This window comes from Rhipicephalus sanguineus, chromosome 2 (assembly GCF_013339695.2).
Source record: "Rhipicephalus sanguineus isolate Rsan-2018 chromosome 2, BIME_Rsan_1.4, whole genome shotgun sequence".
Lineage (NCBI taxonomy): Eukaryota > Metazoa > Arthropoda > Arachnida > Ixodida > Ixodidae > Rhipicephalus > Rhipicephalus sanguineus.
In genome coordinates this window covers 113032225-113176403 of record NC_051177.1, presented here as the reverse complement: position 1 = coordinate 113176403, position 144179 = coordinate 113032225, and the positions used below count along the sequence as shown (strand labels likewise).

Below are 144179 nucleotides of genomic sequence, written 5' to 3'. Positions count from 1 at the left end.
ACTCATCTGCCGTCCGGCCCAGCCATCCAGCAGATCCGCTGTTAAAAATCCCCGCTAGAGCCAGAATCTAACTCAGGCCTACTGCATGTCAGACAAGCGTCCTACAACCTAGCAACACCGGTGCAACGCCGGTCTGGTAAGAAATAGTTATTGATCCGATCAGTATATATTATTTAATTTTTTCAAAATAGTTTCCTTGGACGTCGATGCACCTACCACAACACGACTTTCACGCTGAAAAGGATCCCTCAAAGTCATCTGCCGTGACCTATCTCACGAAATCGGCGATAGCCCTTTGGGTGACAGGAAAATCGCCGAAACGGTGACCTTTCTGGCTTCTTTTGAGCTTTGGGAACAGGAAGTAGTCCGCCGGGCTCACATCAGAGCTGATACAGTCCTGATTACGGGTGTCAGAATATTCGACTCTCGAATTCGAATTGAATAATAATTCATCGAATAATTGGATTCGACGTTCGAACAGCTAGTATTCGACGTTTCGAATAATTCGACAGGACGAACATCTATAACATGACAAAGGCCAATGGTTCAACTTTGTCAGGGTGAAGGTGGCTAAAACTAATGCTAACGTCGTTACAGTAGCCCTTTCATTAAAACTTTCACTGATATCCTGGTTCGAAAGCGAGCCATGCTTACTTCTGCACGTGAAAAACACATGAGAGAACAGTCAAGCCATTCAAAATTTTGCTTCCTAAACGAAGGCACGGACTCCTCGCGTAGTTCGGTCGCGTACGCCGCATACGCCATAAAACGTCCAGTCTTTGGCACGGAAACCCTCGGTGATTGGCTTCACTTGTGCAAAGTTCTTCACGCTGTGCAGTCGCCACTGCCCGAAAGCAGCACTCGTTCAGAAATTCCCATCGTTCCGACGCTCAGTCGAAGATTTTTGGGCCCGGAGCACTCATGACGATGAAGCACAATATTACTGCTGTCAGATGAGCCGTAAACACCGTAGCATCTCGGCGAGAGAGCCTGAAGCCACGTCATGTGTTAAAGCTAGGCTCACTGCGTAACAATTTGCAGTCTTTCGGTAACAGTCGCTCACCGAATTATGTGCTCGAATGCATTAACAGACTTCATTCTGTATTCGATACTCGATTCGACATTCAATATTTTTGCCATTGTTCGGCACTATTTGATGCGAATGCGATTCGAGAAAAAATTTTACTACTCGCGCATCACTAGTCCTAATACAGCCCTGGTGTGAGCCTGGCTGGCTCTTTGTGTTCCCAAATCTCAAGTGAAGCCTAAATGGCCACAATTCCGACGGTGTTCCCGCCATCCAACAGGCTCTCACAGAGTTGCTAAGAGAAGTCACGACAGCGGACCTTCAGGGAGCCTTTCCAGCGTGATAATCGCGTTGCAATCGATGTATGTGTCGACACCCAAAAAAGCTATTTTGTGAATATAAATATTATGTACTGATCGGATCGATGAATTCTTTTTACCAGACCCTGTCTCATACTCTACAGAGAGACCCTGTACAAGTTCACGCAGGAAATCCAATCTTGCGCACAGCTACACTTGTTTCCCGCTTTCAAAAAAGAAGATCATCCAAAACTAGAGTAAATAGTCAGATACAGCAAACACTAAAACTGGAAGAAGACCCTGCACAGACACAATCTATATAGCTCACAGTCGTGCGTCAAGGCACCACTGCACACGTACTCAAAATTGCGTTTGTCCTGTGCTTACGCACCACGACACCCTGCTAAAATTTTCTTTACACATCGCTTTGACTTTGTTCCACGATGGACACGCTTATGCTGTTCCGAAGAGAAAAAACAGCGATTGGTTTCCACAGAAGCAATGTATTAAATCACCCACTCAGAGACTTTGTTCTTCAGGCATAATGGCCGAGTTCGTAGTATTATAGCATTATGTAGCATTATCCTTTGACCAAACAGGAGGACTTTTCTGGCGTGTCGACCTCCGAAACAGTAGTTCACGTTGTCGCGGAGAACCATGAGGTCTTCCTCTAGTTCTGTAATATAACTGAGTGAAAAACTCAGTAAAGCTTGTTAGCTTCTGCAGAAATTCCGAGGCATATTTGAGTTACCGACCTTACGAATAATTACGAACCACACTACCGCGTGGTTACCTGGGGTCACACATAGAGCACGTACCTAGAACGAGTAAGGAAACTTCAGAAACGAGCTTTATAACCAATTTAGACTAGAAATGCTTTATAACCAATTTAGAATACAGGGCAAATACGCTACCACTCTTCCGAAGAATAAACAACTACACTTATGGTGCATTCTCGTAATAACACCAACTATCCAGTTTTCTCATCACATTTTGTATGTTCTTGTTACGAAAGGTGCAACAAGGTCAAATGACGCTCTCTCACTCAGCAGACAAAAGAACGCATGCAGTAACAGAAAACTTACAGCTAATACAGTTTGCGTATGGAATAACCTATCACAAAACTAAAGCAGAATATTAATTTCCCTTTTAAACTGAAAAAAATATTTCTTTAGTAACATATAGACACCCAACGTATCAATGCTAGAAACAGCCATATTGTGTTCACTACCATGTATATTCATGTCGCGTGCAACATTTACTTATGTATACGCTCCCTTACAATGAAATGCATGTAGGTTTAGGAATAAATATCAATATGTTTCTTTGCTTTTTGTCCTTATGCTTTATTGTTATGCTCTCTAGATACATGGTATGTAATAATTAGTTTTCAAAGTGTTCGAATGCATGTATATTATTTTCGTATGTTCATTTTTGTTTTCCTGTTTGATATCATCTTCTTATACGCTATCTAACATATTCTTGTTCCTTTTTACCCTTCGTTTTTTTTCTGCCCATACGTATGATCAATCACTAAGCTCTGTAGATACATAATGTTACAATTTGTTTTCCAAGTGTTATGACGTATTAAAAATGTTAAAAAGGGCGTAGACCATCGAGAATTACCTTTATTGACCAGTTTGGAAATTTATCAGAAGCCATTAGCTAGGTTTCCGCTATCGGCACCGTTATTCATACCAGAGAGGCAAATAGCAATAAGAAATTCCATTCGCTGATTTCCTAAGAAAGATAATTCTGGGACACTGAAGACACAGTTGCTATTTAACGTGATTCCAGAAGCCCTCATTTTAGCCAAAACGTTGCACAAATAAAGATAATGCTCACTCCGACGACGACAACTATGGCCTTGTTGGCTCTCTCCAACCCACAAACTGTGGAATAACGTTGTCCTTCTTGAGGACATAGGCGAGCGCAGAGATCCACTCGGACGCTCATACACGCCCGATGACATCGGCTGTCTCCAGCCGCTCTAGCGCCACGGCGACTTCCTCCCAGAAAGCCAAAGGGATAGGTTGAAGACGGGCTGCGACCGGTGACACCGAAGGTCGCAGAAATACTTCGAGTACGAATCCTTTGACGAGTCCCAGCTGACCGGCAACTAGGTTCGCGAACTTATTGGACTCTGCGTTTGAAAGATCTAAAACCTTGACTTCTGTTGAGGTAACTTGTTGTGACTTGAGTTCGTAACCCTTAATGTCGATGCCCAAGTCCTGTGTGGCATCGAGACCCAGTAATGACAATCCTTGTTTCGTGACCGAAAACAACACAAGTGCCATGTTTCTTCTGTACTTGACAGGTGCCAGAAAATAACCCACATGACTTAGTTCCTGGCTGGTATAAGTCTGTAGCTTGATGAATTGTGCTGATAGCGGAAACTTTGCAGGGTGCTTCTGATAAGTTTCCAAACATATCAATGGCATAGCTTCACATGTGCCGACTTTTATCGTAAGAGGCACATCCTCCACGGTGAGTTTGGCAAACAGCAGTGCAGTCTAGAAAGCGACCACTTCTAAAGTTAAAGCTCAAGAAATCCTCGAGTACGAAACTAAATTCGATGACCTTGTCTTTTTGGTGGCTAAGCGTGTGGCATTTGAATTGGAAAAGTTTTCCATCTCCATCATATGTGTTTTTTAGGAAAAGTTTATGCAGGTGACGTCTTCGAGCGACAAACTGCAGCAAAATGTCCCATCCTCCCGCAAGAGAAGCACTTTGCCTTCCATGTTTTACATGCCAATTTTATTGCAATTTGTCGCGTCGTACCGCAACGCCAACTTGATCCTCTTTGCACGGAGGTCAACATTTGACAGCGTTGGCAATGTTGGTCGTCGTCTTCCCTGGAACTGGCTTTCCTACCACTTGATCGACCATCATATCTCCTGTGAGGTGACGTGAAAGAGTTTTTCCGCACGCCATTTAGCGCCTTCGGTGAGGCGCGGAGCACAGATGCCTCTTGAAAAACCCGGAGATGTTCTTTAGCATGATCTATGCTTTTTGCCACTTCTGCCTTATTCAGAGTCAAATCGGATCCTTCGTGATGTAGACACCGCTGTAGTCACGTCGAGGACATGCCATAGAGAAGATCGCCCCTGATAGCTTTGTTCCGCCATGTGCCCAAGAAAATGACATGGCACCGCTAACTTTTGTATCACTCATAGAAATTCCGGGAAACTTTCGCCCTCTTGCTTGCGTCTATCTTTCAAAGTCATCCGATTCACCAAGGAATGTTTTCCTGTCTTATAGCATTTGTCAAACACTTGAAAAGCGCACCACATGTCGTCGCTAACATGTCATCGTGAGATACGACGTCGTTAGAAAACGCTTGTTCTTCTATTCCTAGGCATATAAGCAGACCGAAGCTTCTCGCTTTCGTCAACTCATCGCCTCCCACCGCCTGAATAAATGCACAAACATGGGCTACCACACCAATCATGGTATCGGAAAAGTCATACGGGGTGAGGAGAGGAAAGGTGGAGTAGGACGAGATCCGTGTTCGGAAGGAAATAGACGCTGTGCAGGAACAAAGATCGAAGAGAGGTGCAGGCAGAATTATGTGGTGACTTTTACGTCGTCTTTTATGTGGCGTAATCATCCTCGTCGCCAGTGTTGTGGTCGTCGATGTATTATTCTGTTGACTCGGAACGTGTCGAATATCAGCGTCGCTGCGGATCCTGCCTATATCTGGTCCCCGAGGTTCTCTTTAGGCCGACATCAGCCTACAGGCAGTGGCCTTTCAGTTAACCCTACCCAGCCCGGGCCACGGCCGAGCGAGCACAATAAATCGGGCGTTCAAACTCTTTGGCTGACATGAATTACTTTAGTGAGGTCGATGGGGGAAATGTACAATGAGCTAGGAAAGCGCCGCCCGGTGCGTGTACACAGTTGCATTATGTACAGTACGCTGATAGATCCCCAGTAGTCACTAGTTATCCACTATTCCCTCACTACAATAGCTGACTTCACGGAATTTTCAAACAATTAATGTGAATGCTCGTTTAGAGAAGTGTACTGACAGGGAGGACACTTCGCAACACAGTAAACCCCATGGAGTTAACTAGTGTAGAAGAATTTGCCACGAAGGTCTCCTTAATCAAGGCGTTCGCGCTGCCTATAAAGTGTTATTTGCAACTAAATAACAGCACGCACCTTCTCTTCTAGGAAGCACATCCTGCCAAGCACGTTCACTTCAGGCGCACGTACGCCCTGAGTGCTAGCTACTATATAGTTCGCTTCACGCTGGTGGCACGCCAGTGTTCTTGGAACACATCAAGTTCTGCACTTGAGTGTGGTTGCTTTTTACATTGAGTGTAAGGAGAACTGTAAAGGGTGCAAAAAACTTGGAGGACGCTCGAGCTTCGCCTTCGGAAGTAGAACGCGATAACGCTATCGGGCCCTGTCCGCATCGCCTTCTCAATTGTTAGCCTGGTTTCGTTTGTCGGTGGACGCGTCAACAGTGCTGCAAGAAAGCGAACGTCTATACGCGTAACATTGGCTGTTTCAAACTATCCTAGAAAGCCTACTGAAAGTAGAGTTTCGAAGCGCCCACTACACCATAATTCTTCCGTTTGCGAATAAGCGAAGGGCCCACCACGTGCCCGTAAGTCAAGACGTGAACATACGCAACTGCTCACTTTGTTGATGCTTTTGCTGATGATGACTGTTAAATAAGTCTGAGCACTTTGTAATGAAGGGCATTTAAAACATCCGCTCATTGCGAAATTCGCAAGTTTTGACGCTTGGCGTGAGTTTACGCTTCTGCCGCGCAACATTACCTGGGTTAAGGAAACTCTGTCCACTGCCTTATATTTGCACAGTGTTTTTTTTCGCAGCAGTTTGAAGCAATCACCTGGCTCTATGATAGAACAGCTGCTTGCAACGGAGAAGGCCTGGGTTTTATTCTCACTTGAACTAAAGCTTTTTTTTATTATTCATATTGCATTTTTCTCAATGTTTCGGTCACGGAGAACGCTGACTTTTAGCTCACTGCCAACGACGCCGACGCCGACACCGAAATTTCAGCGAAACGAGCTCTTTAACGCTATCGGGTTATTAATGCTTTATTTGAACTACTACGTCGTGTCAGAGACTTGTATGATAGTAATTGTCATGTTAAACAGAAACGAATCTTATAGAAACTACTAGTGAGCTTCCCACATTGTTTTTATAGACTACATCGAAAAGTCGTTTTTTTATTTTAAATGCGAAGCATTTCTTAGCGAACCTCTGGCACTTTGAGCGTTTCTATCTACGTATCTATCTATCTATCTATCTATCTATCTATCTATCTATCTATCTATCTATCTATCTATCCAGCCGCCTACGTCTGGGTGCTCTCATCATCGCCTCCTTAATTTGGTGTAGACCAAAATTTGCATGGGAGGGTAAGAGGATTTGACGAATATGACTGGCGGGTCATGACATGAATAACGTTAAAACCTTGTCGCGCACGTCGTCAAACCCTTTCCACTAGACACGTGTGGCACATACCCGTTTACCACGGGCCGCGGTGTTCGGGTATGCGCCACAGGTGATTGACAGTTTATATCTACCCGGGAACGGCGAGGACAGACATTGTTAACTTAAAGGGGTCATGAAACGAAAATGAAACTTCCCGGTTGCAATTTTCCCTGATTTAATACGGATTAGACATACCAATTCCGAAATATTTCGGCACAATACCCATTCTGTAATTAATGACACCCATTTGAAATCACAGTTCTTTGGAGATCGCTAGCGACCATGCGCGACCGTCGGCCGCTAAAAGCACTAAAATGTGACGTCAGTGATACGTCATGTTAAGAGAAGTTACAAAGAGAGCGTTCGCTTTATTTTGCTCTGAAGTAATATAATTATAGGATACTAAAAAAAGAAAAAGCAGCAGAGCTATTTTGGCGCTCTGAGTTCTAAGCTGTACAATCACAGTGAGTGATCTGCTCGGTTCCGCTTTCAAGTACATCCGGGCTCTTTCACGTGTGTATCCATGCCTTCCCGTCGGTTTGCTGGGCTCGGTCGGTGCAGTCAGTGCAGCGTCGCAAGTTGTGTTCTACTGTGTGTTCTCGGTGGCTTAGTCCTCGCTATGCCAACTGTGTGCGTCGTCAGACAGTGCCGCACAACTTATGAAAGTGCAAACACGTTCGCTTTCACAAGCTGCCCAGCGAGCCACAGCGCAGAGCAGTGTGGCTTCGAGCTATCAACCGCGATGGCCCCGATGGTCTGGGCTCAGAGAGTGGTACACCTATTAGAATAGTTAGATAAGCGATCGCACACACTGGCATACTGCTCAATATAGGTTTCAAGACTTGACCGTACCAGCGCGTATTTCCGAGCCGATCGGGTTCAGGAGGGTGATGGTCGGGGCTTCCGCTAGCGCAGGTTTTTCCACGTGGTCTCGATACAGGTGCCTCCACGGCGCAGGCTTGTTCACCGCAAACGTTGGCCGGCACCACAATCTAAACAGTATGATGCTACGAACCACGGTCAACTAAAACTCAAAAACATCGCTGCGTCGCCATGTTTTGTCAACGACAGAGACTTTTCATTGGCTGTCTTAAAATGACGTCAGCTACACAGTTGACTGGAACGTGAGCGGGGAAACCGAAATTGCGCTTTTTTAGTAATTCAGCGAACCCAGACATCAAACGAGTCGATGTATAGTACTAAATGGACGGCCAGGATTCTGAATACACACGTAGTTGAAAATTTTTGGAGGACGTTTCATGACCCCTTTAAATGCTAGAGCGTTAAGGAAAACCAACATCGGCAGCGATGTCTCAACGAATCATCGGCAGCGATGTCTCAACGAATGGAAAGAATGAAAATTAGGATACCAGCAGGAATCGAACCCAAGCATTCTGCGTCGCAATCAGATATTCTACCACTGAGCCACGCCAGGTCTATAAATTAGTTTGGAAAAACAGCCTACGCAGGAGTAATATCGGTGCAACGTCAATTGTGGTTGTGGTGCTGGCTATCTAATTTTACAAGAAAGCAATAAACACTACATGATACTCCTACGATGTCTACTCCTACGATACAGGCGTCATATCAGATTACCGCCTGTAGTTCCAGTGTTGGCTCCGCTTTTATAGTAGTTTATTAAACATTACGTTTGTATTCCTATGACTCAGCAAGCTATATTGAAGCATTGCTCCACCCCGGAGGAATACAATCACGAAAGTTACATATGATATCCACATCACCGTACCGTATAGTGCACTTAGTCCGCCAGAACGATGCAGTGTCCTCTTCATTTCTTACGAGGTTGGGCGATGGCCTCATGCTGACCGAGGATGATACCACATTGATTGACAGCCGCTTTGTAGACTAGGGTACGTAGGCCACATACCCCCAGGTAGTCTACAAATACGACAAACACCATCCACAGATGTTGGTCTACGTAGCATTATCCAGGCCTACCAGCCTCGACGGCCTATCCCTCACTAACGCGAAGGGTGGCTTCAGGTTCCGACATGTCGCCGGCTCTGTCGACACACAATTTGTCGACGAAATGACTGAGGCATCCATGAATTCCAACAGCTCTACGATACCAGATACTTCACTACACATGGACCCCTCGTCACCACGATCACGACCGGAAGCTATAACAAGTCATGACCAGCTGCTGGTGCTCACTGATCACGGTGATGATGCCCTTGTTCAAGAACTGTCAAGAACTTCTTGCACACACGCACACGGGTTCGTGAAACGTGCGTGCGTTCTCGGGACACGTATAAGCTCTACATACAGCTTACCGCTTCTGGTGTTAGTAATACCCACGTTGCCATTGGCAGCGTTACCCAACCGTAAACTGGTATATAACACATATGCGGCTCTTCAACATGTATAAGTGTGCGTATAAAGTTTATACAAATCTTTAGCGTCATTTTGTAACGTGTAGCTCAGTAAAAAAAGGTTACGCCAAAGTCACTACCCCCACATGCTTCGCATAACATCGACTCCCACGGTACGTGGGATCTGCAGAATTTTTTTTATTTTGCACTCACTATCTAGAGAAACCACTGCAAGCCTGGACACTTTGAATGGTACGCCTCTATTGCTATGCAAAGAGGGGGGCGATGAACGACGTTAATTAGTCCCTTTAAAAGGTCGGTGCACTTAGGCCAATCATCTGTCATGTTGTCGCCTTGACGATATTTCTGCAATTCATCAGATCACGCCTCTTACAAGCAGGGCTGCATCTGATCACATGCTAAACTTGTAAATAGAAGCAGAACAGGAGAAATATTCGGTACTCTGTCAGGTTGCGGCTATGTCCAAGATACAACGTGAATCATATTGTTATATCTGGTAAACTAGCATAGCTCATGCACTGAAATGAAATTCAGTCTTTATTTGTAAGACATTGTCAGAGTGCGTCGTTTATCGAATACATAATGTGAAGGTGACTTCATTCATGTAATTTAAACAATATTACGAAGCGTTTTACGGCGACTTTTATCAAAATAATGATGTTGCTTTATTTCGTTAATGTCGAAAAATACGACGAACGCTTCACAGTTTTAGAAGGTTCGGAAACTCGATACAAGGGATGTATAGAAGAATTTTCTTAGCTGACGAACACTTTACACCAGGAAGTAAGTTTTCTGCACACTTCCAGCTATGCACTAATGTCTCCTTCTCGCACATATTTTCAGCCCCGATCGATCAGGACTGTACTGTCCCATGGCGAGAAATATGCGAAGGCTCTGTCAGCTTTTCTTGCCTGTTCAGTCCCGGTGGCTGTGCATGCTTTTGCAGTAAGTGTAATTTTCCTTTACAAACCTACACCCATACCAAAGATTTCTCCTGGTTTACTTAAAGCTATTACGAGTGTATCATGTTCTTTATCTAAAAAACCATTGCTGTTGTGAAATATGTATAATTATTTTATACACGTTAAGAAAGTATTTTTATCTTGAATTACCGAGAAAGTGACTCATCAAACATTTATATAGCGAGATGTCCATTGTAATTGCTTTAAAAATAAATAAATAAAAATCACTTTATTTGATATAATTTCTGACAATCTTGGGTCACCTAAGGTAGCATTGTAGCATTGCTTGCAGCTCGAAGGCATAGGCTTTTCGCAGTTCTCTCAGATGTCATTTACAGAGCAGGGCAACGAGCTAGACATGCTCTTGAGTCAGAGTCTACCTATCTACTATATCTAGCGTTGCCGACAAGCTGAATATTTTAGGGGCTGGTCAAAAAATAAAATGATCACCATTTTTTACGTTTGCACTGGCAAAATCATTATTCTCTGGCGAAGCTTAAAGCGATGCCTATGATTACATGCGTTTTTCTGGAGATAAAAATTCTAAACACCATTTAAAGCAGCAGGGCCTATATTGCTAAGAAATTCGCACCTTAAAATTGCTGGTCAGAAAAAAAGCTGACATTTATTGGTGTGACATCTATTGTGTTTTGTTGCATAGAACACTCGATTATGCACTGGACATACCCTGTACTGTTCAATATTGAAGGCTTTTTTGGCCATGAATGGCTGTGCGCTTAGCGAACTCACTTTTTTAATGGCGATGACGTTAACTTTTTTGCTTTACGCTAAGTCGACTGCATATTATTTTCACTTTCTTAGGAAATATGTCGTTATTCCGCCAAGGTACACAAAAATTAGACACTCACATTTGCCTTCTCCACAATGATGTAAGAAGACATCGTGCCTGTGTTATGCACCAAATAACATGGCGGAATTTCTTGAACACAACCTAGTATACGTGTTTAAGTTAATGGTTCTGAGTTGACATGACCTGCAAAGTGAAGTGGAAGGATATAGAATGAAAAACAGAAGCGCGCGCATTGTAACGCAACGATTAATTGTTGTTCCTTGGGCGCGGGGGTAAGGCTTCCTACACCCGTTCGAAAATACAGGCCATGCAAACACAGACACAAAAAAATGCTGCAGTGGCTTAGCTCGGCTATGCCAGGATAACGTAGCGTTAGCGAAGGTTCAGCTGATTATTCTTAGCTTTCCTGATTGTCTAGGATTAGCTTGATTAACATGCTTACTGCTGCTCCAATGACACACACATGGTATACCTATTATGTGGCACATGTATATTTATTAAAGACGATAGTCTTTTTTTTTCTTGGGGAACTTAAACGCAGAAATTTTGGTCTGTCTTTCTGTCTTTCTGTTTGTCGGCACGTCCCTCGATTCAGCCACTCGGCCAAAGTTGAACCACTTGCCCAAGGGCCAGCCGTCTTGAACTGGTATGGCTTTTCATACTTGTGAACGTTGTCGATCAAAAAGTAAATATCATGCATATCTGAGGTGCAACATCACTAGGTAAGTATTAGGTGGCGTGTTCCTTTAATAGAAAATGCATACATACGTAATTTTAAGGACCGTAGTTTCTTAGGCTCCGCTGAAAATGCATAAGAATGGAAGCTTGAGCGAGTTGGTATGCGTTCATCTTTGTTGAAACAGCGCTCACTAGACGACGACGAAGTAAAAGAAGGCACAGGACAGGCGCTGCCTGTCGTGTGCCTTCTTTTACTTCGTCGTCGTCTAGTGAGCGCTGTTTGAACAAAGCTGAAAATGCGACTGCGCTGAAATTTGCCTTCCTCCGTGCCCTTCGCACGAGCTCATTGTTGTGTTTCGGTTTCGGTTCTGTATTGCACTGTACGAATGCCATGGGTAGGTGTTGAAAAACTTTAGTTTTGAGAAGGCCAAGAAGGTGAAAAAAAATATTTAAAAAATGAAAAAGCAGCGTTGTGGGCGGCCTTCAGGCTGCCGGTTGTGGGCGCCGCTCTGGCGTTCCTGTTTTACCCAGGCGACGTGTAAATAAAAGAGTGTGTGGAGAGTACTCGTTGAGTGCGGACGTTTCTCTGCTTCAGCGCTTCGCGCCAAACCGCGTTTTCGGGCTGTCTGGCGTCCCCGCCGGTCGCGTTGGTCACCGCCGGTCTTCGCCTGCTGCTGCGCCGGGACTACCAGCACGCAACACAGCACTCATGTTTCCCGACGTATTGCCAGATGGCGTCCATATCTCACACAGCACCTCTTCTATCGTCTTTACACGACATTTGCAGCGAAGCACGCAGATACGCGGCCAATTTTTTGCCAGACAACTACTTCGGGATCGGATGAGTTAAGCTTCTCCGCTCTTCTGCGCCGTTGAGCAGCATTAGCGTTCTCCTTCTCCATTTCTAAACAACACTGGCAAACGCCAGTCAGAGGCGCTATCAAGCGGTTCCAGTGCTCCAGTGTCAGTGTAAGACGGCGGCTCCAGTGTCAGACGGCGACTGCACAGCGAAAGCGAATAGCTGCGCTACGACGTCACTCCTCTGGAGAGCGCAGACCGACGGCAGCGAGTCGCGCGCGGCAGCGGCGGAGTGCGCGGGAGGTGCGGGCTCCGATGCGCCAGCTGTGTGACATCACTGATCTTCGCGCATGCGCAGCGCGTCTCTTGAGGAGCCACGCGAAACTGGCTTGGCTAGGCCAGTATAGCTAGCGCTACAAAAAGACGTCAAGGCACCACGAACGCCAGCGTTTGTGGTGTCTTCTTGTTTGTGTCCGTCTTTGGACGCCATGTTTTTTAGAATTTATACTTACCTACTAGCTCAGCTCTCTGCTATTCAAAGCATACTACATTATAGCACAGTGGTAGTCTGATGGGAGCAAAAGCCGCAATGTTCGTGTTAAAGCACATTTTATTGCTTTAGTACTTACATGGAAACTATCAGCGGGTTTTTATCCGCCGGCTTCGGTGCCGCTGTGCCACTCCGTTTATATATATCTATATATATATAGAGAGAGAGCGAAAGAGAGAGTGGCACTGCAATTCCTGGCTAGAGTTCAAAAATACGACGACGTGACGAAATGCATGTGACAGAGTGTTGCCTGGAGTTTCGTCACACTATTTTTTATTCTTCTTGATTGGCAACTTATGCATGTTTAAATAACTAACGTTTGAAGCAACGAAGCTTTTCTGAAAGAGTCCACCGAGAAAGTCCTAGATCAGTTTCCAAAACGTTCGATTAGACAGTTTTTTAATTTTATCTATATAAATAATAATTTCCTGCTTACTACACATACCCGCAAAACAAAAATAAAACCATTTGGCAATCTCGTTTGCACTCCTATCTGCGCCGTGATTGCAGTGATCCCTCACGTTCTGCTTGGAAAAGTCCATAGAAATTGGCCGGGTGGGCTCACTCGACAGGGCAGCGCTATGGTCGCGGCTGTGTGATCACGCACGTTTTGATAGCGGCAGCCCAAGCAACAAACGCTGTGCCTGTTTGTCGGTGTCTTGAAACACCGTCAGCGAAGCATGTTGTTTTTACGTGGAACTTCAGGGAGCACTGCAGTCACGGCACGCGTAGGCGTGCGAGCGGGCATGTCACGTGTTTTTTTTCTTATTTCACGGGCTTCCGTAATAAGCAGAAAAACACTATACTGAATAGATAGAAAGTTAAAACCCTCTAATCGGACGTTTTGCAAACTTATCTGCAACTTGCTCATTCGAATTTCACGCCCAGCTTCACTGCCTCAAAAGTTGGTTAATTTAACTAGGCAAAGAACACAAAAACAGTGTGACGGGCACCAGGCAAGAGACCGTAACGAGCATTTGGTGGTGGCACACTGCAATATATATATATATATATATATATATATATATATATATATATATATATATATATATATATATATATATATATATATATATATATATATATATACACTTGCAACAATCGCAGACTTTTTACTAGTTTGCGTTACGGCCGTGGCACGGCCGTAACGTGAACCAGTAAAATATATGCGATTTGTGTGAGTGTGCTCCTTCATTTCTTCGACTACTTCATTTCTTCGATCAACAGCGTGATGATAGAAACAATGGCTTGGAAAAGAAGAAGAAATGAGAGGTCGCTATTACAGCGAAACTGTTATGAGATCATTGAACGGCCGTTTTTGGCGCCGTAGTTGTCCGCCGCCACCGCCGGTGTCCGTAACCACTATCACACGAAATAAAAAAAGAGGAAATAAGAAAAAATTTCCAGGATGGAACGAGGTTCAAACCTGGGCCCTCTGCGTGGGAGCCCAGTGTTGTACCTCAGGGCCATGCCGGTGCTTGAAACTGCGTTGCAGAAACGCCAGGCCTGCGCGGAAAGCGCAGCACAGTCACAGCGAAAGCTCGAAGAGCGGCATTTCTAGAGCCCGTTATAAACTCTCTTGTGGCTACTGATACAAGTACACTAGGAACGTACCCACTACGACACAAATCATAATTTTTGGGAAGTTGGGAAGCACCCACCATGACATTATTCGTTATTCTGCGGAAAAGCGAGGTACCATCTGTGAGGCATTATGTGCACTTTGTTATTGCAATGGTTGATGACGATAAAGAATTATGGCTCGTCTGTGTGCTCGTCTTTTGCGCTGTTTCAATATGTACGCCTGTTTTACCGACAGTCGGCACTTGCGCCACCCTCTAACTAGAAGTGACTGGACCAGTAGCACCACTGCTATTAAACCCGTCGCACGTCAAACAATTGTTTAGTACATTTTTGACCACTTCCCTTCCTGATGTCAGTACTTTTTTGGTACGTGATTCTAGTGCACCAGTATTAAGAAGATTTTGGTGGGCTGCGTAGATTAAAAGCTTTTTAAAGAGATACCTAGATAAAAGGATAATCACATGCTTAACGTTGTAGAAATGTCGGTCGCGTTCAGTCTTTCTTCTGGTCTTAGCACACTCTCGTCGTTGCAGATGACGCTGACATCACGTGTTGAGGAATCAGATGACATGCGTGTCGAGCGGCCAAGACAGTGGCGTTCACATTGAAAGGCCTTGAAATGTGTTTGAAGGGATGAAACAAGTCCGTGCTTTTAAACTTCCTCTGTCGTACGAAGTGCTTCATGCTTCTGACTGGGGTGCTTGCGTAGTGGAAAAATACTAGTGCCAAAGTGGTAAACCAAACCAGTTTAAAGAAGGATCTGCATTTCTTCAGAGGCAACAATGATTCCACTGTTACAAGCTTATGAGCGCGAAGTCTTCATTCCTCTTGTGAAATGGTCGTACCAGCGGTGCTTTCATGACTTGGCCGGCAAGTTGATGCGCTATTAAAGCCGGGCAGGTCCACTCGACTACACTGAGCGTGTGAAGATCGGCGGTATTTTCGCACCCAGGACAATGATTCCAGTGTTCTGGATCAATTGGCTGCTGAATTTCTAAAATTTGGTAGATACGAAGGGCTAGTATATAATAATTGTTAGGATTTAATCCCTCGAAACAGCGATATCATTATGAGGGACGCCATAGTCGAGGGCTCCCTAAATTTCGTCTACCTGAGGCTCTTTACCGCGCACCTAAATCTAAGTACATGGGCCTAAACCATTCTCGCCTCCATCGAAACTACGGCCACCGTGGCCGGGATTCGATCCCGCCACCTTTGCGTCAGTAGTCGAGCACCATAACAACTACACCAACATGGCGGGTGATACAAAGGGCTTCCATTATTGTGCACAACCTTGACCCAAATGCAGTGCAATAATGAACCTCTCCAGAAGTACCATTTGTGTATTAGGATACCAAGTGTCCGCGCTAAATTTTCATTTACCCAAGCACCGATCGCCATGCCCATAAATTCCAGTCTTAGAACACACAACGTTTTAGTCAATGCTGCTCGGGAGTTTGAAAGAAGCAGCGTCATTGTTGTTTCCATGATTCCCTAGGTGCGCATATGTGAAAAAGCAACATAAGCTTAAGAGCTCGCATCTCTGAATATGTGTACATCTTTTGCAACGAAAGTTGTATATGGCGCCTAGGCGAAGCGAAAAACCGTTCTCCACATGTTTTAATAATGGTCTCCATTACCTGCGCCGTTATTAAGTCGTTCCCTGCTTCACACCCAAGCGCGCGCGCACCATTGGCTGCGCCGTCAGTGACGTCTTCTCTCCATCGGACCTAAGCATGCACGCCATGGCAGGCGGATGCTTGGCGGAGGCAGCGAGGAGGCGGAAGTGCCGGCAGAGTAGCGTCAACATGGCAATGGCGCAGCGCATTCGCCGGGGCCAACGCCCGCTTTCGGAACGCGCTTCTCGAGCGGCCCTTAGGCTGCGGCTGTGACGCCTGCGAACTCCTGTGGTTCGAAAACAACCTGACTACGACCGACAGGATCGGGTCTCAACAACAATGAAACAACGCTACGGAGGTACTGGCGCGGTGGTTCCCCGGCGGTCGGTCAGACCCGAAACCGACCTCGGTAAGTTTCGGGTCTGTGGGACATGCAAGGAATCGTTAATCAAATGCAATATGCCAAATTTAAGCCCCGTTAACAGGCACGTTTACCCACCGATGCTTTCACATTTGCTTAGGCTCAACGTCGTCAAGAAACGACTAGTGGCCTCGCGTCTGCCCAAACACGGTTCATTGCTGGCAAGAACGGAAGAGGGAGGTGTTCGCAATCACAACGCAACTCGGCATGCCGATGGCATTTCTAACTTTGTCTGCCCCAGAGATCATTGGGACCACTTAACTGGGCTGCTCAAACGCATCAGGGTGGACGGCGACGACACGCAACGCTGGTTTGTGCAAAAGATGGCGTTGCTCGAACGCGTCGATCTTTGAAGCATTGATCCTGAGGCGTGTGGAATATAAGTCAACAAGCTCTTCGACGTCATCCTCAGCATCCTCAAAGACCGGCGGATTTCGCTGTTCAGACCATACCAGTAATTGAGAAAGGCTTCAATGCAACGTTGGGATTACCCCACTGCTTAACACCGGGGCCGCACGCTTCAGCTTCACTTAACCATATGTACAGAGTGCTTTCACGGTGTTTTTTAGCTACCATTAAGCATAAGATGAAGAAGGTTTTTGTGAGCTGTGCAGATTAAAGATTTTAAAGAGATGCCTAGGTAGAAGGAGAATCGCATGCTTAACGTTGTAGAAATGTTGGCCGCGTTGAGTCTCTCATTTTTGAACAGGCAAGCCACACTTAAGCTACAGGCAAGCTACAGGCAACTACCATATCGTCTTAGAACTGTTACGTCCGTTATGTAGCGTTGCCGTATGCGCAGCTGTGTTCATTTGTTCTTGCGTTTTCAGGCAGAGGTTCGTGCAACTGAATGTCCCTTTCCCAGTGTCTGAAGCATCAGCTCGATTTGTCACTGTGACAGTAGGAATAAGACCAGGCTGGACATATATACGTGCTCATGCATAAAGAATGAATAGTTTCGTTTTCTTGTTTTTATTAAAGAATTCCAAACATGGCCTTCATGGAAAACGCCAGTTGACCGCCCTATTTATCCCTAAAGTCCAAGGACACGTGAGGCACTTGCTGTCGGACACACCACGTATATGAGAGCACGTCCGCTTCCTTGGTTTTAACACGAAAGTGTTTTATGCCGGGGTCCACCAAGACTTTCATGACGTATTTCCCTCATGGAAGTACGTTAGCAAAGTGAACGCCATCACATGGCAAAGGAAAAAACCAGGGAAATGTTCCGTTGAGAGGAGTCGAACCCACGACCTCTCTGTCTGCGACGATGGCTGGCGGCGTTTAGCCCACTCAGCTACCGTCAAACACATAACGGCGGCTACGTGAACTCGCCTTTTATCTTTCACACTTTTCGCCCACTGTACTCTTCAATGGCTTGATAGATGCTATGAGCGTCCCCTTTATAACGGGGTGTTTACATGTGTGTCACCAGGCTAAAAAAACCAAGAAACTTCGTTGCCTCCGCAATTAGCTCGGGCAACGCACCGTTGCTACGACCATCCCGTTCGGCGCGTTTGCAATAGGAGAAGTGTAATTCTGTCAACGCGTTAACACACCGCGAGGCGGCGGCTTTAGCCCAAGCCTCCCTCATAGCATCCATCCATATCGAAAAATAGCTCTCCGACGCTCGCCTGGCTGTCGCACTGGGTTTCCCGTTCGCCGTGTGAGAATTAACGGTGTAATTCCAGGGCTCTCGACCCAAACTTCCTTGCTTCGGCAAGGCATTCAAGCTGGTAGAACGTCTGACGCAAGTGGCGTCAACATCGATACACTGTCTGATGCAACCCCCGGCAACTCCTGCGATGCGTCTGACGCAACCGACAGCAATTCCTGGCGCAACGTGCGGCAAGCCCTCTCATCCGCGGATCCGATTCCAGCCAGCGACCAACGGCGGTTCCTGATCGGAGGCTTCGCACTACTGGCTGATGCAAGGAATTGGCCAGGGCTATAAAAGAACAAAGCTGCGCGGGAAAAGGGACAGCGCACGAAGAAATCCCGGGTCGTCGTCGCACCTCAGTGCAAGCCCAGTAAGCTGTCAGCCCCAGTGCCGAATAGGTAACGCATCTGTTTATACGTATATAAATTTGCCTTAACTCACCGTCGCCTTGTCCGCTTCGTCTATCAGCTCTGCGAAGATGCAGCCGCAAGCTAAGACACCCGAAACCCCACAACGGCCAGCCTATAGGGATGACACGGCGCTCGTAGAGTTTCTCTCCGCATTTCACGATGCGCTGAAGGAGTGCATATCGAGTACCAGTGTTGACTATTTGTTTGTTGATGCCATATATGCACGGGATTCGCCATATGCGGTGTCCAGGTATATCTTGACAGCTTTTTGAACAGCTTAAGCAGTTTCTTAGAGATTAGATTTCCCTTGCACAGTGTCACAGTTTTTCGATTTATTATGCCCAATGCAGCTCCGTAAAAGCGTACAGCATTATCTGCTGTGTCCGCTAATGCTATTTGGTAGTCCACGTTCAGGCTGTCGTTCATAGTGTTGGTTATAAGTAAACACACTTTGTGATAGACAAATGATGACGCACTGTGGTTACCAGGAAGAATGGGCTGTTTGTCACTCCGAAAGGCGTCCCTGTCATTCGCCAGGCTTGTATCGCGTGGTCTGAGCTTTCATTAGTAGGAAAATATTCATACCATAACAATCGGCTGGCATCGCCATCTGCCAGTGTCACTGAAATTTGCAGGAAGAACTTTTGAATGTCTTCACTTTGTCAGGCCCCATAAAATCTGAGGTTAAGCAGTAAGTTTTCTTTCAAGAATGGTCCTGGTCCAGGCGTTAGTTCAGAGGTATGCATCAAGTGTCCCTAGAGACATCGAATATGGGCTTAATTCTAGTCCGCTGGCTTCAGGTCTAAAGAAGTGTGGTGAGGCATGCAGTATAGTCTGTCTGAGTTGTTTTTTACTTCTTCTTGTGGAATTCATTCTTCAATCTCCTATTACAGGTTTTGACAAATAGCCAACTCATACCTGTTCAGCATCGCGTCGTCTTTCAATCGTTTTCTCGCATGGCTGGTCTAATGCTGCTAAAATTTTTTCTTCTTTTTGGTATTAGCGCCACTATTTAAAAAGCCCTATAGTACACTGAATTATTTACGCTTTTTGAACAAATCTCGTTTGTCATCCAAACTCCAGCACAAAGAGCCGCAGCATTTGAGCCTCAAGCAGCTGAGCTACCGCAGGCTATTGTTCCTGAAATCGTTCACCCAAATTTTTTCTCGCACTCAAGAAGCATGCCCTGCAACTTTTTGACGTCGCCAGACACCAATGACTAGTAATAGTTGTCACCAAAAAGAATGTCAATACCGCTTCTCAACAAATGGGTTGGGGTCGCAGTGGTACCTGCCAATTGATTCATTTCTGCTCTTACATTTTGCATATGGCTCTCAGGAACTCTCGAATGATCAGAGTAGTACTCTGGTATTTGTAGAACATCGTAACTGCCTCAATTTGCCCGCATAAAAAAGCAAAGCCGCTTCTCTTTTCCGGGTTTCCTCTTTTCTTTATCTCGATGTTTCGATGTGTACTCTTTTACTTCTCTTTGACTAGAGCTCTATATATACTACTTTTAGGTAGCAGAGTTGCGCATAGAACTGACAAGCAACCGCATATGCGGTGAAGCCGCTCTCCGCTTTTACAGGCGACACGCCTACCGTGTTGCCAATCGACATGGCCGGCGCGTCGAAAACCGGTTATTACCTTAACTCTTAATGTCTGGTGTCAATCCAATTCGCTGTAGCAGCGGCGTAGAGAAATACCAAAATTGGCCCAAGCGTCAGCTTCACCGCAATGCAGGGTTACTAGCGGCGTTCGGAAGACAGATGCGTGACTCTGCAACTTAAATGCATCATATGTAGTAACTCTAGCTATCACCAGCCTGCAGCGCCACCTCCTAGCCCTGCACCTTCGAATTGAGCAAAGCCCGTTAACTCTCAGCACTGACCTCCTTCTTGCTCTCAGCTGAGACCCTTGTGGCAGTTCAGCAGTTCCACTCACAGAATTCTTAAGAATGTGGAGCACAGCAGGGCATCGTAGCCCTCTGTTTGGCTCCGAGCGCTGTGAGAGGGGTTATGTTGCGTTGCAGGTGGAGTTGACACAGACCGACAGGGTCATTTTCGTTTCGTGACGGTGAAAACGCGAGCGATTGAGTGAGATATTCGTGAAACAGCACGTCTCGTCAACCTAAGCGCTATCTCAGAACCTCTGCGACGGTGATGTAATTGCATCCCTTCATTTCCATGCCATGGATGGCTGATACAGTTGTTCCCCAAATTGACAAGCGAAAGTGCAGAAACTCCTGATTTGCGGAAGGCGTCCTTTTCATTCATCCTCTGCTCGGACGGCTCCCAAGAAGACTGCCACTACGCGACATCTCCTTTGTATTGCTGTAAGTCAAGATTAGGCAGTTTCACGTGTGTCTTCGCAACCGTAGGAATGCCGTCGGATCGGAAACCACGACTACCAATGGCCTCCTAGCGATTTCTACTTATTTTGCTACTTTCTGTTATTTGGCTTTTGGGCTGAGCATTATGATACTTTCGGCGATAGGCTGTTGATTTCAATGGCAGTGACAGTGTTTCATCTCATTCAATGACTGACCAGACGAACTTTCGTCGAACTCTTGGCTGCTGCATTCAATAGTTCTTATGTGTGTTCGGTCAGTGTCTGCCATATGAACTGTTCGCTCGCTGGCTGCGTCGAGCTCTCTCAGTTGCGTCTACTGGGCACTTAGCCTAGGCGGCTAATAGTTCCGTCTTTCGCACGTTCGCATGACTCTCCAAGCATAATTCAGCGTCCGAAATCACTTTTATCATCTCGCTTCTCAAGGCCTTCTTCTTCATCTTGAGCCGGTCCACGCTGACGTCTGTCTAGAGTTGCCTAGAGCAGCTTCGTCGGTTTCGGTAAGGTATGGCATTAATATTCGCATTTAGTGAAGGCACCTCGTCGACTGTTTCATGTCCTAGGATATTCACCGGTTTTTCTCGATCTCGTTGTGATGTCGATGTCTGTGGACCTCGCTTCCTCAACGCTAACACGCTAACATCAATATTATTGTTCAAGGTATCATCGTCACACTTTTAAGAGGCTATCGCACGTTAAAAAAGTACTGACTCCTTCGCTTGGGGTGAGCAAAAGAACTCACTTTTTTGCGATAGTGATGCGCGTTTCCCAGCGAGCTCGCAAGCGTGTCAAGCTGTCAAAAGAAAAACAGCTTTACAGTTCCTTCAGCAGCATCTATAGAGATATCTAGCACATTTATTTTACTGACAGATAAATGAATTATTTCAGACTAAGATTAAGTAAATTCAATTGAGACCTGGGTAGTGCATTCACTACAAAGTTTGCTAGAACTTTGCAGAATTTTATAAATTTTGCGTGAATGAACGCATTGTATGTGACCGTGTGTGACTGCACGTTTCAAATTACCACACGTTGTTAGCAGGTATATTTCCTTTAAAAATTATTTTTCTATGCCTAAGACACTATCCTCATATAGATCATCTCAATTTTACAGCGTTTCTGAAATTCTAAGGCAATCCAGAACATCAGCAATCTGATACTGGGGAATGCCAGTGATATCAAGAAACCTAATGTGCCACTGCACATTTTTCCTGGCCTTCTGTGCATGTTGTCAACAAATTCCAAAAGACCCTATCTGGCATTTTCGGAAGCAATAAAAGTTTGATTTGGCATGAGCTCTTGCATTTATGAGTTCTCGGATTCTTCAGTGGAGGCTATGGATCTCTGCATACATGTACAACTCCTATAATGAATAAATAAACCTTATTAGGTGACATAAATTGTTTGAGTGCCTAACTTTGCCACCTCATTCCAAAAAGTAAAAGTTGTAATTTAGTGACGCAAGAGATATAAAGCGGGACCGGCAGAATATATACTCGCTATGCAGCATCATGGCGAGTAGTCTATAATATTAGAGACAAAAAGGTCATGCTTTCGTCGCAAGGGCGAATCAAGGAGTGCGATTGGCCGCTAGATTGACCTACAAGTGGCAGCACCATCGCTGCGTTAGTGTGGATACGTCGCCCGTGTTGTGTGTGGATGTGTACGGGGCTGCTGTTTCTATATCGTCACTCTGCGCTCCGTAGCATTCGAAAACGTTTCAGTTTCCAAGGGTAGGTATTGTTTGATTCCGCAATGACGCACATATTGCACAGAGCCAGAGATAAGCTTTGATTCCTATCGCGGCGGCTCGTAACATCGCCGAAAGTGGCTAGTCATGTATCGGAACGGCAAGGAGCTTTCCGATGGTGCGCAGCAAGCACTTCGATGACGGCAGCTTGAAGCGTTCGCTGCCGAAAAGTGTTGTTGCCTGCTCAGTCAAATGCTCAAACACGGTTCTCACTGATAGTCAAAAATTTGTGCGTTCATGCTTGTTGCATGCGTAGCTTCTGCATGCTACATTCGTCAACATGGTTGCCCGCGAACGGTCGTGACAGCTTCGCCATGCCTGCCAGTAATTATATGCTTACGCTTTTGCGCCCTTCTGCAAGTAACTTAATCGAGCCTCCAAGTACTTATTTCGTTCTACATCCTTTGTGCGCCAATTTACATTGAATGCAAGGTTTTTTCTCGCTAGCTGTAAGTCCTTTTAAGCGAGCGCCACCGAGCCTCACTTTAGTTTGCGCGTTTTCCGTCGCGCTTATATACTCAAGTACAAACAGCGTTCTCAGTGTTCCGAAGTAATAATATTAGCGGCCAAACTCGTCCATCTTGTGCACGATCTCGTACAGAGTAAAAGAATGTCGTTTCCAGAGCTAGAAACGGATGGACCATGTAAGCGATGAATGAACATGCGCGAGCGTGTTTATCGCCACTGCTCATGCTGGAAAATCTCTTCTCTGAATCTTTTAAATGGATCTTCCAGAAATGATTGAGGCCTGATATGCTACCAAAATTGAAGTTCCCTTAGCTTATGTTTCATAAGCAGAAGATTCCTCGCAAGTTGCAATCGAAGAAATTACAGTACGCGCCTTGACCAACAATAGCTGAACAATAGCTGAACAACTTGAGGTTTTATTAGCATCCTGCAGGGCATGAGCAGTTCAGCTGAGCAGTTCAGTTTTCTCGTAAGTAAATTGGCGTAGACTTTTTTGGGGTCTTTCTTGGCGGAAGGCTGGAGCACGAATGTGATAACGCACACGGCATCGTCAGAGCAGCACGTAGAAGGGCCCGCACTGAATTCAGTAATGTGGCCCGCCGCAACAACTTTGTCGCCATAGACAATAGACGTGACACAGTCCACAACTTGACTCAGAATTGAGCTCAGAGGCAAGGGTACAGTGACACGGAATTACAAATGTTGGTCTCATAACACGTTGAAACGCGAGAAGACTGTCGTGCGATCGCATTAAGCAATTAAGGGCTTTTGCATCCCTACTAAAAAAAGCGACTCGCTTTACGAACTTTTATTACAGAAAAGAAGGAATGAGTTTACCCAACATCGAACAAACCGTAGCCGTCAACTTTGTGAATTCGTCGCGTACGCCCCACGGATTTGTTTAAGTTCTGAGGCTCTCCACTGCGCGGAAAGGGGGGGGCTGGGGGTGATGTAGCGGCACACCCTGAGCATAATGCCACGCAGCGTCCACCAAACTATCATACAGCCTGTCATGGCATGGCTATACGCTTCACTGCTTTCCGATAAGCCACAGCACCACCACAGCGTCACCCTAGGTGTACGCCACCGCTGTTGGCAAACAAACCAAGATTCCAAGCTTGGAAGAGTGCAATTGCTTCGCATCCAGACGAGCGTCCGATGCTGCTGCTAATCGAATAAACGATTGTTTCGTTTTATGTTGGCATTCGTACTTCGCTAGACACGACATGCCACATAGCCCACACGATTTAGAGAAACCTGTCCGTTTCGACGAAGCTCCTCGGAAGTAATGGGCCCCTCCATTCGTGGTCGTCAGAGTGCGAGGACGCGTTCGCAAAGCTCCGTCGTTTGTTGACCTCTCCTCCCATACTAGGCCACTGCGCCCTTACGCAGCATACAGCAGAGAAGTATACTTCTATGCTGTATTTTATGGCTTTGAGCCAAGCGTTACAAGCTGGATCGACGCGTTTTTGTGAGTGTAGTAGCTGTGTGCAAATTGTGGGCTTACCAGGCACGTCGACATCTTTGGCGTTTAAAGGGTAACTTATGGCGCGACGTAAAGTGAGCCCTCACGTTAGAGTACATACGTCAATATTATCTAAACTAAGTGCACTTTATAGTGCACTCATGTGATTATCATACTTAACTTTCGTTAATGTATTCCTGCGGGGTCGAGCAATGCTTCAATATAGCTTCCTGAATCCTAGGGATACAAATGTAAAGTTTATTAGACTGCTGTAAAAGCTGAGACAACGCTGGAACCACAGACGTTAATCTCATATGACGCCTGCATCGTAGGAGCACATATGTCGAGTTTCTTGCTTTCTTGTAAAATTAGAGAGCAAGCAACACAACCACAATTGACGTTTCGACGACATTACGCCTGCATGGAGTGTTTTTCCAAGCCAGTTTATAGACCTGGCGTGGCTCTGTGGTAGAATACCTGACTGCCACGCAGAATGCTTGTGTTCGATTCTTCCTAGGATCCTTATTAGATGTGAAGCATCTTATAGCGGAGTTCATTCCGGTGGTGGTGGTGGTGTGGGGCGTGACCACCCTTACTGCGCATGCGCAACCCTCTCCAATTCTCCTGTGAAACGCGGGGTCTACGTGCCGAAACACTGCTTCGCATCGCCTCATGGTCCCCTTTAGCGGGAGATGGTGTGATGTTTTTTATTCTTCCCATTCATCCGGTCAACGGTGCCCATGTAGGTTTCTGTTAACGCTCTCGCATTTAAATTAACAATGTTTGTTCTCAACGTTCCTGGTTAGATATAAAATGTGAGTCACCTGTGGCGCATTCCCGTACACACGAGTCTGGAGAAAAGGATTTCACGACATACGCGGCAGAATTTTCATGTTATTCGTCATATTCGTGAAAACCTCTTACCCTCCCATGCCAATTTTTGTCTACTCAAAGTTAAGGAGGCGAATAGATAGATAGATAGATAGATAGATAGATAGATAGATAGATAGATAGATAGATAGATAGATAGATAGATAGATAGATAGATAGATAGATAGATAGATAGATAGATAGATAGATAGATAGATAGATAGATAGATAGATAGATAGATAGATAGATAGATAGATAGATAGATAGATAGATAGATAGATAGATAGATACGCTCAATGTGGCAAAGGTTCGCTAAGAAATGCTTCGCATTTAATGAAGTGCCGGAAAAGAAATACCTAGTGAAGAGGATGGGAAAGCGACCGCTCCTGTAGCTCAATTCGTAGACCATCGGATGCGTTGTCGGGAGGTTGTAGCTTCAGTACCTGCCTGTGGCAGTACCTGCCTGTGCCTGTGGCGATTGATTTCTCATCGTCGTCCTTTGTTTTTCTCCTCCGTGTTCCGTTTGAGCTGGCCGTCGTGAGTGATTTCATATCATCTTCATTTTCTTTCCATTCATGTCCTAACTGCTACACTACAGTTAAAACGTACAAGTCATGTCCGGTATAACTTCCTTAGCTTCAGTTTCTGTTGGTTTCATTACATTTTTGTCAGGTATATTTTCGCGCGTTGCTTTCATTTTTCGAGACAAACCCTCGTCCTGACATGGCTGCCGTCTTGGCGGAACTAAAAAACTGTCGGCAGGACAGTCGAAGTTACTCGTAGACGTGCAAGATTTAAAAACTCATTTGAAAGAAACAACCAACATTCTTCGGAACTGAACAAAAGACTGGCTACTGTTGAAACCAACTGTCAGCACATCTGTCAGAACAGCACATCAACAGCTGCAGAGCGTGCAAGCGACTCTAATCTAACCGCTTGTCGGGTAACTTCTCTGGAAGATAGATTGGAAGATGCAGAAAATCGCTCCAGACCGTAACAACATCTTGTTCTACGGCTTACCAGACACTTTTTCCAACGAATCTTTCGCGCCATCTGAGGAAATAATTATTCATCATTGCTCTGAATATCTAAATTTCAATATTAAAACGGAAGACATCGAACGTGCCCATCGGCTTGGACGCCGTAATCCAGGCCATAACCGGCCCATCATTGTGAAATTCGGTAATTTTAAAACAAAGGAGGCAATTTTGTTCAATATCCGAAAGTTAAAAGGTACTGCGTACGCCATTGGAGAAAAGACTTTTCAAAGCAAACTCAGACCGCGCGAACGCATCTTACAGCGTTTGGAAAAACCAAATCGACACCTTTTACACTACGGTATAGAACCTTACATATCGGTCTCAAGCAATACTTTTTAGATGCGAAGTATCTTATGGCGGAGTTCAATCAGCTGGTGGTGGTGGTGGTGGTGGTGGTGTGCGGCGTGACCACCCTTACTGCGCATGCGCATACCCTCTCCACTTACCCTCTCCCCTCCCCCTCCCCGCTTCCCCTCACCACTTCCCCTCTCCCCTCGCCTCTCACATTTCCCCTCCCCACTTTCTCTCTCCCCTCCCTCTTTCCACTCTTCCACTGAAACGCGGTCTAGACATGCCGAAATTCTCTCCTGCGCAACGCCGCGATGAGCACCAGCGCATGCGCGTCGCCTCCCCCTCTCTCTCCTCTCCTACGCTGCCCCCTCTCGCACGCCTGCCGACTGCGTTCCCCGCTCGCCCTGTGAGAATACACGGCCAGGCTAGAGGGAAGACAAGACGCGAGTAGCGTTCCTCTTTGGTCATGCTACCGACCTCGCGTCGTGGAACGCAAAGAACGCCAACGGAACGCGATCATGCAAGTGCTCCGGCTTCGCATCGCCTCATGGTCCCCTTTAGCGGGAAATGGTGTTTTTTTGACAAATCATGCCAAGTCATGGAATTATAGCTACCACGTAACAACCGACGCCCAACTAAACTTCCTACACATGATCATGAACCACCCCTTTTTCTATCAGTTATTTTTTCTAACATACGAGGTTTTCTTCCGAAACGTGATATAATATCGGGTCTTTTGTCATACTCCTAAAGTAACCTTCTTGTACTCACCGAGACGTGGCTTAGTGATGATGTTTCCGACGTGGAATTTTTTACAGACTTTCCAAACTTTGTAGTGTTCCGCAAAGATAGACAAGGATCTAGAGGAGGCGGTGTTATTATAGCTGTAAATAAACGATTATCCTGCTCCCTAGTAAACGTACCCTCGGAATTGGAAATCTTTTGGTTAAAATTCCACGCTAGTCCACAACTGTTACTTGTTCGTGTTTGCTATCGCCCTCCAAACTGTCCAGCTGATTTCTCTTACAAACTTAACAACATCTTAAGCCAGTTAACTAAGAAGTATCCAAATGCCCGTATCATACTTTTGGGGGATTTTAATTATCCAAATATGGACGGGTCTTCAGCGCTGCCACGCTCAAATCAAGCTGGTTCTAAGGATTTCTTTGACGTTTGCTTAACTTTAATCTAACTCAACTGGTCACGAAACCAACTCGTGTAACCGAGACTACCGAGAACATTTTGGATCTTATACTAACCACTCATTCTGATAGCCTTACTAGCATTGACTACCTTCCTGAAATTAGTGATCATAAAATAATCCATGCTATCTTCACTTAACTCCCATATTACGCCGTACATATAGAAAGAGAATTCGTTGATATGATAAAGGCGAATATGACGCGATAACCCGGGAACTATATTTTTACGAGTCATTCGAATTGCGCTTTCATTTGCAGTCAGCAGAAAATAACTGCTATCTCTTTAAAGATAAACTTAACAGCCTTGCAGATAAGTATATACCAACATGCATCGTTCCATCAAACCGAAATCAGCCATGGTATAATAAATCCCTTTAAAAAATCTCGAGAACAAAAAGAAACGTTTGTTTAGGTCTGCAAAAACGAAAGCGAAACCGGGCGCATGGGACAAATACTATGAAGCAGAGCGCGCATATTTGAACGCCATTCGCACAACTAAACACTCCTATCATAATGACCTTCATCGCATAATGTCAGATAACCCCAATAAATGTTCGCAAACCGTCAATCCTCAGTCGCACCGAACATAATTGCACAGCGCTACGTAAACGAGGACGTAAGGAAGGACACAACACAGGCCCTGACTTCAACTAAATTTTATTAGCGAAAACGCTAGAAATATATACAGCTGATAACACCAGCACACATGAGCACAAACGCACAAACCTATTGCATCACCGCCAGATAGGCGATTTCCTTTTTGGTTAGGGCAACTGATGGCATGCTTACATAGAGGTCACCCAGCTGTTGCATTTGATTAGCTTCTATGATTTCCCGAGTAAGCTGCTCTCGGTGTTTCGCGACAACGGCGCACTTTTCAAATTTTGGTTTGCAACCACAATCTCTGCAATGTATGCCGAGATGACCTTGAACAGCTGTGGTGATGTGGTAGTGATGTTATTTTAAACGCTCGTTCAAACATCTGCTGGTTTGCCCAACGTACTTCTTACTACAAGATAACGGGATCAAGTACACAACACCCACAGCGCATGCTACGAACTGCCTCTTGTGTTTTGTTATACAAACGCTTTTTCGTGTGGCTTGGGCATTCACGCGCTTACAAAGGATTGATAGTTTGTCCGGAGCTGAAAATAAAACCTTAACGTCTACCTTGTCACCTATCTTTTTCAAGTTGTGCGAAATTTAGGTACGTCAATGCTTGATTGTCTGTGAAAAGTTTAAACTGACGGCCTTCCAAATAGCTTCTGAAGTACCGCAACGCCAGCACCACTGCTAAGGCCTCCTTTTCCGTGGTCGTGTAGTTTACTTCAGCTCTTGAAAAGGTGTAGGAATAATAACCGATGACCTTCAACTGGTGGCTTCGGTCTTGGGTTATGTCTCTTTGGTATAACACTGCTCCTGCTCCGTAATTGGACGCATCGGTGCAGAGCTCGAATGGTTTGGTGAAATCGGGTAATATGAGGATTGGGTCTGAAGATATGGCACGCACCAGTTCTTGATATGCACGTTCGCACTCATCGCTTCACACGAAAGGGACTTCCTTTTGACTTAGTCTTGTAAGGCACCTGGATATTGCGGCAAAATCTTTGATCAATGTCCTAAAATGTCCGGCTAGCCCTAGGAAGACGCGCAGTGAGTGGACATCGCAGGGTTTCTGCATCTCCTTGATGCGTTGAACGGGCTGTTCCTTTGTGGTCTTTGTGGAGTTATCGAGGACTCTGCCAAGAAACACTGCTTTTATTTGGAAGAATTCACTTTTCTTCTTATTTATTTTCAGGTGTGATTTGCTCAGTGTCTCTAGTACCTGAGACAAGTGAGAACAATGCTCTTCCTCCGTACTAGAATAAATGATGACGTCATCGACATAAACTATGCAGAAGTCTCCTATGAACTCTTTAAGTACAGTGTTCATCATGCGCTGAAACCAAGCGCCTGAATTCTTCCAACCGAATGGCAGGCGGTTGTATTCGTATATATCAAATGGCGTTACAAATGCCGTGTACTTCTTCGATTCTTCCTGGAGAGGTATCTGCCAGTAACCTTTGCACAAGTCAATTCGGGAGAACTATTTGCAACCTCCGGTGTCGTTAATGATGTCATCAACAAAGGGCATAGGGTATGGATATAGCTCTCTTTGGGCGTTTATTTGCCGGTAATCGGTACAGAGTCGCAGTGAACCATCTTCTTTAGGGACAATAGTTATAGGCGACGCAAAAGGTGACGTCGATGGCCTTATGATTCCAGCGTTTAGCATTTGTTGCAGTTCTTGCTTCAGCCATGTCTTCATTTCATGGGATATCCTACAGGCTCTTTTTCGCACAATAGTCGTGTCACAAAGTTTGAAAGGTACTTCAGGTACGAAATCTGCAGGTGGATATGCGTCCAAGCATACAAGCTCCGGAAAAACTGTCCATACATCACGAGCGCACTTGATAATTCTCATCTGCGTCGGTGTCTGGATGGATGAAACCATGGAATCTAGAGTGACTTCATCTTTCCAAGAAATGTTCATTCTTACCTTCTTCATGTCGGGTCTTGACAGTATAAACGAAAATTCGACATCACGCATGACCAGTGCTTCTATTGTGAAGTCTTCTCCAGCCAAATGTACATTAGCTCTAGGTCCAGATATGCAGTGTACGAGATGATCCATCATAGCTCCTAACTGTTATCGTTTTACCTCGTCGCATCTCCTCTAGCTTCACCATGATTTCATTGATCAGGCTTACTGAAGCTCCTGTGTCAACTAATGCATTTACTTTTCTTCCATTTATAATCAGTGCAGACAGTGTAAAACATTTGACTGAATCAAGTAGACAGCCTCATTTTGATTACACGGGTGGGGCTGTACACCCACGTTTATTAGTTTTTTTGTCTCCTGGGGGTCTCCGTTGCTAGGCCAATAGTATGAAGCAGGAACTCTCACTGGATGAGTCCAGTTATGCTGTGCAGCGTGCCGAGACGTCTCATGGCAAACGTCCTTAAGACACCCCAATAATTCTTCAACAGTCTTGGGCGATCTTATTTGCACTTGCTTTTGACATTCTTTCGTCATACCATGGATGACTAAAGGCACAATAAATGATTCAGGCAGCTCAGAGTCTGCTAACTGCAACAGCCGTCTCTTCTCATAGAAGTAATCAATTAGTGATCCTGAACGTTGCTTGAAAAATATAGCCCTGTCTCACCGGTCGACAGGGTTTGGGTCAAAAGCCGCGATGAAACTTGCTGTCCAGTGATCCCAGGAATCGTCTTGATGGTCTAATATTCAGAGCTCGTACCACTTCTTGGCATTGTGAATGAGGAACAACCTCATATTCTGCACTTTATCTTGTGACGTCGACTACCTATTCTTCTGACAAGCGTACTCGAAGAATTTTAGCCAAATAGTTGCTGACGAGGACGCCCCATCGAACATGTCCGGCTTGACTAAATCATTTTTGGGGCCGGTGTTAGCGCGTAGTGTCTCCGTTTGCAATGCAAGTAATCGTCCATGTTGCTCAGTTTGCAATGCCTGCACTTGCAACATCTGCTCCATAAGCACCGCAATGGCCTGGTTTGTGCCAGTTGAAAACGGCTCGTCACGGGTTAGCTGCCTGAAGTGCTTTTCATAGTCTGACATCTTGATATTGATTTTCCACGTACCTTGGCTGATGAGGTCCGCCTCGCTGACATTCGCCTTGCTTGCGACGAACTGTAGCAGGCTTGGTGACCTAGCTGACTCCTGGAGTTAGACTTGTTGCTCGTCTTCAGCCTTGTAGGACGTGACGTACGGTTGTCCCGCAGCAGTAGAACCAACTCTTTCTTCTACCCACATCCTGTCGGGCTGCGCCAAATATAAAATAGGGATCCGAGACTGATCAACTGTTGCTGTTGTTAACTGTTTAATCTCGACATTCCATCTTCGTCTTCTCTTGTCGCTACCGCTCCTCTTCGTCTTCTGTTCGAGACAATACAAATGTTACAAGAAAAAAATGCAAACATGGAACATTTCGGTAAATTTTTGGAGGCGTGCATTACTGAAAAATTGCAGTAATACTATTGAGCTTCGAACTCCTAAGAGAAACACCTTTGCTTGTTATCTAAACCAAATTGTGTATTGAAACAAGAAACGGTACTCTAAGTATAAGTTTTCTGATAAACACCACTCGGACAACAATCGGCGAAATTCCAAATGCTCCCACGCACCAAAAATTTTTTTCTCTCTAAAATATTATTACGGCGTGCGTCGCCTTCCGTGGTCACGTGAGCTGGGAACCATACGATCAACGAGCTCGCGCTTTAGGGTCTGCTGGTTTTCATCAGAATGACCAGGGCCTCCTAAGAAATTCTACGTTTGACTTAGTTATTCACTGCTATTGGCATGTCACATAGGATGGCTTTACATTTCTGACCTGTCAAGGGCAGTGCGATGGCTACTTCCTCCGCTATGTCCGAATGTTCGTCGCATACGATGCGTGCAACTCTGGGTTTCGGGTTAGTGTCGATTACTACAGCAGTGTATATTCGGCAGCGTCCACATAGCACGCGTTCGTATTCCTGATGAAAACCGAGCAAAGCCTCCGCTCTTCCCTTCCTTCTGCCTCGGTTTTAGTAGGGGTGCACTTTCCTAGCAATGTTTGCCACCGTAACGGTGTCTCTGATTTCGTTGGGGATTTGAATTTTCAGGCCGTGCTGGTTGTGGTAACTTATGCCGAGCTTGTTCATAATGTGCCTTCTCGTCGTGGTGGTCGACAGGCGTTCAAGCGGCGAAATGCGTTGTGCTTCGGCTATTTCTTACAGGGTGCTGTTATACCCAGCTGGGTCAGATGCTCGGTGCTCCTCAATTCCTAGCATAATATATTGAGGAAACTGCATTCCGAACGCCGGCAATAATCGAATGAATATACATGAAAGGATTTTTTTTTTCATTTCTCGGAGGTCTCAAGCGCAAGTAAAGTGGTAGCGGTTTTTTTTTCGAAGTTGGCTATGCAATGCAGTATCGACACTAATCAAAACAGCAGAAAACGCGCCGGCTTCTCCTTTACAAGTACATATATTCAGTGTACTAGCCAGAAATTAACGTGACGCAATAGACTTCGCTAAATTGTCATGCTTCTCTGAGGAATCGTTCCTGGTTCATGTCTAAACTACATAAGCAGATACCTGCAAATATAAATAAATCAATAAATAAATAAATAAATAAATAAATAAATAAATAAATAAATAAATAAATAAATAAATGACCCCTCATTTTTCCCCTTGTTCTGCCCTTGTGTTTCAGCAGCAGTGTTCAGGAAGCGTTTGTTTAGTTCTTTCGATATTTTTAGCGGCTTCTTTATGCTACCACAAAAAAACTACAATATCAAAAAATGGGCGCTACATTTACATTATCTCTCCGAAAAAATAACTCATGAAGCCAAAAAACCGTTTTACACCGTAGCGACTATGCAATCAGGGACTAAAGGGCCAGTGCTAGCAGCTGTGACGAGAAAAGCCAGTTGATTTTTTGTCACAATTCTGCGTTAATTTATTTCAAACATATAAGTGCTAACAGAAAACTGCTGTGTATTTCCAGCTCTTGCGTGACACATTGAAGGTGCATGTAAGGTGCGCTTCATCACAATGGGTGTTGTGGCTACTTATAGTGTGTGTAGACACCTGCTCGATCTCTCCAGCTGGCTGCCTCACACTCTCTGTTATTTGCCTTTAAAAAAGCTCATAACGCAATCTTGAATATTACTATAGGAAAACAAAAGATCACTTTTTATGGCCACAACGTTATGACATTTCCATTTTCGAACAAAAGGAACGTCTGTTTTTTTCGTATTTCTTAGTGTCTCGTTAAAATAAATTAAATAGAATTCTTTTGAACAAAGTGTTCATGGTGACTCGTATAACTGGAAGTTAGGGCATCACACCACAAACATTGTTTAAGGTAGAGACAAGGCTTCACAACTTATGTGCAGCTGCCGACATGCTTCAGACCAAGAGTAGACAAAAGCGCTGGCATGATCGTAGTCAACAACGAATGCGGGTGCATTTGCTGTAAACTTACTTCACTGGTGCTCCATGAGAACAACGAAGAGTGCAAACGCAAGAGAAAACTCTTCCATGGACGTTATCGTACGCTGAACCACCACTAGGCACAGCTTTCATGCGCAGAAGAATATTATGCTAGCCACTATCTGCGTTTCATTCGTTTCGTTTGGCTTGCCATAAGCTGTCCATTGTCCCATCTCTCGTGACGCTTGCCACATGAACCACCTGCAAAGAGGACAATATCAAAAATGAAAAAGAAGGCGATTTGCCACGAAGTGATTTCATAAAGATGTACTAAACAGAAAGTCATTTATCCTTGCACGTCGTCTCAAGATATGTTACTTCAAAAACCTGATAGCCAAGAGCGTGAGCACCACGTATTAGCGAGACTTGAAATTGTAGCTTTCGAAGCTGAGTTGCACACCTACATTTCATTACACAAAGTACATACGCGTACTAGTGAACGTTGGACCTATTTGAAAGGAAGGAGTGTCCCAGTGCGACGTGCCAGGCACCGTGTCTTGACTTTAAATGCCGTTCACTGGCGATGCCAGCGGAATCGCATCGAGGACAAACCAGCACCCTTAAAGATGTCTTTACGAAACAAAGATGGTCAAGTGCCACTTGTGAGCACACCTATGGGAGACCTATGGGAGACCAGCGCTGTGCTGGAGGTGCTGCAAAAGCTAAAAAATACAAGTGAATGTATATGATAGGCAGGCACGATAAGAGAGGCGCAAAAATGGTATGACATATTCGCCCCTACAAGCACCTGTTTTCTACGTAACTTGCCAAGTTCTCGTATTGATCAGGTTTGAAGTGTTGTGCGGTACTGCATTTTAGAACGTCAGCTTTCAGTCTGCACTTGAGCTTGATATATGCGGCGAATATGCTAAAGCTAATTGGAGAATTTGACACTTAAAAGTATTTGCGCTAGGACGGCACTGGCGTTGCTTTGCAAAATTTCAGCGCTTGTGCCCATGACCAAAGTCACATTAACGCTTGAATCGTGAAGGAAACGAAATCCCAACACCGCGATTTCGCAAGAAGTTTAACTGCTCGAGGATATACCGGACACTGCAAACTACACGTATACATGTACTGGAGCGTTCAGTCCCACTCAGTATGACTTTCCACACAGGAGCGTGTGGCCTCATAGGTTCAAAGATTGCGCATGGCTTCAACTTGTACTCATTTGAGCACTTAAATAATATTTCTTATTTGGGATCATCTTGAAGTGAGAGAACAGCGTTTACTTATGCAAATAAGGGTCACTGGAAACCATGAGCAATCTTCCCGCTCATGAGGTCCCGTGCTCCCGTGTTGAAAGCCATATTGAACGCGACCGTACTTAAAGCCTCTACCCAGTCAGTCGCCGCAGCGCCTGCCCTTTGATGGGCCGAAGTGCGGGACCACCCGTGCACATAGACTCAGCAACGCATTACAAAAATCCAGACGGTCAAAATAAATACGGAATCGCCGTACCTGATTGTTACATCGTTCTTTTGGTAAGCATATCCCCACCAATAATTATAATTACTACCTGGACCCTCCCGCGACGCCTTTTCTTGACATGAAACAGCGCGAGCTGTTTTTGTCTGCTTTCGTATGACTAAACAACTTGCACCAGCCGTGAAGCTGTAAAGGTGACCACACCATTTTCATAACACCGATCTTTTGCAAGGTGTACAAGGTATTATTCAAACAATACTGATTTTCTTATCAAAGCTCTATGACAGTAAGACACCTGTAGTCTTCGCAGCCGCATTCTACGTCGAAGTGAAAATACTTCGCGTCTGCTAAAGTTACATTGAAAGAATTACACGTCAAAATATTTAACTTTTTACTTATCACTATCAGGGTGGTTGCTTATACAGAAACGTTATAGAGCCTTACAAGATCAATACGACAGAAGTGGCTGATACATGTCTAAATTGCACAGAGACCTCTTACTCCAACAAAAGCCTGTATCCGCCGGCTTTATAGCATAGATGACAGATTTAAAGTATTTTCAAATATTATGTTATCACTCAGGGGCTACGGTGAAACGCACGACGTGGAGATGCGCCAGCTCCGGAAACTAAACCGTGCCCGTCACCAGCGCAGGTACTCGAGCTACTATCATAATACAACAGTGCAAATACAAAAGCTTACCTTGGTACTGGCGGCTCTATTGCAGAATGATAGTCTTTATTGATTTCTGCTTCATTTTACGCTACGCGGGGTCGCTGAATGCGAATGCTTGTTTGCATCTATTTAGGAGGTCACAATGCATAGAGTTTCCCACAATACTTCCAGAGGGAACTCTGGCGCTAGTGTCTATGGGAGCTGCAACGCATGACGCTTCAGCCAGCATGGGAATCATGGGTAGTACACAAGTTTGTCTAAACTTCCTTCTTTCGACTCTGTTTATCTCCACGTCGGCTGCATCCCCTTTGTCACAAAACGAAGTTCAGCAAAAGTCAGCCGTTACACTTCACCACTTGAACTTTTTTAGGCTCACCAAATCAAACCTGGTCATGAAGTTCACGACGGTCTATTCCTTTATCCGAAACGAACGCCAAAACACAGCAACAAACAAAGCCACAAGCACGTTTGAAGCCGCAAGCATGAAGACTAGGGAAATTTGTGTACTACCCATTATTCCCATGGTAGCTGAACGATCGCAGCGCCAGAGTCCCCTCTAATTATTTTAGGAAACTCTATGTCACAACGCACATTGTTAGGGGTTGATCATCAATTGGAGCGACACATAACAATTGAACTAGGTAACATGATAGTGTATTGCTATGCATTTCCTTGTTGCCATGATTGCCACGGAAGCGCACATTACAATTATGATGATGCGCTTGAAACTCTTCAACTTCTGCTTCGCTTCTACAACACTTGCGCCAATTTGTCCGGCCTGGAATGCAAATGATGGACGAGGCTGTTGCGAGGCTAAATGTACGTAACATCATGTGACAACTAGCCACGGGACTGAAATGGCGTAAAATCACGTAACATCACGCAATATCTAGTCACGTGACCGAAACCCCGTAGCATCTATTCACGAGACTAAAATCACGCAACATGGCCTAACAGCTAGTCACGTGACATGTTCCCTCCAAAACTGCCCGCGCAACGGACGATGCCGGCAGCTCGCGCCGTGCTGGCGGACCACGCTCGATTTGTTGGCAGCAGGCGACCCGCTGCAGGCATCGCCCGTTGCGCGAGCAGATAGGCAGTGTAATCTAGCAGCGCTTTTCCATCGGCCATGACTCGTTATTTTGTTTGCCAATAGATGACGCCAAAACTGGGCCTGCTTTCATTAGTGGAGCTGTAGGCAGCCGCGGCAGAGCGCAGGCCACGTGCTCGCGTGTTCCCTTTCATAAAGGACGACAGTGCACCTAAATAGAAGAATCTGATTCTATCCGACGCGGAGCTTTATACAAAATGTATTCTTTCCAATACGCATCATAAATACAGGGACGTAAAAGCCGGCTCTAGGCAGCTTCAATGGCCCTTGTGTAAGACCACTAGCAGTGGCAGAGCTGTTTGTTCCTTTTATTATAAGGAGACGAGATCTACAAACAACAAAAGTCAATCCAAAGCATGTTATCTACAACAATAACAAGAACGACAACGACATGACAGGAGTGATAACAAATCGAAAGTGAGCCTGCCAGGAAAATATCGTAGCCCGGGCCAAGATACCTGACACGCTGTTCAATGCTGTAACGGGTGTTTATACAAAGACAATACGTGACACCTATACACTAAAAAAATATTCTGTCATTTCGGGAAAGAATAGCTACGCAGCAACGAAGCGTTATTACTGAGCCATTGTTCTATTTTATACCTCGCTGTGACAGGCCAGTCGGCCAGTTCTTTGCAAGGACAGCAGGCAAGCAAAACTACCCACTGTTTCACTTCAATTCTAGTGAATTTCTCCTACGCAAACGTATGCAAACGTGGATTTTCTTTCTTAACTACAGCACCGGAACTATCAAAATAACTACCTATGCATACATCTAAATTGTGACTTGTAAGCCATAGATATGTTTTTTTAGTTTATCACAATTTGTTTCCAATTCACAGCAGTTTCTTACTTTACGCTGAAATACAAGAAGGCACGGCATGCTGGATGAAGCGCTGACGTTGTGGAAGCGAAGCCAGCTCAAAAGAAGTATTTCAAGTGGTAAGTAATAGCAATGTTCCTGACGTGCGAAAAATTGGGGGACACTTAAAGGGGCCCTGCAACACTTTTTGAGCAGGGCCAAAAAGCGCTGCCAATCGGTAGTCGAGGCTCCCGAGAACACGCGAGCCAAATATTATAGCGCAGCGAGCGGCCTCGAATTTACAATAAATTCTCAGTCAGCTGAAAATCGCTCCCTCTTCTCTCGACAAATGATGTATTAGTCCGCAATATATTATGCGATTGTCGGCAGTTCCACCATTGGCTGATGTTATAATCACGATAACACCCTCATTATTACCTTCGGTGTCAATTTTGAGTTCAATAAGTAGATAATATGTATGTTTATATTGTGTTATGCCGTTAAAACACAAAACAAACAATAATATTAGCACTTCCGGTCTCACCGACAGCTCGTCTGCTCGTAGTTGCGTGGTTGCGTTTTCTTCACCATGCGCAGTGCCGAAATCGTGAATGTTTCTGTGCTTTTGACCATCACCGGTTGCCGTTGAGAGTGGCAGCCGTTCGAGTTTTGCCTCGTCAGCTGGAAACTGCATCGTCGGCACGTTCTCATGACCGACCGAGGCAGCGGTGCTGCATTTCTCCGATAACAATGCTGGCGCCGACTAGTTTAGGATACCTGTGTTCGCTGTATGGCGAGAGTCCCGTTCGCTGTCTGTTCAGTAGGTCATCGAGCCGTACCTCGGCGTATCCTCCCCGTAGTCTCAGGTTCCCGAGAAACCGCGACACTGCAACCAAGCAGACTCGCATTTTCACGGTAGCTGCAGACAGCCGGGGGATGGGTCCGCGCCGGCCCGATGCCCCACGATCCTTTCTTCTAGTCTTTAGTTCTTTGTTGTCAGCCCGCACTCGCTGTGCGCCCGCATTCGAAGAGCAAACAGCATCGAAGTACCGCCACTGGGAGAAGGGTGCACGCAGCTTTGCCGTGTTGAATACGATTCAAGCGCGAGCAGTGCGACGAGGCGGTGTATCGGAGTGTGGGTCGAAACCCATCTCAGCTGTCATTCGTTCCAAACGCGCACGCAGGTTTGCGTCCATGGTTGGCAGAACGATGAAAACACTACGGCAGTTCGATGTGCACACCCAACATTAAAAAACCGACTCGCAGTTTTCAAGCACGCGCGATACACGGTGCGATGGAGACGACGTCCACGCAAGCCGAAAGGAAGTGGCGCCACATACCACGTGGTTGCGCCGAGACGCCAGAAAGAAAAAAATGAAGAAAAAAAATGCCGCCGGCGCTGACATAACTGTTCGGCGCCTCCTCGCACCTCCGTCCTCCCTCCCTTCACGCCCCGCGCAGCTTTCCGCGCACTCGCGGCGTTGAGTGGAGGAAGAAAGCTGCGGAACGTGATCTCTATATTTGGTAACACTACTTAGACTTGATGGATTCGAAAAATGTTTGCGGCATATGACTCGTGAAGAGTCATACGTCAATAATGGGGCTATTCCGATATAACTAAGAAAGGTGTTGCAGGGCCCCTTTAAGCTTCGCGTTTAAAAGTTGAACGCGATAGCGATACCCTGTGCGCACTTCGAACACTACGAGGGTTTAAGAGAATGCGCGCACTAAGGTCTGTGCCTTATGTAATGGGTAGCCTGCTTTAAACCAGGAGCAATTATGCGCGAGAAACTTTTTCGAAGTTGCGATGCACCCACTACGCGGTCTGAAGCAACGTTACTAGAACAAACTCAGTTTAAAAGCTCCGCCGGAGAGGCGGTCCGCGTGGCGGTCGCGAGAACTAGTGGCGCTGCAGTCACGTCTAGCTCCCGCGGCTGGCGCCTGTTGTGATCGGCGCCGCCGATGTACGAGCGCACGTGGGTTGCAGCGTCGTCTGCGCTTTGTTAGCTCGTCATTTTTGCGACAGTTCTTGACCAGGCTTAGCGTCTTGTACGAAGACACGTGCATGATGTACGAAGCGTAAAGAGGGCGAACAGATTCACAGTGCGGTATGCCGACTTGCTTTGCGCCGGGCTGCAAGAGCGGCTACCGCAACGACGACTCCGCTTCACGACACTTCTTCGGACCTGAAAAAGACCCTACGCCATTCAAGCTTTGCATCGCAAAGATAGGAAGCTTACTGCGAATTGCAAGGTCTGTGACGTTCATTTTGAGAATGACGACATTGTAAAGCACTATCGTCGTGTCATTGCGGGACAAGAAGTTTTCATCCCACGTGGAAAGTGGGAACTCGCGCCAGGTGCCGTGTCGCGCTTGTTCCCAGCACTTCCACCCCACATTTCCAAGCCAAAATGTTCGGGGTTTAGGCGCAAATCCTTCCCCCCCCCCCCAAAAGCACGGCGTCCCGCGAAAGCCCAGTGCCCAATTTGGAGGAGCCGCCAGAAATAGAACAGCAAAACGAAAGGCAGGCGATTGCATAGATACGCTACCGAGAATGAGAGTTGCATCACACTGACATTCGATCAGTAGTCAGCTGTCGCTATGCCTTCAAAGCAGCGGATTTTCGAGAGATTTTACGACGAGGTATTGAACAAGATGTGCGGAATATTTTACACTCGCCGTCTCGGGAACGGGCTGCTCAGCGCAAACTTTGACACGGTACACATAGAGAAGACGAGGACCAGCGCTGGTCCTCGTCTTTTCTATGTGTACCGTGTCAAATTTTTTGTGCTGAGCAGTTTAATAATGGAATACCAACAAGCCCAATCCCACACGTTGCTTCTGGAAGGGAGACTTACTTGTGAAAAAGATAATTGTAGTTGACGAGCAGTTTAACTGCGTAGTGAACGGCTACAGCACGAAACGCAAACGGCTGTCGTACAGTGTAAAGTGCTGCGGGCATGGAACATCTGCTCGGTGAAGTTGAAAAACTGAAGTTGAATACTGACGACTCTTCTAGCGACAGAGTACGCGCGAATAACTGCTCGGTGCTCACATCACGGCCGATCTGTTCGAATTGTTTAAGGCAGCGTAGAAGGATGCGACGTAGAAAGATGAGACACCGAAAATACAACTATCCGCTGAAAAAATTGCTCAGAGAAGAAATCTATTCGATGTAATCGCACACTGAGATTTCATTTACCGAGTTCTCGTAAAATTTTCCGATTTTGGGTCAGTATCCCTTTAACCGTCGCGAAAACGTGTCTTGTAAACATTGCAAAGCATTGGTGATGTTTTTCGAGAAAGTTTTTTTCAATAAATTGTAGAAACATGAGTACTGTTTTTCTAGAACGTTTTTGTATCTCGAGTAAGTACGCTTCTTTGTGCACTATAAAGGCTTTTACAAATGTGTTGGGTTGTTCTTGGTCTAGATAAGACGGCAGCGGCTAAAATTGTGGTAGTAATTATAAAAATTACCCTGAAAACCCTCATTCGCTTAGAAACACTTATGCTTGGAAGTTAAGCGCAATGTAGACAGCTCAAATATTGTCAAAGGGTCGTGACGTCGACGAAGGCAGCAGTCAGCAGGTCCGAGATGAAACTCTTTATTTGGCCAAACTTGTCAGTCAAACTACAGCAATACACTGATAGCGGCGAACAGAGCGTCGACCGTCGATCAACTGACAAGCAGTCAAGCGCGTCGGCTTTTATACAGGCGCTATCGAACTTGCCAGCAATCTCTCGACAAAGCTGGAACATTCGCGTGCAGCGCGCAATCTTACCAAAACAATTTATTACAATCGCGAAGCTTCTCGAACACTGCTTCGCGGACAGCGCCGAGCGTTGATAACCGTCCTTGCTGGTCAAACCCGAATACATCAAAATAAAACAAGAAGTGGGCGTGGCAATATAGACCGAACATCGATTCTTAGCCAATCAATGAACAACGCACGCGGGCCAATGCATACAGACGACCTTATGCATATCCACCTAAGTATCCACCTAACTTGTACAATAAGAAAGTTGCCGCGCAGTCGGCGCAGTTGCCGCGAGCAACTGCGCGGCGCACCGCAGCGTTATGCCGTGGCAGCAGACGACGCGCCGATAGTGGCGCAAGACGGAACTGCAGCGCCGCTAGTTCTCGCGACCGCCGTTCGGACCACCCTCCTCCGCTGGCGGAGATACGGAGCTTTGAAACTGAGTTTGTTCTAGTAACGTTGGTCTGAAGGGAATACGCGCAGTAATGTGTGCGCCTTTTGTAATGGGTGGCTGTCTTTAAACCACCAAGTTGTTATGATATTGACATTGTGTGACGCCCGATGGCAATGTACTCTTGTACCACGTATAATAAAGAGCTGAGACACGGCGTGGACAAGAGAAACTGTAATATGACAGTGTAGAACCGTAAGCCTAGCCAGTGAAAAACGCAACAACGTTCAGCACGAGCCGCTCCTGTGTAGCGCTGACGATACGACTGTGTAGCTAGCTCTTCAGGGTGCACTTCTTCTTCATCACATTTTCCCCCTCGCTGAAGACGGAGCCCAGTAGGCGTTCTAAGGTGTCGTAAGAACAAGGGGTTCGTGATATGGCTTGAGGCGATCCACGTGAACAGTTTCGCGGCCTCGGCGACGCAGGTCCGTAGTGGGCGTGAGGGGTTCGATGATGTAGTTAACGGGAGAAGTTTGCTGTAGCACGCGGTAGGGTCCATGGTACCGGCTAACAAACTTCGAGGAGTTACCTGGCGCAGGAGTGGGAGGCACCCAGAGCCAAACAAGAGAGTTGGGCGAAAATTGATTGTGGGGCCGTCCGTCGTCGTGTCGAAATTTCTGTAGCCCCTGTTCCTGAGTTGTAAGGGAGCGCGCTAGTTGCCGACATTCTTCTGCATATCGAGCAGCTTCGGAAACTGGTGTGCCCTCTGAGGAGTCGGGTCGGTAGGGAAGAATGGTGTCGATCAGAGACGATGGTTCTCGGCCATAGAGTAAAAAGAAGGGAGAAAAGCCGGTCGTCGCCTGGGGTGCCGTATTGTAGGCGTACGTGACGTAGGGAAGAATAAGGTCCCAGTTGGTGTGGTTAGACGCGATATACATAGAAATCATGTGTCCAAGAGTTCGGTTCAAACGCTCGGTCAAGCCGTTTGTTTGAGGGTAATATGCGGTAGTACAGCGGTGAATCACATGACATTCAGCGAGAAGTTCTTGAATAACATTCGCGAGAAAGACGCGCCCTCGGTCGCTCAGGAGTTCACGAGGAGCGCCATGACGTAGAACAAAGCGTTGAAGCAGGAAAGACGCAACGTCACGTGCCGTTGCGGCTGGCAGAGCGGCTGTTTCTGCATATCTCGTGAGGTGGTCTATCGCCACAATAACCCAGCGATTTCCGGCGGATGTGTATGGTAGAGGACCGTAAAGGTCTATTCCAACCCGGTCAAATGGTAGCATTGGGCACGGCAACGGCTGCATTGGTCCAGAAGAGCGGCAAGGATCGGGCTTGCGGCGTTGACACTCTGTGCAAGATCGAATGTACTTTTGTACGAATGTGTACATGCCGCGCCAGTAAAACCGAAGACGTAGTCTGGCATAGGTCTTAAACAGACCAGCGTGTGCGCACTGTGGATCGGCATGAAAAGCAGCACATATGCTGGCGCGGAGTTGCCTGGGTATGACAAGTAGCCATTTGCGGCCGTCAGATTGGTAGTTGCGGCGATAAAGGATGCCATCACGGATGGCGAAGTGAGAGGCTTGTCGGCGTAGTGCTCGAGATGGCGGGCGTGCGAGCGCGTCAGATAGGTAATCCATCAAAGACGCAATCCACGAATCTTTGCGTTGCTCCAAAGCCATGTCGATGGATCCTAATGGCGAACATAAGTTGTCCAGAATGGAGACACTCGCAATGTCAGTGGAAACAGGCGAACGCGAAAGACCGTCGGCATCGGCATGCTCTCTGGCCTGAGCGGTAGATAACCCGGATGTCGTACTCTTGGAGCCGCAAAGCCCATCTTGCCAAGCGGCCGGAGGGATCTTTGAGGGAGGACAACCAGCAAAGTGCGTGATGATCGGTAACGACATCGAAGGGTCGACCGTACAGGTAAGGCCGAAATTTTGTAATGGCCCAGATGATCGCTAGGCATTCTTTTTCAGTTACTGAATAATTTGCTTCAGCTCTTGTTAGTGTGCGACTCGCGTACGCAACAACATAGTCTCGGTAGCCGGGCTTTCGATGGGCGAGGACTGCTCCAAGACCGACACCGCTAGCATCCGTGTGGATTTCTGTGGGAGCACTTGGATCGAAATGACGCAGTATGGGTGGTGTGGTCAGTAGCTGACGTAGCGTCGCAAACGTATGATCGCAAGCCGGGAACCACGCGGACAGATTGGGGTCTCCTTGAAGCAGGTCTGTCAAAGGTGCCATAATCGAGGCGAAATTGCGAATGAATCGGCGAAAGTATGAACAAAGGCCGATGAAACTGCGCAACTCTTTTAAAGACACAGGCCTCGGGAACTCTGTAACGGCACGTAGCTTAGCGGGATCAGGGAGTACGCCATCTTTCGATACGACATGTCCGAGAATGGTCAGCTTGCGTGCCCCAAAGTGACATTTCTTTAAGTTTAGTTGAAGGCCAGCTTCAGCGAGACATCGTAAAACCTGCTCCAAGCGACGAAGGTGCGTTGGGAAGTCAGGCGCAAATACCACCACATCATCCAAGTAGCACAAGCATGTGTTCTATTTGAGGCCTCGTAGAATAGTGTCCATCATGCGCTCAAATGTCGCAGGCGCATTGCAAAGGCCGAATGGCATCACATTAAATTCGTATAAGCCAACCGGTGTGATAAATGCGGTTTTTGGCCGATCATCTGTATCCATAGGTACTTGCCAATAACCAGAGCGGAGATCGAGGGAGGAAAAGAACTCTGCACCTTGTAAACAGTCTAGGGCGTCGTCTATCCGGGGCAAAGGATAAACATCCTTTCGCGTTATCTTGTTTAGACGACGATAATCTACGCAAAAGCGTATCGTGCCATCCTTCTTTTTAACTAAAACAACTGGTGATGCCCACGGACTGTCGGACGGTTGAACGACGCCGCGCTTTAGCATGTCACCTACTTGTTCATCAATGACGCGCCGTTCAGTCGACGACACACGGTACGGTCGCTGCCGTAGTGGTGGGTGAGAACCTGTGTCGATCCGGTGGCATACAGTTGACGTTCGGCCTAGACAAGTGCTGTGGCTGTCGAAAGCTGGGCGAAATTTGTCAAGGAGGCATAGAAGGTCACGGCGTTGCTGCGGGTTTAGATCGTTGTCGATGACATGGCTGAAAACGTCACCGGCCGATGCGCCAGTTAAGGGACTACAGAAGAGGGCGTTGACCTCTGATGAACCATCAGGAACGCACGTGATGGTTTCGCAAGGCTCCATTGTGCCGATACATTCACCTCGAAGCAATGTAATCGGGAATGGGAATGGATTGCCCACAGGGACGTCGGTCGTACCACCTTGAAGGGTAAGCAGAGCGGTTGGGAGCGGTGAGAGGTGGCGATGAACGAAAGCAGCGGAAGGCGTGAAGAGCGCGATACCTTCGGAGGCAGCGGAACATGACACAGGTGCCAAGACAGTAGCGTGCGGAGGGATCTTGGTGTCGTCGGTGATGACCAACTTCGCGCAGGAAAGGTGATCGCCAGCAGGTAAAGCATCGGCAAGAGATGAGAAGGCGACTTCTGCACGGGCGCAATCGATGACGGCTTGGTGACGGGACAGAAAATCCCAACCTAAAATAATATCGTGAGAACAGTGCGGAAGTACGACGAACTCGACTGTGTAGGGTACTTCTTCAATGGTGAGTCTGGCAGTACACGCCGCAACAGGCTGGACGGGCTGTGCTGTGGCAGTGCGAAGAGACGGACCGTAGAAGGGGGTCGTCACTTTTCGGATTGAGCGGCACAATTTTTCGGTTATGACAGATATTGCGGCACCCGTATCGATGAGAGCAAGAACAGATACACCTTCGAGAACGGCATTAATAACATTCGGCGGCGGGAGAAGAGGGCTTGTACTTTGCGACGATGACGCAGTTCTTGCCTCGGGAACTGCGCCATTTAGTTTTCCGTGTCGGTTGCAGATGGACGTCGACGCATCGGGGAGAGCGAGCGACGACGAGGAGAAGGAGAACGACGGTCAGAAGCTGGTCGAAGGCTTGGTCGTGGAAGGGGCAACTCGCGGTCTGAAGCGTAGGAGAACGTGTGGCTGTAATCAGGTGCGCGGGGGTCGTCACGTGAATGTAGTGGTCGGCGGCGGCACAGGCGTGCAACGTGTCCGGGTAGACCGCATGAAAAGCAGATTGGCCGATTGTCGGCTGTGCGCCAAGGATTGGCGACTCGATGGACCGGAGGTCGTGGCGGCATCGTGGCGTAAGCAGGAGTAGACAACGGAGGCGGCACGCGGAACGTCTGTGGTCGTGGTCGTGCTGCTGCTTCGGCGTACGTCAACGGTGCGGTGACTGCTGGCGGCAGCTCTGGTGGAAGAACCTCAGACATTTGGTCTTGTATGAGGCGTTGTAGTGCGGGATTGAGCGGCGTACTTCGCTCCGGCAGGTTGGGGATTAGTGAGAGCTGGCGAGCAACTTCCTCGCGCACAAAAGCTTGAATCTGCGAGAGAAGTACGGGATCTTGCGAGGGAGTTAAGCCGGACAACGATTCCTGATGTTGGACAGGACGGCGGGTGACGAGGCGTTGCCGGCGGAGCTCGTCATAGCTTTGGCACAGCTCAATGACTTGGGCGACAGTACCCGGGCCCTTCGAAATCAGCATCTGGAATGCATCCTCGTCGATGCCCTTCAAGATGTGCTTGATTCTGTCCGCCTCGGCCATGGTCGCATCGACGCGTTTGCACAGGTCGATGACGTCCTCAATATAGCTGGTAAAGGTCTCGCCAGGTTGTTGAGAGCGCGACTGCAGGCGCTGTTCCGCGCGAAGCTTGCGGACAGCAGGACGGCCGAAGACTTCGCTGAACTTAGCCTTGAACGCGGTCCAGGTGGGAACGTCGGATTGATGGTTCCGAAGCCACAAGTGAGCAATGCCGGCGAGGTAAATACCGACAGTGGCCAGTTTCATGGCGTCGTCCCATTTGTTGAGGACACTCACAAGTTCATAGGTAGACAGCCAGTCGTCGACGTCGTGGTCATCAGTGCCGCTGAATATTGGAGGGTCCCGCTGACGAACCGCGCCGGAGCATGCGGTGGCCTGCGGAGCAGGTAGCGGCGGGCTTGTGTGAGTTTCGGTGGTCATGGCGGCATGTAGAGTCCGGTTGCGCAACTCCAGGATTGTCAGAAGACCTAGCAACCTCCACCAATTATAATAAAGAGCTGAGACACGGCGTGGACAAGAGAAACTGTAATATGACAGTGTAGTACCGTAAGCCTAGCCAGCGCAAACAGCAACAACGTTCAGCACGAGCCGCTCCTGTGTAGCGCTGACGATACGACTGTGTAGCTAGCTCTTCAGGGTGCACTTCTTCATCACACACGCAATATTACTGCGATATTACATCTCGTACTGTGACACCTGTATACAGGACGCGTATTTTTGAGAAGCATGAAAGTTACTTTCACTGCAGCTCCAAGCAGAGGCGTGGCTGTGTGGTAGAACACCTGCTTGCCACACAGACGGCCTGGGCTCCATTCTCACTCGGACTCACCATTTTTATTATTTATTTTTTTGCAGCTTTTTCGATTTTTCGGTCACGGACAAGATGATGATTTTTCGCTCACAACCAACGGCGCCGACACCGACGCCGACGGCGGAATTTCTGCGATACGAGCTCTTTAACGCTATCGCGTTAAAAATGTCTGCCTTCTGTAAACGTCTATGATAGTTACGCGAAAGCAGATTATTGTAAAGAGTGATATCATATATCCAGCAGATGACAGAAGGAATGACCATGTTTATGCGTGGTATATTGGAGGGCTCCTTTCGTTTACCTGCCGAGTGTATGATCCTGTGATGTGGTGCGTGTAGGTGCGTGAAGGAGGAGGAATAAACTTTATTAGGAACCAGCAATTTAAGTGCCTTGGCCTAGGCCTTCCACGTGGGGACGTCGAGGTCTTGCCTATTCGAAAAACGCGATCGACAGGCGGGCGAGAGGGGGGCAGCGTAGGAGAGGAGAGAGGGTGGAGGGGACGCGCATGCGCTCGAGCTCATCGCGGCGTTGCGCAGGAGAGAATTTCGGCATGTCTAGCCCGCGTTTCAGAGGAAGAGTGGAAAGGGGGAGAGGGGGAGTGGAGAGGGGTATGGGAGAGGGGAAGGTGAGGGGAAGGGGAGGGGAAGTGGAGAGGGGTATGGGAGAGGGGAAGGGTAGAGTGGAAGCGGTGAGGGGAAAGGGAGAGGGGTAGAGGACATGGGGAATGGTGAAGGGGAGTGGAGAGGAGGTGTGTGGAGAGGGTATGCGCATGCGCAGTAATGGTGGTCACGCCGCACACCACCACCACCACCACCACCACCGGATTGAGCTCCGCCTTAAGATACTTCGCATCTAAAAAATTTGTGAACGACAGCAACGAAATAAAAAGAAAGCTGCTGTGACTGCGGAGTATAAACCACGGGAAGAAAACGAAGAGGATCGACGCGAGAAACTCTCGTGGCGCGAGGATCAAAAAAAAAGAAAAAAGCAGGGGCGCGTGGAGAAATGACAGGAACGGGGAGAGAACGGCGGAAGAAGCAGTCATGGGGAGAAGAAATCCTGGCTCCTGCCGATGGTTTAAGTCTTCAATCTTATAGCTGTAAACGGTGGGCGCAACGTCGTGTACGGCCGAACAGTGCACCTAAACGTCAGTGATCCTGCGAAGTAGCGAGAAAACGCGTTCGCAACATGCCGACTGGCCACCTGATTCCACGTGGAACCTCTAGCACCGAGCCGAAAACTTCGGAGCGTCGCTTCTGGGACGCTCTGGTTTCCACAGCGAGGTGCTAACGGTGATGTGCGCACATCGACTTTTCTCTCTTATTTTCTACTAACCTTGAAGTGTTAGATAGTACCATTGTACTTATTGTATATGACGCGAGTGTTGTGTTGTATCTCGTATATAAAGCGGGTGTTGTAAGAATTTATATTCTATATATGTGTGTGTGTGTGTCAGAGAAAGTGTGCTTCATCCTAATTACCTGTAATTAGTAACCTGCTACGGTGGATACTGCACACCGTGACGGTACACCGTGACATTTTTGGCGTCCGCTGGACAGGACGAAGCAGTTCTCGGCCGCACAGGCACATAGCAGAGGCAATGGACACGCGGATATTAGTCGAACTTGGAGAACGAGTAGGCTTGTCGGGGGCAGAGTTGAAAGAGTGGATGGCAGAGGAGGAAAAGCGTCAGCGTTATGAAAGGGCGTCTGAGCGTGAAGCTGCGAAGGAAAGCGATCTGCTTGCTGTGGAGCGTGAGAAAATAGCGGCCGAACGGGCGTCCGCGAACGAGCGCGAGCCGAAGCAGAGGAACGCAGCCTTCAGCTACGTATAAGGCTAAGACGCGGCACGAGAGGACCGAACACAGCAGGGAGAACCGAATGAAGGCATACAAGCGGTTCGTTCGCAGACGATAAATCCTCGCAAATTTCTCCCGCAGTTTGAGGATGCCCGAGACGACTTAGACGCATACCTCAAGAGGTTCGAGTGCGTTGCGACCAGCCAAAGCTGGGACAAATCGCAATGGGCGATCGCGTTGAGTATGTGCCTCACAGGAGAAGCTTTGAAGGTGTATGGTAGACTGCCTCCTGAGGACTGTCTAGATTACAGCAAGGTAAAGATAACTCTTCTACGGCGTTTCCGTTTCACGGCCGAAGGTTATCGTGAGCGTTTCCGAGCATCGAAACCAGAGAACGGGGAGTCGGCTACCCAGTTCGCATCTAGAATTAAAGGGTACTTCGATAGGTGGATTGAGCTCTCGGAGACTCCCAATACATTCGAGAGTCTGGTCGAGTTGGTCGTTAGGGAGCAGTTTTTATCTAATTGCAACAGGAAGCTACCTCCGCGAGAGAGAGTGTTGCACATTGAACGCTACCACAGAAGCAGCCGATATGTTTATGGATGCTCAGCAACAGAAGAATTTGTTATTCTTCAAGGAAGATTCGGAGGGAAGCAACACACACAACCGAAAACCTGTCCGCGATGGAAAAACTAGCATCACAAAGTGCTTTCATATGTGGCAGACAGGGGCACTCGGCTCCAAACTGCCGTGCCAAGACGAAATCACCATTTTGCGCGAAATGTCGTCGACAGGGGCATGAGGCAAAACAGTGCACAGAGAAAGGGTCACGACGGGACGAGGCATCTTGTCTTCTCGAAAACTTCCATCCCGCGTCCGAAGATACGGCGAAATTAGGGCATCCTGAGCCTGGGTCTGGTGAAAGGACGACCGAAGAAGAAAATCAAAGGGCTTCTCTAGGTGACATGATAAGCACGTTACATGACCAATACAAAGGAACTCATCAATTTAGCAACATGCCTGTGACAAAGGATTTGGTAAATGGGCACCAGGTCTCAGTTTTGCGTGATACAGGCAGCAATACGGTTGTGGTGCGCCGCAGCCTGGTGCCTCAAGGATCCCTTACCGGCGAACATCGGGTTGTGATACTAGTTGATGGGTCTACTCACGTTCTTCCAGAGGCCCGGATCACTTTGTCGTCACCTCATTTTACAGGAGAGATATTGGCGAAGTGTATCGAATCGCCTATTTATGATGTGATCCTAGGGAACATTTCAGGAGCTCGCGAACCGAGCGACCCCGACCCCACATGGGTATGTTGTCAAAGCAAGACAACACGTGGCGTACTTCAAGTAAATGGTTCGGCGTCAGGTGACTTACAGGCACGGGACGTTCTCGCAGTTGCTAAGGTCCCAAATGTTACGAATATGCCAAAAGCTAACTTTGAGAAGGAGATCGTGACCAAAGATGTTCTTAAGAGAGCACAAAGAGAGGATGCTAGTTTGAAAAATTGTTTCCAGGCGATGAACCGAGAATTCAGTCGTAAAGGAAGAAAATGGAAGTTCTATCTATCGAAGGAACTTTTGTACAGACGTCACGAGTTATCAAGTGGCAAAGAATTGCAACAAGTAGTTGTTCCCGCGGCTTTTCGACAGCAGATTTTGGAGACGGCACATGAAAGTGCCTTAGCTGGACACCAAGGGATCAAGCGGACCACCGATAGGATTCTAGAAGCTTTCTATTGGCCCGGAATCCAATCAGATAATAATAGATTTGTAAGCTCGTGCCATAAGTGCCAGCGAACTGTGCCTAAAGGCAAGGTGGGAAAAGGTGGATTGGGCAAGATGCCTGTTATCGATACGCCCTTTGAAAGGGTAGCAGTCGACATCATCGGCCCCTTGTCACCCCCATCTTGACTGGAAAGCGCTACATCCTGACAGTCGTAGACTTTGCCACGCGGTATCCGGACGCAGTCGCACTTGAGAAGACTGATTCAGTGTCTGTTGTGGAGGGACTAATCCAGATTTTTTCACGAGTTGGTTTCCCACCCGAGATACTCTGTGACCGAGGTTCGTATTTCGCATCAAGCCTAATGAGAGAGGTCAACGATCTGTTGTCGATTAAACAACTGCGGACTACCCCATACCACCCGATGAGTAATGGGTTGGTTGAACGGTTCAACGGAACTCCGAAGCTAATGTTAAGAAAGGTGTGCCAGGAAAAACCAAAGTCTTGGGAAAGTTATTTGGCTCCCCTCCTTTTTGCTTACCGGGAAGTCCCACAAGCCAGCATAGGATTTTCTCCCTTCTAGTTGCTCTACGGCCGGCACCTACGAGGCCCTCTCACTGTGCTGAAGGAACTGTGGACCGAGGATAACCTCGACGGGGAGGTGAAAACTACCTATGAGTATATTTTCAAGTTAAGGGAAAAGCTGGAAGCGACGACAAGACTTGCTCATGAGAAACTCAAGGTGGCACAAGCGTATCAAAAGAAACAATATGACTTGCGCACTTCACGTCGACAGCTAAAGGTGGGAGACAAGGCACTCATCTTGCTGCCGACAAGTCACAACAAGCTGTTACTACATTGGAAAGGCCCGTTCCGTGTTCTTGCAAAACACAATGACGTCGAGTATCTGTTGAACCTTGGGCACAAGAAACAATTGTTCCATATAAATATGCTTAAGGCATATAGAGATCGTGAACCAACATCCCAGACAAATGTGGTAACCAACTTCGTGGCAATCGAAGACTCAGGCTTCCCAAGTGAAATCCCCCCGCTTGAGGTGAAGCATGACGACAGTGTCTGTGTGCCACTGTGTAACGAGTTGACTTGTGCACAACAGCACCAGGTGAACGAAGTCCTCAGAGACTACAAAGAAGTTTTTTCCAGCAAACCCGGTGCGACGAGACTGGTACACTGCGACTTACAACTGACCTCAGCCATTCCTCTGAATACCACAAAATATCCCATACCTTTTTCCATGAAGCAGGTCATTAAAAATGAAATACAAGAGATGTTGAAACTCGGCATCATTGAAAGATCATCATTTCCGTTCAACTCTCCCTTGGTATTGGTGAAAAAACCGGATGGCTCATATAGAACGTGCATCGACTTTCGCCGCTTGAACGACATGTTGATCCCAGACGCAGAGCCAATACCCCGCACCGATATGGTTTTTGCCGAAGTCAGTGCAAAGCGGTATTTCTCGAAGTTTGACATGGTCAAACGATATTGGCAAGTCCCACTCACGGAGCTGTCGAAGGAGAAAACGCGTTTTCAACAGTATCAGGTCATTATCACTTCCTTTTCATGCCTTTTGGCATTAAAACAGCATCAGCAGTTTTCAATCGTTCGATGAGGAAGGTATTAGATGGCATACCAAACGTCCAACACTACATCGACGATATCTTAGTGGCGACCGACACGTGGGAGGAACACCTGCTTACGTTAGAAATGATGTTAAAAACAATCAAGAATGCTGGGCTTACTATAAAGCCCGAGAGGTGCCAGATTGGTGCGAGAGAAATTGCATTCCTTGGACACGTAATCGGCTCAGGAGTGATTGCACCATTACCAGCGACTCTTCAGAAAGTAATTCAAGCAGAGCGACCTCAGACAAAGAAACAGGTTCGAGCATTCCTGGGCCTAGCCGGTTATTACCATCAGTTCATTGACCAATACGCTCTAATAGCTGAGCCGTTGACGGAGCTTACACGGAAACAAGCGCGAAACATCGTCCAGTGGACTCCACAACATCATATGGCATTTGAAACACTAAAAGGGGCACTCTCAAAGCATCCAATACTCCGTGCGCCCGATTTTTCCAAGGAATTATACTGCGTACAGACGCATCAGACAACGCTCTGGGGGCTGTTTTAATGCAGGAACACGAAGGTAACCTTCACCCTATCTCAATTACTACCAAGGGAAACCAAGTACGCCGCTATTGAGCGAGAATGTCTAGCTCTGGTGTGGGCGATTCGCAGGTTTTCCCTGAATTTATACGGTCGGCGGTTCACAGTACAGACAGACCATCAACCATTGAAATATTTAGCCAAGAATAAATTAGAGAATTCACGCATACTACGCTGGGCGTTAGTGCTGCAAGAGTTCGATTTTAGGGTCGTGCACATCAAGGGAGTCGAAAATTTCGGAGCAAACTTTCTAAGTCGAGTATGATGAGTACTTTACAGCCTTTTACAGCCCTTGGTTGCTTAGGGTGATGAGGCATTCATGCTACAATGAAAGCATGTTTAGAGTAAAATATCATTGCTCTCACAAGATGTTCTGCATTTGTTTACCTGCTCGTAGTGCCCACTGTTGTATAGTTAGGTTGTGTAGGTCATAGTGGATGTCACCTGCGTGCAGAAGTGCTATTCATGCTGCTACTCAACACCATCTTGTTGTTATGCATGCCTTTCATTTTTTCTTTGTCTGTTTTTTTTTCGAAAAAAAACTTGAACTCCGAGGTAATGTGATGTGGTGCGTGTAGGTGCGGGAAAGGAAAAAAAATTGATGAACGACAGCAACGAAATAAGAAAAAAGCTGCTGTGACACCGGAGTATAAACCACGGGAAGAAAACGAAGAAGAGGAGCGACGCGAGAAACTCTCGTGGCACGAGGATAAAAAAAAATCACAGCATATCCACGGAGTGAATGATGATGAGTGGGCGAAGCTGCGGAGGTTCATCGGTAAACCGTGAATTTTCTGTGAATTCTGCCCAGTACATCATCACCGACGTGAGATCGGGCGCGTTTATACTAAAGGTTCGATGAGTTATGACGACTTGCAGCTCACTTTAATTTTACATGTACGCTGTGAATTTTCATTGTTTAGAAAACCATTGCTTTAGAAAAATCTGGCGTCTTTCGTTAAGCAGCTCGCGTCTTTTCCTTTTGCTTTAGAAACATCTGGCGTTCTTCCATTTGGCTTTTACAAAACATCTGGCGTCTTTCGTTGGTTTATTTCATCAATCAACGGCGTTTTGAACAAAAGTTTTATTGTTTAATCACGCACAGGAGAAATCTCACCAGGCACTACCTTGGAGGTAAAGAATGGCTGCTAATGGGAATGAGAGACAGAAGAAGTCGGCTTTTAGCTACCGCTGCGAATTTTTTATTGTTCAACAACGCACAGGAAAAATCTCCCACCGGCACCACCTTGGAGGTCAAAGCGTAAGACTGGTTACGGACTACGACTACGACTACGAGGGACGAACGGGTGCCGCCTTAAGGAGCTTCGCCCCTAAAAGAACAAAAAAGCAGGGGCGCGTGGAGAAACGAGAGGAACGGGGAGAGAACGGCGGAAGAAGCAGTCATGGGGGGAAGGAATCCTGACTCCTGCCGATGGATTAAGTCTTCAAGATTATTGCTGTAAACGTTGGGCGCAACGTCATGTACGGCCGAACAGTGCACCTAAACGTCAGTGATCCTGCGAAGTACCGACGGAACGCGTTCGCAACACACCGACTAGCCACCTGATTCCGCGTGGAACCTCTAGCACCGAGCCGAAGACTTCAGAGCGTCGCTTCTGGGACGCTCTGGTTTCCACAGCGAGGTGCCAACGGTGATGTGCGCACATCAACTTTTCTCTCTTCTTTTCTACTAACTTTGAAGTGTTAGATAGTACCCTTGTACTTATTGTGTATGATGCGAGTGTTGTGTTGTATCTCGTATATAAAGCGGGTGTTGTAAGAATTTATATTCTGTGTATGTGTGTGTGTGTGTCAGAGAAAGTGTGCTTCGTCCTAATTACCTGTAATTAGGAACCTGCTACGGTGGATACTGCACAACATGACGGTACACCGTGACAGGTCCCCAAGATCAACACACCTGGATGTCCACGTTTCTGGCAGAAAAACTTTTACAGAAAGAGCGTCGGAAGACACATGATACAGCCGTTTTTTGAAGATCTACGTGATACTCTGCCAAGGAAGCGGGTCCGACCCTATTTAAAGACGAACGTAGCGGCAGTTGCCGTATCTCACCAAAAAGAACGAGGGTAGCTGCATCTTTTTTTTACAGCTAAAGCTGTTATGAGATCATTTTAGCGGCCGTTTTTGGCGCCGTAGTTGTCCGCCGCCGCCGCTGGTGTCCGTAACCACTATCGCTCGAAGTAGGAAAAAAATCACAGCATATCCACGGAGTGAATGATGATGAGTGGGCGAAGCTGCGGAGGTTCATCGGTAAACCGTGAATCTTCCGTGAATTCTGCCCAGTACATCATCACCGACGTGAGATCGGGCGCGTTTATACTAAAGGTTCGATGAGTTATGACGACTTGCAGCGCACTTTAATTTTACATGTACGCTGTGAATTTTCATTGTTTAGAAAACCATTGCTTAGAAAACATCTGGCGTCTTTCGTTAAGCAGCTGGCGTCTTTTCGTTTTGCTTTAGAAACATCTGGCGTTCTTTCGTTTTGCTTTTACAAAACATCTGGCGTCTTTTGTGGGTTTATTTTGTCAATCAACGGCGTTTTGAACAAAATTTTTATTGTTTAATCTCGCACAGGAGAAATCTCAACAGGCACTACCTTGGAGGTAAAGAATGGCTGCTAATGGGAACGAGAGACAGAAGAAGTCGGCTTTTAGCCAACGCTGCGAATTTTTTATTGTTCAACAACGCACAGGAAAAAAATCACAGCATATCCACGGAGTGAATGATGATGAGTGGGCGAAGCTGCGGAGGTTCATCGGTAAACCGTGAATCTTCCGTGAATTCTGCCCAGTACATCATCACCGACGTGAGATCGGTCGCGTTATACTAAAGGTTCGATGAGTTATGAAGACTTGCAGCGCACTTTAATTTTACATGTACGCTGTGAATTTTCATTGTTTAGAAAACCATTGCTTAGAAAACATCTGGCGTCTTTCGTTAAGCAGCTGGCGTCTTTTCGTTTTGCTTTAGAAACATCTGGCGTTCTTTCGCTTTGCTTTTACAAAACATCTGGCGTCTTTTGTTGGCTTATTTCATCTATCAACGGCGTTTTGAACAAAATTTTTATTGTTTAATCACGCACAGGAGAAATCTCAACAGGCACTACCTTGGAGGTAAAGAATGGCTGCTAATGGGAATGAGAGACAGAAGAAGTCGGCTTTTAGCCAACGCCGCGAATTTTTTATTGTTCAACAACGCACAGAAAAAATCTCCCACCGGCACCACCTTGCAGGTCAAAGCGTAAGACTGGTTACATACTACGCTACGAGGGACGAACGGGTGCCGCTGTAAGGAGCTTCGCCCCTAAAATCTCCCACCGGCACCACCTTGCAGGTCAAAGCGTAAGATTGGTTACATACTACGCTACGAGGGACGAACGGGTGCCGCTATAAGGAGCTTCGCCCCTAAAAAGCCGGCAGATCCCACGCATTGTGGGAATCGATGTAATGCGAAGCAGCCAGCAAAGAGCTGCACACATCGTCTTGTATGTCACTGAGGACAATGCGTGTGATGGTTTTCATGTTAACTCCTATTATTTACGTTCGTCACACAGTAATGTCGCGCAATACCAACTTCGGGGTATAGATCAAGCTAGCGAAACGGCCGCCAGCGCACCATGAGCGTGGCACGTAAGTCACGCTGTACATGACATGCGTGTCATGATTTTCGTGTTAGCTCGTGTTATTTATGTTCGTCGCACAGTCACGTCACAAGATACCAATTTTGGTGTATATCAAGCTGGCGAAACGGCCGCCAGCGCGCCATGAGCGTGGCACGTAAGTCATGCTGTACATGACATGCGTGTGATAATTGTCATGTTAACTTTTGTTATTTATATTCGCCACACGGTCACGTCGGAAGATACCAATTTCGGGGTAGATCAAGCTAGCGAAACGGCCGCCAGCGCGCCATGAGCGTGGCTCGTAAGTCATGCTGTACATGACATGCGTGTCATGATTTTCCTGTTAACTCGTGTTTTTATGTTCGTCACACAGTCACGTCGCGAAATACCAATTTCGGGGTATATCAAGATAGCGAAACGGCCGCCAGCGCCCCATGAGCGTGACACGTAAGTCATGCTGTACATGACTTGCGTGTCATGATTTTCATGTTAGGACTTGTCATTGATGTTCGTCATACAGTCATGTTACGCCATACCAATTTTGGTGTACATTCGATTAACCAAGCGACCAGGAGAGCACAAAGTCGTAGGCGGCTAGATAGATAAATAGATAGACAGATACGCTCAAAGTCGCAGAAGTTCGCTAAGAAATGCTTCGCATTTAAAAAACGAAATAGGAAAAAGATTCCAGGATGGAACGAGGTTCTAACCTGGGCCCTCTGCGTGGGATCCATTCAACCTCTGAGCTATGGCGGTGCTTGAAACTGATTTGCAAAAAGGTCCTATACATGCTTCATGTCGGGAAGAAACCACATTAACATATGCATTATAGCATGGTAGAAGTGTAAAATAAGCACCAAGCGTCGCACAACGCGAATTCTGTAACCAGGCTTCACACAATGCGAATTGCGCAACGAGTAGGTTGTTGAATACTTCCAACCCATTACAAAGGTCTCCGCCATAATTCTTCATCGTCATCAGGCACAGCATCAACAAAGTTCGCATAATGCCTTCCATGCATTTGGCAGCTACCACGCTTCTCCGTAGAATGACGAAAATGGCACAGTGCCCGCTTCCCTACTTATCGAAAATTACAATGATTTATAGCGTAGTGGGTTCCTCGCTTGTGCACTTGTATTGGTTGCCAAGGAAACCCATAAGCGCATGATCTATTTCCTCGGGGTCTCAGTAAAGTTATTCGCCCCCCCCCACCCTCTCTCCCACGTCAACGTATGTTATACAGCATGGCGGGAGAGGGAAATAGCGACCGGCCGTCACCCAATCCAAATTGCACAACTGGTGGGCCGTTTAAAAATTCCAACCCATTACAAAGGGCTGAGCCATAATTCTTCATCGTCATCAGTCGTCGCGTCAACAAAGTGCACATAATGCCTTGCAGACGTGTAGCTGGTACCTCGCTTCTCCGCAGAATGACAAATTATGGCTTAGTAGGTGCTTCCCAACATCACGAAAGTTGTGATTTGTGGCGTAGTGGGTACCTTGCTAGTGTACTTGTATTAGTAGCCCCAAGAGAGCTTACAACGGACTCTAGAAACGCCGCTCTTCCAGCTTTCGCTGTGACTGTGCTGCGGTTTCAGCGCAGGCCTGGAGTTTTTTACAGTGGAGCGGCTTTAGCCTCGCTTAATGTGGCTGCTTAATCCGAAAGCTATCATCATCATGACCTGGCACGCGCTGTCTTCCAGAGCGTGGTAGGCGTTCCAGGCGTAATATTGCCAGAGACGGAACGCCAGGACCCTCACATACACTTCTATAGATGCTCTAGAGCACGGAAGGTGTTCCAGAGATTAACTAGCCAGATACGTCTTGCATTCATTTTTTTTCTCCTGGTGTGTCTAAACGTTAGCTGATTTGCGTTTTAAAACGAAAGTGTTCTATGCTGGGGTCCACCACGCGTCCACTGACGTATTTCCGTCACGGATTTGACGTTGTAAAATATAAACTAACAGATGGCAAAGAAAAAAAGAAAAATGATTTGTCGCCGGCAGTCGAACCTACGACCCCTCGCTCCGCAGCGCGAAGCGACTCGGCCACGTACGGCACGTTCTTCAGCAGAGTAACGGCGAGCCACTTATATACACGATTTACCGTAGGCGGGATTCAGAGATCGGTGGCACTTCAGCGAGTTTTCGTTATCACTAGCGAGATGGCGCGAAGGGCTCGAGGGGTGCGCCCTGTGGAGGTGCGTGATGCACGCGCGCTTATTTCGTGAAGGGGCATGGTTTGCACGTCTCGTCTTCTCACCACACGTTCGTGTTGAGGTTACAGAGAGCACGAAGGTCACTTCCCTCACTGCAGCGGCCGCTTTTACGAAAGGAGCGCGCTGCTCGCACACATGAAGTTACAACTGTGACAGTTAGTTCGCGCTCATCCTGTGTAAACTTGTGCGTACGTTTCGTGCGTCCTCCTTTGTGTTTGAGCAGCCCGCTTTAACTGTATAGCTGTGATATTTGTAAGTTCGCGCTCATCATGTGCATGTTCTTTCTGTGCGTCTTATCTGCTCGAACAGCACGTTGCAAGTTTCGAGCTGCTTGCCGTTCTTCGCGTGGTATTACAATTTGTTGCTATAAAATTCATTCTTTCGCCCTTGTGCCGAACCAATACACAACAATCGCTTAACTACGCCTATGAATACACGTTTCACTTTCGTGTTATACCGAGTGTGCCATGACAAAGGGATCAGCCTTGTTTTAGGGGCGTAGCTGCTCTTAGTCTAACCTTGTCACGTCTCCGTTGTCAGGCGTGAACGGCAGTATCTCTGTCCGGCGTAAACGTCAGATGGAGCTGTCTCATAGAAGTACATACAAACTGCAGTTCAGGGACGATATTCTAGATGGCGCTGTACACAATCCGTGTCGTCATCACCATTTCTCGTCTCATTTCCTAGATGGCGTTGGTCCAATAGAATTGTATGCAATATGGCACTTGTGTGAATCAACACTAGATGGCGCTAGAAGTGCCGCTGCTCTCCCATTGGCTGCTGCGCGGGCTGCGCGGGGATGCGTGTGGAGCGAGCGCCTCTCTCATTCTCCTGTATCGTCGCCGTACCCGTACGTGTCGGATCGTTGGTGGAGCATGAACGATGCGCAGCGGCGGGCGCTCGCTTGGCGGCAGCCAGGCGGATCCCGTGACGGTGCGCGCCAAGGACGCCGCTGCGAAACGGGCTCAACGAGAAGCCGATCCCGAGACCATAATTACTTCAGGAGCTTCGGCCAAGCTCTTCATCATTCACCCGTGGATATGCTGCAATTTTTTACAGTGCTGGCAGTGCATCACTCACGCGCACACTGTTTTAGTCTCTTGCTGTTGTCTTGTCGCTCATACGACTTTTCGTCGACGAGCGACAGTTTCTTGATTCGCAAAACGGAGTGATCATCCAAGCGATCTGTCGCGCCACGGCCACTTTCATCCCTTTTCTCGTCACCGGCATGCGTATTTCTGCGCATATCGGGCTTCGCCTTAATTTCGCACTGTTGAGTATTGCATCGCGTTCCAGAATTCTGAAAATAGAGGCTACAAAAGACAAGTGGACAGGATGGGATTGCTAGTACTAACCGGCCAGCATCGTCTTGATCCTATCTAGTCTTCGAGTCCTGGTCTTCCTCACTAATATATTGAAAGCCATCACGGTGAATATTTTCACTAATTATGGGACTCGAGTACCTCTGAGCGCTTCAAGGTTATTTGAAGTGATGCACGCAAGTAAGTTCTGCAAATTAGGTCTAATCTGAAATAGTGCTCCATCTTCTGCGAACTTCATTCAGCTTTTTAACAGGAAATTGTTTTATGCCGGGGACCGCCACGGCTCCACTGACGTATTTCCGTCACGGATAAGACGTTGTAAAATATAAAGAATAGCAGATGGCAAAGAAAAAAACAAGGTCCGTCACCGGAGTCGAACTTACGACCCCTCTCTCCGCAGCGCGCGGCGCGAAACGATTAGGCCACAGAAAGCACGTTCTTCGGTAGGCTAACGGCGACCTGTTTACATACACCATTTTCCGGTGCTGTTACTCAGACATCGGTGGTACATCAGCGTGTTTTCGATATCACTCGCCAGATGGCACGAAGGGCTCGAAGCGCGTGCTTTAAAGATCGACGCCCCGCGCGTCGTGATGAGTGGGGCCTCTACAGGGCGTGGTCGCTCGTGCGCGCTTATCTCTTGATGGCGGTGGTTTGTACGTCTTGTGCTCTCACCGCAAGTTTGCGTTGAGAGCACGAAGATCAGTTCGCTCAGTGTAGCGACCGCTTTTGCGGGAGGAGCGCGCTGCTCACACAAAACTAAGTTACAAATGCGACAGTTCGTGCTTATCCTGTGCATGTTCGTTCCGTGCGTCCTTTCTGCTTGAGCAGTGCGTTGCAAGTTTCGAGATGCTTGCCGTTCTTCGCGTGACATTACAATTTGTTGCTATAGCATTCATTTCTTCAACGATGGGGCAATAGAATGCCCAACAAACGCTGAACTACGTCTTTGAAGACACGTTTCACTTTCCTGTTATACCGATTCTTATGACAGAGGGATCAGCCACGTTTTTTACATAAGACGCTTATACAGCACATGAGGCCATTTATAGTAAATATTTATTTAACCAGTAACTGCGAAATATGCTTGTAGTTATGACAGATATTCAAGAATTTTATTTTACTTACATGCTGCGTAGAGCATTCAACGGCGAAAGAATATTCTACTTCTATTTATCGGCAACAACTGCTCACATTTCTATTTATATTACTGTCTTCGTGAAGTTACCAATGCCGTGAGATTCTTACCACTCTGCCAATTACTTACCTATATTTCGAGGCATCGGCTGTGTAACGTAATTAGCCCGGCGGGAGACATGACCTAGCGCTGGAAGTTTTTACATTCGCAAAGATTGATTTTGCACTACCTATAATAAAAACACTGCATGAATGTTGACCATTGCACTTGCTTTTTTTTTGCAGCCGTGCAGCGCAAGGGCCTGCTAATGTGTTTTGTGCTACTTGCGGCTGCAACTGCGTCCAAAAGTGTAGGTGAGCATAAAATATTTTATTCAGAACATTCTGATGTTGTTAAAAAGATCGTAACGCGCGGTTTATGTTGTGTGCAACATTTTTGTGCCACACACTTCCTTATGTATGACCCAGGGAAGGAAAAGAAAGTAAGCCACAAGAAAAGTGAAAAACAAAAAAGCACATGTTGTGCATGAGTGAAAAGGTCACCGTCCACGAAAACCACTTGCAAGGCATCGCATCTAAGTTATCATAGCTGCTTTTAAGAACTCTTTCTTTTTGGGATAGGATGATTGATGGTGAGCTAACGAAACCTTCACTTGTGTGAATAATGTATTCACACCAATTAGCCCCCATAGCAGCTTTACTTGCGTGAAATATATTCATATCTAATTGAACTTAACCTTGAAGCTATCATACAATCCAATCTTGCAAAAAATTAGGAAGTTCTATAAATTAAGGATTTTGTGAACCTCTAGAACCTGCATGCTTTAGTAGACACGAGTTCTTTCCGCCAACACTTCCTTTAGGTGCCTAGTGACAGCCTTGACACTACGCTGCGTGGAGAAATGGCGTAGTGCCTTCTTTACTGTGAACTTGTGCTCTGATCACGTCTCGCATGTGCGTATTGAAGGTACTGCAAATCTTTATTTTGTTCTACATTCCATCACTCAGTCATGTGTTTTTTTCTTCTTCATCATGTTTTCGGTCGTTTCATTCGGGACAGAAGCCTAATCGAATTTTTAACACCGGCGCTGTTTAAGTAGACTGATAACTCGTGCAAACCGAGCACAAAGCTTTCATCATTATAAAGGCGCTCTCTTCACCTTCTTGTTCATCATCTGCTTCGCTCCCAGAAGATGTGCGCCGATTTGTTCGGCGTGAGATTCACTAGCTCTGATGGACCAGAGAACAAGCACAGAGACAGCGAGAGGAAAAAGAGGCAGGAAGAAAGAGACAGAAAGAAATAAAAACAAGAAAAAAGAATGGGAAAACAGACAGAAAAGATAGAGAACAGAGAAAGAAATACAGATACAAAAAAACAGACACAAAAAAGGAATCGAAAAAGGAAATAGCAAGACAGAAAGAGAAAGAGAGAGAATCAACGAAAGAAATATAAAGAAAAAGGGAGAAAGTAAGAGGTAGAAAAAAAGAGGCAGCTAGAAATAGAGAAAGACATAAATATAAATAAACAGATATGAAAATGAGATAGAAAAAGAGAAATAGAAAAAGAGAAATAAAAGCAGGAAGCAAAATATAGAAAAAGAAGTCACAGTTTCACCGCAAGGGCGAAGCAATGAATGCGACAGCAAGAAATTGTAGTGTTATACGAAGTTAGGCTGGCAGGTAACTGTTTTGTATCCGATCTCGCGTAACTACAAAACGCTGGCGGAAGACAATACGGGCGCTCCAGGGAGAAATGCTCTCCGAATAGTCACTTCGCGTTGAGAGCGCAGCACGCAGAAGGCGTATACGAACCGCCTGCTGTGATGGCTGTCGAGATAGCGCGTGCGCCCTTAGATTCAAAGTTCAAGGTTGCTGCTCGCGCGACACCCCTCCTCGCGTGTTTTTAGGCTCGTTAAAGACGGGCGGGGCGTTTTCTGTCCGCTTCGACGGCAGGCCTCCCGAGCGGGGTGATGTTATCGCGTGCACCCTCCGAGCTACGGAAATAAGCCGGCTCGTTTGATCTCTGCTTCGGCCGCGTTCGTCGCCCCCGCTCGTGCGCTTTTATCCGCGGTAGAACATACAATGCGCGGGAGGATCTTGTCAGTTTGGACTTCATACGGAAGGGACATGACGGCGACGGGTAAACCCGTCGAGACTGTCCATATAAGTGCTATCGCAATAATAAATAGAGACCAGGCAGACCGCATAGCTCGGCTCTTCCTTCAGGCTGGCACCACTAGAGCGAAGCTGCCTTAATTTTTGTTCATCTCCCCGTGCCGATGTGGCAGCGGCCTGCTGCTTCACCGCCTTGAGCATAAGCGTTCCCAGGATTTAAAAAACCTCTGTTCCTCCCTGCCTGCCTGCCCTAACTTTTACAGCGAAAGCTGTTATGAGATCATTTCACCGGCCGTTTTTGGTGCCGTAGTTGTCCGCCGCCGCCGCCGCCGCCGCTGCCGCCGCCGCCGCCGCCGCCGCCGGTGTCCGTAACCAGTATCGCTCGAAATAAGAAAAAAACGAAATAAGAAAAAATTCCAGGATGGATCGAGGTTCGAACCTGGGCCCTCTGCGTGGGAGCCCAGTATTCAACCTCTGAGCCATGCCGGTGCTTGAAACTGCTTCGCAAAAAGGTGCTATACAGCCTTCATGTCGGGAAGGAACCACATTAGCATATGCAATATGGCGTGGTAGAAGAGTAAAATAAGCACCAAGCGTCGCACAACGCGATTTATGTAACCAGGCGTCAAACAATGCGAATTGCGCAACGAGTAGGTTGTTGAATGCTTCTAACCCATTACAAAGAGCTCTGCCATAATTCTTCATCGTCATCAGGCACAGCATCAACAAAGTGCGCATAATGCCTTACATTCGTTTAGCAGGTACCACGGCTCTCCGTAGCATGACGAAAAATGTCATATGCCTGCTTTCCTACTTCTCAAAAATTACAATGATTTATGGCGTAGTGAGTCCTCGCAAGTGCACTTGTATTGGTTGCCAAAGAAGTCCATAAGCGCATGATCCATTTCCTCGGGGTCTCAGTAAAATTGCAATGATTTATAGCCTAGTGGGTTCTTCGCAAGTGCACTTGTATTGGTTGCCAAGGAAGCCCATAAGCGCATGATCCACTTCCTCGGGGTCTCAGTAAAGTTCTCCCCCCCCCCCCCTCCGTCTTTCTCCCACGTCAACGTATGTTATACAGCATGACGGGCGAGGGAAATAGCGACCGGGCGTCACCGAATGCAAATTACATAACTGGTGGGCCGTTTAAACCTTCCGACCCATTACACAGGGCTGAGCCATAATTCTTCATCGTCGTCAGTCGTCGCGTCAACAAAGTGCACATAATGCCTTACAGACCTGTGCCTCGCTTCTCCGCCGGATGACGAATAATGGCTTAGTAGGTGCTTCCCATCTTCACAAAAATTGTGATTTATGGCGTAGTGGGTACCGTTCTAGTGTACTTGTATTGTAGCCCCAAGAGAGCTTACAACGGGCACTAGAAACGCCGCTCTTCCAGCTTTCGCTGTGACTGTGCTGCGGTATCAGCGCAGGCCTGGCGTTTTTTTTCAATTTTCGAGATGAATCTTGTTTACTTTCTGTAATGATTCCAAAGGCCAAAGTCAATATTGCCACGCCCACTTCTTGTCTTGTTTTGATGTATCCGGGTGTGACCGGCAGGGACGGTTATCAACGCTCGACGCTGTCCGCGAAGTAGTGTTCTAGAAGCGTCGCGATTGTAGTAGATCGGTTTGTTAAGATTGCGCCCCGCACGCGAATGTTCCAGCTTTGTCTAGAGATTACGCCGCCACCAGCGATATTGCTGGAAAGTTCGATAGCGCCTGTATAAAAGCCGACGCGCGTGACCGCTTGTCAGTTGATCGACGGACGACGCCCTGTTCGCCGCTATCACTGTACAGCGTGTATTGCTGTAGTTCTAGTTCTCAGTTTCTCGGCCACAAGTTCGGCCAAATAACCTTTTTGATCTCGTACGTGCTGACTGTTGTCTTTGTCGACGTCACGACCACGTGACATCTGGTGGAGGTGCTGCTTCTTCCATGATCCGGACGCCCCCGCGAAGCGCTGACCCAAGCCCAAGCCGCGAGGAGGACGACGGCAAAGAAAACCCGGATCGTCGAACAAGCCGCAGGCAGAAGGGACTGCAGCCAGAGTACGGGCTCCTTCCAGAAAGCACCAGACAGCCCCAGGTACCAACACCGACCGCAGCGACGATGACCGACCCCGTGCAGCCTGCGCCGATATTTCTCCGGCAGCCCAAGGAGCCGCCAACTTTCCGCGGGTCGTCATTCGAAGACCCGGAAACCTGGCTCGAGACCTTCGAAAGGGTCTCAGTGTTCAACAACTGGGACTCCGAGGACAAGCTGCGCCACGTTTACTTTTACCTTGAAGACGCAGCAAGGACCTGGTTCGAGAATCGGGAGTCCACTCTTCGAACTTGGGACGCCTTTCGCAGCGCTTTCCTGCAGACGTTTGCAAGCGTCGTCAGAAAAGAAAGGGCCGCAGCCTTGCTAGAGACGCGGGTACAACTTCCAAATGAAAGCGTCGCCATATTTGGAGAGTAAATGACCAGACTGTTCCGTCACGCTGAACCAGCCATGCCCGAGGACAAGAAAGTCAGGTTGCTCATGCGAGGGGCAAACAAGAGCTCTTCGCTGGGCTGATGCGGAACCCACCCTCGACAGTTCAAGAATTAATCTCTGAGGCGACGACCATTGAGAAGACGCTGGAAATGCGCAACCGCCAGTTTAATCGCCGATCGATTCAAGACAGCCCAGCTGCTCATGCCGTCGGCTCCGACGACCTGCGTGAAACGATCCGAGCGATCGTGCGGGAAGAACTGCGCAAGCTATTACCCTTGCCACAACCTGAAGTTGCCTCGATTGCTAACATCGTCCGAGAGGAAGTCCAGCACTGGGCACCCTCGAGTCAGCGCAGCCGCAGCTGCAAGCAGTGAGCAATGCTGCTGCAGCCCGACGCAACGCCCCCCCTCCTCGCCCACGTCAAGACGCCGCGCCGCCCCAGCAATTCCGCCGCCAGGCACCACCGCCGCCGCCACCGAGGTCATACCGCCCGCCAGCCGGCCAGCGATACACGCCGAGGAAGACCGACGTTTGGCGCGCCCCTGACAACCGCCCGCTCTGCTACCATTGCGGGGAGGCTGGCCACACGTACCACCGCTGTCAGTACCGACAGATGGGGCTTCGAGGATTCGCCGTCAACGCGCCGCGCCCGCAGCCAGGCGAACAGCCTCGGGACGTCGACGACTACCTCTCCGGAACACACTGGCAAGAACGACGACCTTCCCGCTCGCCGTCGCCCGGCCGCTACATGTCTCCGCACCGCCGGCAGTACACTGGCCCAAACCGGGGCCGGTCACCTAGCCCGTATCCGGAAAACTAAGGGCAGCAACCGATGGAGGTGCGGTTGCTGTACGACGAACTACCGAAGATCCTCCGCCGACGACGACGACGTCGCGACGAAACCTTCAGAACACGACGCGAACCGGACAGACCCCTGACGACGAGATCTTGCGGACCGAAGTAGACCCGACGACGCAACATGGAAGCAGCGGAACAAACCAACGAAGCCGTGACCCGACGCCGAGACCCAACCGCGACGCAAGACGACGAACTAGCGACCTCGACGTTCTCATCGACGGGCCACAACGTCAGCGCTCTCGTCGATACTGGAGCCGACTATTGCGTCATCAGTGGGCCCTTCGCCACGAAGTTGAAGAAAGTTAAGACCGCTTGGGAAGGCCCCGAAATCCGCACCGCTGGAGGCCATCTTATAACGCCGATTGGTGTCTGCACGGCGAGAGTCACCATCAATAACCGGACTTATCCTGCGAGCTTTGTAATCCTACGAAGCTGCTCCAGGGATGCAATACTTGCAATGGACTTCCTAAGTGAACACGGCGCCGTCATCGACCTGAGGTCCGAGTCGATAACACTAACCTCAGATAAAGCGCTCCCGCCCCGCGCGACGCCAGGGAACCATGCATTGAATGTGATAGAAGAGCAGCTGACCATTCCGCCGCGTTCCAGCGTCATTATTTCCGTCGGCACCGAAAAAGCTGAAGACATCGAAGGTGTCATCGAGAGCGATCAGCGTTTCCTGCTAGACCGTGACATTTGCGTCGCAAGGGGCATTGCTCGGTTGCATGAAGGAAAAGGAAGCGTGATGCTAACGTACTTCAGCCAGGAATACAGACACCTGAACAGGGGCACGACGATTGCATACATCAAAGAAATCTTGACCGTCAGCGATGCGTTTGCCTTTTCAGATTCTGACGAAGCTACGACGACGATCCCTGAGCCACCCTTCGACGTAAACCCAAGTCTTCCCGCTCGTCAACAGCAACAGCTTCGACGCCTTCTGCAGGAATACAGGGACTGTTTCTCGTCGTCATCGCGGGTCCGACAAACGCCCCTTGCTAAGCACCGCATCATAACAGAAGAAAATACTCGACCACTCCGTCAGAGTCCCTACCGGGTTTCGACGCGGGAACGGGAAGCCATTAAGAAACAAGTCGATGAAATGCTACGCGACGACATCATCCAGCCGTCCAACAGCCCGTGGGCGTCTCCCGTGGTATTAGTGAAAAAGAAGGATGGGACCCTACGTTTCTGCGTCGATTATCGTCGCCTGAACAAAATCACAAAGAAGGACGTGTACCCTCTTCCACGAATAGACGACACCCTGGATCGACTCCACTACGCGAATTACTTTTCGTCGATGGACCTCAAGACCGGCTACTGCAAATTGAAGTCGACGAGAGAGACCGAGAAAAGACCGCCTTTATAACACCGGACGGCCTGTTCGAGTTCAAGGTCATGCTTTTCGGTCTTTGCTCGGCACCTGCGACTTTCCAACGAGTCATGGATACTGTATTAGCTGGCTTGAAGTGGCAGATTTGCCTTGTTTACTTGGACGACGTCGTTGTGTATTCCTCGAACTTCGACGAACACCTCCAGCGATTTCAATCCGTACTTCAAGCAATCAAGAACTCCGGGCTCACCCTGAAGCCAGAAAAGTGCCGCTTCGCGTACGAGGAGCTCTTGTTTTTGGGTCACGTGATCAGCAAGACTGGAGTGCTTCCAGACCCGCAGAAAACAGCTGCCATCGCCGCTTTCCCGCCACCCACCGACAAGAAGGCCGTGCGCCAATTTCTCGGCTTGTGCGCCTATTACAGACGCTTTGTCAAAGACTTTTCACGAATCGTCGAGCCACTAACGCAGCTCACGAAGACCGACGTCGAATTCAGGTGGCAAACAGCGCAAGTCGAAGCATTTCATGAACTGAAACGACGCCTGCAGACACCTCCGATACTTGCGCATTTCGACGAATACGCCGATACGGAGATTCACACCGATGCAAGCAGCATAGGACTCGGCGCCGTCCTTGTGCAGCGGACGGGCGGACAGGAAAGGGTTATCAGTTATGCTAGCCGGTCGCTGTCTAAAGCAGAGGTCAACTATTCCACAACAGAAAAGGAGTGCCTCGCCATCATCTGGGCTACGTCAAAGTTTCGCCCCTACCTCTACGGCAGGCCCTTCAAAGTTGTGAGCGACCATCACGCCTTGTGTTGGCTAGCTAACTTGAAGGACCCTTCAGGTCGCCTCGCACGGTGGAGCCCAGACTTCAAGAATTTGACATTACTGTCGTGTACAAGTCCGGAAGGAAACACTCCGACGCCGACTGCTTGTATCGTGCCCCCGTCGACCCACCAACGCCCGACAACCAGGATGACGACAGCTTCTTGGGAGCCATAAGTACCGAAGACTTCGCCGAACGACAGCGAGCCGACCCGGAACTGAAGGGTCTAGTGGAATACCTGGAGGGTAGGACCATCGTTGTCCCAAAAGTATTCAGGCGAGGATTGGCATCATTTTCCTTGAAAAACAACGTCCTCGTAAAGAAGAACTTCACTCCGGCCCGAACCAGCTACCTTATCGTTGTGCCTTCGGGACTGCGACCAGAAATTTTGCATGCCCTGCACGACGACCCAACGGCTGGGCACCTCGGATTTTCCCGAACGCTCACACGAGTACAAGAAAAGTACTACTGGCCGCGCCTTGCCGCCGACGTCACTCGCTACGTAAGGACGTGCCGAGACTGTCAGCGACGGAAGACACCGCCCACAAGACCAGCAGGCTTCCTTCAGCCGATCGAGCCTCCTCGGCGACCATTCCAGCAGATCGGGATGGACCTCTTGGGGCTGTTCCCAACGTCGACTTGCGGAAATAAATGGATCGTCGTGGCTACCGACTACCTCACCCACTACGCCGAAACAAAAGCCCTGCCCAAAGGCAGTGCCGCTGAGGTAGCCATGTTCTTCGTTGAGAACATCGTCCTTCGACACGGCGCCCCAGAGGTTCTCATCACCGACAGAGGTACGGCGTTCACGGCTGACCTGACTCAGGCGATCTTGGAATACAGCCACACAAGCCACCGCCGCACCACCGCGTACCACCCACAGACCAACGGCCTCACCGAGCGTCTAAATAAGGCCATCGCCGACATGCTGGCCATATACGTCGACGTCGAACACAAGACGTGGGACGCCATCCTTCCGTACGTGACCTTCGCGTACAACACGGCCGTACAGGAAACGACGCAGATGACGCCATACAAGTTGGTCTACGCACGGAGCCCGGCAACGACGCTCGACGCCATGCTACCAAACGTGACCGACGAGGAAAACATCGACGTGACCACCTACCTACAGCGCTGCGAAGAAGCACGACAGCTCGCCCGCCTACGGATCAAGAACCAGCAGACGACTGACAGCCGCCGCTACAACCTTCGACGACGCCACATGGAATACCAACCCGGTGACCGTGTATGGGTATGGACGCCAATACGCCGACGAGGACTTAGTGAGAAGCTTCTTCGACGATACTTCGGACCGTACAGGGTACTTCGACGCCTCGGCGCACTCGACTATGAGGTTGTCCCTGACGGCATTACGAACTCTCAGCGGCGCCGAGCGCGACCTGAAGTCGTCCATGTCGTGCGCCTTAAGCCGTTTTTCGCGCGTTAGCGCGCCTGGAGACTCTATTTTTTTCGTTTGTTATTGTAATTTATGTGTGTATGCATTTGTTTTTTTTCTCTTCTATGTTCTCTCACAAGCATCGGGACGATGCTTTTTCAGAGGGGGGGGGGGGGCAATGCCACGCCCACTTCTCGTCTTGTTTTGATGTATCCGGGTGTGACCGGCAGGGACGGTTATCAACGCTCGACGCTGTCCGCGAAGTAGTGTTCTGGAAGCGTCGCGATTGTAGTAGATCGGTTTGTTAAGATTGCGCCCCGCACGCGAATGTTCCAGCTTTCTCTAGAGGTTACGCCGCCACCAGCGATATTGCTAGAAAGTTCGATAGCGCCTGTATAAAAGCCGACGCGCGTGACCGCTTGTCAGTTGATCGACGGACGACGCCCTGTTCGCCGCTATCACTGTACAGCGTGTATTGCTGTAGTTCTAGTTCTCAGTTTCTCGGCCACAAGTTCGGCCAAATAAACAGTTTCATCTCGTACGTGCTGACTGTTGTCTTCGTCGACGTCACGACCACGTGACAATATAACTCACCGTTTATTGAGCCATCGATAGCCAGCATGCTGCCGTAAATGCTTCGCGTTGATGTAGCAGCCTCATTTGTTCTTTGCCGACACTGTGCACCGCCGTTGAAGCACATGTTGAAATCCGAGAACAAGAGGAAGTGACGATCATCGTGAAGTGTACATTCAGTTAATGGTGAGTTAGCGCAGGCTCCACCATGTGGAGTGCAGTTTCAGTCTTCAATGGCTCCAATCGCACTCTCAAATTCGTAAGGACTGCTTAGTCGCACATCTGAACTATTTTACTGTATGTTTCATTGCCATGAAACTCGAGAGAAAGAACCGTCATAGGCGAGTTCGAGCGGTACATAGGTATTCGCGACAGCACTTCATTCTTAGAGTAGTATGGTGCACATTCTCGGCAAAGGATTGTGTGTGAGGCCTCACAAGCTCCAAGAACCAGATCGTGGCAAATGCGGTCCGGAATGATTTATGGAACTTTACTGTAAGAAACATTCCTGACGGATATCATTAGGCCGATATTGCCGCGCAACGCAGCTGACTATGCAGTGATTGCCTACCTTTTCACCACTGTAGCGAATAGAATACCTTATTTGAAGGAATACGCCGGGTATGCATGGCCATCACGGAGGCCATCGCAAACATCGAATGTCTTCTGCCTTCGCAGTACCAATCATTACTTTAGATGCAGTACATTCACCGTGTTTTGATTGACCAGCACATTGCCCGCAGAGTAATTGGTATATGTAGAAAGCTACGTAGAATGACCAATTAAAAACTGATTTACACCAGACTATCACCGCATCATTTCATCAACAAATTGAACAGAACTTCAATTGGCTTACGCACAAAAGGCTCAAGAGAATGGCATGAAGTCAATCGGGAGACAGTCTATGGCAATACCCGAAAGAAAAAAGTGCCCAGCTTCTGCTATAGTGGCACAAGGCTGAAACCATCAGCGGAGATAGTGTTCGACCTAGCTAAGTTTTGCTAGTGAAGCCAAGCGTTTTGCTAGCGATGCTAAGCTTTTGCTAGTAGTACTATGGCTAGACCTCTCTAGACATGTCACTTGACTATATATGCTGGGGAAGGTACGCTACGTGGTGGAGTTGCTTAGCGCATCACGCTGCGGAGCGAGGGATCGCAGGTTCGAGCCCCGGCCGGCGTTTCGGAAAAATGTTCTCGCGAACTAATTCTGCATAAACAAAACGACACGTTATCGCCGGCGGCAAGTACCTGCCGAGAGTGTCCATAATATTGCTATCGCGATAAAGGTATCCTGTCCGTGTGTCGTTAAACATGGAAAATGCTCTCTGACGAAGCCGGAAAATTTCTACGCGCAGGGGCTAAAGTCTACGCTTGCAGTGCCCAAAGAAACTGAGCACCGTCGCGAAATCAAGGAATTCGTGATTCTGCGATGTCAGAAAACAGAAACATCACGTAAAACATCACCCAATGCAAATGCCGCAATTTTGCGTAGATGTAATGAGGCACATCGTACCAGCGAAGCTATTTAGACAGTATTTTTAGATTTATTTCCATAGCCAAGATTGCTTATACAGTATTGATTGGCATGGCTTACCTGTATGATAGGTAATACATATGCTGTACAGCTGTACAGCGTTCGGCAAATGAAACGCAATACTAGGAACGTGTAGGTAGCGGCGGTGTTTGCGCCGCCGGTGAGCCTTCGTGAACGCAAGCTGGTGCATTGTCGCATACACTGAGGGTGACAGGGCTGGTGACGTGTGAAGTCTGCATCCGGCCGACAGTCGTTCGGTCCGCGTCGCTCAGTGGAGCTGCCGGAGCACTGAAAGCCATGAATTTTACACGGCGTTCTCATGCCCCACTGCTCGAAGCACGCCTCCCGCCGTGGTACCTTTTGCACGTTTGACGCGTCTGAAATTATCTTTTTCTGTACCTTTGGCGGCCCCCTAGCGTGTCATAATGTTTTGGAGGAAATTTGAGGCACTCACGGCACTTTGCGTCCTCAGGAAAACGAGGAAAGCGGGCCCAGAGAACTCACTAAGGTACTTTGGGCCATACTAGCAGTCACCGCAGAGGAATTAAAATCATTTTTCGCGGGTGCACAAGGAGCACCTCCGAAATTGCGTCTGCGACACATGCGCGCCAAGCAGGGCCGCGCGGCAAGGTAGCGGGGTGTAACAACCGTGGCGCACAGCGTCACGCGGCCCACCGCAAGCCACAGACCTAAAAATTGTCGGCCGGATGCTGAATCTATACGACACCAACACTGTCATCCTCAGCATATACAACAATGCACCAGCTTGCTTTCACGAACGCTCACCGGTGGCGACACAAACGCCGGCAGCCACGCGTTCCGAGTATCGCACTTCATTTGCTGAACGCGCTACATATACTGTATACTGTACTTGCATGTGATATAATGTATGTTGTATAACGTAACTCTATTACATCAGCAGTTGTGATAACGGTTGTGTAACACTAGTTCTGGTGGTGCTTGTCTAACGTCACTTGTGCTTGCAGTGTTTGCTCTCTGCTCTCGTAACGACGACAAATGTAACCTATTTACTGCTATGAATCAGCATACAATAGTCAAGCGGGACTCGTGCCCGCAGGAATACGCCAACGAAAGCTTATGATATGGATATTGTGGCACCATAGCGTGCACCCCGTTTCAATAAAACAAACGCTTGGGCTCCGCCACTCTGGTACAGTGGTTACGGTGCTTGGATGCTAAGCCAAAAGTCGCGGGTTCAATCCATGCCGCGGTGGTCGCATTTCGATGGAGGCAAAATGCTAAAGACATGTGTAGTGTTCGATATCAGTGCACGTTGAAGAACACCATGTGGTCGAAATTTCTTGAGCCCTCTACAACGGCGCGCCTATAACCATAAATCGCGGTTTTGGCACGTAAAACCCCAGATATTAGGATGTTTGTGCTCTAACGCTACGTTACGCGAAACCACAAGCTAACTTTTAAGAGCTGGTATAGTCGTCGTTCCTGGACTGGTCAAGCGGAGTATGCACACAGCTCACTTTAGTCAATTCCGCCGCGGTGGTGTAGCGGTTTCAGTCCTCGGGTCGATCCTCGGGTTAGGCTGCTCGGATCGCACCCGCTGCCCGAAGGTCGTACGTTCGATCCCGGCTGCGGCGGTCGCATTTCGATGGTGGCGAAATGCTAGAGGCCCGTGTGCAATGTACTCTGCAATGTCAGTGCACGTGAAACTGCACCAGGTGGTGGAAATTTTCCGAGCCTTCTTCTACTGAGTCCCTTATAATCATATCGTGCTTTTAGGGCGTTAAACCGCAGTATTATCACCTCAGGCAAAGACATAGATCCGCCCTGTGAGACCTAGCTCAAAGCCAAACAATCAGCCACCGAGAGGAACTCGTCCACGGTTTCGCATTATATTGACTCCCACATTGCGTGGAATCTGCCGAAATTCTTTTTAAAAGCGAAGCTCTTGAAGACAGCGTAACTTTGCGGCCTATCCTGTGTGGCCTATCCTGTGCAGCCTATCAGGTGTGTGCCACAGAAATTGGGTAAATCCCACTGATCACCAATGGTCCTTTAAAAATAAAGAAGACAACACTTAGCCCAACACTAGATAACGGGTAAGGCAACGGCGGCTGCGAAAAGGCCCCGAAGCGATGGAAGGCCTACGCCAACGACGACCCTACCGTCGATCTATGAGAGGTGCAAAGACTTGTTTTCAGCGCCAGTTTCCGTCTCGATTTGGACATATGTGTTATATCTGTGAGTGTATGAGAGGTGCGAGCGCTTGGTTTCAGCCCAAGATTTGTCTCTGGAGTTTGGACACGCGTGTCATGTCTGTGGCTATCTGTGGTTTAACTTGAACCTCCCTGCGCTGCGCATCAACGTAGAAACAACCCACTATCAACTAGCTAAAGCCTAGCAACGACCTAGAAGTAACCTAAAAACAAACCTCATCACCTAGCTAAGGGCTTGAAGCAACCCATAAGCAACCAGATTAGTCTACAGAATCGTCCAGTGCCGCTGTGTCAAGCTGGTGTGGCTTAGCGCAAGCATGCACAATTTTTCTTATCGAAGCCTATTTCGCTTTCGTTATGCTCGGTTTCTGGACTGAGCTAAATGCTATCTTTTTTTCGTATTCTATCATTACCTTCTTAACAATGAAGGGAATAATTGAGCTAGCAAATGATTCGCTCACTAAATATTTTACTTAAAGGCCAAAGTTGACGTTGTCTGTACGTCTGCGTTTCCGTTGTTAGTGTGGTCTGTAAATTAAACTCGGCCCAATACCACCTTCTAAGCTGTATGTGCTTTGAAAGGCACAGAGGAGCTCGAGTTTTCAGTTAATGATGCTCTCAAGGCGCTATAGAAGAAACTGAGAAACCTCTCTGTCTTGTCAATTTTTAGAAAGCAGTCACATGTTTTAAAGGTTACGCAATAATTTTGCTTTTTGTATGCATTCTAGGCCATCAACCATGTGCAAAAATTAAAAGCCAGTGCAGGAATCAGCACACAAGACCGAATTGTCTGACAAAACATGGGACGGAATACTTCCAATGCTGTAAGCAGTTTCACCGTTCGCCTTTGTGTTAAAGTTCATTGACGTTTTCCGAAATTATAGGCATTTATGTGTAATGGCTTTCATTGAAAGGCAGATCTGTCACTGTTGGATTTCTCGCGAAACACACTAGGAGGACGCTTGAGCTTCGCCTTCAATAGTGCTGATACTGAAATATGCGACGTCATGTTTCAATGTGACCTGACCTAAAAAGTTACTGATCCTACGAGAATAGGTCAGGGGATGAAATGTGTCCTAGATATATATCTTGTGAGTGGCAATTTAAAAGAAAGTATGTCGTTTGAGGTTAGAAGTGACATATCGGATCAATAGGCTGTGGTACTGACACTAAAGGGAGTTGCACTTAATCCGCAGAGGGTAGAGAATTAATTTCCCAATTTGTCGAAAGGAGATGACGAATCAATAACTGATGTTCTCGCCTTTCAATATGATCATTTCAATGCAGCTAATCGTAGTGTGGAAGATCTGTGGCTTTGCTTTAAGAGTATATTCCAAGATTGTGTGCCCCGTTTCATCTCTTTAATTACTAAGGGAACAGAAAATCAGAATCCCTGGATAACAAGAGACATTACAGCTGAAGCGAAAATTGAAACGGTTAAAAAAATCGAACAAGGAGAACAGTGCTAGTTTAACAACAAAGATCTGTAATATACGCGAAGAAATTAAAGAAAATTCTTTCGTCACTAACAAAGTATTTAAACGAAGAATTACCGTCATTTATTAAGATGTGTCCAAGGAAATTTGGGAAAGAGGTCACTCCAGGCACGTGCTCTACCAGCGTATTTCATTTAGAGGGAAACTTCAAGAGTGACGACGAAGTTGCCTGTAAGGCTTTTATTAACTATTTCAGCAGTGCGTACACAAGAGGTAATAATCATCTCCTATCCTTCGATGCAAACCTACATCCAATATCAAATATCATCATTTCTGAAAAAAAAATGTATCTAAAGTATTTTTAAATCTGGATGTAAAAAAATCTGTTGGACGAGATGAGATATCGAATCCCTTCTTAAAATGGTACGCAGGGTGGTGCGCAAAGTATTTGTGTGTATTGTATACTAGGTCTCTGAACGAAGGTGTGTTACTTGATGACTGGAAGGTTGCCCGACTTGAGCCTCTACACAAAGCAGGTGACAAAACACAAAAAAATATCGACAAGTTTTGATAACCTCGACAGCTTGTAAAATATTAGAGCACATAGTTCAAAACACATCGTTACATTTCTTGATGAAAACCGAGTACTAACGAGACCACAGCATGGGTTTCCACATGGATATTCAACCGCTACGCAATTGGTTGAAACCGTACACGATTTTGCTGCCGCACTAAATAAAGGAGAACAGCTAGATGTCATTTTTATGGCCTTTCAAAAGGCATTTGATGAAGTTTCTCTTACAAAATTACTTCACAAATTGCAATATATCTTTAAAAATTCAAAACGTATTATCAACACAAACACACAAAAATTAGTTTCACTCCTGCTCTGCTTAACTTCCTGTTTATTGTGTCCTTGAACCTCTATTATTTCTCTTATTTATAAATGACATAATAACCGACCTTTCTGTAAGTGTAAAGCTTTATGCTGATGATTGTGTGTTATATACAAAAATATCACCAGATGGGGATCAAATAAGGTAGAATAATCTATTTAACAAAGGCGTTTCTTTGTACCACGAATGGCAAATGGAAATTAATCACCACAAAACAGTCTATATGAAAATAACAGTAAAGAAAAATCCTTTGTTATCAGTACGGCACTAAATGCATCGCGCTAACAGAAGTTGCAGAAAACAAATGCCTTGGATGATGAATAACTGTTGATCTGACGTGGAACAAACATACTGACATGATTACAGGTAACTTCTAAACACTTTTTTTCTGAAGCGATGCTTATTCTACGTCGTCTGTACGCATGCTAGCATATAAAACATTAATTCGTGCAATGATTGAAAATGCTGTGATAATATGGGATTCATTACCTACACGCAATATTATTCAACTGGAAAACGTGCAGAAGAAAGGCTTACGTTTTATTTATAACTCCCAGTCAAACATCAGTATCTGAGCTATTAATGAGAAGTGACCTACAATCCGTTGGGAATAGAAGCCTCATATGCAGCCTATAGTTTTTAACTGAAACGTTGTGGTAGCCAATTGATAGCCATAGAATAATTGGCCAATAACTAATTATTTCTAGAAAATCACTGCCCGTGCTTGCCCAAAATGAAAACAATGAAATCTTAGCAAAATCAGGCATCTCCTCGCAAAACTTCGCAAAATTTCCCAAAACCAAACCAAGCACTACCTGGAAAAGCCAGGAGCAGTTAACAGCCGACCGGGGCCGTCGTGACCCAACCTTGCGTCACAGCAACTGTTTTTGCTTTGCGCGTGCACTTATCACCGCATCCAATATATATATATATATATATATATATATATATATATATATATATATATATATATATATATATATATATATATATATATATATATATATATATATATATATATATTTAATTTTCTGATAACGCGAGAAAAAAATTTGCGAACTGACCGACCACAAGGTTGCGCGAAGTTTCTTTCCCTCGCCTTCAGCGCAGTATTCCAGCGCGGACCTGTCCGCAGCGTCTAATACACGTCCTACATCCTACAACTGCTTCTCACTCATTTAAATAATAACGCTATAGACAACGTCAAAAAAAGTCACAGTTTCGCCGTAATGGTGATGCAATGAACGCGATAGCGAGAAATTGAAATGTCAGATGAAGAACGAGAAGCAGCTCGATACTTGCAGCACGCCGCTGAAGCACAAAGAAGGACGGCCGAAAATAACGCACAGGCATGCACAGGGCAAGCGTGAACTAACAACTGTCACATTTGTTACGTCTTTGTGCTTGAGCAACGCGCTGCAAGTGTCGACAAAGGAGAATCAGATGTTCTTAGATATTTCTTTTTCTTTTAAACGGCCCCTAAATCCCACAGAGGTCGAAATTCGGTTGTGGCGTTGCAGTTTTGCACGAGTGAACTGTGAACGCTGGTGGCGTTGCACGCGCTTTCTCATTACCCTCTTTCCTTCACTAGGCTGCGTTCGTCGGCTCGTCTATCCACCGCTCAAAGAGGTGGATAGACCTCTCGAAGAGAGAAGCAACTTCTCGAAGAGAGAAGCAACTTTATCAAAGGGAAAATATTTTCACAAAGGGATGGCGGTCAGGCCGTGCCTGGCCGCCACTTCCTCGGCTGGTTGTATGGCCCGGAGCTGTACCTCGAGGCTCGTACTGCGGAGAACACTTTCTCGCGCCTCGGGCGAGAGAGTGCTCAGGAAATAAGGCAGGGTGGATCCTCTCTGCAATCCCATAAAATGTGAGAGAGGGAGGCGACGGAGCCACACTGCGAGCAGTGTGCACTGAACAGATCGGGATGAATGTGTGCTTACACTTGTGGGCACGGGAAGGAATTCGTTTGGAGGCGACGCCACGCGATCGCCTGTGGTTTTGCGATTTTATGATGCGGCGGTGGTTTCGTTCGACGCTCGAGGCGATAGTGCTCGGCTATTTCGCGATAGGAAGTCAGGGACTCGCCGAGGTCCTCGGGGTCAGAGGCGCGGGCCCACCACTCGGTTGACGAATTCTCGAGGTTGCCGGTGGGCGGCCTCGTTCCCCGGGTTTCCCGCGTGTGCCAGGACCCAGATGAGAGATATCGGAGGAGGATCCTCGTCTTCGAAGACGGCGAGGGACTGAAGGAGGCGTAAGGTAGCGGGAGCAACGGTGCCAGGAGCGAAATAGGAGATCGCGGTTTTCGAGTCTCTGAGAATCATGGTGAACTCGGACGACACCGCGAGAGCTATGGCTGCTTCCTCGGCTTCGGCGGAGTGGAGGGCACGGACGGAGCCAGCTACTCGTAACACTGCGTTAGTGTCCAGGGGGGGGGGCGCAGGTAGCCATTGCGCTGAGTGGGTACGTGTTTGGTTGAGAGGAGTAGCGTGCAGCGTGCACGTAGGCCGCATCGGGCCGCGAAGCGTAGGCGTCGTGTAAGGCTTGGGCTCGGGCTCACCGTCTACCGTCGTAATGCCCAGCAAGCATATTTTTCGGCAGTGGCTTGATGATAAAACGTCGACGTAAAGGCGGAGGTATTGCGGCCGGGTCTGCGCCCCATGGCGAGGCGGTGATGCCGACGCGAGCGAGTATCCAGCGGCCGGTCTTGCTGCAGCGAAGTCGCTGGATTTGTGCTGTGCAGTGCGCTTCGACGAGTTCGTAAACAGTGTTGTGGATGCTGAGGCTGCGGACATGCGAAGTAGAAGTTGTACGGACGAGGCCAAGAGCCGTCTTGTACACTTTGCGGATGAGTCGGTCGACCCTGTCCCTCTCGCATCCCAGTAGGCGAAGGTACGGTAGCGCGTACGTGAGACGAGAGATGACGAAGCCGCGGATAAGCTGGAGCATGTCCTTTTCTTTATTCCTTGCTTTCGAGCCGACACGCGGGTCATTTGAGGCGGGTCGTTTGAGTAACGGTGACGGTGAGGCGTTCTAGCGCGATGGTACTTCGTTGATTCGATTGAACGAATAGGCCTAAAATGCGGATGTGGTCAACGTGCGGTACGGCTACACCATTGACATAGACGTGGATGGCCGGTGGGGGAGGAGACATTCCCTACGGCGTTCGGGAGGGCGAAGCAGAAAGAGCTCCGACTTGCTCTCCGAGCACGTGAGGCCCGCCGACGTCGCGTGGCTAGCGACGGCGTCGGCCGCATGTTGGAGAGTCACCTCGATCTGGCCGTCTGAGCCCGTAGTCATCAACAGCGTGACCTCGTCGGCGTAGATGGTATGGTGGAGGCCTGGGATTCGATCGAGCGATGAAGGGAGTGTGCGCATGGCAGGGTTAAATAGGAATAGAGACAAAACTGCTCCCTAGGGGGTGCCTCTGTCTCCGAGTGTAAGGCGTTTAGAGGCGGAGCCGCCGGTCAACGAAAATTCGGTGGTGCGGTTAGACAGGAAGTCGCATACGTAGTTGTACGTCCGCTCGCCTGGGCCAGTGGTGTCAAGGTTTGAGGCGATGGCAGTGTGCCGCACCTAGTCGAAGGTCTTATGAAGATCAAGACCGAGCACGGCGCGAGTGCCGGCTTTCGGCGGGGTCCGAAGGAGGTCATGGCGTATCTGCACGAGCGCGTCTTGCGTAGATAGGTGGGCGCGGAAGCCGAGCATCGTGGGAGGGAAGAGGTCGTTTTCTTCAGCGTAGGTCTGTAATTGCGGTAGGACAACGTGTTCTACCAGCTTGCGAAGACAAGACGTGAGCGATATGGGGCGCAGGTTCGTGATGTCCATCTTCTTGCCTGGTTTCGGGATAAATACGAGCTTCGCGTGCCTCCACTCTTGCGGTACATGACCCGAGCGCAAGCACTCGTTCGCGTACTGCGTGAGCGCAGCCACCGATTTGGCGTCGAGATTTCGGAGGGACTTGTTGCTTACGCCGTCAGGACCAGGCGCCGAGGTTGTGTGTAGTTTGAGCATGGCCGCGTAGATTTCCGCCTGCGTGATATCTTCGTCCAGTTGGGGGTTCGTTTTGCCGCTATACGGAAGCAATGTCTCCGGCGGGGCCTCTCGCGAGGTGAGGCTCACGTAACGAACAGCTAGCTAGTTGAGCAGCTCGGCGTCCGTTAGCGATGTAGGAGCCGTTGCAGCTGTTTTTGCGCAGAAAATTTTGACGAGCAGGAATCGAGCAAGTGCCGCAGTATGTGCCACGTTCTCTTGGAGCTCATCTGCCCAGTGAGGCCGTCACATAGCTGGCCCCATTGCTGTCGCGTGAGGGTGAGGCTGTGGTTCTCGATTTTGCGCAGTAGCGTCTTGATGCGGCGGCGTAGCTTCTTGTTGTGATGCTGCCTTCGCCACCTGCGCAAGAGGCCAGCGTGTGCGTCCCACATGTGGAGGAGGCGAGAGTCCGTTGTTGGCAAGTCGCCGGTGGTCTCCACTTAGCGGGTTATGGCTTGCACGTGCTCTTGCAAGGAGGTGATCCATTCGTCGATGTCTGTAATGGTGTCGGGGGCTTTTTTTTCACGGAACTGGCGGAATTTCAGCTACTCCGTAATTCTAGACGTGGGTTTCGGCTTCTTACTTAGGCGCGTCTGGACTGTGATCGCGAAGATGTTGTGGTCGCTGCCTGCCTAGAGTCCCGTATTGTCCCAAGTAGCGCGCATCACGTTCTTGCACAGCGTGAGGTCTGGCGAGGTGTCGCGGCACACACTGTTGCCTATGCGTGTGAGCGGCTGCTGCGGGTCGTTAAGCAAGGTGAGGCGAAGGTCCTGTACTAGCGACCAGAGCTTTCTTCCTTTCGGGTCCGTGTGCATATAACCCCAGTCGGGATGGCGTGCGTTAAAGTCGCCGAGCAACAGCAGCTGTGCGTCACCGACGAGAGCGATCGCCTCACTGAAGAGGTGGGAGAAGTCTGCCGCTTTCTCACGTGGGGAACTGTACACATTCAGGATGAACAGCGAGTTGTCTGTGCGCTTGCGTGCAGAACCTCGACGAGCGTGTGCTGAATGCCCGTGGCTTCTATTTCGTGCTGCACGGCTGTGAGGCCGTTGTGAACGAGCGTACCTATGCAGGGGGAAGCGCGCGAACCGGGCTGATGGTAGGCCGCGTAACCGGGGAGGGGGAGGGAGTGGATGTCTCTTGCAGGGCAATAACATCCGGGACCGGTTGCGTCGCCTGCGGATCAGCTTGTCGTTTCTTTACGAGCTGCTGCACGTGGCTCCGTTTCTTACTGTACCCCCTGCAGTCCCACTGCCACATTGTCAGTGTTAAACGCGCCATGATTAAGCTGTTGTGGGTTTGGGGCCCGCCTGCAGCGTGGCAGGTTGGCCGAACGCGGGCTAACGCTGGCGCCGCTCGAGGCGCGCCTGGATTTCGGCTGTGGTGTTCTCCGTGTAATTTTTAAGGGCGTTCACTGAAGTATTGGTGGCCTCCGTATAACTCTTGAGGGCATTCAATGAGCTTTTCGTGTCCGCAATGGCCTGTTGCAGAGTGTTGAAACGGGTTTCAAATTTGGCGTCTAGAGCTGTGAGAGCCGCAGATACTGCCTTCGAGACCGCCGCGGCGATATCGGTATTCGCATGAAGCGACGCAGTGGAGGTGTTTGCTATGCGCTTACCCGCGCGCTGCGATTGGGGCTGGGACGGTGGAGAGGCGGCTTCCATCGGTTGCAGCGCGGCTGCGGGTGGTTGCGCAAGGTTTCTGTCTAGCTTTGCTTCTAATGATTGGATGTTTTGTGTAAGGTTTCCTATTTGGGACACTAAATTAGAAATCTCAGACTGCTGCGAGGAGAGGAGAGGAGAAACATCTGGCGTCTTTCGTTAAGCAGCTGGCGTCTTTTCGTTTTGCTTTTAGAAAACATCTGGCGTCTTTCGTTGGTTTATTTCATCAATCAGCGGCGTTTTGAACAAATTTTTATTGTTTAATCACGCACAGGAGAAATCTCACCAGGCACTACCTTGTAGGTAAACAATGGCTGCTAATGGGAATGAGAGACAGAAGAAGTCGGCTTTTAGCTAACGCTTACACTTCTACTTCTACTAACGTTTCCTACTGGAACATGCCAATGGCTGCTAATGGGGAATGAGAGACAGAAGAATTCGGCTTTTAGTTAACGCGCACGCTGCGAATTTTTTATTGTTCAACAACGGACAGGAGAAATCTCCCACCGGCACCACCTTGGAGGTCAAGATCTGGTACTAGCGTTAAGACTGGTTACGCACTACGACGGGGACGAACGGGTGCCGCCATAAAGGAAGAAAAAACGTTTTTGGTGCCGCTTTAAGGAGCTTCGCCCCTAAAACACGTCCGCTCTTTTTGAACACTCGAGAGCGACACTTACCACTTCTCCGAGTGCCCTACTTCAGCGTCCGAGGTGGAAACGCAAGAAGCGTGCGCATCTGCCATCAGCAAGCATGTTCTTATTGGTCCACTGACAGCGTCTCTTGCTCGCGACGTCCCCTAATGATACAGGCGACGTCACGATGGCTGTTGTCGATAGAAGAAAGGCATGGAGAGGAGCAGGCGAGTGTGTGTTGGTGGTTTAGTGGCCCTTTAAACTGCGGCGCGTGGAGTGACCCCTGCGTCTCCTGCCGCACAGGGGCGTTTGATGCACGGTGTGCCTGGTGTTCTTTGTTTTCTTTTCCTTCGACATCACGAGTGGGTACAGAAAAGGCTCACTTTGTCGTGCGCGTCTCAAGGGCAGTTTTCAAACTGAAAGAAAATTAGGAACGTTGTGTGATAGAAAACACGCTCAAGCTCCTCCGCGATTTGCTTACCACCAGCGGTGAATGATGTATATAAATTACTCGCCGTTTTAGGGGCGAAGCTCCTTATAGCATCACCTGGTCGGTCGTCGCTCCATGCGGCGTTCCCCCGCCGTCGCGTCTCCCGTATCATTCAATAGATGGAGCTGTCCCATAGAGATGCATGCAAACTGCAGTTGGGTGACGATATACTAGATGGCGCTGTCCCATAGAGATGTGTGCAATATGTGTGAAAAAAAGAAGAAAAGAAAGAAAAAGAAAAAAAGAAGAAAAAGAGAAAAAGGCAGCGGCACCCTGAACGCTAGATGGCGTGCAGTAATCAAAGAGGCGTATCGCTTTTAATACTGCTGGGCGAAACCACTGAACATTTCACGGTGTAACCATGATTGCTTCAGGAGCTTCGCCCAAGCTCTTCATCATTCACCCGTGGAAATGCGGTAGTTTTTCGCCGTCGCATGCATGGGGCATGGTTGAGTTGTCTAATGCAGCGGGCTGAGGAGCGAGGGGCTGATGGTTCTAGTCCCCGGTCGGGTGCTTGGGAATATGTTTTCTTCTGCTTTATTTTTATTTCTGCCTTTTTATATATATAAATATAAATATCCGAGACATGACGGCAACGGCGACGGCAGAAATCAGCCGAGAGTGTTCATATAATTGCTATCACAAAAATTACACCATCTCCCGCTAAAGGGGACCATGAGGCGATGCGAAGCCGGAGCACTTGCACGATCGCGTTCCGTTGGCGATCGTTGGGCATGCTACCGACCTCGCATCGTGGAACGCGAAGAGGGACGCTACGCGCGTCGTATCTTCCATCTAGCCTGGCCGTTAATTCTCACACGGCGAGCGGGGAACGCGTTCGACAGGCGGGCGAGAGGGGGGCAGCGTAGGAGAGGAGAGAGAAGGGGAGGGGACGCGCACGCGCTCGAGCTTACCGCGGCGTTGCGCAGGAGAGAATTTCGGCATGTCTAGCCCGCGTTTCAGAGGAAGAGTGGAAAGGGGGAGGGGAGAGGGGTATGGGAGAGGTGGGAGGGGAGAGGTAAAGTGGAGAGGGAAGGTGGAGAGGCCTTCATCATCGCTTCGGGTCGCGACATGCGGAGCCGTGCAGCTCGTTGGTGTTTCTGCTACACCTTCTATCTTGCTCACACTTGAATTCTCGGTTACGTCGGACTGTCGGGCCCAATTATCTGCGTCAGCGCTGATAAAATCTAAACCTGGGCCCTCACCGACGGTATCGCCGAACCCTTTAAGCGTCGCGTCCTTGCTATTGTCAGCCACTACGCTAACAGTGTTTAAGTTTGACGATTCCGAAACGACCTTTCGAGGCACGAGCAAGGTTTCCAGCTTCTCCTTGAGCCCATCAGGGTGGCTGGTACAAACCTCGTCCACGCAAGGAACGTTTTCCGGAATTGTCCCGAACTCTAGACCGGCCAAGGCCTCATTCTCAACCTGCTCTGCTTTCATCCTCTCTTGAAACGGTTGGGCCTTTCTCTGGCGCGATCTCGAAAACGGCGACCTGTCGCTCGTTGTTCTCAGGAGAAGGATCCCTTTGCATACCAATCTTCCTTTCCTCTCTCCTACCAGATATTCCGAATCTCGGGAATAAAGTTGCCTTAATTACATCGTAGTTGTCCGCGTCCTTCTCACTGAGTCGCGCAACAACCTCAACTGCCTCACTGGGCAGAACTGACAATAACCCCTGAGACCAAGTGTCTCGCTCAAAAGACAGTTCCTCACACAATTGTTCAAATTCTGCAAGATATAGGCCGATATCCCCTGATACCACATATGGCTGCATATACCTTGACATCTTGAACTCTGCCTTTGTGTTGAGAAGAGGTACCACTCGCTGGGGCCAACTGCCCGACCTCTTACTCAACTCCAGGAGTCTACCTTGACTTCTAGTTTGCGGAGCTCAATCTCGCGCTCACGCCACCTTTCCTCTCTTTCACGCTTACGCCTCTTTTCTTCCTTTTCCTTTTCCTCTCTTTCACGCTCGCGGCGTTCCTCTCTCTCCCAGTGTCTGAGCCGCTCTTCCGTATTTTGCTTGGCGTATTCCCATTCATCACAGAGCTCCTCATCATCGACCCCCAAATCAATGATTGCCTGTATGATTAGGGATTTTCGTGCCAAACCCTTTGTATCTATCCCCTATTCCTTACACAACAGCAACAAGTCCGGCTCCTGCAGCTTCTGTAAATCCATGATCGTCCTGAGTGCCCGCTACTTCCAAAACAACTATCCGAGAGTACGTAACCTTGTGTCTCTCGACAAAGTTATCTACCAGTTCTAAAACCCTCGTTTAGAACCTGGTCCACATCAAAGGAAAAGCCAAGCACTCACCCACACGTGATCGATGTCTCGAGACAGCTGCATTCCCTTAGGCCGACTGTTGTTGTCGCTTGTAGCTTCAGATCCCAGCGCTGATCACCAGTTGTCGTGCCTGGGTATTTGGATCCGTCCCTTCTCGGCAACCTGGTTGTTGCTACGATAGGGCAGCGTCGTACCTGGACTCCGTTTGGTAGCGTAGTCGAGTCTCCGGGTTGAGGAACTGATGCTAGCAAGATGGGAAAACAATAACAAGTTTACTGGCACTTTTGAACACTCAATTACATAGCTACAAGGTAAGAGTTCAGCGACGAGCGCATTGGATGAGCCTGTTACCGAGGGCTCAGAGCCCCATTTCTCACTTAGCACCGTCGTTTTAACCCCTCCGGCTGGCTCCTCCTTCTTGATGACCACCAATCACACACACGACCCCACCCACCATGGCACAGTCCATTGCACTGTCGCTGAGGGGTCGTTGCACTCTTGACGCAGCAAGGGTCCGGGGGTCGACGGCACGCAGGTGGGGGAAGCAGGACAACAAGTTCCTCGTGCTTGCTCGTCCGATTCTTCCCCGAAGGCAGAACGTGCTTGCTCCTCCGATTCTTCCCCGAAGGCAGAAAAGGGTCTGCGGCGACTCCTGTCCAAATATGCAGGTCATGTCGTTTCGGCAGCATACCAAGTCAAACCCAGGTGACCCATTGTCTGCAGCTTTGCCGTCCCGGGAACGCCGTTTCCAGGAAAGATGCAGGTGTTCTAGTAGTGTGAAAACGCCTCGCCCGCCGATTCTCATTGTCAGCGCGACGCCACCGACTGCCAGTCATAACAGCATGCGCAGTAAGGGTGGTCACGCCGCACACCACCACCGGATTGAGCTCCGCCTTAAGATACTTCGCATCTAATAAAACTAGCAGTTGTTCGTGAACGAATACAACCGATGAGCGAAGCTCCTTAGAAATGGGACGCAAACGACTACGCGCCTGATCTTGCTGCTGGCTTTCATGAAGGCGGTAGGTGGGGAGCGGGTGGGGAGAACGTCTTCTACGCTCAGTGGCGGAACGACTGAGTGAGTCAGTGCGGAGCGCGCAGCGCAGTGAGTGGGAGACAGGTGGGAGAGAGGTGCGAGCGGTGATGCGGCGTTTCATTGTCATTTTCGCCGGCTCCGCGTGGGGAGAGCGTCTGCTACTACCTTCGACAAAGCTCCCGTAGTGCGCTAGAATGGTGGTTGTCATTTCACAATCCGCTATAGGGATGATGAAAGTGAAACCGACAATTACTACAAGTTGTGCACAGAGCATATTTCTTTTAACCTTGAATTTTTTGTGCGCCAGAACCACACCGCTCAAGGCCTGAACATTTCCTCTTAAATCACCAGCCACTGTAACCCGAAGGGAAGCTTAAAGGGCCCCTCACCAGATTTGACAATTTTGAGCTGACGAGCGAAATGCATGCACTGGGCGTTCACGATCATGTCTGCCAAAATCTAAGAATAATCAGCTGAACCTTTGCTAACGCTACGTATATCCTGGCATAGCCGAGCTAAGTCACTGCAAATTTTTTCGCAGCTTCAACGGACCAATTAGAAAAAGTCACAGTTTCGCCGCAAGGGCGAAGCAATGAATGCGATAGCAAGGAACTAATGCTATACGAAGTGAGGCTCGCCAATGGATACTCTCAGTTTGAACAGCGCTTCTGTTGCAAAGGCGACCGAAGCAGCGAAGGAAACTAGCGTGCTTCAAGTGTCGAGCTGTGACACTTGATAGTTCGCGCTCATCTTCTGTTTGTTCGTTTGGCGGCGTCCCTGAGCTCGAGTGACATTCGTACGCGCCGTAACATGAACGCGGACATCACGGTGAAAGCGTGAAACATTCCTCTACCCCTCGCCACGAGAAAACCGCGCGAGCAGACAGCGGAAGGGCAAGCTTCTCCCATGCGCAAATATAAGAAGAAGCGAGCGAGCTCGCCGACGACTTTTAAATGCGCCCGTCGGGCTCCTAGCGCCACCTCGCTGGTAATGAAGAAACGCTTATTATCGCCTGCTGTCTCTGAGTCCGTCCAGCGCTAAATGGTGTGTATATAACGCTCGCCGTTAGCTACGTGGAGGATCTGCGTTTCGTGGCGTAGTGGATAGCGCCGCTCGCTGCGGATCAAGAGGTCCCTGGTTCGATTCCGCGCTTTGGAAGCATTTTTCTGAGTTATTTTTCTTTGGGGCCTTTATATATATATATACATACTTATACATATACGGCGCATTACGGCGGCGACGGCAAAATCCAGCCGAGACTGTCCACATAATTGCTATCGCAATAAAAATTCTTGTGGCATAATACCCTTTATTGGGCTCGCAACAACTTCCAATATTGTGATGTGCGCGCGAATGAGTTGTGGTTTGTACGCGTCATGTGCGGCGGTGGAAGAAGACCACGAGGACGCGAACACGAGGAGTCGAGTGCAGGAGCAGAAAAGGAACAAGGAGATGGAGTGAGTCATTCGATGCAGTCGGGTGGCTGGACCCGACTGTCCTACCACAGCGGTCCATGAGTTGAGGCTTCGGGCTTCAGGTGGCCGCCAACTCCTCCGTCTGCGAACGCTTCGCAACCGCAAGCATCAAGCTCCATCGCCATTCTTCAGAAGCCAGTGCCAACCTCCCCGAAGCTCCCCTTTCACTGCTCTGTACCTCACCTCGCCACCATGACTCAGCACTACGGTTCGCTCAACTCGATGGACTGTCAAGTGGGTGAGCCTGTGTCAGCCTTGAGCGCATGACTTCGATTTGAGATTAGGGACGCTAATTGGCTAGCCTGTGCTTTTTCTGTGTTTGTATAATTTGATTTAGTGTGTGTGTTTCTTGTGTGCATAAAGTGTTGTTCTAAACCTACAAGCAGCCTCGTCGGGTTGGTGGGCACGTCCGCGCTCCCGATCATCCTCACCTTACGAACCACATGTTTTCATTACAAATATCTAACTAAAATTTGTTATGTCGCCTGGTGAGGGGCCCTTTAAGAGAGCTTCAATGGTGACGGCGGGGTGCGGGCCTAAGGAGCTTCGCTCCAAAAAAAGCAATAGTGCTAAAACAATGGAACGGTATCTGCCCTCTTGAGCAATCAAGGGGCCGGAAACGTCCAACGGTTGGACAAATTCAGCCCCCTTGCACCATAAAAAAGCCATCAGCTCGGTCTCCCCCTTGCTTCTCTGGCGTCTTGCTTTCCCAGAAGACCGACTTCCGCCTTCCACCGTTTCACCACTATTTGTGCTTTCGGACGTTGTATACATATTACACTTATATTACCTAACTAGGTGACAAACAGCTGTATGGCTTGCATTAGTCGCTGGAAAAAAGCGCCTGCTGAAATGCTGCGCTCGCGTGCTACGCAGTCAAAGCGAAGCAAAAGGAAACTTTGCACAACCTTCTGCAAGTTTAGTTCGAAAGTATGTTTTTCGCCTAAAACGAAAATTACTCATTTGAAACTTTCTCCATATAATAGCAACAAAGTATACTACGCAGTGATGTAAGAAGCATATTTTACTTGGACTGCTACTTTGCGAAACTGACGCCGCAATATGGGTCAGAATGCTATTTTCCCAACTTCGCGATGATTGTTTGAGAACGTTTCTACTTCATTCGTCCCGGGGCTATATTTATGAAATATTATACGAACTAATAAATTCCGCAATGTGAATATTTTCCTCGCGAAAATGTTTTTTGCGAAAAAGAACGTTCTACCTTTAGGATTTTGCGATGTTTCGTCGTCCCCAAGATAAAAACATCTATACAAAAATGAATGAAATATCACAGTGACAAAAGACTCGCGCCTTCAGATTAAGAAAAAAAGTTGTTTTGTAGTAACGGCTCAAAACTGTAATTTTATATAAATTAGTTTGTGCGACATAGTTTTGCTTCCGGGCGCAAAGACTGAAGCGCCCTCTTGGCGCCAGAAAATTTTACAGTGGAGCTGCTAAGCTTTTCATGAAGCCGTTAGTCGTCGACAAAAAGCTATCGTCATCATGACCCGGCACGGGTTCGTCCTCTTCTTCCTCTGCATCCTCTCCTTTATCTTCTGCTTCGCTCCCTGAACGCGTGCGCCGATTTGTACGGCGTAGGATGCAACTATTTTAATGGGCGAGAGAACGAGTACAGACAGAGAGAAAAAGAGAAAGGATGAGATAAAACGAAAGAAGGAGAGAGGAATAGAGACAAAGAAAAGACAGAAATGTAGAAAATAGAAAGCGGAAGGAAGGAATAGACTAAGAGAGAGAAAGGGATAGAAAGGAACGAATGCGAAATAAAGGTAGAAAAAAGACAGCAAAACAGAAAAACAAACAGTGACACAGAATCAAAGAAATTGAGAGACAGAAATAGATAGAGAGAAAGAGGCAGAAAGAAAGCGGAAGGGGGAAATACAGAGAGAGCGAGAAAGAAACGGAAGAAAGAGAAAGAAAGCAACGGAAAAAAAATATTTTTAAAAATGATTAGAGACAGCAAGAAAGCACTTGAAAATAACAGGCACAAAATGGAAGAGAAAAAACAGAAAGCAAGAGAATAATAAAGAGAACTTAGGCTGCCCAGCTTCCTACTTCCTTCAGCCTTGGCACCACTATTGAGACGCTGCCTTAATTTGTTTTTACGGAAAAGTAATACCTCAATAACTATTCACATTCTTACATACAAGCGCGAATTTTTTTTCAGCATGATTGGAGAAGGTCGGAAAATCTCCGCGCCCACTTGATATCGAATGACCCATATAGTATTCCTATTGTATATGTGTATAACGCTATTTGTGCTATAGCAATGCTATAGGGTCTAATTGTGGGAAGCCTGGCGTCTTTCCACATGTAGACACTATCAGAAACGAGGACCTCGTGGCCGTAGCTATACGACGTCCTTCCTCCGCAAGGGCTAGCCCTGGTCCTCCTAACTTTCTTTCCTTCTCTCGCGCCTCCCCTGAACCCGTGCCTCACTTCTTTATATCAACGCCATCCGGCGCAAGCAGTAGAATGTGATCAAAATAACTTCGTCGATTTCAGCGTCTGCAACTTTTGTATGGCGTCTTTCCCCACATGGTGAGTTTCAAGACACGCGGAGCAAGCTCGAACCATTGCATTTCGTCCATTAAGTAGCTCTGAGGATTGTTTCCTTCGTGCAATACAAAATTGCTTACGTGAGATTATGATTAGGCATGCTCCGGGACGTAGCCCACCGTTCGAGCCTTGAAATGGCGTGTATGTTTTCATCTCCACCGTTTCCCTCTCCGCATAGCACTACTCACGTATTCCACATTGCAGAAGCTTTATCTCAGCATTTCGAGTCGTCTTCTTCACGAAGTGGCTGGATACTATAAAAAATAGCAGCGTTGTTTCTGACACACGAACTCTGCGACACACCAATTTTGGCGAAGGATGTCGAGATGAACGCACCTCCTTTTGACAGGTAAATCACACCAGCGGCGTGTTTCTGGACCTTGCTCGCCCACTGCTCTTTGGGAACAAGCTTGCTGAGGTGCTTGCATGGGTGGTTTCTATGGTAACAATGTTGCTCCGGCGCTATCCGCAGGACAATGCGCCTCACTTATGGGGGCTGAAGGATCGCTTTCATTTCCTTGTCAGTGCGCTCATCAACTTGCTCGGTCACAACCTCGTCCACTTCCACGACGCTTAGCAGAACAATGTCGAGACATCCAGGCTGCGTATCCATAGACGAGGACACCACGGGGAGCAAAGTAGCGCAGCTTGTTCCACCGACCAGCAGATAGAAGGATTCATCGTTGCTGGTGTGCAGGCTGTCGGCAGGTTCTACCATTGCACGCTTCATCGGTTGGTCACTGCCAGAAACCTAGCTCTTCTTTAACCTTAGCCTTCACGGTACAGCTTCCACCATTTATTCAATTTCCCTATGTACTATTTTTGACATTGGCTCTCGATTGATCTTCTCTCGGTTTTTTAGCCCAGTTGGGAATGCAGCCCAGTTGGGAATGTGCGTGATTGCCTGCGTCAAATGATTGCTCAGGGGGCTCCTCTTTCACATACGTCATCGCCGCTTGATCGCCGCCGAGAAACTCTCAAATCATTGGATTTTGATGCGGTGGTCCCATGCTTCTGCACGTCGACAGAATATATTTGTGTCGGTTCAAATTTGATATTTTTTTATATTTCTGTTACTTTGAGGCAATGCGCATTCTTGTTTGAAATGCGAGCCTTGCCTACATATCGCGTCTTTCTCCGTGCCTTCGGAGATGCTGTCACAGTCGTTGATGCTTCCACAGAAACTACCTTCATCGTGATTGCCGGCAGGAATAGCAGGCTCCTCTATCACCAGACCAACTTGGTAATGGTCAGTTTGTCTGCCTGGTCAATGCCGAAATGTCTCAAGGTCTGTGCGGTCTTGTAATTTACTTGGCATGCTCTTGTCGATAGCGATCGTTTCAGGAGCCACATAAATGATTCCTCACACTCCCAACTTGGGCAGGGCACTAGTTGCTGTAGAGTCGTAATGCAAGCTTCTTCTCTGTACAGACCACTCGATCAACGTTTCGAACACTGCGGTCCCGTTAATCCGCTCAAAAGTTCCAGTAGCGACTTTCCACTGTTTCGGGCATGATGTTTGTTAGAGGCGTCGCCTCAGGCCACCTTCAGTAGTGGTGGACACATGTGAGGAGGTACTTGAAACATTGCCAGTGTAAAAGAGGCCCCACCAAGTTTAAATTCACGTGTTTGAAACGGCTGAACTGCTGAACACGTGTCCCACGTCACTTTCACGGCTTCATAGGCTTGGCAACTTCTTCTCCAGCTACTAACATTTTTGTTGATCGCTGGCCAGAAGAAGCAGTTCGTGTAGCTTTGATAACGAGATGCTTCAGCCCGTGCAGCGAATCGAACAGAGGCCGCAGAAAGTCAACGGGCACGAACGGGCGTGCAACTTCCTGCGATGTGTCCCACGCGACCAACGTTGTTGTGTAGAGACGCGGCACTTTTGCCAGCTGGAGTTGAGCCTTCTTCCCGCACCTGACGCAGCTCGGCGTTGTGGCGGTGGCCAGAGTTTGAAAACTGAAAGAACCAGTCGGCGCAGCGCCGATGCGCGGCAGTGTGTCCGCTCCTTGCTTTTCCGCCCCAGTGACTTTGCAGACGTCCGTTGAATATTCGGAAGTTGCTGAAGCTCGCGTTCTGGGAAGGACGAACTGCTCTCCTTGAAGACGACGGTCAGCGTGTCGTCAGTGAAAACGTAAAAGGCGCGGCCATCAAGGAAAAAAAATGGAAATGCTTGAAAGCGCAATGAATGACCAACGCTTGTCTCCCGAAGGTGCTGTAGCGAGCTTCTGTACGTCTCAGGCACATTTAAAACAAGCCCTAAAGCCTTCAATCTGTGTCATTGTGCTGCTGCAGTACTTTACCCACTGCACCCACTGCGTTGTCGACGCGTCTACCTTAAGGTGAGGAGGCAGTTTATGAATCAGCAGCCCCGTTGTCGCAAACCGTGTTGTGGCTTCCTGAAAGGATTTCGTGCTCCAAGTACCAGTGGAAGGTAGGCCGTTTCTTCGGGTCGCGATGCAGATAGTCGGTAAGCGGTTGAATAACTTGCGCACAGGACGGTATGAAGTGCCTGTGGAAATTTATGAACACCACAAACATGGGACATTTACAGAAGGAGGTATGTGTTTGGGCTAGTTGGCACTCCACTTGAACAGCTAAATAGCGCAAACTTCAAGGACGAAAGACAGGAGAATGCGGCACACACAAGCGCTATGTGTGTGTCGCATTATCCTATCTTTCGTCCCTGAAGTTAGCGCTATTTAGCTGTTCATACGAAAGCAGGTTGAAGAGGAGACCCCATCGATTGTTGCACCCGTGATTACTGTGGATTGATTCCTTGGGCTGAAATGTGATAGCCGAGAACATCCAGGGCGTGAACTACGAACATGAATTTCTGCGGCGTCAATTTCTGAGGCATCCTTCAAAGACAAGGCCAAGCTGTTTTTTGTACTCTTCATCTGTGCGGCTTCCAAAGAGAATGTCGTCAAAATAGACGAAAATCAGCGGGAGTTCGTTCGCAACCTCGTCCACGACCCACTGAAATATTTCCCTCTGCATTCTTGACGCCGTAACCAAACGGGCAAACTCAAGTAGGTCAAACTCAAATTTTTGGTATTAAGTTTTTATATGACTTTCCATACTTTCTATACGTATGTTCCACACTTTCGAACCAGCTATTTGGTTACTTGTATTGAGGCTCCAACTAAACTTGCTATTGCGTAGTCCCCCTTTCGAGTAATTCAACTCAATGATTACAAATGTCCTATTCGGACATTTGTAAATGTCCTATTTGCAAAGAGTAACAACTAAACAACCGTTGTATACGTGTACAAACCCGTACACGATTCGGCTTCAACAAAAATCGCATGTTTAATATTCGCACAAGTATGCCAATCATCGGTTCTCTCGTCTTCTTGGCTATATTCTTCCCTGCGCAATAATTCAAGCCTCATAGTAAGAGGGCTTGTTCCCAGCACATTCTAAGCTAGTAAAGAAGGAATGAAAAGATATATGCTGTCACCTTCCGGCTTTGCCAAAACTCGTCTGTGCTGGATCAAACGCATCGTTCGATCCTGCACGGCCGTGGTACAAGACAGTCTGTGGAGTAAATCGCTATATCAGGCACTACACCATACCTTATAGTTTACGATGCAATTGAGGATCACTTTGCGAGTTATAATACATGGTGATCCTCATCACAATACTACGTTGTTTCACAATGCGCATTTCCCGAAGACTGCGTATTTTCAGCGTGCCTTTCTAATTACCGTACCACTCACTTCCAAAACGACTTTTCCCAAAATGTCGCGGCTCCCTTGATTTTTCAATTTGAGCAGTGCACAGAACACTTCACACTTTCTTGAGGCTGAGAAATGTATCTAAAAAATTTTCTCAGCTGACCTGAACCTTACAAGAAGAATAGTTTATATGATTACTGTTGAGCACTAATATTATTTTTTCCTGTCAATTTTAGCCCCGAAGAATCAAGAGTGCCACTTCGCATGGGGAAGACATTGTGAAGATTTTATTTCGATTTCCTGTTATATTAGGAGAAACTACTGCGAATGCTTATGCGGTAAGTTCACTTTTCCTCTAAAAAAATCCACAGCATATACGGGGTGAATGATGATGAGTGAGGCGAAGCTCCGGAGGGAATCATCAGTAAACGGTGAATACTCCGAGTAATTAGCCTAGTATATGATCAAGTAAACACGTGAGAAACAACGTGTATATATTAAACATCAAACTTATATTGTACTGTTGGTTTACGTGGTCCCTTCATTACAACGGTCCCCCTAGCGTACGTCGCCACACTAAATCGAACGATTGCCTTCCACCAATTACACGCGCCTTATTTGAATCTTCCATGAATTCTGCCTAGCACATTATCAGCGACGTGAGATCGGGCGCGTTTATACTAAAGGATCGATGAGAGTCATGGCACTTGCAGCTCACTTTAATTTTACATGTACGCTGTGAATCGTTATTGTTTAATCACGCACAGGAGAAATCTCAAACAGGCACTACCTTGGAGCTCAATATCCAGTGCCTCTATATGCGGGGTGGTCAGTGAACGGTTGTGGAGCGCGAGCACAAGGAGGTTAAAACGCGAGCAGTCCGTTTTTTCAATCGAGAAACTCGCTAGCAGACGCTGCCTGCGTCGGCTTCCCGACACGAGAGAGGGGGGGACTAGAGCACGCATCTGCAACGCATCGAGTGCCTCCGCGCCATCTAGGGATCTTTCTGAGAACTAGAGGTGGCTACGACAGCGCCATCTAGTGAACACTCCAAGAACTAGAGGTGGCTACCTACTACTACTATTACTAATACATACTACAGAGGAGGGACAGGCCCACACCCAAAGGAGCTTCGCCCCTAAAATATGCAGCCATGTGGGTGATTTCTGCCCATCTGCTCAAACCAATTGCGAATAAATATAATTCTGTATTTGAAACAACGACCATCGTCATCATCGTCAGCCTATTTTATGTACGAGCCAGGGTGAAGACCTCTCCCAATCATCTACAGATTGTCATTTCCGGCACGAGCTGATTCCATTTCATGCATGCAAACATTACATTTCACCAGCTCAACTAAGAGCCCGCCGCCCTCGGCTAGGTTTAACGGCTTTCGGCAACCATTCCATCACTTTAACTGACACTGGTTATTGTTCCTTTGTATTACGTCACTGGCCAACCATTTTTTTTCTCTTTATGCTAACTAGGATATGGGGTTTTCCTTACCACTGATCCACTTGACTGGCTTCCTTTTTCTTAAATTGCGCCTAACATATTTTGTCCTATCGAACGTTGCATGGATCTCACTTCATATAGAGCTTCCTTTTTATTCTTCAAGACACTGGTGAAGATGTCTGCACTGGAGGAAGTTCAATGTTTTTACACTTTCCGATTCAGGGACAGCGATCAGTTGCCGGTCATGAGTTAGGAATGCCAGCCGTATGAGCACTAGCCGATTTTCGTTCTTCAGTGAACTTATTTACATCATTAGGCACCCCTGTTGATAATTAACCTCGATGTACACACTTCTGTAGAGATCCTATGGTCCAATTCCGTATTGAGTTATCGTTCTTTCGCGAAGCTTTGGTTGTTGTACCCTACAAGCACTGGCTCATAATTGCGAGTGGGATGGGTCACATAGTTCTTTATAAAGAAAATGCTCGAACAAGTAAATAAGTGAAGCAATACGAAACACTTTATAGCAATGAAAAGGAAGCGTGAAACCTGGTGCAAAAAGGGCGCTTGAGCGTCGCTTTCGAGATTACAGCTCGATAGCATAATAGGACACCGTTCGCATCTCCTTTTCAATCGCTAGCTTGGCTTCGCCTTTTGGTAGACACCTCAATCTTGCCTCAAGGAAAGTACCGTCCGTGCGCGTAACATTGGCCTTTTCAAACTATCATAGCATGCCTACTGCAAGTGTAGTTGCGCAATGCCCACTGCGCCATAATTCTTCCATTCGCGCATTGGGTATGCGCCCACTACATGTTCATAGGGCAACACGCGCACGTGCACAGCTGCACACGTTGTTGATGCTCGTGATGATAATTCTGATTAATTATGCCTCGGTGTTTTGTAATGGGCAAGCCTCTAAACCATCCACTCGTTGCGTAATTTGCAGGTTTTAAGCAATGTGCTATTCTATGCTTCTGCCACGCAATATTACATGCTTTAAGGAGACATTGCGCACTAATGACATTCGTGTAGGGTTTTTTTTTTCGGAAGCAGTTTCAAGTGATGGCGTCGCTCTGTGGTGCGACAACAGCTCGCCAGGCACGATGCCTGCGCTCGATTTCCACTCGAACAGAATATTTTAAGTGTGTAACACTTTAAAGGCCCGGCATGTCGTCCACCGTCTCATGTCGCATAGTCAGGCTGTGGTCAGTACAGGACTAAAACAAGGATACCAATGCTGACAACTGGTGCAAAATAAACTAACAACGTATAAAATAATATGAACTACAGAAATAATCAAGAATTACTCGCAATATTTACCTAAACTTGTGAAAAACACTTCTGAAACTTCCGTCTGATATCCGCCGCGCAAGATAAGGCGCCATAGCCTTGGCAAGCGCGCGATCGCCGAGGCGGTGGGAAGCGCTAAGAGAATCGCTGGGTTGCTCGTGTTACGCACTTACTCAGGCTTCATGGTAGTGGACCTGCATTAAGCGCAGGATTTAGAACTATACTGAGACATACACTAGGATGACATTTTTATTATTTCTTTGTTTGCATCTATCTCAAATTTTCGCTCACCCACAACGCAAATTTTTGCTCACATCGAACGACGCCGACACCGGCGCCGGAATTTATGCGAAACAATCTCATGAACGCTAATGCGTTAAAAATGTTACACAGTGGATTTTAGCGCACGCAAGAATGAACAAAAAACAATCACAAAGGTACAAAAACAATTGCGATCCCTTTGCTTGGTAGCACTAGCCACTCAATCTTTTGATAATTCGATGAACTAGAGCAGAGCCGTCATAATAGCAGCGCGGTTTGCAACAAAGAAGTAGTCTCCAATGGACAAAAGTTTTGTTGTAATGGACGTTAAGCCCTGCATACCAGCCGCCATTTTACAGAAGCATTGTGCGGACAAGGCAAAGCGGCGGCAGCAGAGAAGACAGTGATCTAGTCTTTGTGGCTCGTTACAAACTGTACAGGGGTTAATTTATGCGAACCCAGATTTCTGACGTCAAAAATTAAGACGCGGATTTTAAAAGCGGAAGTTTGTTAAAGTCACCTTGCACTGATGTGAGAGGCATTTGATGGTGTTGCATGGGAATTGGAAATGCCGAAAATCTTCTGAGTAGACGAGGGGTATTTCAGTGCCTCTTTAAAAATAGCAGGCGTTAAAATCTCCTTTCTCTAGCAAAAGGAAAAAGTGAAAATTTGGTCGTTCGTGTAACACCATGTCATAGGCTGTGGAAGCATCGACACCGAAAGGGACGATGAAGATATGTTGCTCAAGAAGCGAGTTGAACTTCACGTGCCTTCGTGCTTTAAGCCTAATGAAAACCAGCAGACAATGAAGCCAAGGAAGGTATAGCGGACGTTAATTGTACTGTTTTAAGTATATCAGTAATTGTGATGTCGATGTGAAGAAAGTGCACCAAAAACAACACTGCCTCCTGCAAGGACTGAACCTGCAACCTTCAGATAACGCGCGGGATGCTCTACAAATTCAGCTACAGTGGCGGTCGTCTTCCCGTCCCCTTTATCGGGTATTAAGCGCATCTAAACCTGGAAGTGTTAGACAGCCGACACTCCGACACATCAAAGGGGGCATTCAAAATGTACAGCGCCATCGGTCAACAAGCCCGTAAGGTCGATCTTTTGCCGGGCGCCGAAACGAAGCCACTCGCATACCGAAGCCATTCCGGCGCTAGGTGGAGATTGTTTTGCCTTCTTTCTGCGATGAATTCCCAACGCTTCGTGCGCTGATGAGGCAACGAGGGACCCGTGACAATGCCTAGAAGAAAGTAGCATATATTTTAATCGAATGTATCAGTTACCTGAACGAGGATAAAAAAGTACCGACGCGAACTTCTTTTGTCAAAAATATCGGCGCTGTGCTCTGGTTCGGAAATGACCGGTGCGCGCAAAAGCGTTCTTCAACCTCTGTTCTTAATTCACCGTGCAATTTAGTCACTTGGTATTAAATAAGCTACACCTCAAAAATAACATTACGAAAAATAACATTACATCACGGTGGGGGGAGTCATGAGCCGCAACCCGTTCGACAAAGAGCCAGCAACGCTAGGAATAAGGACCCGTTTATTTCACGATTAAAGCCAATATCTTATAAAGCACTTCTCTACACATAATGCCTTATTGCCATTTACAGAGGTTCGATCCAACAGCAAGCCGAAGGTTCCACGTCCCGGCAGCCCTAGACTACAAGTTCGCCAAAATGTTAATGGAAGACGCCAGTGATATCAACAACAGTTACGAGTCTCTATCTACAATCTTTCTTCGCAGTCTCAAGTATGCATTCTGTCCTGAACATTCGCAACGTACTTGAATAACATAGAGCTGGAATGTTTGATGTCTACTCACGTTAAAAGACAGGGCGTGCAGTCACGGATACAAGAAAGAAGTCAAGACACCATGAACGCCGACTAACAACTGAAAAGGCACACAGCGGCCACTGTTACAGAACGTCTAAAGAAGTCCGTTTTATTAACTCCCAGCATGGTTGCTGAAAGCAACAGTAAAAAACGTGTTGTAGGTATTCCTTACATTCATGTGCATCCCATAGGCTATAGAAAGTGGGAAGTACATACCGTTGCTTTAAGGGCTCTCAATAAGCTAGTTAAGATATGCGGCGATGTGCAGAGAAAGAATGAGCAGGTAATAGACAGAAGCGGACTGACATTTGTTTCGTAAAACGCCAACAAATTCACTGATTCCCATGCAGGTGTAGTGTATAAGGTTCCTTTTAGCTGCAACCGCTTTAAAGTTGAACATGTAGGCCGTTGTAAACCAGAAATTATTGGAACTTAAGAGATCACTAACCGGAGGCTCACCAGCTAAGTTAGCTTTAGATTGTCGAGAGTGTATATGCACGCCGAAATTCGTTGAATGCGCTGTTTTGTAAAGGCACAAGAATGAAGAAACGCGTCTAGTAGTTGAGGCATGGCATATCAGTAATAGTGATAGCGCACGTGTGAGCCAATCGTCGATTTACCTGCATAAAGAAGCCAAATGCGTGAACTGTCCTCTCTCACGGAGACCCCTACACGTGCCGGATTGATAGGTATCGCCTCTTCGTTGGGAATGCGCAGATGAGGTTTCGTGCCTACTTTGTTTTCCACCACTGTGGGCCTTTTAGATGCGAAGTATCTTAAGGCGGAGCTCAATCCGGTGGTGGTGGTGGTGTGCGGCGTGACCACCCTTACTGCGCATGCGCATACCCTCTCCACACACCTCCTCTCCACTCCCCCTCACCATTCCCCATGTCATCTACCCCTCTCCCCTTTCCCTCTCCACTCACCCTCTCACCCCTCTCCACTTCGCCTCTCCCCTTCCCCTCTCCCCCTCTCACCCCTCTCCCCTTCCCTTCTCCCCCATCCCTCTCCCCTTCCTCTCCCCATACCCCTTTCCACTTCCCCTCTCCCCTCCCCCTTTCCACTCTTCCTCTGAAACGCGGGCTAGACATGCCGAAATTCTCTCCTGCGCAACGCCGCGATGAGCTCGAGCGCATGCGCGTCCCCTCCCCTTCTCTCTCCTCTCCTACGCTGCCCCCCTCTCGCCCGCCTGTCGACCGCGTTCCCCGCTCGCCCTGTGAGAATTAACGGCCAGGCTAGATGGAAGATACGACGCGCGTAGCGTCCCTCTTCGCGTTCCACGACGCGAGGTCGGTAGCATGCCCAACTAACGCCAACGGAACGCGATCGTGCAAGAGCTCCGGCTTCGCATCGCCTCATGGTTTCCTTTAGCGGGAGATGGTGTAATTTTTCACTTTAGAATATTAAATATAATATCTGGGGTTTAATGACCCAAAACCACGATATGATTATGAGAGACGCCGTAGTGGAAGGCTCCGGAAATTTTGACCTTCTGGTGTTCTTTAACGTGCGCTGACATCTCGTTTCGTCTCCATCGAAATGTAATCGTCGCGGCCGCGATCGAACCCGCGACCTTCGGGTCAGCAGCCGAGCACCGTAACCGCTACACCATCGCAGCGGACCCATTTTCAGTTGTTAGTCGGCGTTTGTGGTGTCCTTACTTTGCTCTTGTGTTAACGTTTGCACGCCCAGTCTTTTAACACAAGACCTTATCCTACGTTTCTGAAAGCAATAAACATTTGGTTTAGCAATAGAAGCAAGAAAAACCTGATTGTCAGTAATGCACGGCAAATAAAAGTTAGTCATGTGGTGGAATAAATATTCCAGGTGTCTCTCGTTCTTTCTCTCAATTTTCAATGAAATCTGTTTTCAATGTTCAATTCGACATTCGACATTTTTGGCCACTATTAGGCACTATTGGATTCGAGATGAAATTTCACAATTCGCGCACCTCTATATATTTCTTCTGTTCAATTGGAGAGAGTGCATATCAAGCTTGTCCTGTTTGGGTACCTGTGCTGTTCGTGTTGCCATTAAATAACTCGTCCCGCGCTTAGGTATTCTATTGATCTTACGCTGTGGCTGGTGCCAACCTCTGACTCAGATTTTAGCGGCGTAAAAATGTATTGATTACTACTATTTGCACCCTGATTACTGTCACGTATCACAACAGTGAAGCCGCCTTCAAGTAATGACGCTTTTCGGCTATAGTGAAATCTATGTAAAGCACTGTAACCGCTCCACCACCGCGGCGGGCAAAGACAGAGAAAAAACTACACAGAGAGAGAAAGAGATCGAAATTTACACGAAAAAGAAGTCGAAAAGAAAACAAAGTGCAAGAAAGATAGAATGAAACAAAGAGAGAGAAAAAATAGAGAGAGAGGAAAAGAACGCATACCATAGCCACGTATAGTAAAGTAAAGCAAGGAGATGGGAGAGAGAAGTGAGGGTGAGGATTAGGTAGGAGAAAAGGGGAAAGGGTGAGGCATACAATTGCCATGTATGCCGTAACACGGTGTAAGATGCCGTAATATATTGTCGAGTGGCTGTGACAGTGAAAAAGACTACAGCACAATTGGAAAATACGGAACTTTTTATTGGGCGAACTAGGGCTCACGAAAGGAAAAGTCGAGGTGCAAGCAATTCACGCTCTACACTGATAACGGCGAGAACACTCCACTCGTCGGCCGTCGAGTAACCTCGGCGATAAGGCGCGTCGGGATTTATGCATGTGGCATCAAAGATTCCAGCCTTATCGTGGGTGGCCTCGTTAGTTCCAGAATAAGCTGTACTGTTTGCGTCGTGCGCTCAAGCTTAACAGAACGATCTACATTAATCGGGAATATTCCTAGACATTCCGGCGCGGTGAGCGCATGGCAGTAGTTGCTCGTGCAACTACGTGTTTGGTTATATGAAAATAGAAAAATAAGCGGTTGTTTCGTAATGAATAGGTATGACAGGGGAGTGAGGGAGAGGAGGGAAAGGTGGAGAAGTAAGCGTGAAGCATAACATACACATGTATGGAATAGTAAAGCATAACAAGGAGTAGCCTTGTAGAGTGAGGTATATGAATGGGTGGGAAAGAGAAGTGACTGGTAGGAAGAGAAGTCATGTGAGGGTGAGGCTGAAAAAAGAGGAGAGGAACGGGTGAAGCATAGCATAATCATATTAAGTGTAGTACAACAAGGAGTGGAAAAGGAAAGTGAGGTCGGAGAGGAGGAGAAGGAGGAAGGAACACCACCAGCTCCGCTGATTTCTCAGTCCTCGCACCACTAGTGTGCGTAGAGTATGGTAACGTATATGATATAGTAACGTATATTATATATGTATAGTAACGTACATTACACTATAGTAATGTATATGAACGAGTGGGAAAGAGATAGGTGGGGGATGAAGAGAAGTGATTGAGGATGAAGAAAGGAGCAGGGGAAAGGGTGAAGCATAGCATAGCCATATATGTATAATATAGGAGTAGTGTGAAAGGTAAGTGAGGGTGAGGAGCAGGAAAAAGAGAAAGGAACACTGCCAGCTCCGCTGATTCCTCAGGCTTCGCACCACTAGTGTGTAATCCTGTGCTCCGGCCGCAGATCGTCAAGCATACGAACGACGCATACATCCTCTGGCATACTTAACGGTGAGCTATTTATATACACCATTTAGCATTGGCGGAATACACATCTCGGAGCTTCTTCAGCTGCTTAACACAACAACGCGAGATGGTGCAAAGGGCCCTACGGTCAAGCTTATAAACGGCATCGCCCCGCCGTGTGACCGTGTGGCAGCGTTTCCTCGCGCCGCACGTATGGATATTGGAACCGGTGGGCGTGCGCACTTTGGCGTTTCTTGCGGCTCGGTTTAGGTCTCCACCGAAATGCGACGCCAGGCTACCGATTGGGAAGGCTACACGAACGCAATCCGACTAAGCTATCGCGTTCTACTCTTGAAAGCGAAGCTCAAGCGCCCTCTAAGATTTTTTTTCTTCGGAAGTATGTTCATGAGCTACATAGACGTCAGTGGCTTCATGCAACATTTTCTTGAGGCACCCAATGCGCTCAGTATGTGTTGAAACATAACCGCGGAACAAACACTACGTGTCTGATTAGGCGTCCAGATTTCAGTCAGTCTGGAGATGAGTATCGACATTTTCCTCGCATCCTGGCGCCAAATATTTCGGCCCATATAGAGATATGGGAAATGCCTTCTTTGAAACGGTAATGTTAGCTGACGTTTTGTTCAAACTACCCCCCCCCCCCCTATTCCCGCATTGATCCAAAATTCTGTGCTGTACCGGCCCGCTAGCTGAGGTGAGCTTGAGACCCCTGGCATGCGCCCTCCGTGCGATTAGGGCTGGGCAAAGATACTTTGAAATTGTATCGCGATACGATACAAGATACTCGGGCAAGAAGTATTTGAGATACAGATACAAGATACTTGCGGAATAATTGTATCCGATACGATACTTCCCAATTGTATCTTAAGATACTTCGATACATTTGCAGATTTGCTGTTATGAATCTATATAACGAAGCAGCAAAGGCCTATGTAGAAATGTGTTTACTTGACAATTTCTTAACTGTGACCAACTTTGTTTAATTTTAACACAATACCTGTTCGTATCACAAGATACGAACAGGTATCTGTTTCTTGTTCAAGGTATATTAGTTTTATTTCTAAACGACTTATTGGGATTTGTTTGGCTGCTTAACATGATAGCTCTTTAACCGCTGCGCTGTTAGTGGTTTTTCCTGACACTTTTGTAATTTATTGGTGTCGCTGCTCTACTTGGCGACCGTATAGCTGGTTGCCATCTACTTTCAAGTGCCTCCGCACGATGACGCACATACCGTTGTGCAGTATTACCTTGTCCGCAAGAGTATTGTTTTCGTAGTACCGCATCCATTGACAGGTGTACAGCAGCAACAACGTTGGTAGCGATATTGTTTGTGACGCATCGTGTGAAGACGATGAACGACATAGTTGGTGCTCGCAATTAATTGAGGACATAAAGCTGCAGTCATTTTTCATATTTTACTTATCTGCTGGCGTAAAGCGTTCGTTAGGAACATATTCACTAACGTGCAATCTTTTGCCATTTGTTGTCCGAGAGAACCTCAGCCGCCAGGAAAAGTCTCAGACGTATTCTAGCGGCACAAAACGCCGCAGGTTATCACTGCTATTACACTATTGCCACTTCTAGCTCTGCTTACCTGCAGATTTGTAAGCAAAAATAATGCTTTACGGTGACATAAAAAAAAGAAAACGAATATATGTATGTCAAGTAGCAAGGTGGTTCCGTATTAAGCAATCAAAGTGAATAAGTATACAGGGTGTTTCACGTAAGTAGAACCAAATATTAAAAGAAAAACAAGTGGTTAACAGCCGCTGAAAGAAACCGAAGGTGTTTGGTTTGCCGTCATGCGGCGCTCGTTATGGTATGTTTTGTACTAAGCTTAACTGGTTAATTAAATAAGGTCAATTATGCGACATATTTATTATTCACTTTAGGGTCAACTGCGCTGCGACACATCGTAAAGCGCTTTTAAAAACAACCGATCCAACTTTTCTTGGCAGCGTACATGCTGCATGGTGAATATTTTCAGGATTATAAACAAAGCTCGCGAAATATGAAATAAAACCACGTTCGCAGACTAACTATGTAGAAAACTAGGCAATGTATGAGACGCAAATTGTGGACAGCAAAGAAAGCACTTGTGCTAAGAATCAATTTATCATTAAAAGAACTTCTCGAATAATTTAGCACGAAGAACAAAGACACAGTACGTCAAAATATTTCCTGGTACGTAAATGCTTCTTCTATTGCATCTAACGTCGGCACCGATAGTGGGACTCCTTGGCATGTACTACGTAATCTCATCGTACTATGTAAGTCAAGCTTACATGCACAAGATCTTTCAAATCACTGATGTGTGAAAGCCGCGAGGCGCAAAGCAGCCCCATTCTTGCATTCTTGAGACTGCAACGAAGCACTACGCAAAACAAACTTCGATAGGGACAGTATAGCGGCATCAGAATTTGTGCGAAAGACGCCGCACGCATTGGAGTGTGCAGCAGAGCGCAGTGGCTGTGAACAAGTCTCATGACGTTGACACAACTAAAAAAAATCCACGCATATCCACGAAGTGAATGATCATGAGTGGGCGAAGCACTGGGGATCGTTCGGTAACCGTGAATCTCCCGTGACATTGCCCACTCGCTCATGTAAAAGAGTGACAACGCTTGTGTACAGTATGTACAATGTGTTTTAGTGGTCATAACACGTATGGCGTGTTCAGATGTGGATTCCGCTTTGCTTTCATCATTACTGCTTTGTGGTCCATGCAATGTAAAGCCAATGATTCTTCTATCGGATCTAGCCTGAAGTTGGCAAAGATGAGGCCGCGCGGCGCCGCGCCCTAGAACGCTCTATTTTGGGACCATGTGCGCGCTTCGCGCGCCCTGTAGATGGTTTTGAGCATGTTGTCACCTGTTAATTGATGCACTTGTTTTCGAGCAGCTTTCGAGCTGCGCCGCGCCGAGTACGGTCCATTTTTAAACCATATGTGCGCTATGCTCGCTCTGTAGACGGTTTATGCACAGCTGTTTTGCAACTGCGCTTCGACTGTAGACTACGGGGGACGGACGGACATTGTGAGGTCTTGAGGTGCTTCACCCCTAAAAGAGAGAAAACATCTAGAAAAAAAGGCAGGCTGCGTGTAGACGTTCGCGCGCTTGTTTTTGTCGAGATAGCTCGAGCGCCATCACGTGACTCTGCTCCACCAATAGGGACGCCTAAACATCATCGCCTGTGCTCGCTGGAGCGCACTGGTGGAAATATATAAGAATGTCACTGTCGTTAGTTTTATTCAGGTGGCTTAGTGGCAGCAATATCAGCTTGAGAACCGGAATTCCGGTCGACGTTGATTGTCTCGCACGGTGGTGTTTCTATAGCAGTATCTTGTATCTTAAGATACACGATACATTGCTGAATGTATCGGAAATACAGATACAGATACTCGTTTTGCCACACGTGTCGCGATACAAATACAAGATACCCAAAGAGTATCTAAGATAGTATCGAAGATACATGTATCTTCGAGACTGCCCAGCACTGCGTGCGATGAATATGGCCGGCTCGTTTGATCTCTGCTTCAACCGCGTTCGTCGCCAGTTTCTCGGGAGCTGTCACTCACTGGTAGAACATACAAAGTGAGAAGCGATGTTACCAATATGGCCTTTGCGCTAAACACGACGGTGATGGCAAAACCCCGTCAAGAAAGTCCGTATAATTGTTATCGCACTATTAAAATATGCTAAAACAGTTGAAGCGGGCTCACCTTTTTTCTAGATAGCTGCATCGTCTCCGCTGTGAAGAGTTGATCCGCTCGAAGAATGAAATAATCTGGTACTTTATTCTTGCCTTTACTTCTATAGTTATAACAGCAGAGATATTACGGTCGAGGTTGCCGTATGTCGTAGATAGAAAACTGTCGCAAATCATACACCAGCACGCACTTCCTTCGACCCTTAATATCTTCTTCTCCTTCCTCTTTTGCTTCCCTACTGCGCCAATTTGCCTAGCGAGGAATTCATTAATTTGATGGACGAGACAAGGAGTACAGAGAGAGAGAAAGAAACAACGAAATAAAAAGAAAGAATTTCTTGACGAAAACAATTTTTGGCCGAGGGAGATTCCAACTCACGCACCCATGATCCCATTGCGAGCGTCCTAACCACTCAGCTATCCAGGCACGTTGTCAGAGCAGAGCAAATCCTTGTATAGTACAGGAATGTGGTGGGAAAGGGAAGTGAAATTGCGAATGAGAGATGAGAAGGTTAGGAGGAGGGAAAGGAAGATGGGAGGTCGAGTACAGACAGATTAGATAGATAGATAGATAGATAGATAGATAGATAGATAGATAGATAGATAGATAGATAGATAGATAGATAGATAGATAGATAGATAGATAGATAGATAGATAGATAGATAGATAGATAGATAGATAGATAGATAGAAGGGAAAAAACAGCAAAACAGGTAGAAGCCAAGAGACCGACTACAGAGGGAGAGAAAAGAAAAGAAATAAACAAAGAAAGAGAGGAAAAGAAGCAAAGAGAGAGAAAGAAAAGAAAGATAAATAAAGATAGAAAAAGCTAGAAACAAAAAATATTGAGAAAAAATATAGAAATAGAAAGAAAGAAATGAAAGCAACAGGTACAAAAAGCACATACAGTGAACAGAGAGAAAGAGAAAGAAGGAGGAGAAATAAAAGAAAGAAAGAAAGAAAGAAAGAAAGAAAGAAAGAAAGAAAGAAAGAAAGAAAGAAAGAAAGAAAGAAAGAAAGAAAGAAAGAAAGAAAGAAGAAAGAAACAATGAAAGCAAACCCTGCTCCGCTTCAGGCTCCTTCTAGCCTGGTCGTTACTTCTCATAGGGCGCGCGGGGAACGTGGTGCGACAGCAAGGCGAGCGTCGGAGAGCTATGTTGCGATATCGATAGATGCTATGCGCGAGGCGTCGGCTAAAGCTGCCACCTCACGGTGTGTTAAAGTTGACGAAAGTAAACTTGCATTGGAAACGCGCCGAATAGGACGGTCATAGCAACGGCGCTTTTTTTTTCGAGCCTAGTGGCACAGATGTCACCACCCCGTTATAAAGGGGACGCTCATAGCATCCATCCATTAATCCAAGAGCACTGTGAGAGGAAAGTGTGAAAGGTAAAAGGCGTGTTCATGTAGCCTCCGTAATGTGTGTGGCGGTAGCTCAGTGGGCTAAACGTCCGCCAGCCGTCGTCGCGGACCGAGAGGTCATGGGTTCGACTCCCGTGAACGGAACTTTTTCTTATAGTTTTTTCTTTGCCATCTGATGACGTTGATTTTGCTGACGTACTTCTGTGACGGAAATCCGTCATGAAGGTCTTGGTGGATCCCGGCATAAAACACTTTCGTGTTAAAAATGCAAGGTCATGGCTCAGTTCCTCTGATTGCTTGAAGAGACAGTAGAGTGGGCAGTAAGCAGCGCTCTCCTCAAAGCTTCCATCCTTATATGGTCGGCACTGACGGCTATGTCTTTCATGCACAAACGCACATAGTACAACCGTTCTTACGTGCAATTCAGACGTAAATTACGGCGAAGCATGCCGAGGTGCCGGCAGCGACTTGTTTAGGCGAGCCGTTGGCGATGAAACTTGATGGCGACCTCACTCCTTTAACTGCTTTAAGTGTAGGAACTACTGAATCTTTTCTTTTATTTCGTACATAACCTAAATAAATCAAATGCATCATGTTTTTGTAGCCTTTCTTCGCTAGTAGATTGAAATGACGGCTTTTATCCTATGTTCGCACGTAAACTTTTTCTTTTTTTCTTAGTTATTGTTTTACCTTGAAAATACATACATTCATACAAATCAGTGTGTATGCGTGAAATCCTTGAAAAGGGTACGTCGTTGTTTGGAATATTAATACGAATTCTGGAGCGTTAGGCGCCGAAGGTAGGACATGAGTGCGAGGCATGCCGTGCAGTGGGTGACTCTGGAATGAACTGTAGTAGGACTGATAGGCGGGCCAGTTGGAACTTATCTATCTTTGCGCAGCGCAAAAAACTGACAAGGCAGACAAGAGAAGAGGACGGGACAAGCGCTGATCAAACAACTGAAAGATTTTATTTGAAAAAAAAACAAATATATACACAGAAACACACGTCGCTGACAATCGCTATCGCACTTTGCCATGTGGTACGCCTCTGAAATCTCACGTGTGCGTTGATTATGATGGCGAGTGATGATGGATCTTTGCTCAAAAGAAGGCATGCAACCGCAATCCCGGCAGTGGTTGGCGAGGTGAGACGAAATGCCCCCTTCAAAGAATTGTCATGCTCGCGCAGCCGAACATTATTACATCTGGCAGTCTGTCCGATGCAGACAGACCCGCAGGTACAAGGAATCCTATATACCACCCACGCAGAACACGTGGTGCGCTTCTTGACATGCCTGATTGAACAGGAGGGATCATCTGCCCTTGCAACCCCCTTTGCGCGTCTTTTAATCTTGCCACAGCGCTTGTCCCGCCCTCTTGTGTGCCTTGTCACTTTTGTGCGCTGCGCAAAGATGGAAGGGTCTGGAATGAACTTGAATAGCCGGCGTTCCTTAACATGTACTTATTCGCATGTACTTATTCTGCAAAAAACGGCTGCACTTTCATTTCGTTTTTCCATTTCACGCGAACCTCCTATGGCTCAATGGGGGGACCAAGTTGGTGCATACTGACAAAAATTACTTAGCGCAATACAAACACGGCACACAAGGAACGTACGCAACGGACCCTTGTTACCTTCCTTGTGTGCCGTGTTTGTATTGCGCTAAGTAATTTTTGTCTCCTCTGGCTCGTATATCCGTGTGCCACGACCGAAGAAGGGCGGAGTGAAACCCTTTAAAGCATGGCCTTTGACCATTTCCGCCATATCTTGGAGGATAGCAAAGGAGCCTCTGCCACGCTGAAGCACCTCGGAGATATTCGTACCACCAATGGTAAATGGTGTAATATAAATAGCTCGCCTGTAATGTTCTGGAGCATGCATGCATTTCTGGCCGAGTGGTTGTGGCTTATAATTTTTCTTCAGGACTATTTTTCTTTGTAGGTTTTAAATATATATATATATATATATATATATATATATATATATGGAGATGAAGTGAAGGAAGACGAAGGGCTGGACAGCCTGACTGGCGCGCGAGTGTGCTGATCAGCCATCTTGACACTTTTACCAATTCTTTGTAAATACATATTGTATATACTCAAACAACCCCGTCTCATATTGGTGCACGAGCTGGGTACTGCAGCAGGCAACGGAGCTCCGCAGCGGACGTGGCATCGCCCTCCCAACCAATGCTAACGTTGAAGCTTCCGCATCAACGTCGCCATCTCCACCACTTGTTTTCGTACCACCTAAAGATCCCGGCACATTCTGCGGGACCGATGGCGTCGACGTTGAAGACTGGTTGGCCATGTTTGAACGCGTGAATGTACCGAACAGATGGGACCCCACACTTCAGCTGGCCAATGTGTTATTTTACTTGAGGGGCACGGCAAAGGTGTGGTTCGAAATCAACGAAGAACTGACTAGCTGGGACCAAAGCAAAGAAAAGTTGCGAGAGGTATTTGGCAAACCCGCCGGCCGTAAGATCGCCGCGAAAAAGGAATTGGCCTGTCGTGCCCAATCATCTATGGAAACGTACCTCTCATATATTCAGGACGTGCTGGCTCTCTTCCGAAAGGCCGCCAATGACATGATGGAAGGTGAGAAGGTCGGGTATGTGCTAAAGGTGATCGCCGGCGACGCATTCAACCTCCTGATGTGCAAGGTCTGTTCCACCGTGGATGCGATCATCAAGGAGTGTCGTCACTTCGAGCAAGCGAAAAGCCGCCGCATTCTGCAACCGTTCGCCAGTCTTCCAAACACCGCTGCCACGTCGACGTGTGAAGACCAGTCGGCACCGCAACATCCTTCGCCGCCTAAGCTCTTACTATCTTTTTTTCGTGGACATCTTCGCCGCCGTTGCTAGGCCACTAACAGATGTGCTGAAGAAGGACACCACATTCTCATGGGGCCCTGAGCAGCCTCAAACGTTCACCGCTCTCATCGGTTTCTTGACTACTTCCCCCATACCTGCCCACTTTGATCCATCTGCTCCAACCGAAGTCCGCACCGACGCAAGCGGGCACGGTATCGGAGCAGTTCTCGCTCAACGGCAGCACGGACGACAGTGCGTGATAGCTTACGCCAGTCGCCTGCTCTCTCCCTCCGAGACAACTTGTTTAATCACTGAAAGAGAGTGCTTGGCTTAGTTTGGGCTGTCGCCAAGTTCCGGCCATACCTATTTGGCGGCATGTTCTCCGTCGTTACGGACCACCACGCTCTCTGCTGGCTCACTTCTCTGAAGGACCCGACCGGACATCTTGGTCGCTGGGCTTTGAGACTCCAGGAATTTTCGTTTACAGTCACGTAGAAGTCCGGACTTTTGCACAAGGATGCAGACTGTCTTTCTCGTCATCCGGTGGATCCTACTGACCCCGCTGTGCATGATCCGGACAGCTGCGCAATGGCTTTTATTGACGTTAGCGATATGTGCACCGAACAACGTCGGGATGAGTCACTACGCGCTATCATCGACGCCGTCCATTCTGGCAGCACCGACGCCACATTCCGTACGTTCGTGCTATATGACGGCATTCTCTACCGCCGCAACGTCAGCATTCAAGGCCCTGAGCTCCTGCTTGTCGTTGCTCGCCATCTACGGCCCGTCATACTTTAACAACTTCACGACGCACCGACGGCGGGACATCTCGGAGTTTCGCGCACATACGACGGCGTGCGACGTCGCTTTTTCTGGCCTGGATTATACCGCTCCGTGCGTCGTTGTGTCGCTACTTGCGACCTATGACAACGCCGGAAAAGACCTGCTCTGCCGCCTGCTGGAATTCTCTAACCAATTGACGTTCCCTCTGAACCATTCGATCGCGTCTGCCTTGACCTGCTTGGCCCTTTTCTGACGACGACTCGGGGAAATAGGTGGCTCGCAGTCGCTACAGGTTATGCGACACGTTACGCCATCACGAAGGCCATGCCAACTAGTTGTGCCACAACGTCGCGGATTTTCTTCTTCACGACGTCATCCTACTCCATGGTGCACCCCGACAGCTGCTGACGGACCGCGGCCGCTCTTTCTTGTCCAGAGTTGCCGACGGCCACCTTCGATCTTGTGCCACAGAGCATAAGCTGTCTACTGCCTGCTATCCAGAAACTAACGGTCTTACTGAACGTCTTAACCGCACACTCACAGAGATGCTTTCGATGTACGTCTCTCAAGATCATCGCGACTAGCACGCCACGTTGGCCTATGTGACTTTTACATATAATTCCTCTCGGCGTGACACCACAGGATTTTCACCTTTTTATCTTTTGTATGGTCGCCACCCCATATTGCCGTTTGACACTGTCTTGCCTTCCGCGCCGTGTACTACCATGTACGCTCACGACGCCATTGACCGGGCTCACATGGATTGTCAAGTCACCCGATCTCGTCTCGTCACGTCGCAGCATATGCAAAAAAATCACAGCATATCCACGTGGTGAATGATGATGAGTGGGGCGAAGCGAACTCGCGCTCCAGCACGGTGATGGAATTGGCGCGAGCGTGGTCCTTCTTGATTGAAGATATTGAGACTAGACTGTTTGAGAACCGCAATCTGTCGCACACACCGCAACTATGGCCGAAACTGTTATCAAGGAAGTCCCGCTGGAAGCGCGCGTCGGCGCCTACGGGCAGAGCCCGCCTGATGCGTTTTGCAGCCACTTCACGTGCTCGCACAGCCTTGGGCTCTGCCTGCCGGTACGCGCGCTTTCTCGCCGCTTCACGGTCCTTCACATTTTGAAGATCCGATTCGCGCCGCAGCCGTGCAGCTCAGGCCTCGCGGTCTCAAACGGCGGGGTCTTCGCGCCGCAGCCGTGTAGCTTGTCGAGCAGCTTCGGCCTCGCGGCTCGAACGGCGGGGTCTTCTCGCCGCAGCCGTGCAGCTTGTCGAGCAGCTTCGGCCTCGCGGCTCGAACGGCGGGGTCTTCTCGCCGCAGCCGTGCAGCTTGTCGAGCAGCTTCGGCCTCGCGGGCTCGAACGGCGGGGTCTTCTCGCCGCAGTCGTGCAGCTTGTCGAGCAGCTTCGGCTTCGCGGGCTCGAACGGCGGAATCTGCTTCGCGGCGTCGACGTGCAGCTTCGGCCTCGCGGGCTCTCACCTCAGGATTCTGTCTGCGAGCGCGCGCTGCCGCCGCCTTCCGGGCCCTCCGTTCCGCAGCCTTGTCTTTCATCTCGCGACTCCGAGCTAAAGAGAAAGCGTGACAAGAGGGAGCTTCATGGCGCGTTACTTCTGAAATGTCGCCTTCGGGTGTCGTTGAAAACACGAGACTGAGTAAAGAAGAAACAACGCCACACAGGCGAACACGCACGAGAGTCTCACTCGTCAACGTCGACTTCTTCTTCTACTGCATACCAGAACGCGCGCTTCTCACGAACTAAAGGTGGCTGCTACAAACAAACCTACAAACGGAAGATGGACAGACCCATGGCATAAGGACCTTCGCCCCTAAAAGCCCGCTATGACCACCGGCATCGTAATATTGTCGCGGGTTATAAAACACAGGGGCTTTATACAGAAAGGCGTACGGCGTGTCGTACTCGAAGATAGCGCTGAAGGCGTGGAGCCGCCAAGAACGTCTTCTTTCTCAGTCTTTCACGCTGCGCCTCACGAGCGCACCGGTTGTCTTCCTTGTCGTCTCCAGCGTATAGTGAGACGCAAATATGGACGTGGTATTACACTCCCTCCAGAGCGAGCATCGTCCCGATGCTCACGAAGTAGCAGTCGATGCGCAGTTCGCGAGTGGGCGGTCGCATCACTCAGAAAAGTGCGGCATCATGCGTACCACGTGCACTTCTGCACGTCGCTAAGGCGGCGCAGAACCTTGTAGGGTCCGAAGTATCGGCGCAGAAGTTTCTCCGAGAGGCCTCATCGTCGTACAGGGAACCAAACCCAGACTTTTCCCAGGTTTAAAGGTGACGAATCGATGGCGGAGATTGTACCGTTGGGCGTCAAGTTCTTGCTGGCTAGTTATTCTAACGCGGCAAGCTGTCTTGCTTCGTCGGTGCGCTCAATGAAATCTGCGGCGCCCGTCCCTGGATCGTCACAGTCATGAGGCATCATAGCATCAAGCATCGTAGTTACTTCTCTACCATGAATTAGTGCAAACGGTGTCATTTTCGTAGTTTTTTGGCGTGCCGTATTATACGCGAATGTGACGTACGGCAAAATCCTGTCCCAATTCTTGTGTTCCACGTCGACGTACATGCAAAGCATGTCGGCGATAGTCTTGTTGAGTCGTTCCGTAAGTCCATTTGTTTGTGGGTGATAAGCTGTGGTCTGCCTATGCGCTGTATCACTGAGCGTAAGCACAGTGCGCAAGAGCTCGGCTGTAAACGCGGTACCTTTGCCTGTTATCACGACTGTGGGAGCACCATGTCTCAGCACGATGTTCTCAATAAAGAACAGGGCCGCTTCAGCTGCAGTGCCGCTCGGAATCGCCTTGGTCTCGGCGTATCGGGTGAGGTAGTCCGTCGCCACTATAACCCATTTGTTGCCGCTGTCCGATGTCGGAAATGGGCCCAGAAGGTCCATGCCAATTTGAGCGAACGGAGTTTCCGGTACTGGAACGGGATGTAATAGCCCAGCGGGTTTGACCGGTGGTACCTTGCGCTGCTGACAGTCAATGCATGTTCGAACGTAATGTTTCACCTCCACTGCTATTCTTGGCCAGTAGTGTTTTACTTTGATACGTGTCAATCTTCTTGTGAAACCGATGTGGCCCGACGTGGCTTTGTCATGACAGGCTTGCAAAATTTCTTTCCGGAGGATTTAGGGAACTACCAGCAGATAGCACTTGTCTGTTGATGTGTAATTCTTATAGAGAATTCCGTTACGCAAACAGAATGCTGATAAATTTCTCGAAAATACTCTCGGCGCATTCGTGGCTCGTCCATTCAAGCAGTCGATTAGTGAGTTGAGCTTCAGATTGTCTTGCTGTTGCCGGGAGATGGCAGCCGCATCGACAACTGCTAAAAAGCCTGCGTATTCGTCATCCTCTGGGCTCAATGATTTAATCGGTGATCTTGACAGGCAGTCGGCATCTAAGTGCTGCCTTCCCAACTTGTTGACTACGGTCATGTCGTACTCTTGAAACCGTAAGCTCCAGCGTGCCAAACGTCCAGACTGGTCTTTCATGTTGGTCAACCAACACAGGGAGTGGTGGTCGTTTACAACTTGGAAAGCGCGGCCATATGAAAATGGGCGAAACTTTGCAACTGCCCAAACGACAGCCAGACAGTCCTTCTCAGTTGTTAAGTAGTTGGACTCAGCATGGGACAAGGTTCTGCTGGCGTAGGCAACTACTCTCTCCGCACCATCTTGGCACTGAACAAGAACAGCACCTAGGCCCACATTGCTGGCGTCTGTATGGATGGCTGTTGGTGCATCCTCATCAAAGTGAGCGAGTACGGGCGGAGTTTGTAGACGCTGCCGCAACTCGTTGAACGAAGCTTCTTGCTATTCGCCCCATACAAACACAACATCTTCCCTTGTGATGCGGGTGAGAGGAGAGGTGATGTGCGCAAAGTCCGCTATAAATCGCCGGTAATAGGCACAAAGACCCAGGAAACGTCAGACCGCCTTCTTATCTACAGGCCTTGCGAACTTTGCGACGGCTGCTGTTTTATCTGGGTCAGGCTTAACACCTTCCTGACTGACCACATGTCCCAGGAATTGAAGTTCTTCGAAGCCGAAGCGGCATTTTTCTGGTTGCAATATGAGTCCTGCGGACTGTATGGCTTGAAGAACAGACAGCAGCCGTTTTAGGTGTTCCTCAAACGTGGCCGAAAGAACAATCACGTCGTCAAGGTACACAAGACACTCTTTTCCATTTTAGACCGGAGAGAACGGTATCCATGAGCCTTTGAAACGTGGCTGGGGCCGAGCATAAACCGAAAGGGAGGACTTTGAATTCATAAAGCCCGTCAGGCGTCACGAATGCGGTCTTTTCTCGGTCGCGCTCATCTACTTCTATTTGCCAGTATCCACTTTTAAGGTCCATTGACCAGAAGTAGCGCGCATGCCGTAGCCTGTCCAAAGAGTCGTGGATCCGTGGGAACGGGTCAACATCTTTCTTCGTAACGTTGTTGAGCTTACAATTATCAATGCAGAAACGCAAGCTGCCATCTTTCTTTTTTCACCAGTACCACCGGTGACGCCCAAGGGCTTTTTCATGGTTGGATTACATCATGCTCTAGCATCTTGACCTGCTACTGTATCACCTCACGTTCTTTCTGAGCGACGTGATATGGGTTCTGTCGGATGGGTCTTGCTGTCTCTTCCATGATTATACGGTGTTTAGTCAGCGGCGTTTGACCCACTCGTGACGTCGAGGAAAAGCAGTCCTTGAACCGGCCAAGAAGTTCCATAAGACGACATCTTTCAGTGGGCGTTAAACTTAGGCCGATGTCGACAGCTGGTGCATGCGGTGCTGTACGAGCTGTTGCTTCCCCTTGCATAGCAGGGCAGTCGTAAGAGTAGTCGAGTTCCTCGAGGTATGCCACAGCAGTTCCTTTACCAATGTGCCGGCGCTCGTTCGTAAAATTGGTAAGTGGCACCTCCGTATGGCCATCAACTAAGCTGACGATGCCACGAGCGATGGCGATGCCTTGACGGAAGAGAAGGACAGTTACACGTTCGGCTATGGCGTCTTCATTACACTGCACGCCGCAACGGACGGAAACAAGACTACATGACAGCGGTGGCACGCAGACGCCATCGTCTACCACACGTAACGCCCTGGGGTCTTGGTCTGCGTCCGAGGTCATGGGATTGTCAGAGGCAAATTTTATCACGCCTTCACGTATGTTGACAACGGCGCTTTACTCCCTCAAGAAGTGCATTCCTAGTATCAGAGGTTTGCAGCACTGCGGTAGGATCACGAATGAGGCTACAAAAGCTGTATTCCCGATCGTGAGTCTTGCTGTACATTTGCCTCAAGGCGTCATTACCTAGCCTCCAGCATTTCGAATATAAGGGCCCGTCCATTATGTTCTGACTTTCTTGTGTTCGTCTGCCAGTCGCTCACCCATAATAGAAAAGTCTGCGCCAGTATCGACTAAGGCCGTCACTTCAAGACCATCAATTGTCACGGTGAGGTCGGCAGTCACAGTTTTCTCGGCGTAATCTTCTTCTTCGTCGTTCTCATGTTTCGGCAACAATGGGGGATTTTCGGCAATTCGAGGACCTGCAACCTTCCCCCCAGAGGTCGCTGCTTTCAGTTTCCCCGCCTTGGGTTGGGAGACAGCCCTCTGACGGCGTCAGCAAAACTACGGCGGCTCGGTGAAGCAAAACCAGCCGGAGATGGTGAGCACGTCCGGAAGGTAGCTGAGCTCTCCTGCTGGCCAGCCAGGTCATCGTCGATGGGGGCGCGGCTTTCACCAAACTGTCGGCGCGTAGCGGCAGGTGCACTTCCGCGGTTTCCAGCTGGACGATTAGGGCAAAAACGGTAAATGTGCCCTGGCTATCCACAATTGTAGTATGGCCAGTGGCCGACGATCCGCAGTGCGCCATACATCGGTCTTACGCAGTTGAGGGCACCTTATGGGATCATGCTGGGCCCAGGTTGCAACAGATGGCGGTTGGCGGTACTGCGGCGCGGGCATGGGCAACGGTCGACGAACAGCGTCTGCATGGCTGTATGCGTCCGGCTGGTACGATGGTTCTGGAGCCAACGAACGACGTATAGCGTCGCCGTAGGTATGTGCGTTGGGCTAGTACGACGCGTCAGAGTATCGCTCGGGAGAGGCAAACGCTTGCCGAAGTTCCTGGCGGACGACTTCAGCGACGGAGGAAACCGTGAACTCCTGCTGCTGCGGTGCTTGCGACGGCGATTTGCACCTTGCGTTCTCCTTCCCAATCTCCTCGCGCACGATCTGTCGAATGAGTAAGCGTAGAGAACACTCATTGGTCGCGGTGAGTGCTGCGGCACCTGCCGGTGCGCCGGTGGCTCGGCGATCGCATTGATGATACCGTTGCTGCAGCGGCCGGTCTATCGCGGTGGCCTCCCTGATAAACTCGTCGACTGTTGTCGGCGGATTGCGCACAAGACCAACAAACAGCTGTTCTCTGACGCCCCTCATGAGATGGCTTAGCTTCTTAGCCTCGGACATGTTGGGGTCCGCGCGGTGGAACAAACGCACCATATTCTCGGCAAACATGGTTACGCCTTCATGTAGCTGTTGGATGCGTGACTCAACAAGGCGTTGTGCGTTTTCACGTCGGTCTGTGTTGCCGAAGGTATCGCGTAACCGACGGCAAATCTCGTCCCATGTTGTCAGAGTTGCCTCGCGGTTTATGAGTCACGTCTTCGCACCGTTTTGAAGGGCAAAGTATAAATGGAAGGGCTTCTCGTCGGGGCGCCAGTGGTTCGACTTCGCTACCCGTTCAAACTCCTCAAGACAGTCTTCCGCATCTTCGTTCGGGCGGCCGTGAAATGGTTCGGGAATCCCAACATTCTGGACCGTTACCTGCGTAGGGCTCCTTGGAAACACCATTTCTTGAGCAGGGGCGGCTGTCGGCAGCGGCGGTCCTTGTAAAAGGCCAAATTCTGGTCTTAGACCTTGCACGCGACGGCTTGAGCGGTGTACAGGCGTCTCCAAGCGTGGCGGTCTCGTGGGGCTATATGCAGGGCTGTTCACAGGAGTACCGATCATGAGGAGATGGTACCCCGCACCTCCGCCAGGGTCGCGGGTTATAAAACACAGGGGCTTTATTCAGAAAGGCGTACGGCGTGTCGTACTCGAAGATAGCGCTGAAGGCGTGTGGCCGCCAAGAGCGTCTTCTTTCTCAGACTTTCACGCTGCGCCTCTCGAGCGCACCGGTTGTCTTCCTTGTCGTCGCCAACGTATAGTGAGACACAAATATGGACGCGGAAATATGAAGTTTGCCCCAGGTGATGGGGTGCTCCTTTGGTCACCATGTCGCCGTGTAGGGCTGTCCGAGAAACTCCTGTCCCGCTACTCAGGACCGTACCAGTTCTTGCGTCAAGATAGCGACGTGAATTACGAGATTGCGCCGTTGTACTTCGATTCGTCAAGTCCGCCACCATTTTACATTTTGCATGTTTAGCGGATGAAGCCCTGCTTCTCTCGCACTTCATCGCCGGACCTGCGCCGACCCCGCGCTAAAACGCCCAGGGGTCCTGTTACGGAGATGAAGTGAAGGAAGACGAAGGGCTGGACAGCCTGACTGGCGCGCGAGTGTGGTGATCAGCCATCTTGACTCTTCTACCAATTCTCCTTTCTAAATACATATTGTGTATAATCAAAAAACCCCGTATTAATATAAACCACAAAGAAAAACAGTCTTGAAGAATTCATGTTTACGTGTGAAGCAGAGTGCGGAGACAAGACACAAAAGGAAAGAAACGACAGGAGACCGCTGCACTCGCAACTAGATTACTTTGAAAGAACAAGCTTAATATACGCACATATGAGCGTACCACGTGTGACAACGACTTTCAAGTTAGAACAATTTCCGGTGATCTTCCAAAAAAGGGACTTCACAATCGCTCTGAGCAACCGATGCTTGGCTGGGGTGCCATGCAGGATGGCCCGAGTTTGGCGAAACTCGGGATCTTTCCGAGCTCTGTCGACACCTCCTTTTGAATGAGCTAACAGTACGAGAAGGTGAAATCCGTCCCTCAGCGCACGCTCCCTTCCATTGGTTACAATGGAACGCGGTGTCGCGTCAAGGGCGGGCGAGAAGGTTAAGTGGCATCTTCAAACTAGAAGCATCTTCTTTCATTTGTTTGTCGTTGCACTGAGTGCAGAAGTGCACCCATGCAAGAAAAGTGGCATAAAGTTCTACTAAATATATTTTTATGTGTCCGCGGGCCGTTTGAATCTATTTTAAAGCGTTTAATGTCTGTACTAAGTATCCTTTAGAACCATCAGCACCGTGGCCTCTGAGATTATTTCTGACCGAACGTCTTACAACACCGCGGCTGGAGCTAATCGTCGAGGCCACGTGTATAATCACCATGGTCGGCCTGTATGTTCTAGCGCGTTGCTAGGCCGGCGCGCGTCCTCTTCCTCCTATTCTTCATCGTGTGCTCGCTCCCCAAGCACGTGCGCCGGGCTGATTAGCTAATTGGCTGGGCGGTATACCTACCTAAGTCAGAAAATGCTATGACGAAGCTGATTAAGCCAAATCATGCTAAGGCCGAGCTAATTAAGCCGCGTCTTACTAAGACCATGATAATGAAGCCGTATAAAGCTAATAACAATCTAATTAGGAGCATGTTAATTACCACTACACTAATTAGGAGCGTGTAATTAAAACCAAGATAATCAAGACCTTGCTCGCCTAGATCGTGTTAATTGGGATAGTGCTAGTTAGGATTATGCTAAATACATCTGTACTATTCAGGTCCTTGCTAATTAAGCCTGAGTAATTATGTCGTGGTAATTAGAACATTAACAATCACGACATGACTATTCAATATCATGTTAGTTAAGACCGAGCGAATTAGAGTCATGCAAATTAACACGACGCTAATTAGTAGCACGCTAATTCAAACCAAGCTAATTATGAACTTCCTCACCAAGTACTCGGTAATTAGTATCACGCTAATTAGCATTATGATAAGTACATTCGTGCTAATTAGGACCATGGTAATTAAATCTGAGTAATTATTATCGTGTTAATTAAACATTCCCAATTAGTATATAACTAATCACTGCCATGCTAATTAAGGCCTAGCTAATCAATAGCATCAATACTGAGACGGAACTGACACGGTCATTACTCTGAAGCAGACCAAACATACTGAGTAGACGACCCCGTAATATGCTGGAAGAAGCTAGGTGACCACAAGCTCCTCCCATGGCCCCAGCCTCTCACAAGTAGTGCAAGCTAACCAAATTATTTTATATAAAAAGATGCTGCTGAGTAGCGTCCACCACATGAAACACTTGACAGTCACAGGGGCACTATGACAGTCACGAGTTGAACTGGGGCCTTTTCAGAATCAACGAGTTTGTGCCCGAGTTCTCTCGTCAATCAATTTGATTGACAGGCGCCCATGGCGAAGATCGCGTCCGCCCACCGCGTTTGCTCTTGCCGAGGAGCAGTGCTCACGCCGCAACGCCAGCGAGCGGTAAGATTCACGCATGAGCTTAAGCGCACATACTATGCACACACGCACGGAGAACTAATTTAGGTTATATCATCACGTGGCTAGATGTCTCGCATCCCATTTCACCGCGCTCACGACATCCCACTCTCAGCCATGAAGCAAGCGCCCCTGTTGGCATTTGCGGTGAGAAACGTGTCTGTTTACTCGTTTGTGGAGACATTGCTTCTACCGACTCGTTACTGCAGAAAAATTTTCAGTCGTGTAATGTAAGTTGCAGTAACCTGCATATTTCTTTATCCGTATTGTTCGAGAGAACCGAAACGAGCTGCACAAGAGGGCTGCGTGTGCGCCCTTGATGTCTTCGAGAGTGGAAATTTCTACGCTGCAGGTGGAACAAAAGAACTTGCCCGAAAGAGGGCAAACGCCCAAGAACACGCCTATGGGAGGCGCGCTGTTCAGTTGGTAAAAAGATAGCGCGACAACCCCACTGACGTCGCTGCACTGTTGAAATGTTGACTGAGTGGCAGTGTGGACGCGTTTGCACGCGGTGTTCCTTTGAAAACCGTCGCAAATGCCGCACATGCGTTTGTGACACCATGCTCGTTCTTGTAGCCGTTTTTATCAACGCTGCTATTGGCCTCCAGATCTTGGAGTGGCGCCCTCTCGCGTGTGACGTCAGAGCGAGGACTCCGCTCTCAACCGCGCTGCAGCAGCCGCTGTTCCTGTATGCGGATCGTCTGCTTCAGGCGGGAACATTGTCGAACGAACAGCCTCGCGACGGTCAACTAAAGGCTACAACGAGTGTTTTCGAGTGTAATCTTGAACTTGTTTTAGTTGCGGCTCAATCGGCAGGGTCAAGAAATCCCCCGGATGGCCGACGAGTGCGCCGATGCCACCGACCGCATTGCTGGTAAGAAAGTGAAACCATGTGTGAGTGTTCTCGCTCGTTATCGTGTTTCTGCCGTACGATACTAAGTAGTTTGGGTGTTTCTTTCTATATTCCAGTAAGCGTGCCGTTCTCCAGCATCTACAAGTATGCAGATAAAGCTCGTGAAAGGTCGCGGTGCCTCACCGAGGGCGAGGTGGTGTACGACGCAGGCCACGTTGTTGAATGCGCGGTCGAGGCCGTCAACGGAGATCGCATCACCGTCGCAGCTCTCGTCCTGCAAACAAGTGCTCAAGTGCCTCCTTGTTGCACACCCCCCCTGCCGATGCGCATGATCGCAGTTTGTCCCGTAATGTTGGTTCAGTGAGAACGATATTACGTCGTAGTTCATATTATTAATACCGCACAGGGCCGTCGCATGGGTATTAGAATATAACAAATAGTTAATCGCTGATTATACCACGCACAGGGCCACAGAGATTAACGGGGCAAAGGCAAGCTGGGTCCAGTTTCACGCCACGTAGCCTAACGAAAAGCTTAAAGAGCTCCGCTTTTAAAAAAGTGTCTGCACTGCCTCAGGTGAACACTTTTAGAGAATGTGCACTACACAGCAGCAACAGGTTTCGCTTATGACTTTATGATAAGCACTATGCTAGGCGCGCTTGTCTTTATAAGTAAAATACGTATGTACACCATCCAAATGCAGCCGTAGTCTCAGATATCCTGCGCCGCTCAGCTGAGCTCACGAGGCGCGTTTACGTGCGAGGCGATTCGGTGGCCGCGTCGTCGGCTCCTTGTAGAATAACTGATAGTTGGGCCAGTTGGTGATAATACTTGAACATGTTTAACTTAGCGCAACGACGACGAGGACACTAGAGGAGACAAACCACAGCGCTGACTCGCAACTGAATGTTTTATTAGGGGTCTTCGCGGCAGGTTGTGGGACGGCACCGCACCTGGTGTAAGTCGCCTATGCTTATAGCCTGCGTGCAATAAACGGCTTACGCATTGGCGAGGCGCTTAAACGTGGTCACAAGCTTACCTAAGAGTGGCGCGTACGGTGGGTAGCAGAAGTCACTGTCCGCGAAGTGATTGCTGCACACGGTCGATGAAGGCGTGGGGCGCATTCCCATTCTTAGCTTGATGATCCACTCCTTCTTCAGCTTCGGGTCCTTAGAGTAGTTGTGAAAGCTAACGCCTTTTTCACGAGCGGGCGAAGTACACTGAGGCACAGAGCAATACTTCACCATTGCGCAGCACTCGCCGCGGAGACAAGCGGCCGTAGTTCTAAGAAACAAAATGCTGCAGTTCTAAATGAATGTTAAAAGCAGTCCCGTGGTTGTTCGAACAGCATCAGTAGTCATCATACGCAAGATAACAATTGAACTGCTTTTTTGTTTAGATTTACCACAACGGTGGTTTCAACACGGCGCTGGGCCTGCGTAGCAGACGAAAGCGCGCGAATCCCCGCTCTGACATCATACAGGCGCCGTTCGCAGCGCCGCCATCGGTCGCACACCAGGCCAATCACGTGCTCCGCACTGTCTTCCTATCATGACCGCCGTAGGGCGGGCTCGGAGGAAACTCGTGTGCCCGAGAAGCTCAGGCCATCCTGCATAGCACCCCTGATGTGGAAGGTCTTGATCACTTCCCTGGTCAGCTGATCCTTGTGATTAGAAAGTATCTCAGTTTCAGGGAAAAGCGGCGTGCAACCACATTCCAAGCAATGTCGTTTAATGGGTGAATGAACATTGGTTGTTAGTGATGTCTTGTGTTCTGAAAGCCGCGTGTTAACGCACCGCCCAGTTTAACCGATGTACCTCTTGCCACATGACAGAGGCAAATACACAACTGCGGTACTACGCTCTACAAGCGGAGAAGCATGCTTAATGGTGCACTCAAACCCATTCTTTTTGGCCGACAATTTACGATCCGGCCTGCCACATACTCCACGAGATTGTTTGGCGCGGAAAATAGAACATTCAAGTCGTACCAGCTACCAACATTTTTTAGGTTGTACGCTATTTTGTGCGCATCAAATATTGAGATGCACTTTTTTTCTTCTCTCCGGAATCTTTATGTTTTTAAGCGGCATCATAGGAAAGCCCATGCTCACATCTCGAACCAACTTCTGATCTGGGCAGAACATGATCCTCGTAACCTGCACTTATCAATCTAACAACCTGTTTGTTGAAATGTTCACTAATGTTTTCTGGACAATGCTTGACCAAGGATTCGCGCAAGAAAGAGTAGGTTATGCCGTTTTTTACAGTCCTTGAATGCCCGAAAGAGTAGATTAACAGGGGCTTTTGTGATCGCGGACTCTATGACCAGCAAGCGTGGTCTGGCTTACGTGACAATGCCCAATCCAAGAAGACTGTAGGATTGGGCGTCTTGGTACAAGATGATTATGCGTGGGAATCAGCGCAGCCGACAAGAGGGGACAGAAGAGAGGACACAGTGTCCCCACTTCTTTCCCCTCCTGTCAGCTGCGCTGATTTGCACTCACAACCAATCTAATAACTGTAGTTCACCATCCCTTTGCAATTCACAAGGAAAGTCAAGCCCCCTGCTGCATTCCTTGAACACATTTAAGGTATCAACTAAAGCTGTCTCAAGCGCACTGCGTTCAACAAACACCAAGTAATTTTACACATATCGGATGATGTTTTTTCAAGGCCATTAAGGTCAGATTCAATTTTTTGTTCATGCGCACCAAGAAGATTGTGCTAAGGATCGGAGCCACCTTTGATCCTATGCATATTAATTAATTTATTTATTTAAAGAGTCCTTACAGGCCTCGTTAGAGGCATTGGGTAAGGGGGCATCACAAAAAATAAATGATCACACATAATGAATACATATCATACAGGATGAAATGGATCAAAGCACACATACCACTTCTTAAACACATTAAAATATTGGCTAACAATAATTGTAGAGGCGAAAAGAGAAAAGGAGTAGTTTAACGCTATAAATAATTAATACAATTAGAGAGAACATCAACAGATAATTTCGTACACGCGCAGGTAATGCACAGTAAAAACATAAGAGTACAATGAATCAGCGAAAAGAAATAAGGAACTCATACTTAAGAGAACTAATAAAACACAAATAATGAAAAGAAAAACAAAAGAAACGCGTTATATACTTTGTCGAGGTTATGCAGAGGAATGTGAAATGATGAGATGACGAAATTTATCAGGATTTTTTTCGGACACAATGGAATTAGGAAGTACATTCCACAGCCTAAAAGCACGAGGAAGCGCCGACGAATTGAATGCGTGAGTGCTTCCGTACATGCGACTGAAACTGAGGTGATTATGTAATCTGCTAGATGTGCAAGATGAAACTTCAAGACGCAAGGAAGATGTTTTACCAGCATAGACGTATTTCTGAAACAATGACAAGAGTGCAAAGTCCCGGCAAGTGGAAGTGGACTATCATGTTTTATTCTTGAGATGCTTGATTTGTAGATATAGTTATTAGAGATAACCTAGCGGCCCTATTTTGTACAGATTCCGATAAACTGATAAAGTTGTTATGATGGGGTTACCATACTGGAGAGGCACATTCCAACAGCGGGTGAACAAATGTCTGAAAAACTAGCTTGCGAATATTGGAGGGAGAATTTCTCAGGGTTCGACGTACGTACCCCAGTGACTTTGAAGCGTTAGCACATATGCTTGTAACGTGAAGGTTCCAGGAAAGGTTTCGCGTCAGATGAATTCCTAAATACTTGTATGTAGCGGCAGGAGAAATTGGGTTGGCATTTATTTGATAAGAAAAATTTGAGACTGAATGTTTACGAGTAAAAGAGATTACCTTGCATTGGGATGAATTTAGAGTCATTAACCAAGTTTTACACAAAAATAAAAATATGCCAGACATTTGTATGTACAATTCTTCATTCCATTCGATAAAAGTGGACTGTAAGTAAAGGTAGACTGTAAGCATTAAGTAAAAGTGGACTGTAAGAATTACACGAGCACAAGCTACATTGGTCCTTAAAGTGAACGCGCAGAAGAATTCTGGACAGGAGCCTAAACAAAATGAATCGAGAGTCATTTTTGTCGTCGACACAAGTGATGACGAGGAGAATGACGCTGCTGAAGTCACGTTGGCCGTTTCGTTTGAACTGAACACGTGCATGAGAATGCCAAATTTGAGTAAATTACCGGTATCTTAATCGCTGCGCCAAAATTGTAAAATTATGATTCAGTGAAACAAATTTCCTTGTCCTTCCCCCGCCACTTCGCTACCATCACGTTCAACAATGAGCTCAGCTCACAGCCTTCCAAAAATAGGCACCTTCCCAAGCGCGTAAAAATCAGCATTTTATGTGTCCACACAGCAGTGTGGACACACTTGGCGCACCGGGCATGTGCCGCCCCCTCCCCCTGAGGTCATTGAGTGAAAGCACTCAGTGACCTGGCCGGCCCTCACGTCGGATCAAGGATGTGACAACCTTCACCCCTTCCGCCCCAAAACAAATGTCTACTTACGCCATTGAGACACAGTTACTTCTCAACACTTGGTAACGTACGTGACATGTACAATCAGCCATGGACACTGCCTCTTTGTATGTCTTGTGCCATTTGTGCACGAAACTGTGACCACTATACTTTGCTGCGCCTTAGTTCATGTGTTTTTATCTACGTGTAGTTAAAGAGCTGGTAACGCGAAGATACACATCGGCATGTTACAAATGGCCATGCATACTTGGAAACCAGTGAAAAAAGCCGTGCAGTAAGTTCAGTAAGTTTCAACCTATAGGTATGGTAACCGCAATTACTATGCCTATATAAAGGCGATATGTTTTCAGGAAGAGACCCTCAAGCACAAACACTGTCCAAACAAAACCTGCTACCATCTTGGCGAACAGCTAAGCACAAAATAATGCAGCACGTTTTACAGATTAATTAGAACACGCGATCGGCTTTAATTCTAGTGAGATTGAAGAAAATCGAAGCTGGCCTTTTTATAATTGATTTTCAAAATATTGCATTTTGAGAGACATGTTGCATTTTGGTTTGCATTTCCCATAATACTCGAAATTGTTAACCTAAACTGTCGCAACTCTCTGGAAAATTTCAAAAATACTGTCTGTCATACCAGCAGGGTGTAAAAACCTGAAATAAGGGCAATATGGAGCAATGTGCCATATTCGCAATTGTTTTCTTCAAATCTGGTCTCTAATACTGCAGGATAACCACATTTTGTTAATTCGCATTATGTGCATATAGTATGCCAAGAACACTTTTCAGACCTACAGGCACAGCAGTTATTTTTGTAGGATCTCATCAAAATTCTATTTTCGCACAATTCGCAAAAAGTGGTTCTGGCTGAGTGGAGATTTCCGAATTTTTTAGCAGGCAGGGAACTGAAGGGAACTGAAACTGCTCAAGTCGCCTCATTTTTGTGTAATCTTGAACGCTCGGTAGCGTTAAGCGTCGCTATTGTCTGGACGGTATTCAAAATTAATGCGAGTTTAAGCCATAATATTTCTGAAGGGATGAAGGCTTGCTAAAAATAAAGGCCGTTGACTCAATACTTATAATAAAAGAATTGGTGCAAATTGCAAACGTTCGAGCTATTCAGCAGTCATACAGTTTACACTGTTGTGTCCGCTAGAGTATGGTCGTAAAAAATCGGGCCCATTGTTAGCAACGAATAACAATCGCAGAAAGGGTCTCAAGGCGCAGCAACAGTTCTTTTGTTGTTCGTGGACATCACACATTCGACCAACAGCGGACAACATAAGACGGTAAGCACACAGATGGGAAGCGCGCAGATGTCAGAAGTACACATATGGCCCTATCTGTATCGACCCTTATGGTGTGAAGAATTTCCTCAATATAAACTCCTGTCTAAAATGGTCCAAAATTTTACACGACTCAAGGCATAAGCAGGGAAGATGAAGCATTTGCTCACTATACCAGACGTGACATAGCGTACGCAAACTATTTCAAGCACAACATTCAACACAGAAACTTTTCAGTGGGTTATGTATGCAGTTCTCTAGAAGACCCACGTTTATATGTTTTCTGTGTGTGCCAACGCTCTAGTATAGGGAAAGAGTATCTTAATTTCCACATTGTACATATAACGCTTATCACCTGGCGCCTTTTGCCTGGAACATCAATCCAGGTGATCGACCAGGATGACATGTCGGGGATATTATTTTTACTTAAATACAAAAAAAATGCAGCAGTTGTCGCCAATTTTTGGCGACGGCTACCTTTCTCACATTGTTATTAGCATAAATATAAAATTTTTGAGTGCCATATATTAGCAGACTTTGCTAAAACGAGAACTTCTGAGCTCACCAAACGCAAATATTTTTGACAGGGGAGTTGCTTAAGCTCAGAGAAGCCGCGTTAGTCGCAAACAGAAATTATCATCCGCATCCTGTTTAATACACTGTCCATTCTTCCTATTACCTTCTCATTATTTATCATCCCCCTGTTTACCCACCATTGGCTACACCTCTTCACCTCCTGTTTCGCTCCCAAAGCACGTGCGCCGATTTGTCCGACGTCAGATGCAATTACTCTGATGGGCGAGGAAACAAACACACAGAGAGAAAAAGGGGCAGAGAAAATCATGGTGAAAACATTTCTGGCGACGCGGGATTCGAGCCCGCGTACCATCGATCCGAAGGTGAGTGGGTAAGCAGAACAAGCATTTATGGGAGAAAGAAAGAGCAACAGAGAGAAATAACGCATAGCATACCTATGTATACTATTACCATGCCCACTTCTTTTATTTTGATGTATTCGGGTTTGACCAGCAAGGACGGTTAGCAACGCTCGATGCTGACCGCGCCGCAGTGTTCGAGAAGCTTCGCGATTGTAGTAGATCACTTTATTAAGATTGCGCGCAGGACGCGAATAGTCTAGATTATTCCGGAGCTTCCGCGACCACCAGTGATAAGACTGGCAAGTTTGATGCGCGATGTATACAAGACGGCGCGTCCCAGCCATGAGCAGTTTTATCGACGGCCTACACTTTGTTCGCCGCTATCAGGATACAGTGTGCATTGTTGTAGTTAGACTTTCCATTTACCGGCCACAAGTTCGGCCAAATAAAAAGTTTCATCTCGGACATGTCGACTGCTACCTTCACCGACGTCACGACCACGTGACATCTGGTGGAAGTGCTTCCCGGTTCATGTACCGATTACCCCCCTCCAACCGTGGGACAAGCCCACACCGTCAAGGGGACATCGACGCCAACGCTGACCAGCGAGCCAGCCGCAGGCAGCAGGGTCTCCCACCAGAATATGGACCACTACCCGACAACAACAAGACCACGACGACGAAGACGACAGGCACCATGATGGCTGCTGTGTCACCTCAACGAGTCGTCGTGAATCAGCCCAGGGAACCGCCGACTGTCCGCGGATCACCATGTGAAGACCCGGAAAGCTGGTTGGAAAAATACGACCGAGTTGCTCAATTCAGCAACTGGGCCTGTGACGAGAAGCTTCGCCACGTGTACTTCGCCCTTCAAGATAGCGCCAGGACCTGCTTCGAAAACAGAGAGGCCACCCTGACGACCTGGGACCTATTTCGCGCCGCATTCCTTGCAACCTTCGCGAGTGTCGTGCGTAAGGAAAGGACAGAAACCATGCTGGAAATCAGTATACAGCTCTCAAACGAGAACGTCGGAATATACACAGAAGAAATCAGCCACCTGTTCCGCCACGCCGACCCTGCCATGTCTGATGAGAAGAAGCTCCGGTTCCTAATGCGAAGAGTCAAGCAAGAGCTATTTGCGGGCCTTGTTCGCCATCCACCAAGGAGTGCCAACTAACTTCTTACTGAGGCCACAACAACAGAAAAGGCGCTTGAGATGCGGACGAGACAGTACAACCGCCGTTCACCAATAACCGACTACGCAGAAGTTCAAGCCCTCAACACCGACCACCTGCGCGAGACCATCCGACAGGTTGTGCGTGAAGAGCTGCGTAAGATGTTTCTGAAATCGCATCTTCGAGTGGACTCGATCACCGACATTATTTTTTGTGAAGAAGTCCAGCAAGCGTTGGGCATTCCGGAACCACCGCAGCTTCATCCGGAGGCTATGAGCTAGGCTGCTGCAGCGCGTCGTAGCGCTCCCCCTCGGCGCCCACGGGAAGACGCCGCACCACCGCAGTTTCGCCGCCAGACACCGCCACCGCGCCCACCGACGCCATACAACCCAACAGGGGGCCAGTGCAAAGCTCCGAGGAAGACCGATGTGTGGCGTGCCCCCGACCCCCGTCCACTCTGCTGCCACTGCGGAGAAGCCGGCCACACCTACCGCCGCTGCCAGTACCGACAGATGAGACTGCGTGGTTTCGCCAATGACGCGCCGCGTCCACAGCGGGGTGAACGGCCACGTGACATCGCCGACTACGTGGCAGGAGCGCAGAGGACCCCCCCGAGGACCTTCCTCATCGCCGTCGTCAGGTCGCTACGCCTCTCGCCATCACCGACCATACACTGGCCCAACCCGGGGCTGGTCACCTAGCCCGTATCCGGAAAACTAAGGGCAGCAACCGATGGAGATGCGGTGTCTGTACGATGAAATACCGAAGATCCTCTGCCGCCGACGACGACGCCACGACGAAACCTTCAGGACACGACGCGAACCAGATAGAGCCCTGATGACGAAACCTCGCGGACCGAAAGACCTGACGACGCAATGTGGAAGTACCGGAAGAAACGGACGTAGCCGTGACCCGACGCCACGACCTAACTGCAGCGCAAGACGACTAACTAACGACCTCGACGTTCTTATCGACGGCCACAGCGCCACAGCTCTTGTCGACACCGTAACCGACTATTCGCAATGCCCATAGACTGCCGCGCAGCCAAGCGGAATTCAGGAGCGTCCTCTCGAGGAGGGTTAGTAGACGACAAAATGGCAGCACTACGCAGTCGCTCCCTTGTTCGGCTGTGCTAACCTCAGTGTTAACGCGTTGGCAAGGAAGGAACACTACGACTTGGCATGTTCCCTGCATCAGTGAACAAACCGGGCCCTCCGTGACACGAGAAATCTGATTCGTTCTTGCGAGGCGCGAAGCTTTCGTGAAAATACGTGGCGACTCGCGCTTTCAATGCTAGCCCACAGCGTACGCATACTATCAGCTTCGCGAGGCTTTCTGTAGCCACGTAGGTTAGTTAAATGTTATCGTCTGACACATTCAGTTGAAGCTCACCCTGTTTTACTTGTATATAGCATTGGTCAGTGTTTCTTGTAGTGCATGAATCCCATAACACTGTACGCGGGAGGTCGCGCCGGCACGGGATTGTTCTTGTAAAACTGAGCGATCTCAAGTTGTCAATACATTAAAATATGCCTCTATCCTTTGTCAGCAAAGCGCTATTACTAATCGTGCGAGCGACGTTTCAATCATTCGAGGACGCGTCCGCTCCGCGCCTTTCGTGGAGCGAACGCTTTCCACGCCGTCCTTCGCCAGTGTGTTGGTTTCATAGCCAGCGCTGCGCCGCTTGTTTTTGTACGTTTGTTGATAGGTGGCAGCACACTGCAAGCGATTTGCTCGTTGACCGATCTGGGAGCGAAATGTTCTCCGCGCCCAGACGTCTCTGTAATTGTAAACGTGGTGACGCGGAGCGTTCGAAGTTGTTCGGCGGAGGAAATTCTTCAGATTGCTTTCAGCAGTGATGTTGAAAGAAACCATCTTGACGACGAGGATTTTTCACTGGACGTAGAAAACTGTGAAGGCACAGAGAGTGACAGCGACGGTGAACGATCAGCTGCTAACTCACGAGGAGCGAGTTGCACTTCACGTCCCCTCGTGCATTATTGTTCTTTCACGCTCGTAAGTCACTTTGATTGTATTTAATGTATAATATCCTTGAGCGAGATCAAAATAAAAGCATAGTTCCTCTTGTGCATTGCATGTATCAATTATTGTGGATATTATGGAGCGCCGCATGTCGCCAACACGCTCGAGCTCGACCGGAGAAGCGAAATGGTTAGAGCGTTGAAACGTGCAGTCACAGCCACAATCCACGCCTCCCGGCTAACTTTTCGACGTTGCGAAAAGGATACGTGCTCATTCTTTTCGATATTCGTGTTTCGATCGCGCTGATCGAGCCTGCAACATGCGAGTGAAGTGAATTGCACACGGCTAGAGTTTCAGCATGGCTGTGGCACAAGCGCTACTGAATGGGAAGTTAAATGCTTGTGTTCCGTTGAAGACGTTACTCCGCGTTCCCGACTGCTTAAGTAATGACGACGGCGTATTATGTTTGCAAACCATCACCACGTTAAACGTGCGGTCCCGTGCAGCAGCGATGGCGCTACTCGCTGGCGGCCTACTACTGCGGCAAATCCGTAAGGCAGGCTCGGTTGAACGTATCTATAAACGTTGGCTCGGTAGGTCCTACCTCGGAGTGCCGTTCTGCTCATACGTCAATTTTAGTTCATGCAGTTTTATGTAGCACGCACAGGATTTCGCAAAGCATCTTTATGCACGGTAACGGAGCTGAAATATAACATTTCACACCCCAGCAAATAATTAGGTGGCGAGTACTTAGCGCTTTCCATGGTTTGGGAAAGTAGTTTAGTCTCATATCCAATTAAGCCGCCTCTCATGACTTCATCCGGTGAAAGTGGTACAGGCCATACGTCCGCACGTACTATCTGTTCCTATGCTAACAAACGGGTTGACCCTCCTCCTGGCGCCATCTTGAAAAGCACGGCGCGCCACCTATAGTTCGTGGGCATTGCGAATTCTGTCATCAGTGGACCGTTCGCCACGAAGCTGAAGAAAGTTGGGACAGCCTGGGAAGGCCCCGAAATCCGGACAGCTGGAGGTCACCTTGTAACGCTGCACAGCGAGGGAATCTGCACAGCGAGACTCACCAATAACAGCCGGATTTAACCCGCGAACATCGTAGTCCTGCAGCGTTGCTCGAGAGATGCCATCCTTGGTGTGGTCTTCTTAGGCCTTCATGGTGCAGTCATCGACCTGAGATCCAAGTCGATAACACAATCCACGGAAAAAACACTGCCGCCGCACACTCCGCCAGGAAAGCACGCATATCTTGTAAATAGTGTACAGTGCAAGCAACTCGTTATTCACGTAACATCTTAGGTGAAGGTGTACCGTTCCCCGTCCTCGCCACGAAGCTACGCAGTGGCCGCATCGTCCAGCTTTCGACCATGTCTTCCCATGACAACCCGTCTCCATCTACTTCGGCGGCGCCAACGTATGTCGCGGTGTCGAACCTCCGCGATCCCGGGACATTCTCTGCCCAACCTGGCCTTGACTTCGACTATTGGCTTAGCATGCATGAACGTGTTAGTCAAAATCACTGGTGGTGCGCTACCATGATGCTCGCCAAAGTTATCTTCTACTTGGAAGGAACCCCGCATGTCTGGTTCGATACTCATGAGACTGAGCTCACCAGCTGAGATACTTTCAAGTAGAAGCGATGCGACGTCTTTGGGAACCCGACCGTCCCGAAATGGCTGCACGAAAAGAGCTCGCTACACGTGTGCAGTCGCCAACTGAATGGTATATCTGGTAAATGCAGGAAGTGGTCGCTTTGTGATGTAAGGTGGACGAGGCAATATCCGAAGTTGACAAGGTGGGTCACATACTCAAGGGAATTGCGGACGGCACTTTCAATTTCCTCGTATACACCAACGTCTCGGCCATTACATCATCATTCAAGAATGCCGCCACTTCGACATGGCCAAAAGCCACCGCGTTGCACCTGAATTTTATCGGCTACCGAACACGGCTGCCCCGTCAACCTGCCCCGACATCGGCACCAAATCACCCTTTTAGGAGAATATGACGCCTATCATTCGACAGGAGCTTGAAGCAGCAATTCCTGCGACACTCCTTCCAGCTCCATTCGACCATACCGCTGAGCAACCACCTCCCACGGTTTCAGTTATTCATGCGTTCGTGCGGCATCAAATTGCCAACCCCGGTTTCCCTGTCGCCTACTCCGTCTTTCGACCTGACTCCCGACCGGTTTGAATAAATGCACCATGCAATGACCCATATTTTCCTCCAAGATTCCGCAACCCAATCAAATGGAGAACTCCCGGCGACAAACCAATCTGCTTCCGCTGGCACCGGGTTGATCATGTGTCCCGCCACTGCCGCACCACTTGGATGCCGCCTTATTGGAGCCAATTGCTGACCCTTGCCGGCATTCGCCTAGCCGTACGTTCCCTACTTCTGATGCACCTAACAGCGGCCCTACTGCTCGTTCATCGTCACCTCAACGCCGTCGTTCTCTTTCGCCACAACCACGCCACTATTCCTCGCCGCGCAACTACGTCTCTTCCCGGACGGAAGACTTGATCGCGCAGCTCCTGGAGGTAGTGCTGCATCATTTTCGTCTGACCCAAATCCTCCGTTTACGCTTTCTACGAACGAGAACTTAATTGACGTGCTTGCGGACGGTATTTTTTGACGGCATTAGTTGATACTAGCCCTCAGGTGTCCATAATCAGTGCTCATCTATGTCACGGACTCAAGAAAGTACTCAAGCCCTACAAGTCGCCGTTGGCGGAACTGCTGCCGTCACTGGAATGTGTATTGCTCGAATAAGCATTTGCCGGCCTCCACGTTCCCGTCCTCTTTACGGTGCTTAACGATTGCCCTCACGACCTCATCTTAGGGATCGACTTCCTATCGACGCATTCTGCCCTGATCTACTGTTCTGTAGTACTCGTTGCTTGGATCTTCCTCTTCAGCCTGATACTTGCCCCGAACTCCAAATAGCCCCTGTACCATACCTTATCTGCATGCCACCTAAAGCCATAGCATTCGTCGAATGGGCAAAAACTTCACCCGGGCTTGATGGCGAATACGTCGTCACGACTATTCCTGATGTCCTTCTGGCGCGCGACATCACTGTGCCACACTGCGTCGTAACCGTAGCCGCTAACTGGAATGTCTCCCCGTTATAAATTTCGGCCTCACGATGCATGTGCTACCTCAAGGCATCTCGGTCGCCATGCCGCGATCCTTATCAGCCGACCAGGTCACCATTTTTGCAGCAGACGTATGCTCACTTTCCTTGTCACCCGCCAGATACCACATACCTCGACATGGCATTACGCCCCATGATCGCCGCGGACCTCAGGCCTGAGCAATCAGCCTCCCTAAGCCACCTTTTGGCTTCCTACCACGACATCTGCGACATCCACAATCGACCACTCGGCCAGACTTCTCTTGAGAAGCACTGCATAAACACAGGTCGTGCTGTTCCTATTCACCACTGACCGTATCGGGTGTCTGCGTCATAGCGTAAAGTTATTCAAGAAGTGAACAAGATGCTAGACAAAGGCATTATGAGCCCTTGTTAAAAATAAACATAATACGTGGCGCTTCTGCGTTGACCAACACCTTCTAAATGAAATTACGAAAATGGACGTTTGCTCTTTGCCCTGAATTGATGACGCTCTTGATTTCCTACACGCAGCACGATATTTTTCATCAACAGACCTTCGCTACGGTTATTGGCAGATCGCTGTGGTCGAGGTTACGATTCAAGCTTACGTCATTCGGTCTATGCAACGCCCCAGCCACGTTCCAGCCTATGATCGACTCTCTGCTACAAGGGTTCAAGTGGTCAGTATGCCTGTGTCACCTCGACGACTTCCTGGTATTTTCCTTACATTTGCGACCCACCTTCAGCGTCTGTCGGCCATTTGATTTTGAATTAATTTTGATTTGAGATTTGATTTATTTTTTGGACGTACAAAAGAAAAAACGAAGCAAAAGCAAAGGCTACACTGCCTGACGGAGGCTTTTGCTTCGAAATAAAAAATAAAACATGAAATAAAAATTTGGAAGATCGCACGTACCGTGGGAATCGATGTTATGCGAAGCATGCGCGGGATGGTGATTGGCGTAGTTTTTCACATTGAGCGAAACGTTACGGACTGACGCTATAGAAATATGGAAGGGGTATATGCACACTCATATGGTGAAGAGTCGCATATCTATTATATAACCAGTTGTTTACAGTTGCGTAACGATGGCAACAGCAATATGGGTGTTACCAACACCGGACGCGGTAAGCTGATATGTAGTGCTTATATTCTTCAAAACTGGAGAGCGGGAATCCGAACAGGACAAAGAAGGAACACAGATGCACAGGACAGGCGTTACTCGCAACTAAGCTTCATTCAGGAAAATTTCCTTAGATATATGCACAGCCGAGTGGCACGCACAGGCGCACTGCATGTACATTACTGTCACAATTACAGTTTTATGCTTATACTTCTCAGTTATGACGGAGAACACAAGCACGTTTCACGAACCCGTGTGTATGTGTAGAAGGGGTTCTTGACAGTTCTTGAACAACATCATCATCACCATGATCAGTGAGCACCGCTGGACCGAACTTGTTGATCGTATCCGTTCGTAATCGTGTCCATGAGGAGTCTAAGTGTAGTGAAGTGCGAGGTATAGTGCAGCTGGTGGAAATCATGGATGCCTCTTACGATGAAATGATCTATTATGCTTCCTGTTGTGCACGTGGCAGCCAGGTCTGTTGATGCCCTCTCCAAATCCAATCCGTCTTTCACGCAGTATAAACACCAAGCATTGTTGCGTCTTGAGAAATCAATCTTGAAGTCTTCGGTAATGATGGGAGGCCTGGTACTCTCAGCAGATTTATTGTAGGAAGCATTGACGCCGGTTGTTGCGTAATCCACGTGGTCCACGTTGCGGACCACGTGGACGAGTGGATGGTAATCGAGCGTCTTCTAGGGGTGTTCTGTCTTCAGTTTCCTCACTTGCCTTGCGTCCGCCGCGGTGGTGTAGTGGTTAAGGTGCTCGGCTGCTGATCCGAAGGTCGCGGGTTCAATCCCGGCCGCGGCGGTCGCTTTTGGATGGAGGCAGAATGCTAGATGCCCGTGTTCTGTGCGATCTCGGTGCATGTTAAAGAATACCCGATGGTCAAAATTTCCGGAGCCCTTCGCTACGGCGTCTCTCATATCGTAGCGTGGTTTGCGGACAAAAAACCCGAACAAATATTATTATTATCACTTTTCTTGCGTATCAATGTGTGTGTTCGTGGTTATTGTGTTGGTTGAGACTCTGCATCACCTGTGGCACATACCCGCATAACGTTAACTCTGGTTTACGGGTATGTGCCACACGTGACTGAGAGAAAGGGTTTCGGGACGTACGCGACAGGTATTTTGCGTTATTTATGTCATGACCAGTGAATCGTGTTCGTCATACACTGCTCCCCTTCTATACCAATTTTGGTATATTACAAGTTATGGAGGCGACGAGGAGAGCGCCCAGACGTAGGCGGCTAGATAAATAGATAGAGGAGGAGGAGGAAGAAACTTTATTCAGAAAAAAAAGATAGATAGATACGTAGATAGAAACGGCCAAAGTGCCTGAGGTTCGCTAAGAAATGCTTCGCATTGAATATAACATGTCATACACAACTTAGACCCAATTAGAGAACGTCTTTTTATACGAATACAATTAGCAAATTCTGATTGAGCATATTACCATCACATATATAAAAAAGGAACAGGACAGTAAATAGTAATGAAATACCTTTAAAAAAGCTTCTTTATCGCAATAGATAAAATAGGTGATGTAAGCAAAGCATCTGCATTCACATACATTCCTAAGCAGCAACAACAAACAATAAACAAAAATGAACAGCAAAAGGAGACAAAGACTGTAACTGTACACTAAACAACTGGCACACAAAAAGTAATAAATAATCCAAATACCAGTACTAAGCGTATTCAATGCAATTATAAAAGAAAACTTCCTTAAACCTAGTTTTGGAAGTTTTCCCATTTAGGTCAACTAGTGTCATCCACTTTGTTGAGGAGACTCGGTATTCGATAATCAATATGTTGTTGATGGTAGGTTGTACTAGTTTTCGGTGTTCTTATACTGTATGTACGGAAATAGTACTCAGCACATCGAGAAGAATCGTTCAAGGGGGATAGTTTATTATTTTGAATATACAAGAATAACTTAAAATAATATATCTAGTTTGCTTGTAGTATGAGATATTTAGAAAATAACGGACGTGTGCTCAGACATTGCACTGACCTTAATATCCCTCTAATAGTCGTAGTACCTTCTTTTGTAATGTAAGTAATGTCTTATAGTTTTGTGCTGTTGTTGTTCCCAACACAATACGCAATGACTTAGCCTGGAATACAACAGTGTATAATATAACCCTTTCTTTTGCCAAAGTGGCAATAACGGACATAGCCTGTACATACATCCAACGCTTCTACTTAGATCTCCTGCTAAATAAAAATTCGGAAGATACCACGTACCGTGGGAGTCGATGTTATGCGAAGCATGCGGCGGGTAGGTGATTGTGGCGTAACTTTTTTTTACTGAGCAACACGTTACGAAATGAGGCTAAAGATTTGTATAAATTTTATACGCACACATATATATGTTGAAGAGCCGCACATGTGTTATATAAACAGCTGTTTACGGTTGGGTAACGCTGCCGATGGCAACGTGGGTATTGCCAACACCAGAAGCGGTAAGCTGATATGTAGTGCTTATACGTGTCGCGAGAACGCACGCACGTTTCACGAACCCGCGTGCATGTGTGCAAGAAGTTCTTGACAGTTCTTGAACAAGGGCATCATCACCGTGATCAGTGAACACCAGCAGCTGGTCATGACTTGTTATAGGATCCGGTCGGGATCGTGGCGACGAGCGGTCCATGTGTAGTGAAGTATGTGGTATAGAAGAGCTGTTGGGATTCGTGGATGCCTCGGTCATTTCGTCGACAAATTGTCTGTCGACAGAGCCCGCGACATGTCGAAACCTGAAGCCACCCTTCGCGTTGGTGAGGTATCGGCCGTCGAGGCTCGTAAGCCTGGATAGTGCTACGTAGACCAATATCAGTGGATGGTGTTTGTCGTATTCGTAGACTACCTGGGCTTATGTGGCCTACGTAGCCTAGTCTACAAAGCGGCTGTCAATCAATCTGGCATAATCATCGGTCAGCATGTGGCCATCGCGCAGCCTCGTAAGAAGTGAAGAGGACACTGCGTCGTTCTGGTGGACGAAGTGCATATTACGTTGCGCTGATGTGGATATCATATGTAAATTTCGTTAATGTATTCTTCCGGATTCGAGCAATGCTTCAACATAGCTTGTGAATCATAGTAATACTAACGTAATGTTTATTAGACTGCTATAAAAGCGGAGCCAACACTTTAACTACAGACATTAATCTGATATGACACCTGTATCGTAGAAGTACACATTGTAGGAGCATCATGTAGTGTTTATTGCTTTCTTGTAAAAGTAGATAGCCAGCACTACAACCACAATTGACGTTGCACCGCTATTACGCCTGCGTGGGCTGTTTTTCCAAACCAGTTTATAGACCTGGCATGACTCAGTGGTAGAATACCTGATTGCCACGCAGAATGCTTGGGTTCGATTCCTGCTGGGATCCTAATTTTCATTCTTTCCATTCGTTGAGTCAACGCTGCAGATTTTGGTTTTCCTGAACGCTCTAGCATTTAAGTTACCAGCGTCTGTTCTCGCCGTTCCTGGGTACACATAAACTGTCAATCACCTGTGGCGCATACCCGTACACCGCGGCCCGTGGTCAGCGGGTATGTGCCACACGTGTCTAGTGGAAAGGGTTTGACGACGTACGCGACAGGATTTTAACGTTATTCATGTCATGACCCGCAATCATATTCGTCGAATCCTCTTACCCTCCCATGCAAATTTTAGTCTACACCAAGTTAAGGAGGCGATCATGAAAGCACCAGACGTAGGCGGCTGGATAGATAGATAGATAGATAGATAGATAGATAGATAGATAGATAGATAGATACGTAGATAGAAACGCTCAAAGTGCCAGAGGTTCGCTAATAAATGCTTCGCATTTAATAAATGCGAAGCATTTCTTAGCGAACCTCCGGCACTTTGAGCGTTTTTATCTACGTATATATCTATCTATCTAGCCGCCTACGCCTGGCTGCTCTCATGATCCCCTCCTTAACTTGGTGCAGATCAAAATTGGCATAGGAGGGTAAGAGGATTTGACGAATATGAGTGCTGGTTCATGACATGAATAACGTCAAAATCTTGTCGCGTACATCGTCAAACCTTTTCTCTAGACACGTGTGGCACATACCCGCTTTCCACGGGCCACGGTGTACGGGCATGCACCACAAGTGATTGACAGTTTATATCCACCCAGGAAAGGTGAGAACAGACATTGGTAATTTAAATTCGAGAGGGTTAGAAAAACCGATATCGGCAGCGTAGACCCGACGAATGGAAAGAATAAAGATAGGATATCAGCAGCAATCGAACCGAAGCATTCTGCGTGGCAATCAGATATTCTCCGACAGAGCCACGTCAGGTCTATAAAGTGGTTTGGAAAAACAGCCTATGCAGGTGTAATGTCGGTGCAATGTCAATTGTGGTTGTGGTGCTGGTTATCTTGTTTTGCAAGAAAGCAATAAACACTACATATGTACACTTACGATACAAGCGTCATATCGGATTAACATCTGTGGTTTCAATGTTGGCTCCGCTTTTATAGCGTTCTAATAAGCATTACATTTGTATTCCTATGATTCCGCCAGCTATATTGAAACATTACTCAACCACGGAGGAATACATTAACGAAAGTTACGAATGTTATTCACATCAGTGCTCCATAAAGTGCACTTAGTTTCGATAATGCTGACGCATGTACCCTAAGTGAGGCCTGACGTTATTTCGCACCATAAGTTACCCTTTAAACGCCAGGGTCGTCGATGTGCCTGGTAAGCCCACGATGTGCGCACAGCTACTACACTGAAGAAAGCATGTCGATCCACCTCATAACGCTTGGCTCAAAGCCATGAAATACAGCATAGAAGTACTCGCTGACTGCTTCGCATGAGACCGATTCCCACAACGCGTGGGACCTGCCGAATTTTTTTTCTTTATATGTCCGTTCCAGGAAAGGTCTTCCTGGAACCACACACCCAAGAATTTCTGTACCTTGACTTGTTCTAAAGTCGGACCCTCGAAGTAGACACTTAGACTTACACTTCGTGGCTTATTGATGGGCGCAAACAACATATATTTAGTTTTATTAGCGTTTAGCCGCAACTGGTTTACTTTAAGCGAGCAAGGCAACTTATTTTAGTTTAGGCCAGCAAGACAGCAAGACAACAATTCTCTACATCTTCCGCATCGCTGGCCTCCAATTCAACTCGTCGAAGTGTCACTTCAGCTGCCAACAGGTTACAGTGTTCGGCCACCTCTTCGATGCTTCACGTGTGCAGCCAGACTCGGAGATAATTTGTGCGGTCACGAGTTTTTCTTTACGCCCGTCAGTCAAAGATGTCCGGAGTATTGTGGGCCTCTGTTCCTACTTCAGACGGTTCGTCAAAGATTTTGCAGCCATCGCTCGACCACTTACTGACCTTCTGAAGAAGACATGCCACACACGTGGGGTTCCCCTGAAGTTGCCGATTTTTCTCACCTCATCACAATTATGACGACACCACCTGTATTGGCCCACTTTATCCCATCCGCTCCGACAGAGGTCTGAACGGATGCCAGTGGTCACGGGATCGGAGCCGTCCTCGCCCAACGCCAGCAGGGACACGACCGCGTTATCGCCTACGCTAGCCGCCTCCTTACACCTGCAGAGCGTGAATGGCTTGCTCTTGTCTAGAAAATCTCCAAGTTCCGCCCATATTTTCATGTTAAAAAAACAGCGCGACAACACGAGGACAGAATGAAAGAAGCAACTGGACGGGCGCTGTCCTCGTGTTGCTGCGCTGTTTTTATAATGAATGAAAACCAACTTGCCCAAATTTCCGCCCATATTTATATGGCAAGCACTTCTCTGTAATCACGGACCATCATGCGCTCTGCTGGCTTTCGTCACTCAAAAACCCTGCTGGCCGGCTTGGTCACTGGGCTCTTCGACTGCGAAAAAACAGCTTTGTAGTGACCTACGACCTGGACGCCTACATCAGGACGCCGACTGCCTATCTCACTATCCGGTTATTTAATCGAGCGCCATCCCTCTCTTCTCTCTCTTTTTCTCATCTTCCCTCCTCCCTATTTCTCGTCTTTCTATTCCCCTTCCCCGATCCGCCAGTGTAGGGTAGCCAACCGGAAGAGTTTCTGGTCAACCTCTATGCCTTCTCCTTTTTCTGTTTCCTTCCTTCCTTCATCCCTGACACCGACACTTGCGGTTTCTCCGTTTTGCAGCTGACCCACATCACCGACGAGCAACGCCGTGATGCATCTTTGCATGCTATTATCAAACGCCTCGAATCACCTTCGAACCGGTGTCATCACTCTTTCGTACTCCAAGCTGGCTCTGCTTCGTACTCCGCTTCACTGTTCTTCACGAACTTCACAACATTCCGACTGCTGGTCACATCGGTGTGTCGCGCACATACGACACGATCCGCCGAAGCTTCTTTTGGCCAGGGCTTGCACGCTCCGTCAGAAGATACGTTGCGGCGCGTGATAAATGCCAGCGCCGCAAAACACCATCGACGCTTCCCGCTGGGTGCCTGCAACCATAGAGTTTCCTACAATACTTACTAGAGGGAACTCTGGCGCTAGTGTCTATGGGAGCTGCAATGCATCGCGCTTCAGCCAGCATGGGAATCATGGGTAGTACACGGATTTGTCTAAACTTCGTTCTTTCGGCTCCGTTTGGCTCCGCGTCGCCTGCATCCGCTTTGTCGCAAAACGAAGTTCAGCAAAAATCAGCAGTTTCACTTCACCACTTTAACTTCTTTAGGCTCACTGATTCAAATCTGGTCACGAAGTTCACAACGATCCATTCTTTTATCCGAAAGAAAACCAAAACATAGCAATAAACAAAGCCACAAGTGCGTTCGAAGCCCACAAGCACGAACACTAGGCAAATCCGGGTACTACCCATCATTCCCATGGTGGCTGAACGATCGCAGCGCCAGAGTTCCCTCTAGGTCATTTTAGGAAACTCTATGCCTGCAACCACTCGACATTTCGTCAGAACCGTTCGCCATCACATGAGCTCTTCCAACGAGCTGTGCCACAGATGTCAGGGATTTCATCCTACACGACGTGATCTTGCAACATGGAACTCCACGCCAGCTGCTTACGGACTCTATCGAGAGTCCTAGCCGACATCCGGCAGTCATGTGAAACGAGGCACAAGCTCACTACGTCGTACGAATGACCTCACGGAGCATCTCAACCAAACACTTACAGACATGCTTGCGAAATATGCTTCCTCAGACCACTCTGACAGGA

General features: G+C 48.0%; 1 protein-coding gene across 1 annotated transcript; it reads left to right on the top strand.

Annotated features, from left to right (window-relative positions):
- The first annotated feature begins 37993 nt into the window (after positions 1-37993).
- On the top strand, positions 37994-101044 carry LOC119383539 (uncharacterized). The gene is made up of 6 exons (XM_037651749.1): positions 37994-38069; positions 38207-38306; positions 62159-62227; positions 75913-76008; positions 95637-95738; positions 100031-101044. The coding sequence occupies exons 2-6, from the start codon at positions 38246-38248 to the stop codon at positions 100117-100119; spliced, it is 417 nt and encodes a 138-aa protein (XP_037507677.1). The 5' UTR covers positions 37994-38069; positions 38207-38245; the 3' UTR covers positions 100120-101044.
- The last annotated feature ends 43135 nt before the right edge of the window (positions 101045-144179 follow it).

Coding starts and splice junctions, on each gene's coding strand:
- LOC119383539 (XM_037651749.1), top strand. CDS start 38,246: ATGCTGGATGAAGCGCTGACGTTGTGGAAGCGAAGCCAGCTCAAAAGA. Junction 76,009..95,636: donor GACGGAATACTTCCAATGCT/GTAAGCAGTTTC, acceptor TGTCAATTTTAG/CCCCGAAGAATCAAGAGTGC. Junction 95,739..100,030: donor CTACTGCGAATGCTTATGCG/GTAAGTTCACTT, acceptor TGCCATTTACAG/AGGTTCGATCCAACAGCAAG.